This window comes from Lissotriton vulgaris, chromosome 1_1 (assembly GCF_964263255.1).
Source record: "Lissotriton vulgaris chromosome 1_1, aLisVul1.2, whole genome shotgun sequence".
NCBI classification, from domain to species: Eukaryota; Metazoa; Chordata; class Amphibia; order Caudata; family Salamandridae; genus Lissotriton; species Lissotriton vulgaris.
The window spans coordinates 706,810,881-706,955,059 of NC_141685.1; positions in this window are offsets into that span (position 1 = coordinate 706,810,881).

The window sequence follows — 144,179 nt, forward strand, 5'->3', positions numbered from 1 at the left end:
CACACAACATTTTAGTGCCTTTAAATGAACTATACACATATTTCAAACTACATTAACAGTGAAGAAAACACTAATGAAGCACAAAGTAGGTAATCCTGAAGTGTGATGGAAACAAAGCTTTTAACAGGATAAAAATAACTCAAGACACTTTACTTGGTGACGCACAAGTCATACATATTTCCTGAAACTCGATTTCCACACATTACCGTTTGTACGCCATATAGTTTTACCAGTAAAACTGCATGCCTATGGATATCAGAGGCTATTTCAACATAAATAGTGCTATCTGTAAATAGCAGAGTGCTACCGCACCAGTGATCCAAAATGCATCACTGGCTACTTAGCAGACCCTTGCCACTCTCCTGTTGAATGGACAAGGAACATTTGTCACACTTGTTTTTTTGTGTGTGACGCTTGGATATTTCACAATCCCTATGACTAATATTAATGGCCGCACCCGCACTCTGAAATTTGTTCCAGCATCACTGCCTCTGCTTACGTTAGCCATCTTGTTTACGTTTTAAATATGGAAAGCAACAGAAGTGTCAGAAAGCGAGTAACCTCCAAGCTCGTGATGCACAGACAGCAGCTGACACGCCTGAGGGAGAATGCATGTTTGAAGTATTTTTTTACTGTCTATTTTTAGGCTGGAGGACATTGACGTTTTACAGGAGACACAATCCTCATAGCGTGGGTTGTTTACCAAACTGGGGTTAGAAGACTAACTACTGCAGTTCCTGTTCTGGTTCCACACATACTTAACTCTTGCTTATCACGCCAGAATACCACTCTTTTCCCTCCGCACCAATTTTACCACATGTAACCTGCCAGAATTTGATCAGAGCGATACCACAACATTCAGAGCTTTGCAGCTCAGAACTTGTGGAAATATCCAGTATTAACACGTTATCTCGTTTTTAAGGTGTGGTACGCAGAATGCGGAGGTAAATCCATACCAAGTAAATTCTCCATCCTGAGGTGTTTGTATTGACTGGGGTGCATATTTACTAACATGTCACGCAACCCAACGCAGCAAGACAATTTGCTGCGCTGGGTTGCGTGACAGGGAGAGAGCAGGAATGTACCATATCGACTAAGGTATGGCTCATTCCTGCCCTCTTCCTGCGCTGGCGCCAACACAGGCACCCTTGCGCCATGTTGCAAGGGTGCCTGCGTTACAGCCTGGATTGTTTGTGTGCACACAGGGGCACATTCCTGTAAAAAACAATCCTCTGAAGCTTTTTCCTCTTTTCTTGTGTGCTGCAGAATACAGCACATGTAGAAAGAGGAAAAAAGAGGACCAATAAGCACATTTCTCCTTGTTACGTCTCACCATGGAAGGTGTCGCTTTTTTGACGCATTCCCAGGTTTCCTAGCCTTAATATATGTGGGAATGCACATTCACTAAGAACACCCATGCTCCACCCAGGGAATGTCTTCGAAGGGCAGAGTAATACAAGGCGAATAGTGCTGCCTCGCATTACTCCAGATTTACTATGCAACGCGGTGCACACTAGGTGGCTCTGTGTGGCACAGTAAATCTCACTTAAGGGCTTGCAACACCTTGCTTTGCTTTGCATGACACAGTGGCGGCACAAGACCTTGGTATATCTGGGCCTGGGTTCAGTATTATCACTAGGCTCTGGTGACATTTACATTATGCTGAAGTAATTTTGCATAACTTTGCAGATTTTGCATTAAGCTTATTACGCAATATTTGTGAAATGATGCAAAATGTAAATGCAGGAGCACAGGAACAACATTGAACATCCAGAACACCAGTGTTTGAGGTTCATTCCATTTGTGGTTTTTGGGCTTTGTTTAGCACTATGATATAGCTCTACCTGCTGGTTTTGCATTTCACATAATTTCACGTAATTTTATCAATTATACCGTCATTTTGTTTACTTGAAAGCAAATTATGTGAATTTCTCGCACCCCTGGCTGTCACCTCAGAGGGAGCTTTATGCAGACTTGAATATCTTTGTTAAAGCCTTGCTTTTCTTCTACCTTTTCTATTTCCTACAGACAATGTTGTTATTGCCAATGTCAATTATACAATGTCATACTATGATCTATCATAAAGGGACCACATAGAACTCAGTGGAAACAGAAGGAGAATTGGGGATTCATTTCAATCGATGATGGGAGTGGAAGCAGACAGATGGAGCACAGGCGAGAGTAAACGCATAGGAACAGTGTTGGAGAGAGTAAGAACACTGGAGGACACAAGGAACCCAGATGTCCCTGGGCGAAATGATACAAGCTCAATGTATAATATGTCCAGTGGTTCAGCGGACTAATGCATCCACTCCAGCAATATATGTTTGACCTCATTGCCACATGTTTGAATGCTAGTGGGTTCACTGAACCTTTCATTCTTTGGAGGCTGGTAAAATGTAGGGGTGTGTGGAATGTTTCATTCTGCCCACAGAATTGGCGGAATTTGTTGAATTCAGAGTCCCGGCTAAGTTTCACAAACCGCGGCTGGGTGGATTATTTTTCCCACAAGGCTCCAGAAATGTGGATGAGATTCGGCATGTCCTAGTGGCATTTTCTAATGCAGCTGGTCATGGTGGTCATGAGCGGTCACGGTGAGAGGGGTGCTTCTCAAGTAGATTTGCTGCAGCTTGAGCAGATTTTCTACTCGAGTGGCAGTAAAATCAACTTGAATGGCCTCACGGCCTTGCGCACCACATGGTGACGGTTGTGTTGATTTTTCAGGTTTCTCATGCTACTGGCGCTAAATTACAGCGTGACATGCATATTTTCACCCATTGGTGGAACTCCACGGAATGTTGTGGAGTTTTTACGTAACTGTGGAATTCTGGGGAGTGAAACTCCTCAGGCTCCGACCACCTCAAATAAAATGAGTACTATTGGGTAACACTAAACATTTCTTATTTCAGCGTCAAAAGACACAGAGGAAATGTGTGCTTGACAAATACACATGTTGTGTCATCTGCTACTTAAGGAGAGCTTAAGCCCGCCGGGGGCTATATTACAAAAGGTCCTGGGTGCAATGGACCTTTGCAGCCTTGAATACATTGCTATTACAGAGAGGTCCACAGAAGCTTGTGTGGCCCCTTCTGTAATATGAATTGTATGAATGAACATTTTGCACACTCACCATTCCACTGCTCATACGCATGGGGAGAGTGACCCCATGAACTTAAGAGAAGGTCTTTCTCCTGCACTGTTACAGTCACATTTTAAGTCACACATTCAGAGTGGTTCCCCAAGGGCACCACTGGGGAGAGACTAGGAGGCTTACAGGATTTTCCCCTCAATTCCCTACCCCTCGGCATTCCTCACCAACGAGAGCAGTCTCACGCTGAACTCTAATGGAATCCCTGTCTCCTCCACAATGTGCTGCCAGTCTCCTTGCATTGCAAAATGGCTGTTTCAAACTGGTCAGTCTTTGACCGCTGCATAGTCTCCAATGCATGCAGAAATGAGTTTGAGCATGTGCTGGGTCAATGTATTTTGTATATAAAGTGGTGCACTACCATTGCTTGAGCTGTGTGCACCCATGCATTCTGTACCGTCTGCAGGCATTAGGCCTTGTTTAGACAGGGACATTACTCCAGTGTATGCAATAATGATCTAGGTGAAAGGAAAATCACACTCAAAATCAGTTTGTGAGTGCACATTTTCACTAAACTGTGTTAATCCTAGCATTGTGTGCAAATCAGTTTAGCAGTATGTAAGCTTCTTTGTATTAGTTAGTGGTACAGCTACCAAGTGGAGATCTGAAGGCAGATCTAGGATAAACTGAATAGCAGTAAGTAAAGAACAACAAGAGACAGAGATTGAGAGTAATCTGATGTTTAGCAGTCAGGCTGCTGCAACCTCCATGTCTACACATCCTGACCAATCTATGTCCCTATATATGCCCTCTTGGGCACTGCGTTCCGCCAATCGTAATTTTGTTTCTGTTCCACATGTTAAGAGAGTTAGAGCAGGAGGCCGTTCTTTCCGCACTAAGGCCCCAACCCTTTGGATCACACTCCCTCTGTCCATTAGGAGTATCCAGACCACTGGTCTTTCAGGAAAATCCTGAAGACCTGGTTATTCTCTTCTTAGCTGCTTCATGAGGCACTTTGCGATAAGTCGCTTTATGCAGTCTGCTCTTTTAGGACTAGCGTTGGGACACCCCGGGGCAGCTATGCGCTATATAAACCTTTTAACATTATATAACATTTGCATTCTGACCCCAAAAGCAGATATGCAGACTCACATACAGGTCCCCCAAATGCACAGAGCTTCTGTAAGGTGACCAGGACCGCCTGCACTCCAGTTAAGGATCCCCATTATCAGGAAACAGTATACGTCTTGTGATCGTATGCAAGTCCATTTAGCTGTATGCAACTTGGACTGCATCAGTTATGATGCCATCCAGCATGTTGTAAACCCGTGAACGTGCATGAATAAAATAGCACTAAGTGATGGACAATATGCGCAAGATAATGCTGGTCAGACAAGTCCAGTTTATATTGTCGGTTTTACATGGCAATATGAAAGAAAAACGGCTCATGATCAGTAAAAAAAATTTATGTCAGAGCTTTACACAAATATGAATGAAAATGTCAACAAAACAGCTTGTCTCAACATAGCTGCATTGTAATTGCTCTAAGTAATTGAAACAAATGGAAACACAGAACTCAAAATAATTTTCCACTTTTTATTCAATCCAAAGTAGACAACTGTATGCTTGAATAAAGAGTCAGTGTGTTGTGGACCGCGAGGTGTTCCATACAGATGAGTACAAAACAAACGATAGTGCGACAACAAATCATTGGCAAAGAATCAACTATGCTGGTACAACTTGTTATGTTAATATTTTCATAAGTGTATGTATAAAGCTCTGTGCACCAAAATTTGACAGAGGAGGAACCATTGTTTTTTTTAATTTTAGTTTTCATATCCCACCCCCTTACTGGAGCATCCTGTTTCAAATTACATGAGATCAAATTTACATGGCACCTACACAGCTTGCCAATTTCGATTTTATGGATGTCCCAAACTGAAGAATAACTTCCTAGCCACAAAGGATATGAACACCACAATTAAGAGGACACTTCCCATACTCAGTGTGGGTGATGAGATTTTCAAGCTTTTTGATAACCTACCCAACACCGTTGACGCAGTGGATCATGGCACATGGGTAGCCTATGTAATGATCTACTTCTGCGCTCATGTCAATGCATATTATGAGCAACTTGCTATCCAAAAGGCAAAACATTCACCTGGTGTGTTGATGAATTTGCTCCATGTGATGTTCAAGGAGCTATGCACCATGTGCTCTCTGAGACAGCAGGCTGGAGACACAAGCCTGGATGTACCCATGACTTGGATATCACCTCAATCCATGGTCCGGCCAATCTCTGAAAGTAGTTTCAAACCCAATAAATACTGATTCCATTGGGTGCACTATTTGCTGGAGTTTGTCCCACAGAATAGAGAAGAATAGGTCGTTCTCAAGTGTGCAGCCTCAACTTACATCCATGATTTGTGCTAATACTTGTCCGGTGCACAATTAGCTCGCAAGCCATACTCCCCACTGAAAAAAAAGTGATTGATGGAAAAGTTTGAAACAATCTGAACCACTCGTTCTAGGGTCATACAATTTCACCAGTCTGTGTATTTTCATAGTTGGATTAACCTTATGTATATTAGTTTTGGACCAATCAGAAAGGGGCAGCACAGCCTAAGCTGAAATGTCGGGTATTCTTTGAAGGAAGAACAATGAACCACTGACACATTTCCACCATATTCGACTTCTTTGTCAGTGAGGTAGGGCGAGGTGCACCCTGGGTTCCTGTGGCATATTGAGTGTTAGAACCGGCTGTCTCTAGTTGGCAGAGGTATGCACTTCTGACAAATAGGGACACTCCTTTTCTAGTCAGGGCAAGGGGATCACACCCTTCGATAACCCCTGCTCACCCCCTTGGTAGCTTGGCAGAGCAGAACAGGCTTATCTCAGAGGCTGTGTGTTAAGCAATTATGACCACATACAGTAATACAGTGAAGACACTACAAATGGACACGACACAGTAGTATTATAAAAATAAGTATTTTTATATAAGGCTTAGCACAAGACCAAATAATCGACAAGACTGTACACAATCGGAATAAATACTTTGGGAAGGAAAAAGGGATAGTTCAAAGGTAGTTTCTTCTTCAGCACGAAAAGTCTTTAGTATCAAGCGATCTTCTTCTTGGCAATATAGTTCTTAGCAACAGGGTAACCCACACGGGGGCTACACGACGTGGAGGCAAAGTTAATCCAAGGGTTTCGGCGTCGACCGCGAGGAGCGCTACGTCGAGCCGGAGTCACACGGACCCCCAACAACACAGTACCTTGGAAAATGAAGCACACGATGATCAGCGGCGTCGAACGATCCGGCGTCGCGCCTTCGGTGTCAAGCAGGCCTCAGAAGGCGTCGTCGATGGTGCGGTTGCACAGAGTGAGCAGCGCTCACGGCGTCGGTGGGCACACGGTTGATGCGGTCAGCAGCGGTGCAGACACGAGGTCCTCTGGAGCTAGAGCCGTACTCCCACTCACTGGCGTTGCTGCTGGCATCGGTCGGGCCCGGCGTCCGGTCGTCGTGATTGCTGGTTCTTTCAGAGGTGCTGGATTCACACTTCCAGCAAATAGCACCTTAGCAGATGAAGTCCTTTAGCCCTTTGACTTCAGCAGGAGACTGGCACTCTTCCAGTCCTTGGAGATTTTCTTAGCAAGCGTGAGAGTACACACACAGTTCCTCTCTCCTGGTTCCTTGGCAAAAATAAAGAAGCACTGCAGGATTCCCCCAACAACAGCACACTGGCAGAAGGGGTAGGCAGTCCTTAGATCAGCAGGCCTCTTGTCCTTGGTTACAGGGTTCCTTGTCAGAAGTGATCTGATTTCCTAGTTCAGGGGTCCTTCTCTTATACCCCTTCTCGTCTTTGATCCCTTTGTCCATGCCGGGGATTTCCCAACATCCTGGGTCTGTGGTGGGTGGAGCTAGGCAGTAGCACCTGGCCTATTCATTGAGCAGGGCTGGGTCCTCAGACGCCCAGCAGGAGGTGGAGCCAACATTGATACTGGCAGGAGCAGAGCTATCGCCCCCCCCTGGCAGGAGGTGGGGCTAGGATCGTCCATGGCAGGCACAGAGCCATCAGTCGCTTAGCAGGAGGTGGAGCCAGCATTGTATCAGGCAAGGCAGGCTATCAACAACTACTCTCCCCCTACTCTCAACGTAAATGTCCCACTCATCCCACACTGACTCATCCAGACCTGTGGAGCCACCCAGCTCCTGTCACACACACGCAAGACCAGCAGAAACCAGATATGATTAGACAAGAAAATAGACACTTTCTAAAAGTACTATTTGCGAACCCAGAGTCCAAAAACCATCCACACCAACGGATGCGTAGTTAAACCCCGAGTTCAGGGATACCAAACTCGACATCGCACCATGCTCCCCGAGCCAGCTAGGATCATAGCGTTAACAATCCCGGCGGCCCATTCTATCCAACGGAGAGCAGGCTACCTCGCAATAGTGAAGCATGAAGATGGCAGTACTTCACTATCAGGACATGCCAACTTGGTCAGGCGTGTCCTACCTTATACGTACAATGCACCCTGCCCGTGGGCCTACCATAGGGGTGACTAACATGAAGTCAAGGGGAGGTTGGAGGGGCTGGCAAGTAGGTATACCTGCGCAGCCTGTGTGACAGTACAAGACTGCACGTGGGTCTCGCAATGACCGACCCGTTAGACATTCTTTTACGAGGCCGCTCCTGTGGGTGGCACAACACGTGCTGCAAGCCCACGAGCGGCATTTGTATTTACAAGCCCCGGCACGCCTGGTGCACTAGACTAGGGACTGACAGTAAACCAAAATAGGCCAAACATGGATACAATAGATACATCAATTTAACATCGGGAGCACTTGCGCTATGGCACTGATCAGCAGTGACACGGCGCCCAAAGCATATACCAGCAAAACATCGTAAAACAGTAGAGGCAAACAGAAAAAATGGAGGAGAGACTCAAGCCAATGATGTCAGGTCTAACACGTGTCCCCTCCAGCTGAAATGTGGGGAGAACTACCCTTGACCTAGGGAGTCCTCAGCACTAAGGCGGAAAAATCTGGACAGACCATCAGCATTGGCGTGATCTGTACCAGGGCGGTGTTCCACCGTAAAGTCCATCCCCTGTAGGGAAATGGACCACCTCAACAGTTTTGGATTCTCACCCCTCATCTGCATCAACCATCTGAGGGGCCTGTGGTCTGTCTGAACCCGGAAGTGAGTCCCAAACAGGTAGGGTCTTAGCTTCTTCAGCGCCCAGACCACAGCAAATGCTTCTCTCTCTATCGCACTCCACCTCGTTTCCCTGGGAAGTAACCTCCGACTGATGAAGGCTACAGGCAAGTCTCAGCCCTCTTCATTTACCTGAGCTAGAACAGCCCCCACGCCATGCTCTGAAGCGTCCGTCTGAACAATAAATTCTTTTGAAAAGTCGGGTGCCTGGAGAATGGGTGCTGTACACATTGCAGTTTTCAGGGTGTCAAAGGCCGTTTGACAGGCATCAGTCCAGATCACATTTCGCGGCTGCTTCCTGGAAGTCAGCGAACTCAAGGGGTGCACAATGTTACCATAATCCTTGACAAACCTCCTGTAGTAATCCGTGAGACCTAAGAAGGCTCTCACCTGAGTTTGGGTTTTGGGCGGTGCCCAAGCCAGGATGGTATCAATCTTGGGTTGCAGGGGGGCAATCTTGCCGCTCCCTAATTGGTGCCCCAAGTACACCACAGAACCCTGCCCAATCTGGCACTTACTGGCTTTGATTGTGAGGCCTGCTCTGCGCAGGGCCAACAACACTTCCTGGAGGTGGCGCAAGTGTTCCTCCCAGCTGGCGCTGAACACTGCGATGTCGTCCAGGTAGGCGGCACTGAAATCCTCCAGTCCAGCCAAGACCCGGTTGACCAACCTCTGGAAGGTGGCAGGGGAATTCTTCATCCCAAAGGGCATCACCCGGAACTGGTACAGCCCATCTGGTGTGGAGAATGCTGACCTCTCCTTTGCCCCATCAGTCAAGGCGATCTGCCAGTACCCGGACGTTAAATCGAACGTACTAAGGTACCGGGCAGCCCCCAACCGATCTATGAGCTCATCAGCTCTGGGGATGGGGTGCGCGTCAGTCTTCGTGACTGAATTGAGTCCTCGGTAATCCACGCAGAACCGGAGTTCTGGTGAAGCACCAGGCGCTGCAGCCTTCGGGACCAAGACCACTGGGCTGGCCCAAGGACTGCTAGAGGACTCAATCACCCCTAACGCGAACATTTTGGAGACCTCCTCCTTAATGTACGCCCTGACCTTGTCAGTCACCCTGTAAGCCTTGTGCTTCACAGGAGGGCTGTCTCCGGTGTCGACGTCATGGACACACCAATGCGTGACACCCGGAACCAAGGAAAACAGATCCGGGAATTGTCCCAACAGGTGGCGACAATCCTGTGTCTGTTCAAGAGTCAGTGTGTCAGAGAGGACCACACCATCCACTGACCCGTCTTGCTCTTTAGCACACAGGAGGTCAGGAAGAGGCTCACTCTCCTCCTCCATTCCATCGTCTGTAGCTAGGAGCATGCCCACTTCGGACCTTTCTAAGTGGGGCTTCAAACGGTTGACATGCAGGACCCGCAAGGGGTTCCTGGGAGATTTCAAGTCCACCAGGTAGGTGACATCGCTCTTCTTCTCCACAACCTTAAACGGTCCAGTCCACCTGTCCTTGAGCGCACAAGGTTCCACAGGGGACATGACCCACACTTCTTGACCAGGCTGAAGCTCTACCAGAGTGGCATTCCGGTCGTACCAACGCTTCATCTCCTCCTGGCTGGCCTCCAGATTTGCCTGAGCAAGTTCTCTGAAGCGCCGAGTCTGGTTCCGAAAGGCCAGCATGTAGCTGTATACATCCTGGGGAGGTTTCCTGGGAGATTGCTCCCAGCCTTCCTTGACCAGACTCAAAGGTCCTCTTACCGGGTGACCGTATAAGAGCTCAAAGGGGCTGAACCCTAGAGCCTTCTGCGGCACCTCACGGTAAGCAAACAACAGGCATGGCAAGAGGACGTCCCATTTCCGCCTCATTGGTTCTTCAAGACCCATAATCATGCCTTTTAGGGTCCGGTTGAATCTCTCAACCAGCCCGTTTCCTTGCGGGTGGTAAGGAGTGGTGAACTTGTAGCTTACCCCACACTCCTTCCACAGAGACTTCATGTAGTTCGAAATGAAGTTGGTGCCCCGGTCGGACACCACCTCTCTGGGGAACCCCATCCGGGAGAAAACACCCATCAGTGCCCGTCCCACCACGGGGGCCGTCACTGTTCTGAGAGGGATGGCTTCCGGGTACCTCGTGGCATGGTCCACCAAGACCAGGATGAACCTGTTGCCCAGGGCTGTCTTGGGGTCCAGGGGCCCAACAATGTCAATACCCACCCGGTCAAAGGGGGTACTGACTACTGGAAAAGGTTGGAGGGGAGCCTTCTGCTTCCTCCCACTTTTCCCACTTGCCTGGCAAGTGCGACAAGTCTTGCAATGGATGTCTACATCCCTACGCATCTGAGGCCAATAAAAATGGGTGACAAGCCTGTCATAGGTCTTGTCCTGCCCCAGATGTCCAGCTAAAGGTACGTCATGAGCCAAACCCAGTAGGAAGGCTCTGAAGTGCTGGGGTACCACCAGCACACGGGCTGACCCAGGCTCAGCAGCCTTAGGCTCGCTATACAGGAGGTCGTTCTCCCAGTACACAAAATGTGATCCTGACTGATCACCTGAGGATTGGGCTGAGGCCTGGTGCCTCATACCCACAAGAGAAGGGCACCCTTTCTGTTCCGCACAGAATTCCTCCCTGGAGGGACCACCATCCTACTGCCAATGGGTCAGCTTGGGCAGGTCTCCCAGTTCGGCAATTTGTTCCCCTGTGGGCTCCAGGGCATCCCCCTCAGGGTCTACCTCCTCCTGGACCACGGGAACTACGGGGGCCGGTTTCCCGCGCCTCCTGCCTCTTCTCTTCACAGCTGGGTCCTGGGCCGTACTTTCAGGCTCCGGGACCCCATCAACACCCTTACTCGCTGTCATCGAACGAGTGGTTGCACACACCCACTCTGGCATACCCAACATTTTCAAGTGCGCCGCTCTCTCCACCTTAGACCAAGGGGAGTCTTCTAAATCATTGCCCAGGAGACAATCGACAGGCATGGCGGGCCTCACAGCAACCTGAAAAGTACCTGAAACTCCCCCCCATTCAAAGGAAACCTGAGCCACCTCACACTCTTTCTGGGAGTTATCGGCAGCTATCACGGGGTAGAATGCGTGGGGAACCACCTGCTCTCTGGACACTAAGTGACACTTGACAGCTGTCACACTCGCTCCGGTGTCTCTGAGAGCTTCCACTCTATGGCCATTAATGGTCACCCACTGCCTATATTTACTAGTGTTACTAGGCAGAGGGGGTGGAGGGACCATTTGCATGTCTCCTAGCGAGACCAGGGACATTTCTGCGGGACCCCTCCCACCATGGACAACCATCTCCTCCCCTCCCAAGGCTACGCTCGCCAACTGACGAGGGGGTGCACGCAGCGGTGCATTCGAATCCTTTTTGGGACACTGGGGGTCATAAAACCGGTGTCCCACCTGCCCACAACCGTAGCAGGTTAGGGGGCCCCTATGAACAGGTTTACCCGTCGGGCCCCTGGCTTCTTCTCAGGGGGAGGCTGGGAACCTTTCCCTTGGTTCCCTTGGGGATTACTTTGGGGCCCTTTCTGAGACTCCTTCTGTTTACCCTTGTCCCCCCCACTCTTCTGCTGGGGACCCTGCCCACCTTTGGCTGAGTCTCCCACTGGACCCTTGTGGACCCTGGTACTGACCCAGCGGTCCGCCTCCTCAGCAAGTTTTCTAGGGTTAGATATCTTGCTATCAATCAGGTGCTGGCGCAGCTCTGGAAAACAGTTATTAGACAAGTGCTCCCAAGCAAACAAATCATAAAGAGCTTCATAACTTTCCACTTTGCTGCCCTTTACCCAACCATCCATGGCTCTGCAAAAATAGGACACATATTCCACCCACGTCGTACCAGGCAACTTCTTACATTCTCTAAAAGCTTGTCTGTACTTCTCGGGGGTTAAGCCATATCGCAACATTAAAGCATCTTTCATATGAGCATACGACATCCTATCCGCAACAGGCATGTCTAACAGGGTATCTCTTCCCTCATTCACAAAGCGACCCCACAACCCCGCTCCCCAATTCTTCTCAGGGACATGGTGGGCCAACAATGCTAACTCATATGCTTTAAACCATTGACCAATATCTTCATTCCTATTGTAATCTTTAATCACATCTTTCGGGAAGTAAAACTTACTTTCTGCAGGCTCGGATGGAATGCTGCCACCAGAGGGATTCAACTCTAACTTATTAGCTTGGATATCCAGTTCCCTCAACCTGGCTTCACGCTCCAAGGCTAACTTCTCTCGTTCAAACTCCAACTTTTTGATCTCTAAATCAGCTTCCCTTCTACCTCTTGCATTTTCTAACTCCAACTGCCCATTTATTTTTAGCCTTGCCATCTCCATGTTGTAAGCTCGCTCTTTCGCCCTTTCTTCTCTTTCTTCAGGGGAAAGACCTTTGGAGGAAACACTGCTTCCGGGAGAGGGCACAGGTCCATTCACTGGCACCTCCTCATCCCCTTCCTCTGTGGGTACCACCACCACATCGGAGGGATTTCTGGACTCCCACCAGGCCTGTAATGCTTTACGAAAATCATCTTTTCTCGAGAGGCCTGTGGTAGGAACTTTAAACTGGTCGCAAAAGTGTTTCAGCTCATCTTTCTTGTATCTCTTAAGCTTGCTCCTCTCGAACTCCTCCACAACAACGACAGCGGGGGCAGTGACTCCGTTGTCACTCATGGTTAAAACTGGCAGTGTTAAAAAAAATCAAGTTTCAGGAAAGCGGAGAACAAAAATAGGATCCTTCCGAATTAGATTGTGACTGCGTTATGGTCTGCTTTCACTACGTAGCGCACACTAATCACTGTACATGGGTCATAAATGCAAGGTCCAAAATCCTCACCGCTGCATCCAATGTTAGAACCGGCTGTCTCTAGTTGGCAGAGGTATGCACTTCTGACAAATAGGGACACTCCTTTTCTAGTCAGGGCAAGGGGATCACACCCTTCGATAACCCCTGCTCACCCCCTTGGTAGCTTGGCAGAGCAGAACAGGCTTATCTCAGAGGCTGTGTGTTAAGCAATTATGACCACATACAGTAATACAGTGAAGACACTACAAATGGACACGACACAGTAGTATTATAAAAATAAGTATTTTTATATAAGGCTTAGCACAAGACCAAATAATCGACAAGACTGTACACTATCGGAATAAATACTTTGGGAAGGAAAAAGGGATAGTTCAAAGGTAGTTTCTTCTTCAGCACGAAAAGTCTTTAGTATCAAGCGATCTTCTTCTTGGCAATATAGTTCTTAGCAACAGGGTAACCCACACGGGGGCTACACGACGTGGAGGCAAAGTTAATCCAAGGGTTTCGGCGTCGACCGCGAGGAGCGCTACGTCGAGCCCGGAGTCACACGGACCCCCAACAACACAGTACCTTGGAAAATGAAGCACACGATGATCAGCGGCGTCGAACGATCCGGCGTCGCGCCTTCGGTGTCAAGCAGGCCTCAGCAGGCGGCGTCGATGGTGCGGTTGCACAGAGTGAGCAGCACTAAAGGCGTCGGTGGGCACACGGTTGATGCGGTCAGCAGCGGTGCAGACACGAGGTCCTCTGGAGCTAGAGCCGTACTCCCACTCACTGGCGTTGCTGCTGGCGTCGGTCGGGCCCGGCGTCCAGTCGTCGTGATTGCTGGTTCTTTCAGAGGCGCTGGATTCACACTTCCAGCAAATAGCACCTTAGCAGATGAAGTCCTTTAGCCCTGTGACTTCAGCAGGAGACTGGCACTCTTCCAGTCCTTGGAGATTTTCTTAGCAAGCGTGAGAGTACACACACAGTTCCTCTCTCCTGGTTCCTTGGCAAAAATAAAGAAGCACTGCAGGATTCCCCCAACAACAGCACACTGGCAGAAGGGGTAGGCAGTCCTTAGATCAGCAGGCCTCTTGTCCTTGGTTACAGGGTTCCTTGTCAGAAGCGATCTGATTTTCTAGTTCAGGGGTCCTTCTCTTATACCCCTTCTCGTCTTTGATCCCTTTGTCCATGCCGGGGATTTCCCAACATCCTGGGTCTGTGGTGGGTGGAGCTAGGCAGTAGCACCTGGCCTATTCATTGAGCAGGGCTGGGTCCTCAGACGCCCAGCAGGAGGTGGAGCCAACATTTAACTGGCAGGAGCAGAGCTATCGCCCCCCCCTGGCAGGAGGTGGGGCTAGGATCGTCCATGGCAGGCACAGAGCCATCAGTCGCTTAGCAGGAGGTGGAGCCAGCATTGTATCAGGCAAGGCAGGCTATCAACAACTACTCTCCCCCTACTCTCAACGTAAATGTCCCACTCATCCGACACTGACTCATCCAGACCTGTGGAGCCACCCAGCTCCTGTCACACACACGCAAGACCAGCAGAAACCAGATATGATTAGACAAGAAAATAGACACTTTCTAAAAGTACTATTTTCGAACCCAGAGTCCAAAAACCATCCACACCAACGGATGCGTAGTTAAACCCCGAGTTCAGGGATACCAAACTCGACATTGCACCATGCTCCCCGAGCCAGCTAGGATCATAGCGTTAACAATCCCGGCGGCCCATTCTATCCAACGGAGAGCAGGCTACCTCGCAATAGTGAAGCACGAAGATGGCGGTACTTCACTATCAGGACATGCCAACTTGGTCAGGCGTGTCCTACCTTATACGTACAATGCACCCTGCCCGTGGGCCTACCATAGGGGTGACTAACATGAAGTCAAGGGGAGGTTGGAGGGGCTGGCAAGTAGGTATACCTGCGCAGCCTGCGTGACAGTACAAGACTGCACGTGGGTCTCGCAATGACCGACCCGTTAGACATTCTTTTACGAGGCGGCTCCTGTGGGTGGCACAACACGTGCTGCAAGCCCACGAGCGGCATTTGTATTTACAAGCCCCGGCACGCCTGGTGCACTAGACTAGGGACTGACAGTAAACCAAAATAGGCCAAACATGGATACAATAGATACATCAATTTAACATCGGGAGCACTTGCGCTATGGCACTGATCAGCAGTGACACAGCGCCCAAAGCATATACCAGCAAAACATCGTAAAACAGTAGAGGCAAACAGAAAAAATGGAGGAGAGACTCAAGCCAATGATGTCAGGTCTAACATTGAGCATGAAAATCATCACGACTATGCAAACTATAGTACACAGTTTGACCTGTGAGAAAACAAACAAGCATTATCGAAGCCAATAAATGGCTTTAGTGTATTAATGCTTGCATCTGTTCATGCGTATGTTTGTATTAATTAGCATATAAAAGAAATACACATTTTATGCATTTCTAGGTTGAGATAGCTTTCATTGTGGTAACAAAAGTGTACAAAGTTTGTATGAATTACACAAAGGTAGTTGCCAAGTTGCAACATGTGATGAAATGCAACGTGATGTTTGCAAAAACCCGGGACCAGCTGGCGATGTCACAATATCACATACAAAAGCTTGCAGCTACACACAGGTTCTTTCTTCAAATCAAATAGCAGTTATATGTTGCATATAGAAAGTGTAGAAGCTCGTACGCCTCCCACAGTAAATTGCTTATGTTAATGTGTGAATTAATTTTACTCTGTCAATTGTTGATGTGAAGAACGTTGTCAGTCAAGGAAGTAATTGTGCTACAGGGTGTATGAAAGGTTTTATGTACGTCAGCAAAATTCCTCTGATGGGATACAGACTATGAATAGTCTTTCATCAGAGTTTAAAGGGCCTCGGATGCTACAGTTCGTATGAAATGGATTGTGTATATATGTACAGAGCTTTGGACACAGTTTCAGTGAAAGGTGGTGTGTCTGTCTGAAGTGCCTAGGATATATACGATTTGCCTGAGTGGTGGACAGTGAAGTGCTTAGGAAGGCTTTCAACAGTTTGTTTGAAAGGTGGCATATCTGTATAGTTTTTTGAGGATATCAGTACGCTGGGAGCAATTTAGCGGCATGGTGCCAAGGGGCGTAACTTTCATTGGTGCAGCCGGTGCAGTGGCACCTGGACCCGAGTCCTGAGGGGCTTGCTGAACCCCAGTCATTGATGTATTTCACAGTTAGTTTAAACAGTGGTCAGGATCCCAATTTCCTTTCTTGCAGAAGGGCCTATGGCACACTGGCTACTCCACGTACGGGGTCTTTCATAACAGTGTGTAAAAAAGGCACTGTATTTGTGTGGACAGAATTCACTTGTAAAGAGTTGCATTTCTTTACAATGTAAATTTCAGCGGTGGGAGTAGAGGAAGGCCACCCAGCAAAGTACAGGGAGCGCCGAGCAAGAACTGAGCCAGGGGCCTGGCTTGTTTGTTGAAGCTGTAACACAAGCAGAGCCGGCTACACATTTGGTATCAAACGAAGCAGCAAACGCCATGCAAAAATATGACAGAGAAGTCAAAATAAAATAAAAAGCGAATTTTTTTTGCAATGTGAGGAGCTTCACTTTAGAGAATTAGATTGCATCACTGCTCTGAAGCAAGTCAGCTGTCATGCGTGTCCTATTTGAGGCCTAGGTTGTTTATAAATAGACTAACATTAAAGTGCACCAACACATACAGAACAGGCGGTTTTGTACTGTGCACATCATGAAATGAGGCATTTCAGCGTGCTCTCTCTCAAAAGGGATATGCGAAAAGCAAACACAGTGAAATTGGATAATTGCCTTTGATCACACAATTAGGTCAAGCAGGGAAGCCATGATTGATGGCGGGCATTCTTGGCTGCGCAATTAAGTTACTAGTAGGAAGATGTTTTTCTTTCTTCTGTTTTATGTCAAAGATTCATGAGCTGTGGTGAACCTTTTGAGGCGCAACATCGGTACACCTTGTTATATGAATACTAATATTAAGTGTTAAATCAAGTTGAAATAAGAAGTTATTCTGGGAGAAGGCAACCGATGTGAGAGGGAGGACACAGAAACAGTGGCAGCAGGAACAGGTAAGCGCGGTGGGGCGGGGCGCGGCAGGGCGCGGAGGGGGGAAGTCAACAGACGACGGAAAAGATATTATTTATTTGTTTATTTAATTAGACATATTCCATCATCTGTCGACTTCCCTTCTCCCACCCCACCCCACCCTGCGCCATCCCCCCCCCAACCACGCTTACCTAAGCTGGCCACAGCTGCACAGAAACCACATGAAGGCTTGCGTTGTTTTAGGCTTGAGGTTCCAAATTTCAATATGGCCACAAGCTGGGCAACCCAAGCGTGACACCTGCTTTGAGCCTTCCGTGGCTCGCCCCCCCCCCCCTCCGCCTCGGCGGGGGATTGCTGTCAGGAAACAACTACATCTGAGACATTTTATCTCGACAGCGAGATGTACCCGCGTTTTTGAAATGTTAGGCTTATCCCTTTCCACTGGATACAGCTAGTCTGTGCCCAGGGCAAGGGATCTCCTTAATATGTATCACTGATAAGGAGTGAAGCTCACCACAATATTAGAAATCTTGTGCCCGCTGCAGTGTTCCTCCTCCCAGTAACAACCGCTTCTAGGAAGGAATTACAAAGGGTAGTTCAGGAGTTTTGTGCTCCAGTTAGGGGTGTCTATGTAACCTACTTGTCGAAAATGTATTTGAATTCTTTTTTTCAGGGTTTAGCAGAAGGGTCTGCTCAGTAGCAGCTTGCACAGGGAAGAGCTGTGGGGTGTGGGCAGGGCGGGGTGGGGAGGCAGAAGTCGACAGATGATGGGATAAGTAATATGAAATAAATAAATAAATAAAACCACTTACCTTGCGCTCACCACATCACCGAGTCAGTGATGCTGCAAGCGCGGGGTAAGTGGGTTTATTTATTTATTTCATATGACTTATCCCGTCTTCTGTTGAATTCCACCCCTCCCCACCCCAGCCCGCTCCACCATCCCACCATTCTTACCTGTGCAAGCGCTACTGGGTCTACTGTTGTTCTGCTCTGCACAAACAAATCCCTCCATGCAGCTGGTAGGGGTGTACCTACCACTGGTGCAGAAGGTGCAGCGTCACTAAGGCCCAAAGCTCTGAGGGGCCCATTAAACCCTGATAATTGCTGTATTTTGCTTCCACAGCAGCAAACAAAAGATGCATTTCCTTCTGGCCCGGGCATGCAAACTACACTGCTGGAGGCCGGCAGTAGAAACACTAACCTACAGAGTTATCAAGTCAAGTCAAGTCAAGTCAATCAATTTATATAGCGCGCTACATACCCAGAGGGTCTCAAGGCGCTTGAAGAAGGGTGGGGAATTACTTGTCAAATATCCACGTTTTAAGTTGCTTTCTGAACGCTAGGTGGTTCTGAGTAAGGCGAAGGTGAGTGGGGAGTGAGTTCCAGGTTTTAGCTGCCAGGTAGGAGAAGGATCTACCTCCCATGGTGGTTTTGTTGATGCGAGGTACAGTGGCAAGGGCTTGGTAGGAGGATCGTAGCTGGCGGGAGGGGGTGTAGAAGGACAGTCGTGTGTTGAGGCATTCGGGTCCGATTTCGTAGAGTGCTTTGTGTGCGTGGGTTAGGAGCCGGAAAGTAATCCTCTTATTGACGGGGAGCCAGTGGAGGTTTTTCAGGTGACCAGAGATGTGTCCTTTACGCAGGATGTCTAATATGAGCCTGGCTGAAGCGTTCTGGATGTGTTGGAGTTTTTTCTGGAGTTTTGTGGTGGTACCTGCGTAGAGGGTGTTTCCGTAGTCCAGTCGGCTCGTGACCAGAGCGTGGGTGACCGTTTTTCTAGTTTCGGTGGGGATCCAGCGAAATGTTTTTTTGAGCATGCAAAGAATGTTGAAGCAAGATGAAGAAACGGCGTTGACTTGTCTGTTCATCGAGAGTGAGGAATCCAGGATGACGCCCAGGTTCCGTGCGTGGTCCATCGGGATGGGTGCTTTTCCAAGGGCCTCTGGCCACCAAGAGTCATCCCAGGCGGAGTGGGAGGTGCCTAGGATGAGGACTTCTGTTTTGTCCGAGTTTAGTTCCAGACGGCTGTGCTTCATCCATTCGGCTACTTCTTTCATTCCTTCATGCAGGTTGGTTTTGGCAGTGTTAGGGTCTCTGGTGAGTGATAGGATCAGTTGAGTGTCATCGGCGTAGGAGATGATATTGAGGTTGTGTTGGCGTGCGATGACCACGAGGGGGCTCATGTATACGTTGAAGAGGGTGGGGCTGAGTGAAGATCCTTGTGGCACGCCGCAAATGACTTCAGTGGCCTCTGACTTGAATGGTGGCAGACGGACTCTCTGGGTTCTTCCGGTGAGGAACGAGGTGATCTATTCCAGTGCTTTTCCTTGGATTCTGACGTTTCTGAGGCGTTGTAAAAGGGTGCTGTGACAGACCGTGTCGAAGGCTGCGGAGAGGTCGAGGAGGATGAGGGCGACTGTGTCTCCATTGTCCAGTAGAGTTCGAATGTCGTCAGTTGCTGCGATGAGGGCGGTTTCAGTGCTGTGCTTGGCTCGGAAGCCGGTTTGTGAGGAGTCGAGGGATTTGTTGGTTTCGAGGAATGCGGCGAGCTGGTTGTTGACCGCTTTCTCGATGACTTTGGCCGGGAATGGAAGGAGTGAGATAGGGCGGTAGTTTTTGAGTTCGGTGGGGTCAGCTGTGGGTTTCTTCAGGAGGGCGCTGAGTTCTGCATGTTTCCAGCTATCCGGGAAGGTTGCGGAGTTGAGGGAGCAGCTGATGACGTCTCGGAGGTGCGGTGCTATAATGGAGTCTGCTTTGTTAAAGATGTGGTGAGGGCATGGGTCTGTGGGGGATCCTGAGTGGATAGAGTTCATCAGACGGATGGTGTTTACCTCATGACGTCACGTGCTGAACGTTTACCGGTGTCTGAAAATTACAGGGACACATTCCGCTTATTTATAGAGAAGCGTGTCTCAATGGTTAGAGCAGCAGACCCTGATGCAGAGGTCTGGCCCAGGACCAGGGTTCAATTCCTGCCTCGGCGGCGCTTGGACTCAATCTCCCCAGACCCGATAATTCTCGCCTCCGTGCCTAGTCTAATCATGGGTCCCACTCTGTGACTCTGGGCAATAGCTTGCTTAATCTCCACAATGGCCCCAGCAGCGCTTGGATGCCTGGCTTCACCTTGGGGGTGCCCAGGAGTGGACATCTCACAGGAAAGCCAGGAAGGGTTCCACAACGGTATGAATACAGCGCTACGAGACCTCTGGGTAGAAGGCGCTATATAAATACAAACACATTTACATTTATATTTCTATGGGGTCCTGCTCCTTGGCAGGAGGGATGGCGACCACCCTGTGAAAAGAGTATAGGGACGCCGTGTACCTGCGTGTACCCCCGACTTGAGCCCTGGGTTAACTGGTAAGCAGGAAGGAGGGGCTGTTGACCAGAGGGTCTCCTGTACAATGATGTTTCAAGAAATCTCCTTAGAGATGCTAGTAAGGAGAAATGCCAAAGACTATGGTATTGCTACCCTAACATATGATGCCCATGATGTGAAATCTCAAATGCTGTGTGCATAAGTATTTTATTGGCTAAGGAAGAATGAGATGCACTTAATTGCATTGAACCTTGCAGCTGCTGAAACGAGCCACTTTTCACATGAAAGTGCTACTCACTTTCGTAAAGCACAGGTTGGATCTTCACAGGCTCCTCCAAGGTTGACAATTTGTAGGGAGTGTGTTATTGCAGAAGGTGTTGTAGTGCAAACGGATGAACTATCTCTCATGGATGACAGGATCTCAGGGATAATGTCTGCCACAGTTTCCATCTCAACAGGTAGCATTCCAAACACACTTTGTCAAGCATGTATGGTGGCATGCAGCAGTGCATTAAGTGAGATGAAAAATGTTGGAAGCTTTCCAAAAGGGTGTGGCTAAACTAGCATAGCTGAGGACCCTTTACAAGAGGTGATGACTGTCTAGTTATGGCCTAGGCCTAAAACATGTTAAATACTGTGTTTGATAGAAAGTGCCACCTGACCTGCATTTGGGTACCTCTTTCAATGTTTTCTGTTGGTACATAAAAATACATCACACAGCAACGAAAATATAGACCTAAAACAAGCCATAGCTATTATCTTTATCAATTCTTGTTTCCGCGATTGATGTTTATTCAATGTCATATAGATGAATAACAACTCACATTCTTCCTTTCACATAATTTTGCTCTGCTATCCTTCACTCTCCATTAGTCACTTAAACCTTTTTCACCCCACGTCTCTTTATGAAATTCTTCAATCTGCACGTCTCACATTTCATTTCCTTGTAATACATCACTGTCTTATCACTCTCTAGTTCAGCCTATACTTCCTTTTGTTTCATTCACTTCACCGTATAGACACTCTCTCTCTGTCTTGCATTTTCGTTTCCTATGGATCTGTTCCTATATTGACAATCGTGCACCTCCTTCACACATTGTTCCATAGATTTGTAATTACAATTGCCATATGTGTGACATGTGTGATCATTGCTCTACGTGCTCTACAAAGAGGCCAAGAACTGGATGAGCATATAGTGTAAACACCTTTATGACCAGGCTGCAGCAGTGCGAGAAAGTCACACTTCCTGCTGCATCAACTTCTACGTTCTCAATCGTGCGCTGTTAAAAACACCCCTCCACACATTGAACTCACCCAGACAACCAGAGGCGACCCAGTTCACATGGCGTGCTTTATCCAAGACTCAGATGAGTCATATAAAATAAAACTACAGAAATCAGGAGGTGCTTCTCAGAAATAGGGCCGAATATTCCATGCAACAATAAATAAAAATGTGAAATCAAATAGGGACTTTTTTTAAACAGCTCTTTATTATATTTTTAATAGAGCTGCACAGCAGTTCCATGTACAGATCATAGTTTAACACACAGGAATAAACACCCATACAGTGATTCACTCTCCTAAACTAAGCAATTTAGTCTGTGAGTTTTATCAGAACATACCGAAACAGAACAGATTAACCGCATATAAACTAGTACCGCATACGTGTCTATGACTATTATAAGCAGTGACAAACTGAGTTATACATACAAATTGTGGTGATAATCATAGCATGACTAGTCATCATCATATTAATACCTAGCAGCTAGGGCGTGTGCAGGTAAGAGTGATGTGGCGGTGGGCCGGGAGGGGAGACAATAACAAGAGAAAATGTATTATTTATTTAATTTTCCCTCGTCATCTTCCCTCGAAATCCCCCCACCACCCCAGCTCCACTGCCCACTGCTCTTATTTGCATGGGCCGCGGCTGATACCTAGTATTGTCCACAATGCCCACAGCCCCCTTGGGAACCCTCTTATCAGACCCCAGACCGCCAGCCACAGCAAGCAGCATCCTCTCCCACCCCAGAGTGAGCAGAGGGAGTCCCACATCCCCCAAAAAGAAAATAGATTGCCAATTTTACACTCAGTAGGAGGGCATACAATCACAGACGCCTTGGGCTGATTAAGGGGGAAGCTCGTCCAATTTTGCCTGCGTCACCATCAGGAAGGCATCCCATTCAGTGAGAGTGTCCCCTGGCCAGACTGCCTATGTACTCACATTAAAACATGTATTTCCACAGTGGTCACTGCACTAGATCCCTCAACTAGCGTGCCACTGTATAGGGAGTCTGGGCTTTCCAGTGCATTGCTATCTTATGCCCCCCTATATTAGGGCCAGATCTATAAACCTGTAGGCATGTTTAGACTTTACCAGCCTTGGAAAACATCCCAGCAGCAGGGGGAGTTCCTGCCTTAGAGCACTGGGACTTTGCCCCACTCACATTTGACCCCCATTATATTTGATTACATTATAAATAAATTGCTTGAGTCAAAAGTAATATTTTAATTTTGACCTTGTGCCCTGCAGCAGTCAGATTTCAGCCTGTGGGCGGTTTATCTTGTTGATGGGTATGAAGGGGGTGGGGCTTCAATTTGATAGACTTGGTGGCAGACTGGCACTTGCTCATGAGTGGGCGAAGTTGGCAGAGTACTGCAGAGTACTACGTTGACCATTCCATCTCAACCCAACTAATAAAACAAAAACCTCACATACTTTTAGCAAAACAACAAGTAACTCAATCTTTACATGCTAAAATGCATATAGTCATCTCACAAAAGTAAAAATGAAATTATAGCACGTATTGAGGGAGGTGATGATTTTGGGGTCCTGCCTAACCTAGGGAGAGAACCAAGTAGATGCCTTGAACACAAATAGCACATCATGCTGAACAATTTGGTGTTGGTCCCATCTTCCTAGGACCACCCCAAGAAGTTATGGGCAAAAATACAATCCCAACCAAAGGCCCTGCAAAGCATTATGGGATGAGATTCTAGAATGCAGTGAATATAATAGTATCCAATATCAAAACATTCCTCAAGGGCAGCTCTCCCAGCTCAGCTGAGAGTCAGCTGAGAGCTAATACTATAATATTCACTGCACTCTAGAATCTGACCCCATAATCTTTTTCTGGATCTTTGTTTGGGGTTCTCCATAACCTAGGGAGAGAACCAAGCAGATGCCTTGAACACAAAGAGCACCTCGTGCTGAACTATTGCCCGGCTGCCCACTACCAGGAGCAGTAACTGTAAGTAGCTACGCTGCTTTTTTTTCGCGGGAAAAAGTCCTGCAAAAGCGGAGATATTGCCCTTGCTAATATGCAGCTTACTTATTATCCTGGGGTCTCATTAGAATTTATTTTATTACCATTTTACTTGTGGGATAGAATCACGCTCCCTCTGTTTGGCACATAGATGAAACTGGAGAAAAAGTAGTGCACACCATTCTTGAAATGTGGGTGAAAAAGTGCCCAGTTGCCTCTCTAATTCTTTGCTGTGCTTGGTTTGTGCATATTTGCAGAGTAGGTAATGCAGCGTGTGATACGCTATTTATTACCAAAGTTGAGATTGGGGGAGGGCCATGACTCACAAGAGGCGAATATGGAAGGTGGTATTTAACTAAAAACCAGATGTAATGGTATAGATTGCACTGAAGAGATACATGAGTATTAGGACAGCTGAATGAATGAATACATTTCTTTGTGTGGTTACTCAAAACCATTACAATAAAACAAAGTTAAAAAAGGACATTACATTTTTAAAAAGTAAACGATAAAAAAAAAATAGACAGTGTGATTAAAATCTAAGAGTCTAAAATTCAATGAGCGTTAAATCCAAGAAAGCTTTTTTGAACTCGGCCAACAATTGTGCATGCTCCCGTTAAGCTAATCAGTTAGTTCAAGATGGTATGTGAACTCAGCGCAAGTGCTTGCCTGATTTCTTAGCTGGGCCATGTGCTTCACTATGTCCTGTGTAAACAGTTGATGGACTGCCTCCTTTGCAGTTCTAGTCCCCAGTAGTAGCAGGATGGGCCTAAGGTAAAGTCTGCGGGCTAGGCACAAGGCTGGACAGAAAAGTAGGATGTGGGCCAAGGACTCACGTTTATATTTGCAGATCCGGCACTCCATGATCGCCATTTTTGTCGAGGGGTATAATTCTTTAAGGGGCAGAGGGTGTAATCTGGACGCTAGGATCCTGTGTAAGGCTGGTCTCCCCACAGCCTGTGTAAGATGAAGTTTGGGGTTATACTCTGTATGTGGGAGGCTTTGGGACTCGTGAAAGCCTCTTGATTCCAACGATTCCATGTCCAAAGTGCGAGAGCAAAGGCAAACTTGTTTTTTTATTATGCTTTTGATGGCAGTGTACTTGACTGTCTTGGGGTCCCAGTTCATTATTGCAAGTTTCAAAATGTCTTTGGCAGCAGCAAAGCTGGCTGATCAGGGATCTCTGGGTTTCAGGAAAATACTTTTTATGACAGACTTCATTGTATTCTCTGGTGCCGCCATAGTAAGATAGAAGTATTTGCTCAGAGAGGCCATCTTTTTGTTGGTTCAGATTAAATTCCAACCGCACTAGATTATTCCTGGTGCATGCGGGTAGGTGGAATAACTTTTTATAGGCTGAGCAGTGGGTTTTTTCTATGTCTCTCGCTAGTTTCCCTGGAAATGCCTGTTGTGCGTAATTAAGAGATGGTAATAGTTTCGCCCTCAGGGCTCTTTGGATAGCTGTTGTTGTGGGGCTATGTGGAGTGGCGTATAGCTTGCAGATGGCGTAAATTATGCTTTTCCCTTTCATCTGCATTTTGTGGAGATGGACTCCTGGGCGACCTGTTTCACTAAACCAAACCCCCAGGTAATTGTAATGTTGTGTGCAATCCAGAGTCACCTGGCCTAGCCTCCATTTTGCCAGTTTCCTCTTTGGGTATTGCCCAAAAATTACTGTTTTCGATTTTGATGGGTTGGCAACCAGCTTATTATTGACATTATAGGTTGCCAGGGCCGTAAGTGCTTTTTGTAAGCCTATTTTAGTGTGGTCTAGGAGTACCAGGTCATCGGCGTATTGCATTAGTTGGATCTTAGTGCGCCCAATCCTAGGTGTTGCTAGTGTGGCTCCAATCAAGGCTTGGCCCATGTCTGCAGTGTATCAATTAAAGAGCATCGGAGCAAAGACGCACCCTTGCTTTAGGCCGTGGTCCGTGTCGATTTTCTCTGTAGCAGATGTGCTCTAGAGTTTGATTCTTACCCAAGTTCTTGAGTACAATGATCAAATCGCTTGTAGTAAAGATGGGTTGATGTTCCAGCGTGCCAACTTCTGCCAGAGGATGGAGCGATCTACGCCGTCAAAAGCTGCCGAATAATCAATAAAACATGCAAAAAGCATCAGGCTTTGGCGTGACACGGCTTGTTGTGCTAGATATGAGAGCGCAATTATATTGTCCACCGTTGACGCCCCAGGTCTAAACCCTGTTTGAAAAAAGGGCAGAAGGACTTCAGTGCTGGCCCAATTTGATAGTTCTGCCAGAAGGGTGTTTGCATAGGGCTTGCCCTCAATATCCAGCAGGGCAATCATGCAGTAGTTTTGTGGGTCGGATTTTGGCCCTTTCTTGTGTATTGGGTGCAGTAACGACCCTCTCCAGGAGTCTGGAACATGTCCCAAGAACCGGCATTCAGCATATAACTGGGTCAGATTGTCCGCCCAGAAGTCTGTGTCGGCCCTGAAGAGGGAGCCAGGCAGGCCTTTATGGCCCGGTGCCCCATTGTGTCTGATCTTTTTTAAGATTATACAAACTAAAGTTTTGCCTGGGGGTGCTCGATCGTCCAAGGTTTTTGATGTGTGAGCAGTGATGTCTAGTTCTCCACTCGCGTTAATGTCTTTATTTTAGAAAGTTATGCTTCAGTCTTCTTTATACAATGTTTTCACATGAGCTGCCCAGGTGCCTGCATCAAGTGAGTTCTCTCTGTGGTTGTCTCCTTGGGTTAGAGTATTTAGATATCACCAGAGCTCTTGGGATTTGCAAGGTCTCAGTAAGTCAAAAATCTTCAGCCATTTCGCTTCAATGCATTCACGTTTCACAGCCCAGACCTCCATCGAGTGTCTTTTTACGGCTTCTATAAGTAGCCTTTCGGCAGATGCTGAGCCGGTTTTCTGATAAGCCCTACGTTTAGCATTTAATTGTTTAGAACTCTCATTAATTGCTGGGATGCAGAGGTTCTGCTTGTCGTGTCCCCTCAGAGCATTGAAGCTAAATTGCTGGCGGACCGATCCCAGGCGTCTATAGCGCCCCATTTGTTTCCGCTGAGTTGCCAGCCTGCCCATATTTTTTCCATTTCTCAAACTTATTAATTGGCGCTGGCCCCAACTTGATTCTTCTTGATAGCATGTGCAGTTCTTCTACGTTAGATACCCCAATGCAGCGTAAAGTGTGACGAGTATCTGCTGTAAGGTTTAACGTGGTCGTTAAGCCGGCATGATAGCTTTCGTTTGGGGGGTGCACTGTATAGTTTGCCATGAGGTTTTGTATTTTACCGCTTTAAGACTGCATTAGGGCGTTGAAGGAGTCTGTAGCCCCAGAATGGTTACTTTGTGATGTGGTGTCCCTTATGTTATGTGTTTTAAAGTCCTCAAGGATGATGGATTCCATAGGTGCGAACTGTAAGAGTAGAGTTTCTATCTGACTTTTCAGCTGGGTCAGCTTGTTCTTAGCACCCGGCCCATGAGAGTTGTAATAAACATTAATTAAGAGTATTGAGAGCGGGCTGTCGTGGAAAGGCCTTTCAGGGTGCCTGCCAGAAACATAATTGGCATTGTTTTTATTTCTGTGAAATGTATTTTCTGGGAGTGCTTAATGTATATAGAAATCCCTCCTGAGGGCCTTCTAAATATGTTGTCTTTAGTAGCTGGTTTGCAATATTCTGCGTAACCTCTTATTGATATTGGTTTAGTTGCCCACGTTTTTTGGGTGCAGATTATGTCGGCTCCTTCTAGAAATGCCAATGTCGCTGGGTTTTGCACAAGCTTAGAAATCCCTGCGACGTTCCAGGTCATGATGTTTAATCTTTGAGTGCTGACCATCAATTTGCTTTGCTTAGCTGAGCCATTGTTTGACAATTGCAGTATGATCTCCTTAGTTGCCAGGGGACGGGTATTAGGGACTGGGATTTAAAGCCCGTGACAGCCAAGACCAGTCTTTGTTGGTATTCCCCTTAATTGAGCAAGACCCGGTGCCTTGTCCCAGACTTGTTGTTATTTTAATTAAGCTGTCATTTGTGAATTTTATTTTTGTGCCGCTTTTAGTCCCATGAAGAATGGACTCGGCTGGTGGCACTAGGTAAAGTTTTCCAATTGCTTCTGATTTCTTTTCGAGGCCTCAGCCATGGCTAGATTAGTGAAAATTAGCTCTGTGGTCTCATTGATCATTGAGGTGAGGAAAGAAACACTCTCAATGTCCGTTGTTTTTATATTTTCTAGACCTGGGATGTTAGCACACATTTTTAGGAGATTTCTGCGGTTAAGGATGTCCCACTTGCCCTGTGAGACATATTCAGGATACAATAATATTTTTAGGTCATCGTGGTTTATAGATGGCAGGTTTTGTTGGATGATTGCCTCCTGCGGTTCATGAGCCTTTGTAGAGTTTGAGGTTATCTCTACCATGGTGTCAACATTAACCTCTACCCGGTTTGAAGTGGCCACCATCTGCTGAGCTTTCGACTCAGTCTGTGATCTAGTCAGCATAGGTTCCATCTCTCTGTTATTGGTAGACTCCTTTTTGCCTTGAGATGCCCTATGACCTAGTACTGGGGTGGTAATGTGTTTATTTATTTTTAGAGTTTCTTGGTTCATACTGCTCAGGCTTTTATCCACCGGTTTAGTCAGCGGGGGGCTCTTTGAGTTAGATTCCTGGTTTCTTTGTAAGTCATGCTATTTGGACAGTTGTTTACCTGTGTAAAGTAATTGTTACAGCCAGGGTGTGACGAAGTAAAAAATGTTTTCATCCTTTCAACTTTCTGTGGTAAAAACTTGAATTTGGCCTTTGCCCTGTAGTGATGTATGTCTGTTAGTACAGTGGCACTAAATAACGTGTTATTGGCTATATTTATTTTCAGTTACCATGGCATACAAATAAGTGACAACTGCATCTCACTCTAATCTGCACCTTATAAACAGTGACTAATTTGAGCCAGTGTTATCCAGTTCTCAGGACCGGCACTTTTCAAGAGCACTAGTTAAGGGCACATTGATATACAGGGGCAGACTGAGTGATTTGCCCAGAATCACAGGATGCTGAGCGCAGCCAAGACTCAAACCTGCTTACCGTGCTGCGAAGTCGCCAGCTCTGGCCATTATGCCATGTCCTCGCCCCACTTTTATGGTTAGTAGATGGTTTTGTTTTAGGCAGTGATAACAAGAGAAATGGGCTGGTGCAAGCTGCCTCCTGATGAGAGTCCCAGCACTTCTTTTTTTACAAATTAAGCACTGGTTGTGGGTGCAGTAGCTAACTCAATGTAATGCATAGTTAGGAAAACTCTGCAACCTCCACTAGCAGAGCATAGTTCATTGCCCATGGTTGCTCATGGTATCTAGGTCCACAAAGTGGCAGTGTGCATGTTGGTTTTGACGGCTGCCTTTTTTCGGCCAGCCCAACATGCACATTAGTAAGCGCGGGTTGAACAAATAATGTCTACCGCAGTTTTTGCATTTGCTAAGTTGAACCGTAGCTTGCACTAGTTTAAACTTTAACATACACAGGACAGTCGGCAGCCGGCAGGGTCTACGAAATCTGTGGCTTGTGGCTTCACAGAGTGCTTCCAAGCTACCCACAGGTCAGGCAACACTCCTACCTGCTTCAGATGCAGGGGGTGGTGACCAACAATGGCGCCATCATCTACTGCTATGGTGGAGTCAGGCAACTTCAGTAATGCAGCCAGTACAGAGAAGGGAGAACCAGGTTCAGTGTGTTTGGGTGTAAGTCGGACAAAGAAGCATAGATATTCTTTTACTTTAGTTTCTAACACCATTTAGAACTATAGTGCTATGAGGCGGCTTGTGGTGGTGTGTGGCATTCAAGTGTGAATGTATGTAAGATTGTGCTGCCCCAAGCTCCCCGACGATCCTACCTGGTTTTGTGTTAGCTCTATGTTTCCAAGACTGTCTCCCATGTAATAATCCTTAGTGTGTAAGACTTCAAAGACAAGGATGCCCATATATCAGTATCAAATGTCTAGTTATAGTACACCTGTGAATTTCTTCTTTCCATACTATGAACACTGACATGGTATGTTTTATGTTCTGACTATCCCATCTTAATTTCTTTTGTGGTACTTCTTTGGCCAGTACACAGAACATCCTGGCAGAATTACAACATCTAAAAAAAGTAGAGGATTGGTAATCTGGTTTAATAATATTTGCACCTACTCACTGATCACTATTCTGGCCCCCGCTTTCTGAGCACATGAAGCAAAGGCTATCCGCAGTGGTCACAAGACTGTGTGACAGAATGAACACGTCCTCCTAACACATTTTGTCAGTGTTTACAAACAGGAGGATGATCCTTTTCTTCATAAGCAACCACATCATCGAGTTTAGACGTACACTACTTTGGAGATATGGGGAACACACTAGTGTTAGAAGGTATGCAAGTCAATGTCCCTGCATAGTTCCTGTGCACATGACTGAATTCTTTAACCCACTGAGCACTCATCTTCCTAGTGCCAAGAGACTCCTTAGGCGGTGAACATCATGCTTTAGAAACCCCCCAACATATAGCATACTGTACAATAAGTTGCATAGTACAGCTATGGGTAATGTGACGTAAAAGGAAGAATAAAGACATGACGTTTCAAATACTGTACAAGCTATAGGCTTTAGGAGGTGTTCTCTGGAAAGACAACCATACAAACATTAATTGCAAATTATTTGGCCTTTTTATTACTTTTTACATGTTAGGTAGCCAGTCTGCCTCTTTTTTCTTTTATTCTCCATGGTTCCCAGGCAACAACTAGTTGCCAAGACTTTAGCTTCTGTCGGACTGCTGCCTCCTGTCTGGAATATGAAGTTAAAAGCCGTATGTATTTTTAAAATGCAATTTCTACTGTTCAGATTAAACACGGAGAATAATTTATGAAATGGGTCAATAGGAACCACATTAAACAAAAAGAAACAAGCATTTTCAATGCAATAGGTCTCACATTTGCAAGTGTTGCAGCTATTGGCATTGAAAATGACAATGCCTTTTATTTGTGTTTTTTAAAAGGAACTTATATATAAAAGACATTGTTGTCTTTAATGCCAAAAGCTCAAATTCTCGCAAATGCGAGACCACTATTTATTTATAAAGTTTTATATATATATATATATAATGATGGCAACGCCCCTTTTTTAGATGCGACTCGCATATTCAGGTTACCATGAGCAGCGTCTAAACAAAGGGGCGAAGGCCACAATTATAGTGAAAGCACGTATGGTGCTTTCAGCCAAAGCTTAAAAAAAAACAAAGTAATTTCAAAAGTTTTGTTGTGCAGCCGCTAAAGTGAAAGCAGCCAACGCTGGTAATTAAATAGGTGCAGCCGCTAAAGTGAATGCAGACCATACCGTACATTAAATAATTAAATAAGCAAAAAAGTGCGGCTGCTATAATGCTGCCCATGCTGTAATATGAATAAAAATATATTACTATTTAAAACAAAGCGGGCGTGTGCTCTAATGCTGTGGGCTGAATAGGGAAAGAGCCTTAAATAAAATAGTGCTCACCAACTTATAAAGCAGACCGTGTAGCAACCGCAGCAAAAGGGCCAGTCCTCATGGGAGGTTGCAAGTGAAGACAAGATGGTGCTAAGGAGGGACTAACAAGCCTATATATGACTCAGAAGCCAGCATTTACGAAGGGTAGTGACAAATCTGGACGGAGAGTGTGTGGGCTTCAAGAGTATACTCCAATACATCATGCCTCGCAGACCAAGCAGCGCATGCGAGCTGCCCTTAGGCTCGACCTAAAAATAAAAGTGCACCAAGCTAGATTCAGGGTTCCTACGATCACTGCGACACGATCACAAAATGGCAGCTAACAGAACAGTATCCTCTGCAAGATTTTATGCTTATATTATACACTTTCTCAGTTTTATTGTCTTGGCGTAAAATCTCTGAAACATCTTTACCCAAATTGACTTAGATCCTGTTGTCAAGCAATTTTGTTCTGTACGAAATGTCTGACACCGCAAACCCTGGACTTTTGTAAAATTCAGTTTAAAAGTGGAGTCACTCAAACGGCCCACAATTAAATCTTTAGGAAATACAACGGAACTCGCACATAAGCTACCTCCATGACTGATCACCTGCCATTAACAATTACTTATGCTAAAGTTTGTCAAATTGCAAACACGCAACACTTTAGCAACTCATCGTGCAATTAACGAATGAAGAAATTGACTTTAATTTTTGTGCCACTCTACAGGTAGAATTTCAGCACGTATGGTGGGTATAAGGACTTACATGGGCGAGGTGGCGCATATCCCCAGTTTATCACCATGATAAGCAGAAAGAGGGCACTTCGGTTAGATTTTGACAAAGCTAATCACTGATTAACTGTACTTTTAGTGTTTTACTGTTTCCACAACTTATGCTGGCATATGGCATTTCAGCTCATCATGAAGATTTTTTTTTTCTTGATGTAATTAATGCGTTTGGTTATGTTTCTTTTTCAATACCCAGTTGCAATGTTTATTAATCATACAAATAAAACTAAACTTGAAACACACTGTGGTATCTCTTAGAGAAGATCCTATGTGGCCCAACAGCGGTTTCAAGCAACCGTAATTCAGCAAACTGTCATGGATTATATATTTAGGCATTGTAAGTACCATACCCATTGGAGATTGTCGGGAGGAGACACACTGTATGGGCCATGTTACTCAAAACTTCCATACAAACACGAAGACCGAATGGGTACACATGCCTGACTCCACCCTGCACAGAAAATGAAGGAGCATATTCTCAAGGATTTATCACTGAGTTATAGGCACTTTTGCAGCCAAAATGGCGATAAATGTATCACCTCGTTCACAAGCTGGTGCTAACATCCGATATTACCAGTTTACCTGCGATAACAGCCGCAGAAAACATCGCCACAGATGACTGCGGCAATTATCGCTAATGAGATGCAGAGTAGGCGTTCCCGGGCAACACCACTCCGCAACATTCTGAATGACCAGCCAGATTGGCGATAAGATCACAAAACAGGCGATAAGGCGCCTTAGCACCAGGAATTTAACACCTGCTCTGACCTGGTGTAAAGTCAGACGACAACCTGCACCATAAAAGGGAGCCCAACCCAGATACACACCTGAAGAATAACAGATGCCATGGAGCTACTGATCATGCAGCTCGGAGCCCTTAGAGATCTACAACACCCACCGCCCCTACCCCCAGGCTCGTCACCCTCCAGTCTCTCTCTCCTCCTCCCGGACTACCACGAAGGCAGCGCAGACAATGACAGCGGACCTTCAGAAAACGCACCAGCCTCACAGACCTAACACCAGAGGATTTCATTGCCCACTACAGGCTCAAAAGGACAACCATCCTACGCATACTGAACATCATAGCCCACAGGCTGATGGTGCCACCACAGCGGATAACCAACATCCCTCTCCAGACAAAACTGCTGGCTGTGCTGCATCTGTTGACCTCTGGTACCTTCCAATCAACAACTGCCAGAGTCGGAGGAGTCTCACAGCCAGCCCTATCAAAGTTCCACACAACTGTCTTGGATGTCATCATCAGCTTGGTACCCCAGTACCTTCACTTCCCCCACACTGCGCAGGAACAGCTGGAGACCAAGCAAGGCTTCTAAGCCATAGATCGCTTCCCGCATGTGTTGGGGGCAATTGACTGCACACATGTCCTACTTGTGCCCCTTGCTGACACTGCACACAATTACTGCAACAAGAAGCACATGCATTCCATCAATGTGCAAGCAATATTGGACCACTGGGGACTCTTCACCAATGTCTTCACCAACTACCCAGGCAGGGTGCATGATTCCTACATCTTCCGACATTCCATCATCAACCATTGCTTTCAGGATGGCACCTACGGAAATGCTCTGCTCATTGGTAAGTACCAAATGAACATAACCACACAACTCAACTCCACAATCATGCAACTCACAACCCTGAGAATGAACATGTTACAAACTCACATACAACAGGCCAAACAACATGCCCACCCACCAGAAATGACAGCACAACTTACTGTGGCAACCTGGGCTAGCCATGTACATGAGCCATCAACTGCATGGCCCCTCAGCCACACAATAGCAGGATGTAGATGGTAGAGGTGGAAACCAAGCATGTGGGAAGGAGGCAAATGACCTATGAATGAGAATGTACACAATGCCAAGTGTGGCTTGGATGTGCTGGACCGACTGCAGGATGCAGTCCACAGACATATCTATGTCGACATACACTGCTGGTGTTTGAAGAGTAGTGGACAGTGGACGCAACCATGTCCCCACAGGCAGTGGGGAAGATTGCAGGAATGTAGCTTGTTATGTCCCCCCATGTAAGCGTGAGTGGAGTGGGCTGGCCCAGCGTACGCCAGCCCAGCGTAGAAGTGTTAATAAAAAGCATGTGACTTTGGGTGTGGTTCTCTTCCGGAATGCCCAACGTGTCTGCCAGGGAAGTACCTCTCACCCCGCCATGAGCTATGTTGCCTGCGATCCTGTGCGCCTGCTGCACCCCGGGCCGCTGGTCCCCAGACTTGTCATGGCCACTTCTGCTCACCCAGGCCTCACTGCTCACCTGCCGACACCGACGTGTGTCAAAGAGGGCCCACCACGTGCCGGTGCAAGCTCCAAGCCCGAGGCCCGCGACCTTGGCCGTCTCCTCAGACCATCACGGCCTGCAGTACTCCTTTCTCGTTGACATACTCCACCGCTGCCTCCGGCCTACACTACGGTCAGGTATGTCACACATTTGGAACTGAGTCTTGATTTCTCAATGGCAGAGTTCATATCATTGCACGCAAGGAGAGGTGTAAGAGAAAGACGAGTTACTGTCCGGAGGAAAAAGGAACATCATTACGGAGGTGATCGAACACAACCAACAACTGCTCTGGTGTCACTAATTCTGTGCATCGCAATCCAATGACATGCGGCTGTGGGCCCCTGCTGTTTGCTGCTTCTGGCCTACACTGCGTTCGAGTGGGTCGCCCATTTGAAACTGAGTCTTGATCTATTCATGGCAGAGTTTATATCATTGCATAGGCCTAATCACAGACTGCATACCCTTTCAGCAACGATGCCACTAAGTCTGTTCCCCAACATTCATGGACACTCTCTGGTTGAACTTTGGTGGCATCTGAATCTATGGCCTGGGGGTTGTCCTCCTCATCATGTAGCTGTTGGAAATGGCCCTTTTTGCAGAGTTATCCCGAAGTGTTTTGGATCTTTTTCCTATTTTTTTCAGACTTGTTTGTGTTGGTTTTAGGACTCTGGGCACTTTACCAGTGCTAATCAGTGTTAAAGTGCATATGCTCTCTGTGTAAATTGTGTTATGGAGTGTTGTTGCCATGATTGGGTATTTGATGTACCTGTTACTCCCTAGTAAAGTGCACTGAGTGTGCCAGGGCCTGTAAACCAAATGCTACTAGAGGGCCTGCAGCACTGATTGTGCCACCCACGTGAGTAGCCCTAAAAAGATAAACTCAGACCTGCTATTGCAGAGTCTGCGTGCAGTTTGAAACTGCTGTGTCGACTTGGCCAGTGCACACACTTGCCAGTCCCAAACCTTCCCTTTTCTTACATGTCAGGGACTCCTAAGGAAATACAAGGTACCCTTGTGGGCAGGGTGCAGTGTATGTGAAAGGTGGGACATGCCCGGATGTGCATGGCATGTCCTGATAGTAAATTATAGCCCATTTCATTTTTCACTATTGTAAGGCTGCCTGTTCCCCAAAGGATAGAATGGGAAGGTTGTTTATAACATCTTATAAACATAACTGGCCCTGGCAACTAGGTAGGAAAATAACATTTAGTATGCCAGAACTCTAAAGATGCATCTTTTAGTGAAGGTGATTTTTACATTCTGTGTTTGAAAATGCCATGTTAGATTTGGGGATCTCTAATTGGCACAGGTAGGTACCTGTGACAAGTAGGAACCCTCTCCTCTAGTCAGGACAAGGGGGAAAACACTCCTAAAACAACCCCTGCTCACCCTTTTGGCTACGTGGCACGAGCAGTCAGGGCTTATTTCAGAGATTTTGTAAGTTAAGCAGTTGTGGCCACATACAGTAACCCAGTGACAACACTACAATTGGACACCACACAGGTTTAATATAAAAAATAAGTAGACTTTATATAGAGTTACCTCAAGACCATAAATGACAAAAAGACACACTATGATTACTTTAAGGTGGTAGATTTAAGCTTAGTCCAATTCAGTTCTTAGATGCGACACTCTGTGTCAATGTACCTTAAGTTGCATTGCGCTTCCACGACAAGCAATGTCACAGCGATGGGAAATGCGGCAAAGTTCAAATACAAAGAAATAAAGACATGAAGATCTTCAAGATGCGGCATGCTTCTCTGGGATGCGAGAAATCCTCGGTTCGATGCGTGGACTGCAGAGGCGACACCCTTACGATGCGACGGCAACAGCTCCAGCTGCGACGCTCTTCTCCACGATGCGTAAAGCTTCCGCTCAATGCAACAACGACAGTGACGGCAGCAGCTCTGACAGCGGCGTGCTTCTCGGGGATGCGAGGTGCTCTTGGTCGATGTGGTGCAATGCGACAGTTCCAGCGGCGACACCGTCCTGCTTCGGAGTTGCGACGACAGGCACAACGACGGCGACACGCTCCAATCTCATTGCGAGATTCTTCTCCTGATGCGGTGCAGTGCAACAACTACAGCTGCACCTCCCTCCTTCTTTGGAGTTGCGGCGGCAGCAGCTGTGACGGCGACACGCTTCCTCTTCGTTGCGGCACGCTTCTCTCCGATGCGGTGCAGTGCGACGGTTCCAGCGGCGACACCCTCCTTCGGAGCTGCAACGGCAAGCACAGCGACGGCAACACACTTCTTTTCGTTGAGTCGCGCTTCCAGCTCTTTGCGAACACGCAGTTCCTCAGGAGGCCCAAAACAGCAGCAGTCACTTCCAAAAGAACTCTGGGGAGCTGGGGGCTGAAGTCTTTTGTCCCTGAGTCTTCAGCAGGAGTCAAGCTCTTTTCCAAGCCCTTGGAGGTCCTTTACAAGTTGAAAGAAAAGAACACATAGTTCCTTTCTCTTTCCTTTGGCAGTAAGGCAACCATTGCAGGCCAATCCCCCAAGCAGCACTTCAGCTTGGGAATAGTCTCTCCTCAGTTTCTTCAGGTTCCTCTCCTCAGTAAAGGTTTCTTCTTGTAGTCCAAAGTGTTCTAATTTCTTGGGAGCAGGGTCCCAATATTTATACCGCAAAATCCTTTCTTCTCTAAGGGGAGAGGGGCCTTTGCCCAGTCCAAACCAGTTCTGAAGCACTCTGTTTACCAGACTTCTCCTTTCCTTTCACAGTGCAGAGCAGAAACATCAGACGCCCCACAGGAGTTGGAGCCAGCATTGTGGAAAGCAAGTACAGTCCTGGAGCAATTTGTTTACAGGACTCCTTCTCTTCTTTCAGTGTGCAGGGCAGAGACATTAGCCGCTCCCCAGGGGGTGGAGCCAGCATTGTGGAAGGCAGGCACAGCCCTATTCAAGGTTCAGGTGCAACTCCTCCCTCTCATCTAGATGCATATCTCTCTATTCACCACTGGGTGACTCAGCCTGTCTCCTGTAATTCCCCAGCCCTGTCACTCTCAAAACCAGACATAGGAATACACAACCTAGCAGAGGCAGGTTTGAATGGTTAAACAAGCAAATACCTACTTTCTCAAAGTGGTATTTGCAAACACAGAATATTAAAATAAACTTTACTAAAAGACGTATTTTATTATTCTGAGTCCAGGCATACTAAACTCGAATTTCTACTATGTTCTCTGAGACAGTTAGGATTATAAAACGTAGTAACACTCACACCCCATTCTGGCCTATGGAGAACAGGTAGCCTTGCAATAGTGAAAAACGAAAATGGCTGTAATTCACTATTGGGACATGCCACGCACATCAGGGGTTGTCCTACATTATACTTACAATGCACCCTACCCTTGGGCCTACCAGAGGGGTGACTGATATGAAGAAAAGGGAATGTTTAGGGACTGGGAAGTGGGTGCACTTGCCCAGTAAGCATGACAGTACCAGACTGCACACAGGCTCTGCAATGGCAGACCTTAAGCACATTTTACAAGGCTGCTTCTGTGGGTGGCACAACCAGTGCCGCAGGCCCACCAGCAGCATTTGGATTACACGCCCTGGCACACTCAGTGCACTAGACTAGGGTCTGACAAGTAAACCAAAATAGCCAAACAAGGAATCACTAATCCATACATCAATTTACAATAGTGAGCACTTGCACTGTGGCACTGAATAGCAGTGGCACTGTAACCCAAAGCATCTAATACCAGCAAAAACACCTGAATGGTGCCAGGTCTAACATGCCACTTTTAGAAAGTAGGTATTCTTGCTCAGTCATCCCGTGTGGCTCTGCTGGAATGTGGCTTGCCTGTTTGGGATTTGGATGACAGAAGGCTGGGGGAGCAGCAGTGGCTTTGGATAGTCTAGGTGGGTCAGGAAAGGGCTGAATAGACCTCGGCTGCGATGGGGGAATGGGGAGGAGATTTCCTTGTACTTCACAGGGCCTGGTCTGCCTCTGACAATGCCGTCTCCACCTCCTGCCAGGAAATCACACCAGAGAAGGCAGAACTGGTTCTGACTGGGCACAGACACTCTCTGCCTAAGAGATCAAAGGTTTTTGGGATATACATATTGGGGCTCAGACCCCAGAACTTTAGAACTCCAACAGACTCCAACAGAGAGGAGATCGACCTGCAACGTGTGTGACTTCGAGGTCCCTGACGACTCCTGCACCGACCTCCGGAACCAATGCCTACGGATGTCGTGTTTTCGGAAGCTCAATGAGAGGTGGCCAACACCCTGCATTTCTAAAAGGTACTGTTTGCGGATCTTCCCGACACCATAGTTGAATTGCGATGCCGAGGTCAGCCAGAACTGTTTGGATTTGTTTGCTCACAACGCCGTGATAGCCCAGGACGGAGCTATTAACATCAAGGAACCATTTTTAAAGTGTATTTTGATACCTGTGGATTTTGAAGTACTGGATTGTGGATTTTTATCTTTTTTGGTCTTGTCTCAAGTATATAAAAATATTGGATATTTTTCTAAACTGGTGTGGTGTCCTTTTGTAGTGCTTACACTGTATTACTGTTGGTTATGTGCAAATGCTTTACACACTGCCCCTAAGATAAGCCTGACTGCTCATGCCAAGCTACCAAGAGGGTGAGCAGGGGTTATTTTAGAAGTGTAACTCTCTTATCCTTACTAGAGTGATGGTTTCTGCCTGGCTTTCCCACATGCCCCAGCTTCCCAAAAATCTAATTTCCAACAGCTGATACTGACTTGGCGGTAAAAACGAGGCTGAAGCATTCCACTCCTCCGTTTGCCTGTTTCTGCTGGCTTCTGCCCTCTGCATCGTGCCGAGGGGACACTGTTAAAGTTGAAAGAAAGATACGTAGTCCAGAGGTGTAGTTCAAGATCACAGCTTTATTCTTCAGATCAGATCCATAATATAGGCCCCACCAGGAGCAGCCACTTCTCTGCTCAGCCCTTCACACCAACTGATTACTTCTGACACTCAAACCCTCTCAACATTCTGATGACATCATGTAGGCCAAGCAGCAGAGCAGGGGGCAACCATAGGGAGGGTGCATTAATCACTGACAAACTCATGTCAACTAATAACCACAAATCAGTGGTACACGCAGAAAAGCTTCATAAGAAGGTGTCTTCTCTTAACGCAGTCCAAACAGTGAAGGAAACCTTTCACTCACACAGGTGATAAACTCATGTCAACCAATAACCACAAATCAGTGGTAACCCAGAGAAGCTTCATAAGAAGGTGTCTTCTCTTATCGCAGTCCAAACAGTGAGGGAAACTTTTCACTCACACAGGTGACAAACTCATGTCAACCAATAACCACAAATCAGTGGTAAACCAAGGGCTTAGGGAAACACTAGAGGTGAATACTCTACCCCTAAACTCAGGGTACTACTCAAGTCATGCACAACTTAAACACCTCACACGAGGTAACACTTACTCACAGGGTATAATCACAACTACGCACACTAGAGTGACCCGGGACATGACACACTCACAACCTCTATTCCATACAATAGCAGAACCAAAGACATTACATTCACATTATGGCAAAAACATAGATGTCACATTCGAGTTAGCAGAACAGTCACAACGTCCAATGAGCGATTTCTCACCCGAGGCAACTATCCAAACCTCTTCTTAGAGATAAATATATTCATGTCCATTGACTGTTGCATCGACAGTTGCATCTACATGTGTATGAAAACACAGGAACAGTCTTACCGGATATCCAAGGCAAAAGTTAATTCCACAATTCCTCGCTGCAGAATGCCACCATTAATATCCTTTAGCTGTAAAGTCAAACTCTGAGTCAGACGTCGCACTGAAGCTCTGCATCAAAGCAAAATCCTTCATGCAGCCATCTGAGACTGGATCTGGAGACGACGGCTTCACGAGGATCCCACGACGTGAAGAAGGTCCATTACCATACGCAGTTGGCAAAACGCATCAGGGGTTGTCCTACATTATACTTACAATGCACCCTACCCTTGGGCCTACCAGAGGGGTGACTGATATGAAGAAAAGGGAATGTTTAGGGACTGGGAAGTGGGTGCACTTGCCCAGTAAGCATGACAGTACCAGACTGCACACAGGCTCTGCAAGGGCAGACCTTAAACACATTTTACAAGGCTGCTTCTGTGGGTGGCACAACCAGTGCCGCAGGCCCACCAGCAGCATTTGGATTACACGCCCTGGCACACTCAGTGCACTAGACTAGGGTCTGACAAGTAAACCAAAATAGCCAAACAAGGAATCACTAATCCATACATCAATTTACAATAGTGAGCACTTGCACTGTGGCACTGAATAGCAGTGGCACTGTAACCCAAAGCATCTAATACCAGCAAAAACACATGAATGGTGCCAGGTCTAACATGCCACTTTTAGAAAGTAGGTATTCTTGCTCAGTCATCCCGTGTGGCTCTGCTGGAATGTGGCTTGCCTGTTTGGGATTTGGATGACAGAAGGCTGGGGGAGCAGCAGTGGCTTTGGATAGTCTAGGTGGGTCAGGAAAGGGCTGAATAGACCTCGGCTGCGATGGGGGAATGGGGAGGAGATTTCCTTGTACTTCACAGGGCCTGGTCTGCCTCTGACAATGCCGTCTCCACCTCCTGCCAGGAAATCACACCAGAGAAGGCAGAACTGGTTCTGACTGGGCACAGACACTCTCTGCCTAAGAGATCAAAGGTTTTTGGGATATACATATTGGGGCTCAGACCCCAGAACTTTAGAACTCCAACAGACTCCAACAGAGAGGAGATCGACCTGCAACGTGTGTGACTTCGAGGTCCCCGACGACTCCTGCACCGACCTCCGGAACCAATGCCTACGGATGTCGTGTTTTCGGAAGCTCAATGAGAGGTGGCCAACACCCTGCATTTCTAAAAGGTACTGTTTGCGGATCTTCCCGACACCATAGTTGAATTGCGATGCCGAGGTCAGCCAGAACTGTTTGGATTTGTTTGCTCACAACGCCGTGATAGCCCAGGATGGAGCTATTAACATCAAGGAACCATTTTTAAAGTGTATTTTGATACCTGTGGATTTTGAAGTACTGGATTGTGGATTTTTATCTTTTTTGGTCTTGTCTCAAGTATATAAAAATATTGGATATTTTTCTAAACTGGTGTGGTGTCCTTTTGTAGTGCTTACACTGTATTACTGTTGGTTATGTGCAAATGCTTTACACACTGCCCCTAAGATAAGCCTGACTGCTCATGCCAAGCTACCAAGAGGGTGAGCAGGGGTTATTTTAGAAGTGTAACTCTCTTATCCTTACCAGAGTGATGGTTTCTGCCTGGCTTTCCCACATGCCCCAGCTTCCCAAAAATCTAATTTCCAACAGCTGATACTGACTTGGCGGTAAAAACGAGGCTGAAGCATTCCACTCCTCCGTTTGCCTGTTTCTGCTGGCTTCTGCCCTCTGCATCGTGCCGAGGGGACACTGTTACAGTTGAAAGAAAGATACGTAGTCCAGAGGTGTAGTTCAAGATCACAGCTTTATTCTTCAGATCAGATCCATAATATAGACCCCACCAGGAGCAGCCACTTCTCTGCTCAGCCCTTCACACCAACTGATTACTTCTGACACTCAAACCCTCTCAACATTCTGATGACATCATGTAGGCCAAGCAGCAGAGCAGGGGGCAACCATAGGGAGGGTGCATTAATCACTGACAAACTCATGTCAACTAATAACCACAAATCAGTGGTACATGCAGAAAAGCTTCATAAGAAGGTGTCTTCTCTTAACGCAGTCCAAACAGTGAAGGAAACCTTTCACTCACACAGGTGATAAACTCATGTCAACCCATAACCACAAATCAGTGGTAACCCAGAGAAGCTTCATAAGAAGGTGTCTTCTCTTACCGCAGTCCAAACAGTGAGGGAAACTTTTCACTCACACAGGTGACAAACTCATGTCAACCAATAACCACAAATCAGTGGTAAACCAAGGGCTTAGGGAAACACTAGAGGTGAATACTCTACCCCTAAACTCAGGGTACTACTCAAGTCATGCACAACTTAAACACCTCACACGAGGTAACACTTACTCACAGGGTATAATCACAACTACGCACACTAGAGTGACCCGGGACATGACACACTCACAACCTCTATTCCATACAATAGCAGAACCAAAGACATTACATTCACATTATGGCAAAAACATAGATGTGCGTGTATCAAGAGGGAGAGAGAGGACCAGATAGCTAGTCCAGATCCCCGTTTATATGTATAGTTAATCAAAAGAGGACTAGCTGGGATGGGGTTGGTATGATATTATATTGTAATCATACTGGTGACTCAGTATTGTTTTGTCAGGGGGAGATGGCACCTGTTGGGTGTCTTTAGAAAGCCCTCACCCACCAACCTAGTTGGTGGCATGCTTCATCATCGGGCCCACCCAGTGACACCTAGCGTGTCCCGGGTGTGCTACGACGCCTGACTACAGCGGAGCAGGTATGTCACTGTGTGTGCGGTGAAGGGTGTTAAGTAAGTGAGTTTAAAACGGCTTGGCGGGGGTCCCGATACCTGAAGGGTAAGAATACTTTATTAAATGGGCCTCCGCCAGCGGTTAAAAATAAGGCAGTGGGACGTTGGGGGCGGGTTACGACCTCCTACGTCCTTTAGTGTGTCAACATGTTTCAGCCAGTGCCTTATCTGTAATCTGGCTTTCTTCAGGACTGATAAAAATGTGTGTGGTTAAAATAGGGGTTGTGTAGTGCAGGCTATGTGTCTACACGCCCTAAAGTGTATCTAGCTGTGAGAGGGGGGGATTCCCTTCTCAAGATCACCTGTACAAATAACATAAAGGGACATAGACAAAACATACATGGGAGAAAAAGAGTCACTAGGAGAATTTTGTCATAGGTGCTGACAGCCGGCTAAATAGCGATGGGGTGCAGGCTATTCACGGCTCAAGTGTAATGGTACTGGTGGTACCATTATGGTGATAAGTCGCACTAGAACTTCGGTAGTGAAGTGATTAAAACAACGGAAATGTCAAACATTAGTGAAAATAGTGAAGAAATTAGGCGTAAGGGCTGTGGCTTACGCTATTTTTAGGTAGGTCAGACTTCAAGGTTATTGAAGTGGCATGGGGTTGACCCTATATGGGAGACAAAGTAGGGACCACTGGGGTTAGGAAACCTGTAGGGAGAAAGATAGCGCTTACCCAATGTAGAGGTGGTAGGTCAGCATACTCACAGGATTACTGGTCAGAGCCGGCGTGGGACCTGTTGTGCCTCCTTCGCAGAACCGGTAAATGATGGCTAGTTCTGCTGGTTTATATACTGGAGCTGATAGATTAAGTGAGGGCACCTGGAGATGGAAGTAATGGTAGAAAGACTCGAGTGTTCGAGTCATGGTAGCGTGGCCTGGGCGCTGATAGGCTGAATGAGGCCACCTGGAGGGAGGAAAGAGGCTCGAGTATCGAGAGATAAACGCGCTGCAGGTGCGCCGGTTGTTTGGCTGTACCGCAGACTAGAACATGATCCAACTGATCGCCTACGAACAACTGTACATACCCTTGTCAAAAGGGCAGCTGACGAGGAACACATCTCCAAACAGGAGGCTGAATACCTTTGCCCAGTACACACCAGAGTACCGTACTTCTACACAGTACCCAAAGTACACAAAGGGGTCATCCCACCCCCAGGCAGACCAATAGTGTCGGGCATCAACTCTGTACTAGAGCCACTCTCTAGATATTGTGACTTCTTCTTGAATCCCCTGGTACAAAAGACCCCTTCCTACATTAAAGACACCAAACACCTGTTACAGGTAATCAATAACATCACCTTCAACCCTGACACACAATTACTGGTAGGGCTTGACGTGGAAAGCCTGTACACTAGTCTCCCACAAGATGCTATTCACTAATTTTCACTAATGTTTGACATTTCCGTTGTTTTAATCACTTCACTACCGAAGTTCTAGTGCGACTTATCACCATAATGGTACCACCAGTACCATTACACTTGAGCCGTGAATAGCCTGCACCCCATCGCTATTTAGCCGGCTGTCAGCACCTATGACAAAATTCTCCTAGTGACTCTTTTTCTCCCATGTATGTTTTGTCTATGTCCCTTTATGTTATTTGTACAGGTGATCTTGAGAAGGGAATCCCCCCCTCTCACAGCTAGATACACTTTAGGGCGTGTAGACACATAGCCTGCACTACACAACCCCTATTTTAACCACACACATTTTTATCAGTCCTGAAGAAAGCCAGATTACAGATAAGGCACTGGCTGAAACATGTTGACACACTAAAGGACGTAGGAGGTCGTAACCCGCCCCCAACGTCCCACTGCCTTATTTTTAACCGCTGGCGGAGGCCCATTTAATAAAGTATTCTTACCCTTCAGGTATCGGGACCCCCGCCAAGCCGTTTTAAACTCACTTACTTAACACCCTTCACCGCACACACAGTGACATACCTGCTCCGCTGTAGTCAGGCGTCGTAGCACACCCGGGACACGCTAGGTGTCACTGGGTGGGCCCGATGATGAAGCATGCCACCAACTAGGTTGGTGGGTGAGGGCTTTCTAAAGACACCCAACAGGTGCCATCTCCCCCTGACAAAACAATACTGAGTCACCAGTATGATTACAAAAACATAGATGTCACATTCGAGTTAGCAGAACAGTCACAACGTCCAATGAGCGATTTCTCACCCGAGGCAACTATCCAAACCTCTTCTTAGAGATAAATATATTCATGTCCATTGACTGTTGCATCGACAGTTGCATCTACATGTGTATGAAAACACAGGAACAGTCTTACCGGATATCCAAGGCAAAAGTTAATTCCACAATTCCTCGCTGCAGAATGCCACCATTAATATCCTTTCGCTGTAAAGTCAAACTCGGAGTCAGACGTCGCACTGAAGCTCTGCATCAAAGCAAAATCCTTCATGCAGCCATCTGAGACTGGATCTGGAGACGACGGCTTCACGAGGATCCCACGACGTGAAGAAGGTCCATTACCATACGCAGTTGGCAAAACGCAGAGGAAACATGTTGAAATCTGCAAAGCACGAAATGGATGATTCCAAACCAAAGATAGTGCCACGTTTTCAATGCGAGCGCAGAGTGGCTCTCGGTGTGCTTCTACACCCAAACCGTCCCTAAGCAGCAACTAGCCTTGAACCGGCGTCACAGAGAATCCTACGGAGCTGCGCACGTCTTCATGCAGGTAGGGTTGTGCAGCCCGTGCTTAGGTTTTTGAACAGCAACACAGCAGTTAAAAAAAATGCCCATCAATGTGTAAACTCAGCAGACACCAAAAAAAATGAAAGTGAAAAGTTTCTCACTTTAGACTGCCACCACACTGCAAGTGCTTGCACACAATTTTTAAATCCATCTTCTCGGACCAACTTGCATGAAAACTCCAGATGCCAGACACTACTAGCTCTTAAAGACACAGGCTTGGGTGGTACACAGACTCTGGGGGCACAAAAACCTTAACAAATCATTATTCCTCCTCCTGACAGTGACGAAGAGAGAATAGAGCCCACAAGCAAGAACAACAGGGCTTCTCTCATGCAATGGTGAGGGCTCTCAACGCTGTACTCCCACAAGACGCTCTTACTCATCGACACAGGCACTGCAGCTTCAGAAGACCAGATACAGACATAGAGGGAAGGGCATACTGTGTTGGGAAAAACAATTACTACCGGCAAACAGCAAAGGTGGGAAAGAAAGTCCAAGGGAAACTAGAACTTACTTGGTAGGGCGTCCGTTGATATGGTCACTGGTGGGGCCTTGGGAGTACCAGGTTTCATCAAATCCATAGGTTGTAGTTCCCTTGTTTGAAGTTACTTTAGTTTCTTTGGTTTAGAAAGTCCATTCACCTTAGAAGTAGCATGCAGGTTTTTAAAAATCGTCGCCAGTGTTACAGTTGAAAGAAAGATATGAAAAAAAGATATGTAGTCCAGAGGTGTAGTTCAAGATCACAGCTTCATTCTATAGATCAGATCCATATTATAGGCCCCACCAGGAGCAGCCACTTCGCTGCTTAGCCCTTCACACCAACTGATTCCTTCTTACACTCAAACTATCTCAACATTCTGATTACATCATGTAGGCCAAGCCGCGGAGCAGGAGGCAACCATAGGAAGGGTGCATTAATCACTTGCTAGATTACAACAGACACCTTCCATTGTCCCCCACAACCCTACGTGACATTCACGCTCAACGTCAACGAGGACACACTCAGCTCTTGTGTGGCCCTACCCCAGTGCACCGCAAGTCACAGTCCTGTGACGGTGTGTCTGCGCCGGTCGCAGTGCATCAAGAGCCACTAACTCTGTGCTGCTCAAATAACGGACCCTTGTTGTTTGAAATTTGAATTTCTGATTGTCTGATCACTGTTGTAGTTGTTGCCAGCACCAACCACTCCCTGGGGGCTGGCTTACACTCACCCCACACCCATCCAGCACATGCGTCACTGGACATGTGACTTTGGCAATAAAAGGGGCCGGGCGCATGTGTCCGTAGCCAGTCCCACAAACTATCTAAGTGTATCAGTGTGGTCAGTATGTATGCATGAGGGCCCGGGCCCTACCACATTACCGTATTTTCCGGCGTATAAGACGACCCGGCGTATAAGACGACCCCCTATTTCATGGACAAAATGTAGGTTTCATCATATATTCGCCGTATAAGACGACCCCCCACTTCCTAACGTCCTACAGTCCCCTTTCTATCTCCATGGACTGAGGAGATCATGTGGTACTGACGCTCCTCTCCTTCCGATGAGCGTAAGAATTGCGGAAGGAGAGAGAGATCAGCACACGTGGAGGAGCGCCTCGTCTGCCTGGGGGATGTGCAGCTGCAGTCCAGGTAGGGTTCACGGCACCATTTGTTTTCTTTTAAAGCTTGCGCAGTGTTTGAGTTGCCTCTGGCTGGCGAGGGGCTGACTGGGGGATGTGCAGCTGCAGTCCAGGTAGGGTTCACGGCGCCATTTGTTTTCTTTTAAAGCTTGCGCAGTGTTTGAGTTGCCTCTGGCTGGCGAGGGGCTGATATCGTGTTGCACAGTGCGATCAATTTATTTTCAAGACCGCCTACGTTCTTTGTTCTGTGCTGGAGTTCCCTAAGCGGCACCCATTTCAATTGAGACGCGGTCTGACACCTTCGGGTGAAGTCCGCGCTATGTAAAAAATACCGCCATTTTTAGTAACCGGCGTATAAGACGACCCCCGACTTTCCAGAAAATTTTAAGGGGTTAAAAGGTCGTCTTATACGCCGGAAAATACGGTACATTGTGCTGTGTACAGCGGACGCAACCATGTCACCTCAGGCAGTGGGGTAGACCTGGGCCAGGTAGCTGTGTCGTACTCCCCCTGTGAGCGTAAGCGGAGTGGACTTGCATACGACAGTCCAGCGTTGGGGTGTGGTTAATTAACCCATGGCTAAGGGTGTGGTTAAGTGTAGGCCTTGCCAAGGAAGTAAAAAATGTGTGTGTTTCTGTTGTAGTGTCGGCACCACCCGTCCCGCAATAGACAATGTTGTTATGTAGCATGCCCCTGGAGTGCTGGCGCAGCCGAAGAGATAAATGAGGGAGCGCAAGCCCACTTGGGGTCAGGGATCATACTTTCCAACTGTCGCTATTACCGCAGCATAAGCCAAAGGTCTACACTCAACCGCATCGCGAGTTCAGCCATCCATGAACTCTCCATCTGTGTCCGCCCAATCCTTACCATAGGCCCACACATACGTGGCCGCCCATCTTCGGCGCACAACTTCACAGTGTCGTTGTCAGGCTGGTGGACATTCCAGACAGGCATGACAATGGTGTGCCGTAGGAGTGCAAGTGATGCAACTGTGCTACGCACAATTAAAAATAGGCTTGGGGGGAGGGAGTAGTAGTAGTGAGGCTACGTACTACACATTGATGTCGCTCATTTGCTACAGGCAGTACATGTCAAACAGGAATCACTCAGTCACAGATATCACACACCAATGAAGCAGTTAGCCTGTCTACACATCATGCAAAACGAACTATTGACTCATGTCTTTCTGCACTGTCACAGGTGATCACGGATATGCACTCAAACACACAGGCCCTGTGGCAGTACAATGCGGCCCACAAATTCACCATGGGCATCGTGGAGCTTACATTTGGTGTGTTGAAGTCACGTTTTAGGTGCCTGAACATCACACGTAGAAGGCTCCTGTACAGCCCAGACATTGTGGGCAAGATGATCGTTGCATGTTGTGTGTTGCACAACAAATGTCTACGCACCAATGCCCCATGGATACAAGTGCCAAATTAACCGGATGATGATGATAAAGATGAGGCAGGTGGACCACACCCCACTGCAGCCGCAGCAGGAATAGCCCGTAGGAACACTATCATTGACAATTTCTTCACATGAGCACGTCACATTGTGACAGTCCTTAGCAATCATGGCACAGTACAAAATGTCCACAGGTACAGCATGTGCAAATAAATGCATTACAACACACATTCCCCGAGTGCATGTCACTCATCTGTACAAGCACATCACTCAGACAAGTGTAAGTGCGACATGTAGTGCTACCAATTTCATGATTTGATGATAGATGGTGGGTGTGTCAACCCTGTACGGAGAGGCGGTTTAGGGTGTCATGTATTCGAAAAGCCAGTTCTATGTGTCACAGATAGTACAGAATCCCACTTATTTGGCGTTTCACATGTGTCCCAAATCATTACATGTAGGCTGTCATTTGTGACCTACAAGTTACAACAGGGCTTCTTTTGGGATCAAATATGTAGAACCAGGATGCAAGGATTAACCCTGTGACTCAAGTCCTACAACATGAGCAACATGTAGGTAAGGGGGGTCCCCTTCCCCTGCATTCGTCCATGCTTTCACACTTGATTGATCATGGACTTGACACGTATGTGTGCAGGAGGTGTTGATTGTCCCACTGCAATGTGAAGGGGAGATGCGGTTTCACAGTGTGTTCCATTTATGTTTCCGCATTAGCTGAGTTTTCATGCAGACTGCATGGCAATGTACGTTGTGACTGTTTGTGAGGAGATGCCAATTTGATGCGGGACAATGGACATTTGTTCTACATCACGGATGTGGGGTTGTACTCGTACATTGTCATCTTACCATTTTTTTCACTGCTTTTCTGGTGCATTTTGCCACATGACGCGTGGAATTTGCGGGCCTGTCGCTGGTTATCGCTGATTTTTGTATTGCGATTGGCCTCATCGCTGCTAGTTTCGAATTCATGTTTCGTGTTTTTTCAGCATTGCGTTAATTTTAACGCAGTCATTTAACGCGTTATCGTGAGACTATCGCATTGTACCGCTGTGTTGCGAATATGTTAACACAGCGTTATTTAGACTGCGATGTGAAGAGTCGCGTTAAGCTAATTTTGCATAATTATTACACGTTCTTATGAACATCCTCCTAAGGGTATTGGGATGATAGTTGACAATTTCAAGGATAAATACTGAGGGACTATGGTAGGCACTCAAGTCTTCCTATTGCTGCCCCTTTCAAGCACACTTCTACTCCAGACTAGTGGAAAGTTACTATCGAAAGCCGAGGCAACAACATGAATTTCGAATCTCCTCACACCGGGCAGCTAAAAGCAGTGTGCAAGTCCCCTAAGGATTAAGTTGTGTTAAAATGCTTAGCTTATCTACAAGATAAGAAATACAATTTATTAGTTCTCAGAATTGGTAGAGGTTGCAGCTTTATTCCTTTAGCAAGGGATCCCTCGGGCGATAGTAAAGTGAATTAAAGTTAATCAAAGTGGTGCATCCATCCGTAACTTCTAGTCACGGAGTTGGCATCTGATAACTTTTATAAGTCACATGTGATAGGGTCAAGTGAGAGGCCTCAGGACTGCTCGCACTGGGGCCATACAACGCAGGCACGATGTATTACTGCACTGCCTGTATTACGGCAGATGAGAACCAGACGCTTTGTAAAGTTTAGCAGATTTCTTACATTGTTACAGTGGTCGAAGTGGAGACAAAAAAGTAGGGGAACTGTGGGCGGAGACTCAGGGGGCGGGAATAAGCAGAGGATTGGATTCGTGGGCGGAGTTGGAGGTGTGGCTAAAAATAGCAAAACATACCAATTTTTTGTGCATTTGACATTTCACTGACCAGTTACAGCTTATAACGTTATTTAATTCAAACAATCGATACACATGATTATTTGAGGTTTAATATATAAGTTGTTTATATTTAATTCATTTACAATGTGGGACATGTTTCCAATCACAGAATATTCCAAATACGCTTATAAGTGGAATCATAAGCCATTTGTCTCCGAGCCATGCAGTTTCTTTCGTTGGCACTTCTCCTCCCTTTTTCTAACCATTTCTGAACATAAAATTCAGGTTTAAATTCTATGACAGGAGGCCCCACGATGTTTATGAACATTATAGAAGACAGACGATTTATTGATATTCTGTTCCGCAGTGGTGTGAGCACATTGTTCATTACACTAAAGCCCCGTTCACATTCAGCAGTTGAGGTACAAAAGGTGTTTATAATGTGCACTAATGGTTTCAGGCTTTCAGGGATGCAATTTTTATTTTGTTTGTACTCTCTGAAACCAAGGATGTACTGCCTAGTATCAAATACATGCAACTTGCTACAAAGGTTTTGTAATTCTCCCTCACCGTATAAGATGTCTACTGGATCTGGCCAATAAACTGGTTGTAGGAGTTTCATTCTAACTCTTTGTATTCGATTTGGTCACTGTTTGTGCATCTCGAAACATTTGATGCATTAGACATTGTCATCCTTTTTCGCAGGTTATTTGCTAAGCTCCGAAAGAACTGTGCCCTATTGATGCTAACACAGCCTTTGTTCTGTTGCAGTGCTACACCATCAAACTGCATCCGTTCAGCAGCATTTAATGCAGTTGTAGCAAAGGGCCCAGGTGCATCAGCCATTGATTCAAACACTAAAATCTGCATCTGTATTGAGCGATCGGCCTCATATATGGTCATATCACGCCGCTGCAGCCTTCTGGATAGGTCACCCAATTCTGTGAGGGCATCATATAATATGCCCATATTTTCAACAAACACCAGGGAGGTTAATAAACGGTTTAAACCTGCATATTTCCGCTGCTCAATGTCACTCCTCGTTGAGTCTTTGGAAGATTCCATGAAATGTTTACTAAGTGCTCTGTAGTTATTCCAAACAGCTCTCACAGATCTTACACTTGAGGACACCCAACGTACATCTAGCACCTTTCCAATTGCCAGAAGTCTTACATCTAGCTCCAGAGCACATTCCCCAAGCTCTCTCTGATTTTTCGGAGAGGCATGGAAGGTGGTATAAAGTTTATCAAAAAAAACTTTGAGCTGATTAATGCCTGTGACTTCTTTACAAACATCACCCACGGCAAGCTCCAGCTTGTGGTTAGCACAGTGCCATACACTCAACTGTGGATATTTCAGTTTCAGAAGAGTTGCCACACCGGATTTTCTACCTATCATGTTGGAAGCCCCATCTGTTACAAGCAGAGAGTGATGTGAATGCTTCTTGTCACCGGCACACTACTTATCAGCGCATGGGCTTTGCTTTGACATGTGCTATCAATTGGGAACACAGAAAAGGCTAATTATGCAGCAAACAATGAGAGCAGGGTCGGCCCTTGCCTGAGGTTTTACCAATGCCAATGGTTATGACAGTGTGAGCCGGTTCAAGGAGTAAATAAAAGCCGACCTTGAGATGGATAGCCTGGAGAATGAGAGCCACCCTAATAGCAAAGCTGAGGAATGATCGCCATCCACACATCAGTCCAGGACCTGGCAACTCAAAGCCCATTAATGTTTACACCCATTCCAGCTGCAGGGGGAACCTACAGCTTACACCCAGCACAGGCCCTACCACACTGGCCCTGGACCACGTCTCACCCTTCTCCGGACAGTCCAGGAATGACTGTAACCTTTGTGCTCCCCCACCAGTGGCACCTTTTAGAAGAGGAGAACATTTTGCAGTGCTCACATTTGAAAAGTCATTCCCTGCTAGTATTTGTTACACAACTGTGTTTGCCATGTCTCATGTTTGTAAACTGGATGTAATTTAAGAGGTGGCTTCGTGTGGTGAAAACTTTTTTGCAGCTTTCAGGGGCAGCTGGTGACATTTGAAAGTGGTGAGGCGTAAACTAATTTGCATATTGCACTGCAGCGAGCGAGCGAGCCCGAACCACCTTGCATCCATCCATGCATCATTCATGCATCCACCCATCCATCCACCCACCCACCCATCCACCCATCCACCATCCATTCATGCATCCACCCATCCATCCATCCATCCTGCATCCATCATTCATTCATGCATCCACCCATCCATCCACCCATCCATCCTGCATCCATCATTCATTCATCCATCCATCCATCCACCCACCCATCCATCCTGCATCCATCCTGCATCCATCATTCATTCATGCATCCACCCATCCACCATCCATCCTGCATCCATCATCCACCCATCATCCACCCATCCATCCACCCACCCATCCTGCATCCATCCTGCATCCATCATTCATTCATCCATCCACCCATCCACCCATCCATCCTGCATCCATCATTCATTCATGCATCCACCCATCCATCCACCCTGCATCCATCCTGCATCCATCATTCATTCATGCATCCATCCATCCATCCACCCACCCATCCATCCTGCATCCATCATTCATTCATGCATCCACCCATCCATCCACCCATCCATCCTGCATCCATCATCCACCCATCCATCCACCCACCCATCCTGCATCCATCATTCATTCATTCATCCATCCACCCATCCATCCTGCATCCACCCTGCATCCATCATTCATTCATTCATGCATCCACCCATCCATCCACCCATACATCCACCAATTCTGCATCCATCCTGCATCCATCATTCATTCGTGCATCCACCCATCCATCCATCCATCCATCCACCCATCCATCCATCATCCACCCATCCATCCTGCATCCATCATTCATGCATCCACCCATCCATCCATCCACCATCCTGCATCCATCATTCATTCATGCACCCATCCATCCATCCATCCATCCATCCATCCACCCTGCATCCATCCTGCATCCATCATTCATTCATGCATCCACCCTTCCATCCATACATCCACCCATCCATCCTGCATCCATCATTCATTCATGCATCCACCCACCCACCCATCCTGCATTCATCCTGCATCCATCATTCATTCATGCATGAGGGCAAACCGATATGTTGTGGGTATTAAATTGCTTAATAAACGACAATATTGGAATTAGAATTAGTAGAGGGGATCTTATGTTATCATTACACCTGTCAAATGACTGCATTGTTACTTCATTCAGTGTGTTTAAGAGTTTAGTGAAAAACGTTTTCTGCACAGGAAAATGTATGTTTATTTCGGTTTTCATACTTTTACAGACTGTCTTCCTCTGTTCTAAGTGAAATCTTTTTGTCATCTGCCTGGGGCTTCTTATCTCTGTGTTTTGGGAAGTGCGGGTTGGTTTTCTACACAGTAATATAAGTCCAGCTTTACGTTAGATGCCAAGCCCCCCAAATAATTGAGAATAACACAATAAAAATGTTCATGCATGTAGATTGTTTTTTTAAAAGTAAGAATGCCGCAAATAAGTTAGGGACACTGCCTTAGAAGAAGGCCAATTGTGTTTTTACTATCTGCCTACTCCTGAAATACGTCCATTGTTGCAGGCTACCAGAGCACTGTCCCTACCAGCCAGGAGGCCAGTCCATCACAGGACCAGTGCCCAAGCTGAGTCATGCACATTGAAGAAAGTAGGGCAGACCATAGCGACAGTTCAAGCACCCCACAGCCAGTCAGCATGGCGGTAAGCAAAGCAAGCCACATTGATCCCCAGCAACTCCTGCATACCACCCAACACTTCTGCGCATCCTTGCTTCAGAATGCTGCACACCCCACCATAAAGCCTCCATAAGTACGAGCACACCTGGGTACTTATAATGAATCTGGGTCAGAGCTTATAGAGGTACCAGCACCAAACGTCACTACTAAGTGGGCCTAATCAGTAGATTCTCTAACCTCGGTGAAAACGGTTTGAGATGTGACCCGTATACATCCCACGTTGGCAGGATGGCAGAAATATACAAGCGAGTAAGAAGCAGGTGATGGAGTGAAGAAAAGAGAATGGTTTGGAGATAAAATACGAGGAAAGGCAGAGAGAAAGAAGACAGAAGCAGCAAAGAAAAGGGATAAGGAGAATTATGCACCAAGTGTTTTATTCCCCCCACTTACTTACTTGATGTTTGTGGAGTTTGGCTTCAGAGGCAGTCCAGGCTCCTCGTGCAGGCCCGGTTCAGCGAAAGGGTAGAGCTGTAAAGGAGGGGTCAGGGACCTCTGGGCAGGCACGGGCCGGAGAGTAATTTACAGGAGAGGCTGGTGGGGCTGGGTCAGCTTTTCAGTGGCTGGCTGGCGAGCAGATGTATAGAAAGTCAAGAAGTCCCCAGGTGGCGTCCCTCAGTCTGATTGACACCAAAAGAATCATTGTCACAGGTCACAGTGGGGGCTGGCAGCGTTGCGAGGTGTGAATCACGGGCTCACAGTAGCCACAGGGCCATCAGAGTAGCCGTTTTCGCACCATGCTACACTGATGGCCCTTTCACTCTCGCTTTGCAGGCCCATTAGAAACAGCAGGGAAGGGGAGGAGGTCGGGCGCAGCGCAGAGGCCTTCTGAATATTCACGGTGCACCACTCGTGCGGCGAAAAAAAAAGGTGTACTTTTAAAGTATGGCAACTTTACAGTCCCCGGTACGCTCTATCAAAAGTAAGAAGTAGGGGAACGGACTAACACAATTTTAAGAAGTAGGGGCACGCCGTGCCCTTCCGTCCCCGCCCACTTCTAACGCTGCATTGTTACCCTGCCTGATATTCGATTCCTTTTCATTCACGCGCAGGGACTCCAGAAGTGCTCAGTTGTTCATCTATTCTTCGTAAGCTACGGCTACTGTATTGCGGCAGATGAGAACCAGACGGCTTCAGAGTTTAGCTGACTTCTTACATAGTTACATTGCTTGATGCTCGATCCTTTCTATTAACGTACAGGGACCTTAGAAGAGCTCGGTTGGTCATCTTTGAAAGATACGGCTGTCATACAAACCACTCTTTACGCCGAAGAGGTTAGCATACTGCCTTGGTTCTAGTTACATTGAGCATCAGGCCGGTAGGTCATCGAGACGGTTTGTTCACAGTTTGTTTACATTTTCTTAGATTCTTGGATCGGCATCCATGTTTCACATTACAAGGACGTTTTGAAGTACTGAACATGAACTTCGACTAAGCACATTCCACAGGATTTTATTGGTACCTGGGAGCAATCAGACAGTGCTTGATCTCAATATCTTATGATGCATAAAGGCTCCGTTGTTCTTAACATCATTTCAGTTATCTCTTGATAATTCGGACAGATTGTGGCTGAATCTGGTGACAGACAATTAGTAAGTGTTTTTAACTCGTGCACACAACCGCTTTATACACTCTGGTGATGGTAGCACATTTCTTGGAAGCATCATGAATGTTTGTGTTTCACTAACATTGTTGACCTACCCCTCATTTTGCATCTCTTGAATATATTTTCCTTTTTCCTTTTAGAGAACACCCCTGAGGAAGGGACGCAGGTCTCGAAATGCATTGGGTCACAAAAAGATTGTATTGAAATATTTGTGTACTTGAAATATTTTGCTTTTGCTTGTTTTTAGGCAACTAATCAGATGTCATGATTAGAGAACGTGGACTAATAATGTAATTCAATATCTTTGTGAGAACTTCACATTAAAATTCTTGTTGACCTTATATACTGTAACATTGTTGGTGCTTGTTGGAGTCCTAGTTGCACTAGCGGCTAGGCCACTATCATCCATTCTAGTGGTGTAACAGACAGGCCCTTCTCCAGAAGTGTTAAAACATGATACGCTGCAGCACTGTCGATTGCACTGCACCAAGCGGCTCCTAGCCACTCCTGCCCGCTTGGGGAGGATTAACCATCCCATGGAAGTGAAGTCTACAGCTGTGGTGTGTGGGGGGTGCGGGGTTGTAATACACTGGGTGTGTTGACTTGTGCCCATTGCATTAAATGGGCAGGTACTGATGACTGTCACTTTAGTGAAAGGCCAGCCCGGATTATTCACAGGATGTGCGGTAATTAGCACCCAGCATCAAAGTGAATTGAATCTGAAAATGGTGCTGGTGACTTTAATAAATGAAGGGGCTCTTCCCCGCCTGTCGGTGCATTCCGGGAGGGGGGGTTCTGTCATGCCATTAGAAGTACTTCAGGATGTCATGTGGGGGTGATGCAATCACTCCAGCGTGGACAAATGTTGCCTTATCCAGTTGTCTCACGGTGTTAAGGTTGTAAAGGGTTGGAGGCACGAGCCTGCACTTGCGTCACTCAAGTTGAGTCATGACGGTGGTTTCTGCGTTAAAAGTGTTATGACCTAATGGGGGTAGCTATGGGCAAGTTAAAGCGGAGTCACAGTGCGGGCCCCAGTGCCACTGCGCCTTCTGCCCTTTTGACAGCACCACATCTGGCTCACACCACGCTCTTTTTTTTTAGGGGTGGATGCATGCACAGGGTCTTACCTTGCTAAAGTGTTTCAGTAGGAGGTAGGCCCAGGATCAGGATTCCCTAAAGGTGTCCCCCACCTCGAACTTTCTTTCCTGTTAGCCCTGATCTTCCATAGGTAAATGTTCAGAAAACAATGTGTGAATGATCATACTACATATCCTGTGGAGAGAGAGGAGACAAGCGTTAGTTGACACTAATAACCCCAGGGCTCGCGCACACGGCGATCAGATACTGGGGTAAACAGACAGGGAGCTCCGGAAGGCGCATCAACACCTCTTCCAGGCACTCTGTGTTCATGAAAACTCCCAGCATGCCAACTCAAATGCCATTTAAAAGAAAAAAGACAAGCATTTGCAATGCAATAAGACTTGCATTTACGCTATACCTATTGCATTGCATCACAGACAATGGGAGGGGGAGGCACAGACAACAAGAGTGCGGGCGGGGGAGGGCAGAGAATGCCTGGATAAAGGTAGTGCTCACATTCTAAATAACACGTACCCTACAGTGTAACACTCTAAGTAAAAGGTCCAGTAGCCATGAGCGGGTACAGATGACGACATGGCCATAATAAGGAGGGACTAACAATCCTCATAATCAATCAGAAGACAGCATTTACAAGGACAAACACACAAGCCAATAAAAAATATGGGCAGGGTAGTGGGCGGGGCTTTTCCTCCGTACTGAACTACATCACATAAACCCCAGAGCAGCGCTTGCACGCTGGCGTAGGGCTCGACCTAAAAAGCGATTTCAAGCTCAGTGCTCATGGGTTTCAATTCAGTAAAATACCAGGGGTAGCGAAAGTGACATCACATACACTTTGACCTTAATGACAACACAGGAAGTGACATCATATGACCCTTGACACTGAATTATGCCAGGAAGGCATGTCAAATGACCCTAGCATCCCAACAATTGACATCACTGAAGTTCCATAATAACTGCATGATTATTTATAACAGCATAACACAGACAAATGTTTATTTAGATACCAACTAAATTAGTGTGCTGACTTGATCTTTGAAAGTCCCTGATTTTTAGTGAGTAGGCGAAGAGAGTAAGCCAGACATCTTCAAGGGGTTTTGCTACACAGAGAAAAAATTCTGAAGAATGGGTGATATAGTCCAGTTTAAAGCCCATTTTCACATAAATTTTCTAAAATGTCCTAGGCGCTGAAAGAGCACTCTTATTTTTTGACACTGTTTTTGTTGGCTTCAGGACTTTGTGCACTTTAATTAATCAAATCTTTTCATGGTTTTCCAAGCCAATGAAACCTGACACTCCCCAGGAGTTGACACCATCTTTTTCAAAATGTACTATGGGTGCACCCCATATCTCAAAACGTATGTCCATCATGCCAGGGACAGCTGTTTACACTGGGTGACCCCTCATACCAAATATAACATTAAATATGCTTGTTATAGTATTTAGAAATTTATGCTGCCCATACACCATACGTGAACCTTATATCAAAAGTTACTTCAGTATGTTAGGGCAACCATTTTGCCATAGTGGCCACCCCCCCATAAGGCAACTTCTCCACCTTTTTATCAAGAATAACCTCCATTGTGCTAGTGCTAGTACCAGCATTTTGCCAATAGTGTCCACATGCCAAAGATTTCTCCAGGTATGTCAGTATTTTTTCATGGGTGTCCTAAAAGCCAATAATTAGCTCTTTTATGCCAGTACCTAGTATTTTACCATTAGTGCCCTTTATGACAACAATTATCCACGGTGTGCCAGTTTCTTGTCACATCTTTCTGTGATGCTAAGAATTACCTCAAGTCTGCCAGCACCCATATTTTTCCTTGGGTATCTCTATAGGACAATAATTACCTTCAGTAACCCAAGGTCAATGACAAACTCACGAACACCATATCACATTCTCAATATTACTCATATTCACTCACTCATACTCATTGTCTAACTCACAATCATTCTCACTCATACTCTCTTACACTCGCTGACAATTATTAATTCTCACTGACTTGTATTCACTCTTAATCGTATGTACTCGTTCCTAGTCACCCAGTCTCACACAATCTCACTCATTATCTGTCACTGACTCAATCACTTACATGCATGCTTACAGATACAGACACACTTCTTGAAACATACACTCTTGCAAAAACACACTCTCTCTGCAAGCACAAACATAACATACATTTAAAAAAAAGTTTTGATCATCACAGCTGCCACTAAAGGTCCTGTTCCAACTAAGCGTGTTCCATTGTTTTATTGCACTAATAGTGAGTAATTAAATATTATTCACTATTAGTATAATGAATAATGGGCCGAAAATAAGGAATGCGAAGGCAGCCCTGTGTTCGTGTTACTGATTTTACCACCTTTGGGGCCTAGGTCGCAAAGGCATTGACAGGTGTTGCAAGGAGTCGCAGCTATGACCCCTGGCAACCCCCTAACAGATGTCACAAATCTAAGGATGGCAGTGAAGGGAAAGAAATGCAAGGTTGCCGGGAGGCATCATCCTTCAAGCAGTCCTTGCTTGTATTTGAATAATGTTCACACTGTGATTTTGAATTTTTTTTTTAGGAGAAACCCTTTTATGAAAAGGGAGGGGTTTAATGCTACAAAACAAATACAAAGGTTCCCTTTTATATATATTCTTTAGTAAAGAGACTGGAGTCTCTGAGGGATCCTGGTGCAAGACAATGGGTAAACACTGGATTTTATCTGAGGTTGTATGAGGATTAACAAATTTACAATTTTACAAGATAAATATATTTCAAATATTTATATCAGACCTCAAGTTGAACCAATGAGAGTGTGGAGACAAAAGGATTTTTTCAAAGTATATCTCTGGAATTTATTGTCTATTTGTACATGTATCACAGGTTAAAAACATCATATTTATTCATAAAAACACATTTCATAATTCATAAAACTTGCATTTAATCATAATTTATTGTGCTGATTACTTCACCTTCATGTAAAATGCATTTGACACTATCCTTAAAATTCATTTCCCTTGAAAGCTTTCCTTACAGGAATCTCATCAATTTATTTATTTATTTATTTATTGTCATTTTTTAAGCGCGGCGAATACCCGTAGGCGTCTCGGCGCTGGCTGAGGGCATAGGTCAATATCCAGGAGTACCCACGGAAGCTTCCTAACTATTGGTCAAACAACCACGTCTTGAGTTGTTTACGGAATATTAGCAGGGATGGGCTGGTCTTGATATAAGAAGGTAGGGAGTTCCAGAGTTTTGGGGCGGCAACCAGAAAGCGTCTCTTGCCCCAAGTGACTGTTCTAGTACGTGGTACTACTAGATGATTGTGATGAGTGGATCGAAGAGCACGAGTTGGTGTGTAACGTACAAGATTATGATTAAGAAAGTGGGGACCTTGATTGTTAAGTGCCTTGTAGACAATACACAGCGATTTAAACTTAATTCGGCTGCGTATCGGGAGCCAATGAAGTTTCCTGATGGTATTGGAAACAGGTGTGAATTTGGGGAGTCCCGAAAGCAACCGGGCTGCTGCGTTTTGAATTGACTGCATCTTGTTTGTCACTCGATTTTGGGCATGTAAGAAGAGGGCGTTGCAGTAATCCAAGGCAGACAACACCAATGAACTGATCAAGGTTTTCCTGACTGAATCCGGTAAAAAAGGGAGAATTTTCCTTATCATTTTAAGTTTCATGTGAGCCGTGGCTGCAATTTTTTTGGCATGCGCCATGAAATTAAGACCCACATCGAAAGTGACGCCAAGATTCCTGACTTTAATAGCTGGGCTAGGAGGTGTTCCGAAAGACGTAGGCCACCAGATTGGTGACCAACCAGGAGAAAGGTGACCGAAGATGACCACTTCGGTCTTTTCTGAATTAAGCTTCAGACAATTAGTGGCCATCCAGTCACCTATGGCCACCATCCCCCTTGTGAAGCGGGAGGCCACCTTATCACCATCGCCCTTAATGGCCAATACCAATTGGGTGTCATCGGCATAGGAGGTTAAGCTCATCCCAAATGCTTTGATGACAATAGCAAGGTCCGACACGTAGATATTAAACAGTGTCGGACTTAGGGATGAGCCTTGCGGAACCCCACACGGAAGCGACACCTTGGAGGATTGGTATGGTCCTAGGGATACTGCCTGCGTTCTATTGGCCAGAAACGCTACAAGTAGATCCAGCGCCGTTTTATGTATCCCCATCCGTCCGACACGGTCGGCCAAGATCTTGTGGTCGACCGTGTCGAAGGCCGCCGAGAGGTCCAGCATGACCAGAACTGCTGTCCCCCCCTGATCCCGTATGGCTCTGATGTCATCAGCCGCTTTCAGGAGGGCGGTTTCCGTGCCATGGCATTTGCGTAATCCGAACTGGGTGTTATCGAGCAGCTGATATTGCTCTACAAAGTCCGACAGCTGCTGATTCATGGCTTTTTCTGCGACTTTGGCCAAAAATGGGAGACTGGCAATTGGCCTGTAGTTTTTTAGATCGTCTTTATTAAGGTTGGCTTTTTTTTAATAAAGTTTTTACCAGCGTATGTTTCAGGGAGTCGGGAAAAATCCTGGATCTAAACATAGCGTTGCAGAATGAGGTGGCCTTCAAACTAAAAACTTGCATTTAATCATAATTTATTGTGCTGATTACTGTTCACTGAAATGCGCTGGCACTAAGAAAAGTTGTTTCTGTAGCACCTTTCCTTTCAGGTTTGTTAATTGAAAAATATGTATTTCATAGAAGGCGTTGTGGTGTTTACAGAGTTAAGTTGGCCTCTAGAGCTGCCTGCTTTTTTGGGCTAGTCCCCTGATGAGATGCCCTGCATATGCACTTGAACAACAATGCATATTCCAGAGTCGCACTCTTCCTACAAGTGGGTCTTTGTGCCTCATTACCACTGAGAGGTCATGCCAAGTTCGCTCAGCACAGCCTTCAGCAGGGCTTTGCATTGAGCAGCAATGGGAAAGGCCTGTATGTTTGGGGACTTTGCAATGTGCAGAAAGAAAACAGTGTTTATTATGAAGTCGTTTCTCTTCTGTTCTTGGCTCTGCTTTTCATCCCGTCGGTCTAGGGGTCGCAAGAACACTGCCAAGTAATCCAAAAGAGACTTGAATGTTCAATTAAAGATTTATTTATCTTAGGACCCACGACCAGTACTTCCTACATGAAGTCTTCTTCTTTGAATAATCACACAGCTATCCCTAACAGAATATTTTAACTCTAGAACAAGCATCATGGACATTCTGAACATCAGCATACACAACATTCCTTAAAGTGCAATAACATCTTACCTTCATACATATTACATTATTCCGCATTATTCCTACCGTAGCCTGGGATGTGTGCCTGGGCTGTATTAAACATACAAACATAACATGCTTTCTTCAGATGAGCGTTTGGATGGAACATATGTTTCTTAAAAACACTTAGAACGTTAAAGTGCATTTTCCACAACTCATGCTCTTCTCAGACTGTTTACGAAAAAACAATGGTTTACTCTTTTTGTTTGCTAATTGAATGAGCACTTTCGAAACTAGGGGAAGCACCGGAAGACCGTGGAAAAATAGGAATATAATTCATTTCTTTTTTTCCCTTCTTTTCCGAAGAACAGGTTGAGGAGGGCTATCAATAGCAATCGTTCCCTGCCCCGATAAGTGAGGGGCAGCATCCTTAATGGCAGGAGGTCTGTTGGAACACATTTGAATGCATTGTGCCGAGATTTGTTTTCGACTGGAGGTTATGGATTTCGAGGGCAGATCTATGTACGGAGAGCACAGAGAGACCTTCCCCACTCCCCCTTAAAAAACACCTCAGCAAATCGCCAACAGGCTCTAGTTTATACAAAAATGTGACAGAATCAGGACTTGAAAAACAAGAGCATTTAAAAAAAATTATTTGGCGATATTTGATGCTGGACTCTGTGGTTGCAACAATACGTGAAAGAGGTGCACATACAAAGGGTGGACTATAAAACTGGCCATAACTATGTCGACAACGGAAGCTCGCCTGCCGCAGAGCATTTATTCTGTACTTTTATGCCTTACCGCTTTCAAATGTCACCAGCCGCCCCTACCCAGCAGACATACCACTGCAGTGGCTGTCAACGTACATCCCGTAACGGGTCCAGCAGGGTCCATCTATAAATGTGTATATAGTGACAGTCCCAGGTCATATGAAAACAGCCAGCTTGTGCAGCCCTGCACCTGGGACAGTTGACTGTGAGTCCCAGGTATAAATTCACTAGACGGCTGGTGAAATGTATGTACAGGGCAAAAAAATGTAATTGCATATATTTAAACCTTGAATTAAGGCTCACTTCTTTAGTTTATAGTGGGATCCGATTCCATTCTTTTGTGTATATGGCCTCTCCCAGCTTCTGCTCCCACTTTGCACTCAGGGCAACAGTGGGTGCATAGTATGGAGGGGCCAGGGCCCGATGCATATTTGTGACTAACTTTATTTGTTTCCCATGCATCAACAGGACCATCAGGAGTTTGGTCGGAGTTGCTTTCATAATGCCTCCGCCCCGGGTATCAATGATGGAAGCATGCAGAGGTTGGTATGTGAGGAATGATCGTCTGGGAGGCCCCATCTCTCCAAACATTTACAATAGAAGCTTACCATCTACATAGAGGTCACCCATTGTGGGCAGACCAGCCTGCTCCCAAGCTCGAATGGTGTGATGAGCAGCCACAGCCATCTGCCCGTGTATCTCCCATAACAGCAAATCTGGGGAGTACGGTGCATCCCTGCCCTGTCTCCTGAAGTATTTAACCCAACAGGTCTTGACCACTAGTAGCACTCGCAGGTGGGGGTATCTGGGTTTATCTCGACATAAAGAGTCAGCAAGGGGCTTCTGTCCCACAAGGCCTCTCAGACATTCTGTTCCTCTGGGTCCGCACCCGCCACTAGCCACCATGCAATCCAAATAAGTTGGGAATCTATATAATAAGACTCCACTTTGGGGACACCCATGTCGCCCTCGTCCAAGGGACTCATTGCTTTGTTATTTCCAGTCATCTGCACTGAGCTCCCCATATCAGATTGGGGAACAGTGAGCTCAAATCTTGACTAAACGAGCACAGCAGTTGGAGGGGTAGGGCCATAAAAATATAAAAGTCACAGCAGAAAATTAATTTTAATAATGGTCAGTCGTTCAAGAGGTGACACCGGTAGGCGCAACCAGAACGACAGGAGCTGTTGTATATTACTGTCACATTTTTCCAAATGAACATTCCTCAGATCGATGTCTGTATGGAAAATCTGGACCCCTAAGTACCTGATAGTGTAGGTTTCCCGCCTCAAGGAGTCACCAACATAGAGTGGGTGTATGAGTGTCGGGTCAGTTGTGAGTGGAAATAAACAGGATGTTTCCCAATTGACTCGGAGCCCGTAAATGTCACCAAAGTCCGACAGCAGCTTAGCCAAGTGAGGGAGGCGGTGCTCGGCTGACACAGGAAAAATAATGTATTATTGGCATACTATGCTGCTGCATGGTGTGTCCTCCAGATCTGGATTCCCCACCTCAGGGCTTTATGTCGCAGAAAGCAGGCCAAAGGCACCATGGCCAGGACAAACAGAATAGGGGAACATCTGCATCCCTGTCGAGTGCCCCTGTGGAGCCACCATATCTCTCCGAATATACCTGTCCCGTGAGCACCCTAGCAAAGGGTTTCAGGTACAGAAGGTGTATCCATTTCAGGAGAGTGCTCTGGATTCCATTGCAGACACCTCAAACAAATATGGCCATAATAGAGTATTAGAGACATTTACTATGTCAAGGAATATACCGTTGGGGTCAATTGATGACCCTTGAGTTGGTCCAAAATGTGGAGCTGTGGATGGATATTGACATGTGTGCTACATCCGGGGTGAACCCGCACTGATCCAGATGAATTAACCCTTATACATAATTGGGAGCCGATTTTCAATAATTTCCCCCAATATCTTGTTGTCCATGGTCAATAGGATTGCACCTTAAGCGGGTCTCACCCTTGTTTGGGCAGCACCACTATCGTAGCTTACCTAATTGAGTCTGGCAGCAGCGCCTTCTGCAATGCCCCTTTGTGCATAGCATGTGAGCAGGTCACTAAATGGGAGTGATAGGTGGCATAAAATTCCGAAGGGAGTCCGTCCATCTCCAGTGTCTTCCCACTGATTAATTGGTCTAGGACCTCCTTCACCTCTTGTACCTTCAGGTCAACTTTCAGGGCTGATGTTTATTTTTCTGTGAAACACAGGACCTGCCCCAGGACCTGGCTTGTCACTTGATCTGGGAGGGGACATATAATGTCATATAGTAATCTGCACATGCCTTATTTATATCAGACTGTATCAAAAAACACTAGGCCTGTGGGCAACTGCACAGCCCCAATAGGTTTTTGCACATTGCCTGACCTGACCAACCATGCTAGCAGGTGACCATTCCTATCTCCCTGCCCATGTTGCCGCAAAATATATTCCCATTCCCTGTAGTGTAGGCACCTAAGGTGCTCCATCAATTCCTGGTGTGATTTGGTCAGTTCTAGAAGTTGCGGTCTGTTGGTCTGGTCCTCTACCATGGAGATTTCCAGCTCCTGTTGCCTATGGTCAACTTCCACAACTTCCCTCACTAACCTTTTTTTGACTTTGTAAGTTGTCTTTATACATTGACCGTTTATGACCACCTTAAAAGTATCCCACTCCAGATGTTAGACCTAGCCCTTTTGCAGATTTATCCCCAAACTTTTTGCCTTTTGCCTCCTATTTTTATGACCATGATTTTGTTGGCTACAGGATTCTGGGCACTTTATCACTGCTGATCAGTGCTAAAGTACTGTATAAATTATGACAATGATTGGTTATCTCTGATTATCATATTTAGTTTTTTGGTAAGTCCCATGTAAAGTGCCTGTAAATCAAATGCTACTAGTGGGCTTCTTTAAAAAAACAGTGGCCCCTGGAGAAGGGAAAATATTAGAACAATGAATATAGACTCATTCATTACTATATTGAATGGACATGTCCAGCCGGACAGAGGTCTGATATTTACATTTTAGTAATTGGAGAAAATGTTCATAAAACAATACAAGAAGTTGGACACAAGCCTGTGCCCTACTTAACACATAGAAAGCAATACAAAGCAGGGAGGAACGGCAAACAGGGGGCTTAGGCAAAGCTTTTCGGTTTGTTGTAATTGGGAAATAAGCAATGACAAAAGGCAACAAATCTCGTTATACACCCTTACAGTTAAATATACAGAAAGTTTGAGTGTATAAGGTGTTTCAAAGTGTCGACGGCGTTTCGATCCAGCATAGAAATATGTGGATCATCATCAGGACATAGATAGTATGCCTAATAATTAGAAGTCTCACTTGCTTGGGGAAAGAAAATGGGGAGTAAAATGCAAGAATATAAAAATTAGGAAACGTAGGATAACATCTGAGAATAAGGGGCGACAATGCAGCATGCACCTTTAGATGAGAAAATAGGTGGCTCTATGTGATACATTTGGCAGGAAAGGGTGTGGGTGAGTGAGGTCACTCACTCACCCACACCCCTTCCTGCCCACTTGCCAGGCCGAAACCTTCCCTTTCCTCATATGTAAGGTACCCCTAAGGTAGGTCCAAGGTAACCCAATGGGCAAGGTGCAGGGTATGTGGAAGGAAGCACATGTCCTAGTGTGTGTGCTATAGGGACAAGATATAAAAATGAGTTTTAGACTCTCTGAACTCAGAATGTATTAATGCACCTTTTGGTAAAGGTGGATTTTAAATCCTGTGTTTGAAAATGCCAATTGTATTTCTTACTTCACCTTTCTGTGTGCTCTGGTTGTTTGTGGATTCAGAGTCTGGTATTTGGGTGACAGGAGCTGAGATGTGCATTCACTCTAGACAGTCACTGAGGAGTGTTGAGGTGTGCCCTGTCTTGCCTGGGTGACTCAGGACAGGGCTGAATAGTCCTGCCCTGCATTTAGCGTGGTGGGAGGAGTGCTACTTTCACCTGAATAGGTTGTGTCTCCTTTTGCACAATGCTGTCTCCTCCCCCTGTGTCATGCTGCACCAGTGAATGCAGAACTGGTTTGGACTGGGTTTAGAGACCCTTGCAACAAAGAGAACAAAGACATTTTGGGGTATAAGTATTAGACCTAAAACCCCAGGACTTTAGATTACTTGTAGACTCAAGAGGAACCTTTTCCAAGGAGAAGAGCTGTGAGGAGCTGTACTACCCATTGCTGTGTGTTGTGTGGGCTTGGCCTGCAGTTGCTCAAGAAATCAATGCATAGCTCTTCTTGTTGCTCTTTCTCTGACGCAGCACCGATGTGCGAGAAGAATAGCCATGCATCGCAGGCCACTGCCGAAACTGACGCTGCACCTATCGCCACTGCAAGAACCGACACGTCGAGGGATCGTGGCTGAAGAAGCTGACACAGCGTCCCTCGACGACGCCACATCGATCGCAAATGCATCCCCGATTTCCAAGCATCGTACCTGTGAGGCAAGTTTTTCCAACGCATCATCTGTGGACCAGATTCATCTTGGAGTTGACGCATCCCTTCCCCCTACAGACCAGACACAACGCATCACTTCTCCTGCGTGCAGCAAAAACTGTTGCATCGCCTCCCCATGGTCTCTTTGTTTCTCGATGCTTCCCATCTCTGCGGCTGTTTGGCATTGTGAATTTTGTTGCATCTACAGGTACTTTTTGAGAAATCACGCATTTATAGTTTTCTATCGACCAAGTTGTTTGAAACCTTTATAAAGTCATATTCCTATTACATGTATGTTGGAATGTTGGATTTTTGTTGTTTTGGTCTTGTTGAGCTTAGATGAAGATACTTTATCTTTCTAAACTGGTGTGGTGTTCATTTTTTTGGTGCTATCACTGTATTACTGTGTGTTTTGAGTCATATACTTTACATATTGCCTTTGGGATAAGTCTATCTGCTTGTGCCCAGCTACCCTGGTGGTGAGCAGGGGTCATCTAAAGTGTATATCCCCCTTACACTGACTAAAAGCAAGGGTCTCTGTTTGGACAAATGTACCTCCCTCTGCCAACTAGAGATTCAATTTCTAACACCAGGTTAGAATGGGAAACAAGACCCTCATTTTCTTGAAATTAGCATTTTCTTGATTGTGTCTTGAAAGGGTAGGTTTAATAGGGCCTCGGAGAATAATCCCCTCATTGGTATCACCATCTGTGTCCACCCTCACTCCAATGTTTTCAACAGGGTTTGTGGTCTGAATCCTCTGTCATAAACATTCAGTGTTATGTAGGCAAGGTATGAGTGTACCAGACCCCAGGATTTGGTCTACACTTATCTGTAGCCCATGTAACCACACTATTATGGGTATCCACTACTCAGCGGAGGGGCCACACTCCACAAGTCTGCCAACTCCCAACTCTCTGTCCACCTACAAAAGCCCCGGGAAAACAGCACACTAGGACCCAGTGGAAGGGGTGGTATAGTATGATCAAGTAAACAGTCTATCCTCTGTGGCAGGTCAGGGAGTGGGAATGGTGCGATGCTAACGAATCCAGGAACTTTAATTGCATGGAATTGGGCACGTAGATACTAGCAATCAACACCAGCAACCCATCCAGCTTTCCCTCCAGGAATGGGTATCTACCCTTCAGATCTAGGTGCAGTCGGTGAAGGGTAAAAGGAACCTTCAGCGCCACCCAAATGAGTGTGTCCTATGCAAATGCTGAAAACAGCATACCTCATAACTGACAACTCCAACGTTTTCCCAGTTTTTCTAGCTACACAGCTACCACGTGCATCCCCTGTAAACAGATTATGTGAGCCCTCCACCTACGAAAAAAGGCATGCACCCTGTGATGTTTAACTGTGGTGCATAAACTTCGGACATTCCAAGTGATAATATTATAGCTTTGAATCATGGTTGTTGTGGTGCATATGGGAGCAAGGGGGCAGAACACTATCACGAGCCCCCAAGGGGCAATAACTGCCAGACTAGCATGCCAGAGCACAGAAATTGTTGTGTGAACCTCAGGACATGAGCATATCTAGATATCAGATTGGCGTTGTTCCCCAATGCCCCGGTCAATGTAAAATGTGCATCAACCATTCAAAAAAAGCCCCAAACAGCAAAAACAACATAACATAAGTCCAAGTATGCTTGCATATTAGCAAGGTTCTGTGGGGGGAAGCCAGTGTTTCAGCAGAGCAGTAGCAGGACCCTCACCACTTCAATGAGATGTCTTGCCACAGCAAAAATATATCTCCAGGCAAGAGACCCCCAAAGCCACTGTCAATGACATCCTCGAAGAACGTCCCACCAAGCCCATGTAAAATAAAACTAGGTCATCCGCGGAACTAGGGGTAACCCTCAGGCCTCTCAATGAGGATTCTAGTTTATCAGGTATCATTGTCTCCTAGCCAACATCCATCTCCTTCGCACCACTGAAGCACGACCTGGCCTCCAGTTCTCTCTCCATGAGGATAGCAGATAGCAGGGACGCCCTCTCCTCTGCCACTCTCTCCTCCACAGGGGCTCCCATCGGTGGGGACTTTTCCCATCCGTCTTGATACCCCGTTGTTTGGCAGCAAGTCTGTAGTTCTGAAGTCAGGATAGATCATGGTCCTCTCCTTCATGCCACGTCCAGACCTGCTAGGGGCAGTGAAGTAGAAAACTTTGTTGTGGTGTGTGACAGGTAGTTTTGCCAGGAAGAGAAGATCGTAGGACAGTTCCAGGGACATGGGCACCAGATTTACGTCGGAGTAACTTTGTCCTTGCTTCAGCACCCCTTCATATAATCAGAGAATTTATGCACCCTGTGGCGCTCGAAGTCCCCGGGGCCATGAGCGTGGGCCCTCTGGAGGATATTACCCTGATCACGATCATTATACAATTTTTTTATTCTTTATTGTTTAAATTAATTAAAACCATATACTAGTAAATCTATACATCTTAAAATAATATAAATTGTGAAAATGAAGGAATTGCTAGTGATCAATGATACATTTGAAGAAGAAAGAATAAGTCAAGAGGAGATGTTACAATATTTAGAGTAAAGTGCTACAGTACTCTTAGTACCATAGTCTAAGTCAGACAAGTGAACTTTTCTTATCAATTTCTCACATAAGAGCAAGAAATTCATTGTGGGTCAAGACACTTTGCTATAGCGGATCTCCAAATACAAATGCCCCTAATATTAAGATGTTTTAAAAAATTCAATTTGATTTTAAAGCGGGATATATACATATTAAGTGTATGAAGTCCTGCTTTGCCGCACCACACAGGCTTCATGATTTTAGTCTGTTGCATTTCCAGGTTGGCTGATCAGCCAGGGATGGTAGATACCTGAGTCATGTAGCTAAGAAGTTCCTCTTTAAATATGGAGAGTATGTTGTACTCAGGTATGCTGCAGGTTGTAATATTGGAGATGATTGTAACACCATCCATTCATGGGCATGTTTAATGAGTGTGTTTGTCTTTTCAATTAGCGAATGCCTTTTCCCAACTTTATTCAATAGTTGCCGTAATGCCAAAAAGGGGAGAGTCTGTTGCCAAAGGTCTGTCTCATTGGTTAACTTCATTGAGGATTTTAGGTATTTGCTGTAGCCTGATTGAGGGTCATGTTCCTGGGCCCACCAAAGGACATTATTAAGTGGGCTAGAGCGATTCATCCAAATTTTGTACCATGAATTTATTGTTGTATATCTTCTTGTTAAATATTGCTGCAGCAGATCAAATTCCAATTGGACCTGTGCTGGGGAGGCATTCCTTGGCTGACAAAATATTCTTTGATATGCCCTTATATAGAGACTTTCGAGTGATGTTACGTCTTTCCCGTGCTGAGCTTCACTTAAGTGTGCCACTGTTGGCAAGAGTTTAACTTTTATGACTGTTAATAGTGGCCTACAAGAGGGTCCACTTTCTTTCTAGACCACATACTGATTATGTGTTTGGAAGTTAAGTCGGTTATCTATGTTCAATCCAAGGTACTTATAGATGCTGACCACCTCAAGCCTTGTGTCACCAAACTTAATAAGGGTTGCTTTTGTGCTCGGTAAAGGATGTCATGATTTTTGTTTTTGTTCTATTTATTTCAAGTATGTTTGATTTAGTGAACTCATCTGGGCTGATTTATAAGCCCCTTGCGCCACTTTTGCGTCACTTTTTCCATGTTAAAAGTGACGCAAAAGTGGGGCAAGGGGCTTGTAAATCTGCCCCTTCAAGTTCATCAATCACTCTTTGGAGGCCTACTCTTGTATAACTTAAAACAATATCGTCTGGTTAGGAAAGATGCGTAACACGTAATGTTCTCAGGCATGGAGGATGCAAGTTTACATGATCTAATTTTGGCAAGAGTTCGGCCATAAAAAGATTGAACAAATGAGGTGCCAAGGTACAGCCTTCATCACCATCATTTAGTAGCTTGTTGACCCAGGGTCTGGTGTGGTGACCCAGGAGGCATGGTTCTGCCCGATACCCTGTGTCCTCTCTCAACAGATCCAATAGCTTAAATGGTGTGTTTGAGAGCACTGTGGTTAGCAACCAATTCTCCAAGAACAGTTCAGCTGAAGGGTGTTCCCCCCCCCATTCAGGCAGGACCATAACTCTAATGTTATTTCAGTGGCAGTGGCCTTCCACATCCTCTGACCTATCCCACAAACCTTTCAGTTCTTGGGGCAGCTCTGTCATCTAAAACTGCAGCATGGATACCATTGGTCGCAGATTGGCGAGTGGGGATTCTGTCTCTTCCACTCTATCTGAGAGCTTCCAGTGGTCCCTCAGGAGTCCTGTGTGGCCTGAAGTATCATCTTGGTGCTATCCATGAATGCCACATCACATGACACACACTGCAGCAGTGGAACAAAGGTTAGATCTTCTGAAACACATTGTCCCTCCTGTGGTCCTTCGCCAATATCCCCAGACCATTTTTTTTGTGGGAAATTTGCTGACTCTGTCGCAATCTGTGGTAATCGATCGTCCTCACTGTTAGGCAGTCCACAGGTCCCCAAAGGGACAGCATAGACCAACAGGGAGAAAAGGTATCCCCTCGCTCTTGCAGTTAATGGGCCAATGTCCAGTTCGAGGCATCCCCCACCAACCAATCTCCAGGGGATGCCTAGTGCATCCAATGAGCCCCCACTCTCTAGTCACCTTGTCTCTCCTCCCTGCATATGTGCCAGTGGGGAGAGTCGGGTGGACCTCATCCACAATCTCAGTACAGCAAGGTTTTAATGTAATACATGCACACCAACTATCTGTCCTTCCAGCACTATTTGTTCTTCCGACATTATACTGATAAAGTGCTTAAAAATGACCTTTTCCAATTGTCTGAGAGGACCAGTCTCTTCACTCCTTCTGCATAACACTCCGAGCTTTCCAGGAGCTCCTTGAGGTCATAAAATACAGGGGATTGAGAGTGTTGCACCTAACCAACAGGACAGGAGAATCACTCACCGCAGCAGGGGGTACAGGTCTATCGGCGTCCTCCTTTCCACTCCAGAGGGCCCCTGTCAACAGCTGCCATGATGCCAGGGCATGATGAGAAGGCTGATATCCTCCGTCTCAGGTACCTCTGGCAGTGCTACCTTCTCTAGCCTCAGCAGCAAGCCAAATACAGCCGCAGGGCTGCTTGCACCAAGTTTTGGCACCTGCTTTGGCTCAAGCTGGCAATGACAATGAGCGGAGCCTCAGTCATGCAGAGCAGAGCCCACAGCCTTCACTTAATCAGAGAGGTCCTAGATCAGCCACAGGCTGAGCCTCATCCATATGCAGGCCCAAGTCATAAGCAGTGGCACCGGCGACTGAACTCCATCAAACAGCCATTGGGGCTCGCACTTCAGGGGGCGCTGGTGCAGTCAGCCATCGGAGGCCACGCCAGGCGCAGGGATTCTGTAATACGGGCTGGATGGATGTCGGGGGCACGATAACAACAGTATTGGAGATGTGGCACAGGAGCTGTACACTCAAGCTACTGCCATTTTACCCAGTCAGGCCACCATCCCCCGCATATTAGGGATTGTATAACTATCCTAATGAATCCTGCACATATTGTAAAGAAAGAGATAACTGCTCTATCTTCTAAGTTGAGGGATATAAATAAAGGGTCCCATTAGTATCCTTTTCAATGTCTGCTTTTAATGACCTCTAATGCTGAGCAGGATAGGATCTGCCCAAATTAAAACACTACAGCACTATGCCTGCGGATTTCACACTAGGTACTAGCGCACAAGGAACCTCGCCTTAAAAATAGGACTCAACACAGCCTAGAAGTGTTAAAGCATGACAGGCAGGGCCAGATTGGCCGTAGTGGGAACTGGGCATTTCCCCGGTGGGCTGGAGGGTTGGGTGGCAGTTTTGTCCGAGGGGCCCGTTTGGCAGCAGTGCTGCAATATCGGCCCCCCTGTAAGATAAGCGGTAGCGATGGTTCTTGCTAGCACCACCCCCTCACCCGCACTTCCAGGGTCAGTCGAGCAGCAACCTGCCAGGGCTGGTTGCGGTTCCCTGTCCGGCCCTGATGACAGGGCTTTGCATTTCGGAGAAATGATGGCTGGCTGTAATGGCAGTCGGGCCAGTGACACTCATGATTGGGGATTGACAGCTAGGAGGGGTACAGTGCGGCTGCACCAAACAAGTAGTTGCAATGTAAATGCAAATGTTTATACTTTAGTACTTCATTTTGTAAAGGAATAAATGCAAAGCGCTATAGTTTTTCTCTGAAGCTGGTTACTGGCGCTGCTGAATGTGAGTGTTGTGAATTCTAAGGAGCTTATTTACAAGCCCCTTATGAGACTGGTACGTCACATGTTCCCATATTTAACGTGACGCACCCGTGGTGCAAGGGGCTTGTAAAAAATCCCCTCAATTTGTGTTGTGCTGATTATACCTCATGCCTGTTTCATACACTACCACATTCTTTCTGACCCTGTATTTTTCACTCTTCCAAGATTTTTCTTAATCCTCCTTCCTCTCTTTGACACAGTTTTCCTACATTTCTCTTTCTCCTTATTTCTTCCTTTGTGTCTCTCTTGCTCTGAGTCAAAGTCTGCTAATAAAAAATAAGTGTTGGTTCCCAAAAATGAATGCCAGTGGGCCCCACTTGCAACCAAGAGCTCAAAATAAGCACTGCTACAGTAACCTTGTAAAAAGAGTGAAAGGTGAAATCCTCAAGCAGGCTGAGGCAACCTGGTCTCGCCAGATGCACTGTGAATGTGAATCAAGTTGAAGTACCACAAAAGAAGTGAATGTGGCAGACACTTGCTTATGAGTCCTGGTGCCATTAGAAAGAACCTGTGTCAACAGCCAGGTCAAATTAAGCACTAAGCAGACGAGAGTTGTTGGTAGATCTCTGCTGTTATCAAGTCAGATTGCCTGGCTTCCTATATCACAGTGAATTGGTAACATGTGCCTTCTTTTCCGCATGCTGACATCCCCGTCTCTTCGTGTTTTATCCCCGGGGCATGCGTGGTGTACCTGCAGGCCTTCACATAGCCTGACGTCTTGCGTAATATGAAGCTGGCAGAATGCATGACTTCTAGTCTTCCTTCTGAAGGGGGACTAGAGCCACAGCTGAGGAGAGCTTGTGAAATTGCCACCTCATGCTCATGGCATGGAAAATGAGCAGCAGGGCAGTGGCGTAACGTAAAATGATGCCCCCCCCCCCCTGCAGAATGTGAAAAGGGGCCCCTGGGGATCCCATATCTCTCAAATGTTCATTGCTTTGGGTGGAGTGGGGCCCCGCTGAAGCATCTGGGGGCCTCTGAAGGGTTGAGGGCCCTCCTGCATCCATGGAGCCTCCGTTACGCCCCTGCAGCACGGAGAATGTCACTGCAGGAAGATGGGAGAAGGTTTGAGGCAACAACTCAGACAGGCCAAATCTGTACAGCTTGGCAGATCTCATCTTGCTCTTGGGAACTAAGGGCCTCATTTATGAGAAATGACGCATCGCTGCGTGAAAGCAGCGATGCGTCACTTCTCAGTGCGCACTCCTTGCGACATGATTGATGGCGCAAGGAGTTACAGATACGTCAGTATTTCTGACGTATCTGTAGACGCAAAAGTGACGCATTGCTGGAGTGTGTCACAAAAGTGACGCAACTCCAGCAATGTGTACTTTCACATGGGCAAGTCTCATGTTGTTAGTGCCTGCGTCAGTCTTTTGCCTGCCATGGAGCAGGCGTAAGATTTTGACACATTAGCGGTCAAGAAATTGCGCCGTGAAATCTTATAGATTTCACTGCGTCACTTCCATGACCCTTTCTTGCGTCAAAACGCCCCCCTTGCATACATTATACCTGGCGCAGGTATAATGTGGCGCAGGGGTTTACAAACTGACGCATCTACCTAGATGCGTCACTTTGTAAATATGGCGCAACAAGGCGCATTTTTTACGCCACTGGTGCGTCACAAAAAGTGACGCACTGGCGGCGTAAAAGTGACGCACAGCCTCATAAATGAGGCCCTAAGAATACATATCTGCCGGGCCTATTGTTTCAGAACTGCAGTTCAAGCACAACTATTGGCAGCAGCTGTGCGAGCCTGCTGCTGGTGAATGCCAGGTCAATGACATATCAAGCTGCCTGCACAAAACTCCTGCAACATCCTGGTCTCTCTCTTAGGTGCCATGGAGTCAATATCGACTTCTAGCGCCCATGTAGACTGCCGCCAGAATGCCTTGTCTTCTATATGGGCCTTCATATCTCTCCATGGTGCCTTCATTGTTGTTGTGAATGAGCCCATCCACCTCATTGCAGGTTGTCCTCGTCCTCTTTTTCTTCAGATTTTCAAAGTATCACAGCCTTTTCCAGGACATTCACATTAATTATCTGAATGATGAGAGCATCTCTCCGGTCATCTCATCTTGGAGTAAAAGTCCTGGGATGATTTGATTAAGGCTGCATCTGTTTGTTCTCCCGGGTGACCGGGATCTTGGATTCCTGCTCCAACACCACTGTCCGAAGGCATTTGCCCTTCATGTCCTGTTCCTTCATGTTCAGTTTCAACCCCCTTATAGTGTCACAGAGAATCATTTGCTTGTCTAATTTTGACCTTTGTTCCTGTTGCTACATCTGTGCATTTAAACATATTTTCTATGTCTTCCATCACCGCTCTGCACATCTGTATCGTATGTCATGACTGTTGGGACCTATGTCTTGATAATAGACCCCAGAAGATAGAAACTGTCCATCAATTCTAGGTCTTCACCAGCAACCTAATACTAATTGCTGCACCTGTTGTCATTACTTTTTCTCCTATTTCTTTGTAGCCTTGCTATTTCACTGTGCTCCGACGTGCTCTCTTTCTGTTTATTAGCTGAATGCAAATGAAGGACTGCTTTAAAATGGAAATGTATAAATACAAAATGCAATGGGCGATTCAGTACATGAGGGACGCCCAGTGGAACCAGTGGGTCGCCCAAAAATGCCAATGTCTGGGCTGTCCAAAACCCTTTTTTGCATGTTGGTGTCGATGTACGTGCTTGTTGTGCATTGTGTATGTTGTGTTGTGTTGTATATGTGGTAACTATAGATCTTGTATTTCGAGCTGCTCTCTGTAGCAACACCTGAAAAAAAGTATATGGAAATGCCCCAATCACTTCATATAAACTGACTCTGTGATTACTATTTTGAGCCACTTAGAAGTACATGAAATGTTGTGATGGCGTGCCATTTATGCTGTGCTGTTTTGCAGTAGCAAACATCTATTTAGTAGTTTGTCAGCATAGATAAATTACAGACTTTAGTTGGTGCTGTTCTAAAACAAACTACCGCAAAGAAAGGTCACAGAGCAAACAAGTTCACAATTGCAATCTGCATTATGAATTGATGCTAAATTGCACCCCAATGCAAGTTATTATTTTGTGGGTATTTAATGCAAGTCACCCCAAGGCCTAAAGATTGTGTAGCCATGCCATTTTTCTGCATGGAAGACGTAAACATGCCTGTATTTTTCGTATGGCCTGATCATCCTCATGTGGTAATGTGGGGTGATCTTTGTATAAAAAGAAATGCTTTGCTTGCTAGTAACTTTCCTTCATAAAACTGTGCACTTGTCTCCTTTCGCCTCCTTTGCCCCAGTGGTAACCTTAGTGCAGAAAAAAATGCTCTGCTTACTCGTGACTTTACTTCTTAAAATTGTGAACATGTTCTGTTTCCTCCTTTTCCACAGAGATGGAAGTAATAAGCTACTGTACTATTAAAACAACCGCACCCTGCTGGCACACTCTCTACTTGGCATAGTGCTTGCACGCCCCATTAAAGTGATTACATCAGAACACATTTACATTCTGTTGCGCAATGTGTTTTCAGGATATAAGATGTGTTTTTATTGCAGCAGGAACTTTACAAGAAGGAGTGATGTACATGGCAGTGCTGTGTCAGATCAGATGGGAAGAGCAAGGATGCAATGCTTTTTTGTCATGTGTGGTAACTGGGTCAAGAACAGCTGGTGTGGTCCAGTTTGTAGCCATGATTCTATGCAAACCTTTTAAAAATGAGGTCCAAACCCTGATGCAGAGGCCCTGACAAATGAAATATAGAACGAGCTTTCACAAATGACAGTCAGACAGTGGGGCTGGTAATGTGCTTTTGATAAGTGGTTGTTCTGCAATGCAAGGCATAATCTAATCTAGTTCAAAGGGCTACATAGAGTGTAGATCACTGTGCTTCACAAGAAGGAATCTGACATTGTTGAGTAATTGCCCAAGATGTCCTGGTATAGCTGGCTTATTCAGGCATATAATGTTGGCATGGTCGCCAATAGTGGCTCAATGGGTGGATGTGTTTAAAAGGGTTACGTTCTGCTGCTTACTTCCATTAAATGTAAGTTTCTAGTGCTCAACACTAATGTTAGAAACTGGGGCACAGGGGGAGTTTCTGGAGTACAGTCTGATTTTTGCATCAAGATTGGTGTTGTTTATTTATTTTGTTTATTTATTTGTATTTCGCTGAGCCCACAGCCTTTGATTCCTCACTGCACCCACAGCCTTCAGTGTTCAAAGGTCCATGAATCCAGTGAATCTGACTGACGCTATTGGCTAGTGCCTCACTGCTGCTATTGTTATATGCTATAGTGAACTTTTTTGTTGTTACATCTCCTTTTTAGGTCACAGCCTACCAGGCAGCGCAGCTGTGTGGTATGCGAAATGCATCTTGGGGAGTTTCAGAAAGTTGACCTGGGAATACATTTTGCTTGTTGCTTGCTGTTGTTGGCTTTGTGGTTTGTAACTCACATTTTCTGGCTTTCCATCTGCTGTCTTTATTTGCTTCAGCCTGTCCAGCTGGAGTTTGTACCTCCCAGTGCCAAAGCTGTGTTTACAGTATTCTTCCACAAACTCATTTTCAGTAATAAACCGTCCTGTAAATCTTGTTCCTATCTCATCCCATTTGATGGGCATTCAAATACCGAGGTCAATGTCAAGAATGTCTACAGGGGAGCCTGTTGTTAATTTTTACTATCAGCTGAGTACAAAGCGAAAGAGTTTACAGGAAAGAGGAATGAAGCATACTTTCTCCATTGCGACTGATTGTGTTCTTTTATTCATGTATTTTATCTTGTAAATGTAAATGTAGGTATACTTATATAGCGCAACCTGTCACCCAAAAGGCATCCTGGCGCTTGCTTAGGGAACCCGTCCTGGTATTCCCCTGTGAGAGGCCCCGGCAGGGTATCCACAAGGTGAAAGCCAGGCATCCCGCCGCGAGGGGCTGTTGTGGAGATTAAGCAAGCTATTGCCCAGAGGCGCAGAGCGTGAACCCGTGAGTCGAGAAGGCACCGGAGCGAGAATTATCGAGACCGTGGAATTTTTAGCCCAAGACCCGCCGAGGCGGGGAATTAAACCCTGGTCCAAGGCCGATCTCAGCTTCCGGGTCTGCCACCTCTAACCCCTGAGCCACACTTCTCCATCGGACATCGTCATCTCAAAAGGTACGTACTAGTTCTTCAGATGCAAAAAATGTTTTCCTCAAGCTTGGGACAGGATGTTCACTATTGGCATAGTCAGGGTGGGTAGAACCATGAACGTGTCTAAAATCATGTTTGAGAGCTATTACAAAAAAAACTTGCATTGATTTAATCAGATGCACTAGTTACTTTCTTTCTTTCACATTGATTAACTTGTAAATAAATGATTGTCCGTTTTCAACGGGGGCCCGCATACAAACTCCAGGAGGGTGCTTGCAGACCATACTGATTTAGTCTGCTACTAAGATGAAACAGTTCTCAACCTGAATCAAATACATTTTTGAAGACACTTTTTTAAATTTAACACATTTTACTGCCAAATTCCTCTTCTTTGGTGAGCCTATTTACTTGGTGAAACCACCTTTTAAATAACAAAGTACACAACCAGATTTCAGTCTCAGCATCAGCCTAACATGTGGTGATCTTGGGCAATTCACGCTGTTCATGGCCCATTCACTGTCAAACACAGGGTAAGATCTTTTCACAGGAAAGAGCCAGTCACAAGGTAACACAATTTAACAATGCCTGGCTTTCACTTTGATACGTCAAGCATATGCTTTATTTTTTACATCTGTGGCAACTAGTTTTGTAGATTTTGAGAAGTTTAAAGGCACTTTTAATGAAAGCTTTTGTGTTTATGTTTAGCTGTGCAATAATGATGTATTATGACTGCCACTCTGCCTCTTTTAGAAAACAATACATTACTGGTTATGAACGGTTTCCTCATTTGTCCCTGCAGACACTAGCGTCATGATTTGAGTGGTGCCACAGGTGCAGGCGCACAGGGGCCAAAAGGTTTAGGAAGCCCACTGAAAAATGTATATTTCTATATTTTACTACTAAATAAGCAGTCACAAGAGCAGTTACCTTGCGACACTGGAGTCGGGATTTACATGGTGCAGCAGGTGCAGTGGCAAAGGGTCAAAGGGTCTAGACAATCCACTGAACCCTGATTATTGCTACATTTTACTGCTAAACAAGCTGTCACAAGTGCAATTACCTTGCAGTCACTAGGGTCATGATTTGAATGGTGCAGCAGCTGCAGTGGCACAGGGGTGCAAAAGGTGCAGAAGGTGTAATGGAACAGGGGTGAAAAGCTCTAGGAAAACCACTGAACACTGATTATTGAAATGTTTTACTACTAAACAAGCAGTCACAAGTGTATTTACGTGGGCGTGGGTGGAGTTAGTGGAGTTCTGCTAAGCGGAACTCCGCCAAGTGACATAAAAACTCAGCGGACTTTTGCAATCAGCGGAGTGCAGCATGAACTGCTGTTTGCCCTGACCTTCCTGCCGCTCGGGTAGAAATTCTGCCTGAGCGGCAGCTCGCACTCGCCAACTAACCGTTGGAAAGCGCGAGCGGGGAAAAAACTCTGCTGTGGTATGTGGAGCGGAGTTTTCCGCACTACGCGAGCTCCGTGGAGCACGGAGTGCAGAAAACCTGTAAATTCGGTTAAAGGGGTTGAGTTCACGCCCAGGCCTACATTTACCTTGTATGCACTAGGCTCATGATTTGAATGGTGCTGTGGCACAGGTGCCAAAAGGATCTAGGACTCCCACTGAATACTGATTATTGCTATATGTTACCACTAATTTGAACCCAGAACCCCATTTGCCTGATATCTTGTTACTCTGTGCCAACCGACTGCCATCCCAATGCACCCTGTGGCGCAGTGCATGTGCCGCTTCCTCCATCGCTGCGCTTCCTGATCCCTCCTTTATTCCCTCATGGGCCTTCTCCCTCACATGCTTTCTCTTCTCCTCTTCTCCTCACCTACGACACTGACATCTTAAATGTGTACGGCTCACCTTTTTCCACAGTACAGGCAGCTTTGATTAAAAGCACTTCAAACTTCTATAAAATATTTCAGTGCTTTGTAAGAGTACCGGTTATATTGCACAAAGGCACGTTTGTATGGCACCGGGGAGATTACATGATTTGACGAGGATCACAGTATGTTGAGCCAACACCAATAATCTAATCCAGATCCCCAAGTCGGCTGCTCTTTCGATTATTTCACATCTATATTATAGTCATATGCAACATGTACAAAAACCATTGACAAAGACAATAGATTTCGCAAAGGCGAAACCTATTGGCTTTACCAATACTTCTTCTTTAACATTACATGAAATACGATCTTGAAATATATACCTTCAGGATGTGCGCTCTATGTAAACTTCTCCAATATTTGATTTTACTCAAATGTTGTCCATGCAGAATAGCAACCCAGGGCATCCAAAGGGGGCACATATCGTACTTGCCTCTTAGTTCACTATTTGCATTGTCTGGGCGAGTGGAAGCATGAACGTTTTCAAAATTCATGTGTGAAAACTATTCCTTAAAAAACTATATGTCCACTGATTTAGTCTGATGTACTACAACTACTAAGATGAAGCAGTTCTTTATGTGAATAGAATACATGTTTGACATTTTTGAAGATAATTTTTCATAGTTCACACATTTGTTGCAGAATGTCTTTCAAAAGGAATGTGGCCCAACAGTTGCAGAATGTCTTAAAAAAACAATGTGGCACAAACGTTGCATGTGCAGGATATTCCAGTTACTTCCTTTATTTCACATCAATTAACTTATAAATAAATGCTTGCCCGTTTTGAACAGTGGGCCACATGCAAAGGTTTGGAGTGTGCTTCGGCCCCCAGACTATATACAGGGAGGTTATAGTAAAGATTATAGCAGCTCTGGCTTCAGTGCAGCATAGTTGAAAGTAAAAAAACACTAAAGTGCAGTCAACGCTGGCTTCGTTTTTTACTTTCAGCCATTTGCAACCTGGCTAACAGACACTGGCAAGCCAATAGATCTTGTATAGGCAGGGGCGGCTCCTCCATGTGAGCGATGCCCCACTGTTTTCTCGAAGTGCGGGAATCAGAAACATAAAATGGCATTATTAATACCATTTTATGTTTCTGCTTCTCGCACTGCAAGAAAGCAGAAGGGATCGGTTGGAGGTGGGCGGGAGGGTGGGTCTGCTCGAGTGCAGAGGAGGAGTGGCTTGGCCAATGCTGCGGGCCCTGAAAGTTTGGTCGGCTCTATGGGGCTGACCAAACCAGTTTTGATTTGCACGCTCCCTTAAATAGAGAAAATGGCCTCCCCACGGACGCCTGTGTGGTCGGCGACCCAACCAATCACAACACTGCCATTGCAGCATTGTGATTGGCCTAGGGGAGGGAGGCTGCCTGATTCCTGTTCTTGTGGAGTCAGAAAAGCAGGAGCAGACCGAGCGGTGAAGATGCGGGACCCCGGAAAAGTACATTTTTAAAAATTATTTAAACCCCTCATCCCCGCGTGACCCCCCGTTCCTCATGACCTCTCGCTCGTCCCTCACAACCACTCGCCCATCCCCCCCCCGCGCGACCCTGTGCCCCCCCCACCTGTGAACTATGTCGGCCACGATTGTGCATAGGCAAGACCTATTGGGTTCGCCAGTGCTCATTTCTTGTTCTTTTGGATAGCCTGCCCCCATCAATTGAGCCATTTTAAGGATTTTTGGGGCCCTAGACAAGACACATTTTGGTGCCTCCTGTTCAAAACAATGTTGAATTTATTGCATATTTTCAGATAATTTAATCCCTTGTGATGCGATACAATATCGAGTCACACGTTAAACTTTCAGAAGTAGTGATACACAAATAAGGCTAAAAGAATATTCTGCCTGGCATCAGCCAGCCAAGTAGTGCCAAAGGTAAGCTTGAACAACCATTGATCAAGCCACATTTTAGGCTTGAACTGAGGTTTTCTTTTTGTAATGCAACAATAATATTCATGTGGAAGTCAATGTCTAACTAGCCTCTTTCTCCCATTGTAGGAATACTGGGTAGGGGTGACTTAATGAACTAGTGTATAATATTAATGCACGACATATGGGCATATCATTTGGAATTGTTGATTTAATTTCTGGATATTTATAATCAGAACTAAATATCGATTCACAGCAGAATTCTTGATGCAGCAGAGCATTAAAAGCACAGATCTGATGATTTTCACTATTCCATGGAGTGGAATTCGATCATTTTCATAACTGTTTTCCATGCCCATTCCTTCCTTTCATCTTTGTGTGTGTACACATCTCTGACTAGACAGTGATCTCTGTTGAGCAAGAAATGGTGGTGGGGCTGGAGACCAGGCCCGGACTGGTGCTTTCGGGCACCGGGCAATCCCCCGGTCGGCTGGAGGGTGTGGGGGCCGATTTTGGATCAGGGGGCCGGTTTTCAAAGTGAGGGGCCGATTTTCGGTCCGACCCGAGTCTTAAACTCCGTCTCCATTCCAAGACAAGTCAAGTTCCCTTCAAGCAGCAGGCCTAGTTTGTAACTTAGCAACCATCTAAAAAAAAGCGGAAGCGTTTCCAGGAGGGAGGAGGGAGGTGCCTGTGCGCAGCGCGCAGTCATGCCCTGCCTCCTCCGGCGCGTCTGCGCGCCGCCGCCTAGGGTGCAACTGATGTTCCCGCATGCGCATTGCATAGTGGGCAATTAAAACTGCGTAGTCAGTGTGCCCTACAGTCAGCCATCAATGATCATCAGCAGGAACAGACGAGAGCCAGCCAGGAGAGTATGTACCGGAGCGGCCCCCCATAATTTAATTATTGTACTGTTTGGTGGCTAGGCCGCCGCTCGCTGCCCCTGCCCGCCCCCGCCTCCGGCTTCCCGCGGCTGCCCCTGGAAGAAGCCCTCGGCTGTACCACCAGCCGGCGGCGGCCCGACGACCTGCCGTGTCCGTGTCCGTGAGTAAGGGTATTTTTTCCGCGCCCCCCCCCAACAATGAATTATTCAATCATAAACACTGAAGTAGTGGTGGTGGTGGTCTGGACGGAGGGACGGTCCAGGCCTGAGCCAGGCATGTGATGCACAGCCGTGTCCTAGCGTCAGATCTGGACTGCCACTAGTGTGTGCTGTTATTTCATCTCTACCCAATGGTCATCGCTAGTAATAGGAATGGTGCCCTTAACATCTTACAGTGATTGGTACAAGCAGTCTTGCATCGCATCTCTTCTCTCTGAGACGTCACGGTCTGCAGCCCTCTGCGGTGACGCCCTGACACTCTCAGCCGGATTCATGGGTGTCTCTGGCCTCGACCCCTAGGACCAGATCATGGACGGCGAGGAGCAGCGCAGCCTGGTGGATGAGTGCCCCCCACATCCTTTCACTAGTGCCCAAACTCTGGCGCGCACATCAGGTTAACATAACTGGCTGGGTGAAGAGCACGTTCAGAATGGTCTCTTGGCGCTATAGACGTAAATAGATGTTAATTATTACCTAACTCAACTGAAGTTATCGACCTCGGAAAGATGAAGGGAAAAGTGGGGTTCAGTACTGTGCACTCCGTGTCTGAGTTGGTGCCCCTGTGCCCCGGAAACCATCTAATGCTCTTTCTCTCTGGTATTCGCTTCCACCTTGTTCGGTGCGTCAGTTTGGTGTCTCTGTGTGCTCTGACTGTTTGTACCCTCTCCGCAGTGTCCCTGAAGATCACACAATCAGTCAGTCTCACTCCGGTGACCCCCAATGCTCTCTTCGGGTTTCTCCCCCTTGGCAGGGGCATAGCTATAAATGGTGCAGCAGGCGCAGAGGCACCGGCGCCTACAGTCCTGAAGGGTCACTGGGTCCCTGCTATTGCTGTATTTTAATACTGAGCCATTCTCCTTGCTTTGATACTCTACTGCCCCCGATGCCCACTCTGCTCCATGCTGCCAGTGCCACTGTGCTTCGAAGCCCCTTAACACCCCTCTTCTGTGTCCCAGGTGCACCCTGTCACTCTGGCGTCCTTTCTTCCTCTGGGACCCCCAAAGTACTGCGCCTCTACTCCTGGTGCAGTTCAAAGGAAATACAACTGCCAAAGGCCACGGGCTACTCGCACGGCTGCTGTGCTGGGCAGAAGTACCGGGCAAGCACTTTGATTTCCACATCGCTCTCTAAAAGATAAAGTTTAATACACATCTAGGCATCAGTTGCATCCCCTCCCCCTTCCCAAGAAAGGATCTCCTTGGAGAGGTCAGAGGGGTGTTCTCAAGGGTTTTCCTAATCTGTATTATAGGTCAGGCAAGCCTTCCCGCCCCCTATAATACTTAAGCGAAGTGTTCGGGAACTTTAACTCAGTGGGAGTCTGGACTGGGGCCCGCCGGACTGCAGAGTAGGATGATGTTAGTCTAGAGAGGGCCCACGTGTTTACACAGCGCCGCACCCGCCCTGCTTTAACTAGTCTGTGAATCAGATCCGGCACAGGCAGCCAGGCTTACGTTTTGGACACGAGTTATGATGCGAAGGTCACTTTGACATGACATGACGTGACGTTATTCGCCACATTTTGTGAACGTTTTACTTCATTATTTTGGTATGTTTAAAGTTGTTAACACTGTCTGGGCATTAGTTGCACCCCATTAGTACCAGTTTAACACCCAACAACCTTTGCAAGGGGCCTTCCACTACCAGCACGTGTTGCTGCACCAGGAGGAAACATTTCGGACCACAGAGACACAGTGCTTGAAGACAATGTCACAGGAGCTTAACTTAGGCCATTCTTCTGAATTGGTGGTGATGGTGTGCTTATGTGGACTGTGACTGGTTGGGCACCAGGTTAATTAGTTGTTCTTGCTGATGTTAGACGGACCGAGAGTCCAACAAAACGGAGCCGTTCAAACAGAATAGCCCACTAAAAGGTAGAAGATTGGCTTACCTTGGGGGAGGTTGGAATTTCATTTCCACACATCTGTGAATCAGATCCGGCACAGCCAGGCTTTTGAACACGAGACACGAGTTATGCTGTGGAGGTCACTTTGACATGCCACGTGACGTGACGTTATTCGTGGATATTTTTGAAGACACGGGGCCTGATTGAAACACTTGAGAAGGAGGCGTACCACACTGAACAGAAGGGAGGACTGGGCAAGGGAAATACCATTACGATAATGTTATAAAATAAAGTGTTGGATTATTTTAAATGACACGTGTGCACTGAAGACAATAAGGACTGTGGCATGTGAGTTAGGATCTTTGAAATGTGCCAGAGCAACATATAGTCTTAGATAGCAGCTTCAAAGACCCATGTGTATCTAGATATACAGGCGTAAGCATCGGTGGCTGAGTAGAACGGCAGGCCTTTCAATGGGAGAGGTGTGCTCCGTGTTCTATGAAGTACAAATTCTAATTCTTAGAGGTGTGGGACGTATGATGGGATATAACATTCTGTGTTTTGTGATTGTTGTTGGGGGGTTCATTTTTGGAATTAATGGAACTGGTTTTCGGAGGTTAGATTTGGTGGTGGGAGACATTTTAAAAAGAGAGGGCAGGTCATTTTAAGAAGTGGCGCTTCCGCTGGGTTCAGCACAAGGTGGCACCGATCAGCTATGAAGGCTTATAAAGAACTGCTCCAAGGTTTGAAATACTATGTCCAAGCCAGAAGTGGAGGAATGGGCGGTGGAATGTAAAGGTCCAACCAAGACTTTATGTTTAAAAAGAAGAACGATTCATGTGGCAGCGTTTAAGGTCACAGATAGTTAATAATGTGTAATGTGCAGTGCCGCAAACCCCCCTAATGGCAGTCGGGCTCGCTCGCTCGCTACGCGCCGGACGGGGGCTGGTCTGGCAAAATTTGCCAGGGCTGCTTTCAGTTCCCAGTCCGGCCCTGCTGGAGACAGAAAAGACGTAGAGAGTTAAGATAGATGTTAGAGTGTGAGAGGTGAAGTTACGGGAGAGTAACGTAGAAGGTTTGTAGCGATAGAAATAGGGTAGAAAGAACAAGTGGCTGCAAGAGAGAGAAGACAAGAGAATAAGGTGAGGTAGTCAAAATGAAACATACAAAGAGGTAGGAAGAGAAAACAGTAGATAAAGAGAAATAAAGAGAGGGCTAACTTCTAGAGAGAGCTAGAGATTTGGAGACGGGATTGTAGAGAGAAGGTACCTTGGGTTACACTGATGAGATACAGGGAGCAGAAAGGAGTAAAGAGAGAATGTTAGAGGAAGAAGCAGATAGAGATAAAGGTAGGCAGGTAGAGAAGTGAGGTGGTAAGGGGAGCATAGAGAGAGCAATGAAAGAGACGGGCAAAATAACAAGTGACACCAGAAACTAGTAGGAGTAAAGAGAGTAGGGAGGCATAGTGAAAGAGCAAGAGAGGGGGAGATAAATGGTAGAAAGAGACATGAGGTGCAGAGACCAAAGTTTTGATTAAGAGAGACAGAGGCGTGTTAAAGAAAGAGAGGAACGGTATATACTGAGTTACAAAGAGAAGATGAAGCAGAGAGTTGTAACATATGATGAGTGATAGACAGAGAAGTGAGGTTAGAAGGCTGAGTTGAAAAAGATGAGGCAGTGCAGCGCAAGAGAAATAGACAAGAGAAAGAGAGCAACAAAAGAGTAATAATGAGAGAGATGATAGATGTAAAAAAGGGGGAGCAGTAGAGGTAAAGAAATAGTTAGTGAGAAATGAGTAAGGCAGTGAGAAGTAGTGCGAATGTGGGTTGTTTTCTGGGTTGTTGAATGGATCAAAGATTGAACAAATGGCTGGATAAATGTATCCGTCTATCCATTCAATCAGACCTCGTCCATGTACTCGGTCACTCATCCTTGCATGCCTCCATCCATCCATCTAACTAATGTCCTATTTTGCATTCACCCACTTGCCGATCCACAATGCCACACACAAACTCACCAATCAATATAATGGTGTTTTCTTTTATAAGAAACACCAATGGAATTGCCAGTGCTTGTTTATTATTAATGTTGGTTATAGTGTAGGGGTTGACAAAAGCTATATAAAAGCTACTTCTGGGTAATGAACCAGGTTAAGCCTGATGGAGCAAGAATTCGCACGAGAAGCGACTTGCTTGTAATCATGAACCTCGAATAACCCTAACTATGTAATCAACAATGTTTGACTTACTAATTTACCCTTTTTGCATCTATATTGGGTATCCGAGTGAAGCTTACTTATGTGTTTTCTAATCCTAATACGCTTGCATTTAAGACGGATGCTGCTACGCAGGAATTTCTACTGCGCATGCATCTGCCATACCCACGTGACATGACGTTCTCGCAGCTTTGGAGGGAAGTCTGTCATATATGCGCCCTAGTGTTAATATGGCTGTTCTGTGTTCTCACATGCGAGTGGCTTGCATGCTGCTTTTTCTAAGCTGTTCGTTCTGCCTAATCCTAATGCTATAGTTTATTATAAAGTAATGGGTATAGTGTAGAAATTCATGGTATACAGTGTATTAATGTATTATGTGTTCTTAAACTGTTTCTTTTCCATTTCATGTTACACTTTGAAAACTTGCCTGTCTCGTAAGGCTGTACTCCATCTTTGTTGAAACTGCGACTGCGCGAGAATCGCAAGTCTCCGGAGCAGTGACCTTTGGACTATTGCCAAGGAGCTGACTGACTAGAAGATGCTCCTGAGAAACTCACCCGATGAACTCTAAATTGTATACATTGTAATCGTCAATAGAACATCCATTTTTAGGTGGAAGAAATCAGCATGAGAACCTGAATTTGATGGGCGTGGACATAAATTTGAATAAGGAGACGGCAAAAGTCTAAAACTTAGGTGGTGTGATGACCTGTCCTCCTCCTTTGTCCAATCGAAATTGGGGATCCTTACACTTTCAACATTGGAGGGTGGTACAATGACCTGGAAAACAGTATGACTAGCGTAGGTATAGCTAGAGAAATTGTCTGACTTGGCCGAATAGCTGACCTGTCAGTGACCCAACGCACTCAATAGGTGACTAAGAGAAGAGGACTGCGGAGCACTCTGTCGGGAGGTTCGAGAACCCAATCGGGGTTCTGGGAAGTTGAAGTGCTGTCGAAGCACTTTTCTGGGGAATGCTGTATCCCAATCGGGGTTTTTGGCTGATTCCTTGCAGAGAGGGAGTAGCGCAGGCGTTGCAACGGAACTGCGGGTGCTGGTCTTAACCTTTGATGGTCCGGTCCTGATCCAAATCTTGGGGTTATCCTGTCCTGATTTTCTGATCTGCACCTGCTCGCCTACTGGCACTGAAATCTTTGGGTTTTCTCCTGTCTTTTCCAACTGACCTGTGGCCAGGGTTAGTCTTCACACCATTCTAGGTAAATATACATCTGTGTGGGTATTTGTCAATACAATTTGCATCCTTTTCTTTACCTTCCCTGATTTGCAAAGTTATGATTGCGTATGTTCCTTTTTTTACCCTTCCCTGAAGTAGATGAGAAATACATATTTACGGTTATTTAGCGTGTTCCACTTTTCTTACCCACTTTTAGTTGAATGTTAAAACGGTTTCCTATGATTTGCAGAATTTTCCTTCTCTTTACCTTTCCCTTTATGAAGCTAAGTTTGATTATTTGAATTTATAGTATGTTCCAATTTTTACCTTCCCTATAGTTAAATGCTAAAATTTAGTTTTGTTAGTGCACATGGTGTTCTTTCCCAAACCACTAATAATTGCAAAACTGTTGGTATAGTATGTTCCTTTTCTTTACCCGTCTTTAGTCAAATAGCGAAAGACTGTATCTGAAAATAGTATGTTCCTTGTTTTACCTTCCCTTTATTTCAAACTTTGCTAAATGGTTGGCATAATCTATCTTTTGCATAGCTATACACAGTTTCTGATCTTGTTTATTGATAGTTGAATTACTTTTAACCTGTGGCCCATGACTTTTGATGATGATTAGATAAAGAGTTTAAACCTTCCTCGAGTCTGTGGTTATTATATGAGTGCAAAATGTTATTGTATGTTTGATTGCCTTTCTTTACATATAACTCCCTGATCCATGTGGTCATAGGTACCAAGTGACAAGGATTGGTAAGTCAATGGTATAGGAATTAGTGAAAATAAACTGGTAGTAGAGTGTGGGTTACCTGAATAAGTAAATGTGTAATTGAATTATGGGCCCAGGTGAGTATTAGTAAACTTATAGTCGGGTGACCTGCGCGCTCTATCAGTATATTTCTTTGGGAGCAGTAGTATGATTAGGGATTAGTTAAAGATAGGTAGTTAGTTAGTTAGTTGGTTATGGTTCATATTTGTTGATCGATCAAATGTGAAATTATTTGAAATGTTTAACATTTTATTGATTCTGTTGCTGCTATATTGAATTTTATGTATTAAGCAAAATCGTTCGTACCTGTTACATGTTTTGTCTGGAATCCCGGGGGGCAGAATAGGGGGTGGTAAATGGAAGTCACATTGCACTGAGGTCATTTACCTGCAGGAATTTAGTGCATGGTTGGGCAGAACCGGAAGCACTGTTTAGGGTTTTCTGTATGAATGTGTGAGTAAATGATAGCAAGGAGTTCGCTGGCAAAACTTTTGTTGTGATATCACCTAGTAAGGGTCACACAGAAGGAGTAGCACGTCCGTCTGAGCTTGATTGATAGCAAAGGGGTTCGCTGGTGAAACTTTGGTCTTAGTATATATCCCGGAGTGAATAAAGGCTGAAGGAATAGCAGGTTCTCTAATGTTTGTGTGAAGGGTAGGCGGAAGGGATCTACTCATAGTGTATGAAAAGTAAACGGAAGGGATTTACTTGCAGTGAAACATTTCTTTCCTTTCTAGTCAATCGGGTACAATGGCTAATGTTTTTACCTTGTCGAATAATAAAATCTGCACTTTAAAAATCAAAAGAATTGAGTTTTCGTATTACTTTATGAAGGAGGGAGTCAGTTGCGGAGTTGCGCTGACGTCACTCAGAGCCGCACTGGTATTGGTCAAGACAGCAGGCGAGTAGCTGCGATAGCATTGTAAAGGAGGGGTGAGCGCAGGAGCATGGGAACTCATCTCACGGGGAAAAGCCGCGCAATTATAGCTTGAAATTATTTGAAACCGCAATGTTGGTTGGTTGAAGAAAAATAAAAGACGAGCTAGTATTGGAAGCATTTAGTAAACGGAAATAAACATTTTCGCACTATTTGAATTTTTGAAAAATATATGTGGTATCCAAGTCATCCCGAAACTCGACCTGATCCAAGATACCAAGGGTTTGCTAGGGATCAGATGATAAGAGGTAGACCTCGCAATATGTACGGAAGTAAGAGAAAATTGTCCTTTGTAGACTGAGTTAAGAATTACTTTAAGAAAGACAATCCCATTAAAACTAGAGAAGGAGTCATTATTCCACCTCCAAATACTCCCGCATCATTTATGATGTTTGACAGGGGTGACCACTTCTGTGTATGGTTAGAAAACTGGGTGGAATATACAACAGATGATGGAATTCTGGCTTTTCCCTTAGAAGGCACCTTTAATGGAAGAATTTTGTTTAATTTAAGGACTCGAATGTATAATTTACATCCCAGACCTAGATTAACACAATATGAGGCCCTAGAAGAATGGGAGATTGAGGCTTTTTCGCGAGACAGACCTAGGATTGATAAAGGACTAAGTACATTTTACCCAAAGGTTCCACGAGATTCCAAAGTTAAACAAATTAAACAATGGAGACAGAATATGTTAGTGGAAGGGCTATATCCAGTACTAACCTTAGAAGAGCCCATGGGAGGTAAAAGGACTGAGAAAACCAAACATTTGATGACTAGTGGTGATTCAGGCAATGATCATATGGAGGATTTATTAATGAAAAATCCACCCCCTTACAATGAAGAGCCAAGTACGGTAAATCTGAATGCCCCGTTTTTAAAACCACCTTTAATTCCACAAGTGGTACATGAGACCTCCATTGAAAGGGTATTACAAGAAAGAGAAAGAGAAGCTTTAAATAAACAGAGAAGTGAGTTAATTCAGAAAATCTCTCAATTGAAAACCACTCCCGAAGCTTTGACAATTCCAGTAACCATTGGCCCAGTTGTTCCTTTGTACGGAGATAAGCAAGTTAGTCCAAAAGCTCCACTTATAACTACATCAGTAGTACAGCCAAGAAAAGAACCACTGATAATAGACGATCAGGCAAGTGAATGTGAGTCAGTAATATCATTATTAGATTTACAGATAAGAGAACCCGAAGGTGGTTCAATAAGGAAAACCACTCCTTTAACTTCGAGAGAAGTACAGATAAGAGACCTCTTCAGGAACAAGAAGTGCCACTGTAGTAACTCCTGAAGTGATAGACAGATGGACACGAGAAATAGAGAAACCAAAGACACAGCCAAAACCATTAGATATATATAAATTGAGAATTGAAATAGAAAAAATGATGGCTGGGAATGTAGGATTGGAGAGATTAAATACCCTTAGTGAAGATGAATTACTGTTTATCTGTAAAAGCATCACTAGAAATACAAAGGTGTTTCCTGAGAAAATAATGGACACTGCAGCTAGCATGGGAATCGACATTGGTAAATCTAAAGTATTGCAGAAACCCTACCGAGTAGAATTTTCTGACAAAGATTTAGAAAACATGAATGTGTCAGGAAGAAAGGTGCAAATAAGAGAGCTGATGACATTATTGCAAAAATGGGGAGAACTAGAGAAATGGAAAGCAAGGTGGGCAAAGAAAAAGGAAGAGATTTGATCAAGACAAATGACTTCAGAGTATGATTTAAAGAAGCAGATAAAGTGGACAAATGTTGTCCCATGCGAGAGGTACCAGGTGGAGGCTATGTGTATGTTCCATGGTCCCGACAGGATATTTTGTCATTTACAAATGATTTCCCAAAACTTCGTGAAAAACCTGTAGAATGGTACAGACAAGTCGAGAGATTTGTAAAGGTGTCAAAGTGTCTTTTGAAAGACTTAGATGGCTTATTTGACATTGTAGTCCCCGTAGATTTGTGGACAGAATGCAAAATTGCTGTTGATTGGCCTAGTGATGAGTACCCAAGAGACCCAAAGACAGGGGCACCTTCTGAGGATGTAATGAAAAAATACAATCAGGTAATACTTTACCTTAAAGGAAAGGTGCCTGCAAAGGACACAGACTGGATGAAAATAGATAGAACCACTCAGAATAAAGACTAGTCAGTGCATTCATATTATGAACGTCTATTACAGACATTTAAACAATACAGCAGATTAGACAACATTGATATGAAGGATATGGCACATTTTATTTATCGATTTGTGTTAGGATTAAGGCCAGAAATTTCACAATGGATTAAAGACAATAACATTTGTTGGCAGGCTAAGCCTATAGATAAGGTCCTTAAATAGGCAAAATATTGTGAAGATGAGCTAGAAAATAAGCGGAAAGAGTTGAAAGAGAAAGTCATGTGGGCACAAGTAAAATTAGCAGAGCAACAAGAACAACAGTTAAACCAGATCACTCGCAACCAGAATAAGGGCGATGGAAGTGGAGGAAGGCCAAGGGGAAAATTCAATAGGGAGGATGCTAAGAAGAAGTTCCCCTGTCAGGGGTTGCTGGCAAGTTGGGGCAGTGTAAGTAAGTAAGTAAGTAAGTAATCTTTATTTAGCATAGTTACTTAAAACCATTGCAGTATAAAAATGAGTTAAGAACAGAGAAGATAAAATTACAGTGTTAAAAGACTCAAAATTTAAAATGTTCACATTTCCTTGTGACAGATGTGCTTGTATTTGGACTTAATATTAGTAAGGTGTTGCTCAATGTCCTCATGAGCTCATGAAGTCGTTAAAACAGTCAGCAAAGTGATGTCAGATCAGTATAACTGGGGCAGTTATGGATTAGGTTTTTTTTGGCATCTTCTTTTCAACTGCCTTAAGAAATTTTACAAAGCTGCAGTTCAAGCCAGGGTCATTAGGATGAAAGCAGGGAAGGACCGCCGCCCTTCTAGTACGGATCCCTTGTCGATTGAAGTGGTGTTTTAGCCAGCGTTTCCGTTCGTCCCGTACTTTTTCACAAGAGCATATCAAGTGCAGCATGTCCTCTTGTGCCAAGCCGCATAGCCGACAAAGGGGATCAGCTTTGATTTTGAGCCAGCGTGGGAGATTTTGAGTACAAGGTAGCAGGCCCAGCCTGTGCCTTAGAAAACACATCTTGACGCTTTTGGAGTAACCCTCGGCCAGGTAGCGCTGCTGTGCTTTAGTTGTGTACGAATTCAGGGTCAACCAGCCATGTGTTCTCTTCGAGAGGGCTTCCTTGTCTTGCAACCATGATTGTAATTTGATTGATTTTTTTACCAGTTTTTTGAAATTTGTGTGATTTGTTGGAGTGTTCCAGAGCTGTTCTAGACCTGTATTCGTCAGGCTACCCGTGAGGTACTTAGCTGCTTCTGAGGAAGGATGCTGTTCTAACTCCTTCTACAGGTGTTCATTCAGAGTTCCTTGTTTTGATTTCCTCACTTTGTCCCAGGCTATCATATAGGCTCCCTGCCTTGCCAGGAACTGTTGGTCGATGCCGAATTTAAGCCTGATTTGAGCGGGTGAGGTTTGCTTGGGTAGACTGAAAATGATCCTGTATGCAGCTGTTATAGTATTGTCAAGGGTCTTGGCATCCCTTCCTCTGAGTGCCTCACTCCCATAGGTAATTGTTGGGAGAAGTTTAGCACGAATTACTTGCGTCAAGGGTAGGAGAGAGGGACCGGAGAGGTTGTGATTTAGCAACTTCAGCGAAATCGCTAACGAAAGACCTTTCCCTCGTATGCTTGTTCTCTGAACCGAGAACTGCCCACCGTTGTCGATCTTCACTCCTAGATATTTGTATGTTGGGGTGTCTTCGATTCTTGTCGTATTCCAATGCCATGATGTTGGTTTCCCTTTTTTCTTGCTAATGGTCATTGTTTGTGTTTTCCCCAGATTTATTGAGAGATCGTTCTTACTTGAGTACCTTTGTGTTGCATCCAAAAGATGTTGAAGTCCTACCTTAGTGTGACTTATTAAGACAATGTCATCTGCGTATAGCAGACAAGGTAGCTGGAGCCCTCCTAGTTTAGGGGCGTGGGAATTACAACCATTTAGTATTGGAACAAGGTCACCTAGGAATAGGTTGAAAAGCGTGGGGGCCAGGACGCAGCCTTGCTTTAGACCCTTATTGGTCTGTATGGGCCTTGACAAGGCGGATCCGTCCCCTATTTTTATCTGTACCCAGGTCTCAGTATGCAGGTTGATGAGCAGGTCCAACAGGGGTCTCGAGATCCCCCAGTCGTTCAATTTAGACCACAGAAGCTTCCGATTTATGTTGTCGAAAGCGGCCTTGTAGTCGATGAAGCAGAAATGAATGGGCATTTTGTTAGATTCTGCTTTGTCTATGAGCATACCCATGCTCAAGATGTTCGTCATCGTGCCTACTGATTTAGCGAAGCCTGTCTGGTTGGCAGGGATTAAGGATCTCTCTGTAGCCCAGGCTGTCAGCTCTTCAAATAGGGTACCTGCAAAGTATTTTGCCTCGTTATCAATTAAAGCCACCAGTCGATAGTTATGTGGGGAAGCCTTATCTCCTGCCTTATAGATTGGGGAGAGGATAGAGCCCCTCCAGGACCTTGGTATGGTGTTGAATTGTCGTATTTCCAGAAAGAGGGTTTCCAGGGCTGCTGCCCAGCCTGGCACATCTTGTTTGTAGAGAATAGGAGGTATACCATTTGGCCCTGGCGCTCCCTCCTTTCTTCCTTTTTTGATTTGGCGCTGGATGGTGCTTTGTAAGTTCGGCAAGTTCTCAATATCATTTGGAACATAGCATTCTGTGGGCCTTGTGTCAGTAATTATTGTATGATTTTTATAAATGGCAGGCTCGTAGTGTTGGTTGTTCCCTTCAGTCTGACTAAAATGGGTGCCGAGAAAGCTTGCCCAGATTTCCTCTGGGATGTTTGATGAAACCCCGTGGTGCGCAGGTCTTATGAATGCATTTATTGATTTCCAAAACCTTGCTCCATCGTTCCGTTTGATATCGGAGTGAAGTCTCGCCCATAAATTGTCCTCAGCTGATTTGTTTGCTTCCCATTTTAGTTTTTTTAGTGGTCTTCTCGAGAGAATTTGCGAAACTTACATCCCCCAATTGTGGCTGAAACTTGGGTCTTGTAGCATACATAGACATTGTACTTGTAAAATGTTCCCATTTCGTTATTTCACTATCCCCAGAGCGGCTCTCGAAGTGCTGTTTTGCCCTTTCCACTAGCGTTCCATCTGTTGCTGATGAATATTTAATTTTTTTAAAGTTGATGGTTTGGGTTGACTCTATTGGCACTTTTGATCGCTCAAAGTTCGGCTTTATAATCTTGATGATAATTTCTTGGGGGCAGTGATCGCTTTCCTCGCTGCAGCCGATCCGGTATGATTTTAAGGACTGGAAAAAGGGTAATGATATAAAAGTATAGTCTAGAATGCTGCTTGTTTTTGTTGTGTGAAAGGTTGTGACTGGAGGATTATCTCCAGGGGTCCTACCGTTGAGGGCCCTGATGTTAAAGTATTCCAGATCTTCTAGTGTCCTGTTACCTAGTTTGGTTTTTTTGGATAACTGTGAGGTTGCTTGTGTTGGGATGTCCCAAATTGCGTTTTGGATTAGTTGTACGTCTTCCTGCGTCGCACCCATGAGGTTAAGGTTAAAGTCCCCAGTAAGAACAACATTTGGTGTAGGTCTTTCCCTTATATGTGTCTCCAGAAAGCTACAGAGGTCTTTAGCTGCTTTCCGTTTCCTTCTTGGGTTAATGTAGGCATTTATTAGAAGGAAGTCAGTTTCAGTAATGCCTTGTTTGAGTTGTGGCAAGCGGATTTTTACAGCCAGGGCGGCTGTAGAGGATGGTCCATCTTCTATTGCCGTCAGTACACTTGTAACCAATATATAGGTTACTAGGCCGCCTTTGGAATGCCCATATTTAGCCGTCCTACTTGCAGCTGAGTAAAAACGTAAGTAGCCATTGAGGTTGGGGGGGTCTGCGAGCCATGTCTCTTGGAGTGCCACTATATCAAATTTTTTGATGTAATTCATAAAATCTGAGTCAGTTATTTTGGAAGCCAGGCCATTGATGTTCCATGAGCATATTTTTAATGAGTTGTATACGTCTTCCTTTGGCTTGTGGCCGATTTGTCATTCATTATTGTTTAGTGTTCTAGCAATCCATCCAGAGTCAAACATTCCAGGTATTTGTGTTTGTTCATCTGCTGTGACTCCGGTGCTATTGATGTGTGGATCAATTTTGTTGCTCCCTGGTCCTACCGCTCCTCTGAGTTTTCTTGATAGCTGGAGCTGCCGCTTTTTCCACCGGGACAAGAATGTCAGGGTATCTTGGTTTGACATAAGGTTCTATTGTGATCCCCCAGCTTTCAAAGATGTCAGCCTCGGTAATTAGTTTTTGTGAAATTGCCAGGGTTCTCCAGGTTGCTTTTGTTTTTTCTTTGCCTGTAACCTCATCGGCTACAAATTCGATGGATACCAGGTCAGAGCTTTTTAGTTCTGTCAAGGATGGAATATGGGATAGCAGCCTTAAGATGTTACCTCTGTTGAGAGTGTCGTGTCTTCCTTGCGATGTGTAGTCCGGGTTAAGCCAGACAGCGCCTGTTGAGTTTTTTCGTTCTCCTGCTGTTGAACTCTTTATTATTGGCTGACTAGGTCCCATAACCTCTACTCGTCGTGTTGAAGTTGTTTCCAGTTGGCTAGCGGTGGGTGCAGTGACTCTTAACCGTCGGCCAAGTATATGTTCGTTTGGTACAAATGGTTCAGCGTATGATCGTTCGTCTGACCGTCGCTTAACCTCTACTAGTCGTGCTGCAGTGGTTTTGACGTCGTTTGTGCTACTTGTAGTTATTCTTAGTTCTTGGCCAGAGGTGTGATGGTTCCTTAATACTGACCCGTCTAGATGGGGAATTTCACAAGGTCTAGAGATGTTGCACGTGGGGCCCGGTGTCCCCGTAATAGCTGAGTCTACTTCTCTCCTTGTAGTCAGTGCACCTTCCATAGTCACAGTTGGATAGCTTTCTGGCAGCCGTTTGCCTGTCTCAGCAATAGCCGGCCCTCGATTGATCCCAAACTGTGTTCCCTTAGTGGGTCCATGATTTTTTATTTGCTGGCGGGCTGAGCTAGGCTGCATGCTGCTTGTTTGTGCTTGTTTCACACAGGAGGCAGGGGTTATGTTACTGGTTTCCTCGAGTTGGAGACATGAATTTCGTGTTCCTCTTCCGGGCTCTTTTTGAGTGCAGATGCTATGTGGTTCCAGATTTGTTTTTGTTTTGCTGTTGCCCCCCTGCCCTTTGGTGATTGTTGCCTTGATCGGGGTCTCAGGTGTGCCGATGACTTCATCAGATTCTGATAGATACGTGGCACCCTCAGGATGTACTATGCTTTGTTCCCTGTTCGGTCTGTTCCCAAAGAGTTGTAGAAAACCGTTACGTTGCAAATCAATTTTGTGTTTCCTACCTTTGCATTTTTTTGCTCGTCTTTGTTTGGCGTTCATTTTTAAGTTTGTTGTTTCTTCCTCCGCATTATCGGAGAATTGAGATTCTGTGTTTCCTGTTTCACTGACCACTGGAGTTGGTGGTTTTATGGGTGCGGGGGCCCTTGAATTAGGGTTGATTTGTCCCTTGCTCCCCAGCACTTCTTTGGTCATTGGATGGTTAATCGCAGCCACGAGAGGGCTGGTACAGGAGTTACTTTGCCTGCATTTGGGTGTTCTTCTAAGTTCTGTGCACAAATCGCTCATTATTGTTGGTAGTCTCGACAATTTTTCGATTATTGGGCCGCATCCGCATCCTTCATTATAAGACCCAGATGCTTGGTCCGTCAATGGCAATTTATTCTGAAGAAGCGTATTAAGCGTGCCCAGCTTCCCATCAATGGCCACCACAAATACAGCCAATGTATCAAGTAGCGATAGTTGGATGTCCATTTTGTCAGATTGGTAGTTGAGGGCTTCAACCAGGAGTTGTGTTGTTTTTAGCAGACTACTCCACGCGTTTTCCTGATTTGTTTGATTCGAGGTATTGGCCTGATTATCCTCAAACAAGGGGCTTTTTTGGACCACCTCTGGAGCCCCCACGTCCATCACTGGGTGATCCAATGAGGCATCATTTATGATGATCGGTAAGGACGTGTTCATACTTGTTTCACTGCTGCTTTTGTCTTGGGTGTATGCTGCTACGAGGTCTTCCCACTCTTCCTTGCCCAGGTATGAGGATATTTCTATCTAGGGGCGAGGTTGGTGGCCTGTGTGAGTCTGCTGTATCCTTCCCTGGCCTTATCGTGCTGTTGTGATCAGTTGTACGTTCAGAATGTGTTAGATTCCTAAGAGTTGAGACATTCTCTTCCCAGCACTCCTTTACGTCTTTTCCACTTGCCCCATTATGGTTGATGGGGTCTTTATTTGGTGCTTGGATTTTCGACGTACAGTTCGTGATGCGATGCAGAGGTTTGTCGGCATCGCTGCCCTTGCCAGATGTTATCCTCTCACATAGTTTATTGCTAGCAGTTTTGCCGGGGTCTGTAAGGCATTTGGGTGACATGTGTGTAGGCTGGCTTATATTATTGTCATTTGTTCTGTGCACTTGAATAAGGTTTGGTTCTATAACGATTTTCGTACCGGACATTGCCCCTTTAGTTGTAACAGCCATTGTGAAATTGTTTTTATCGCCCTGAGGGGTTGATGTCACTTGTAGTGGTTCCCTGGCTGTAGAGATAGGGCTTCTCTTGCTGTTGTCGTTGGTTGCTGAACCTGTACAGTGCACAGACACTGTCTGACAAGTCTGGGAAGGTTCAATGGGTTCCTGAAGGCCTGAAGATTCATTGGTGTTGGAGGGTGATGTATCCCCCGCGTTTTTTAGGAAATGAAATTTTGTGAAAATTTTTGGTTGGAGCATTGCAAGGTTGGATTTTGTTTTGCTGCTCTTCTCTCTGTTTGCCGGTTGTTCACTGCTCGCACTGATAGAATCGAATTTGTCGGTTGCTATGTCAATTAGTGAACCTTCACTCTGAGTTAATTGCCTGGATTTTCTTATTTGATCTTCTCTAGCCCCCTCGTCTGCTTTCGGAGATCTTTTACGTTTGTTTGACCGATTGTTTGTCCCTCCTTTACTAGTGGGGCATGCACGAACGCGCCCTGATCTCATGTCGCCTTTCCCTGCAGCCTGCTCTAACTCCACGCCAGCTCCTCAGCGTGCTCCCAAGCCCGTCTACCCCTCGCAAGAAGGGCGGCTGCCGTCAGGGAGGGTGCGGAGCGATATCGAGGAGTAGGATATTATCCAAAACGTTGGTAGGTGCAGGTTCTGGCTAGGGCAGGGTCAGGGACCGTGCAGGCTCTGCGCCGCAACCTTCACTCTAGGCAGTTCTACAGTTCTAGGCCGGCCTCCTGTACTTCAGTGCTCCAACCCTGGTCAGAGCTGACTCTGCCCCCTTCCTACTGATGTCAAAAGCCCCTAAGGGAGGGGGGGTGTATTGCCAGCCAATTGCACAATACTGGGCCGTGGGGTGAGCTGCTGGCTGTGGGGGGGCGGGGGACAGCTTTACCAGTTACTTTATCAGCCCCTAGGCACCCTTGCAGGTTTCACTCACCGTTGCGACGCTTGCTTTGCCGCTCACTGCTTCACGGCTCCATGCGAGCCCGGGCCCAGGCGGGCCCCTAGGCGTCTTTTACTTCGATGTTACTGTGTCCTTTGTTGGCGTTTAACCGGCGGGTAGCTCCTTTGCTCCTCGTGGTTTGTGCTCTACAGCTCGACTCCGGACGTGATCTGCTGGATGAGGATTGGATGAGGATTCAGAGGAGCGCGGGCAGCCCCCTGCTGCTCGACTCAAGTGCAGCCGCCGCCTTTGTCTTTCCCTTTGCGACTTTTATGGATTCTGAGCGTGTAGGTATGGCTGCGGCGGATTGATGACAAAATTATGACAAAATGGCAAAAATTAAGGTTTTCACGCCGATCAACGGATGCTGCTGCCTGCTCCTCAGGTGTCTCCAGTAGTCGCTCCACTCCAAACAAACAAACCACTCCAAACAAACCACTCGAGTGACCCGGAGTATTTGCAAGCCCTCCGACAGCTCCCGCTCCAGCTGTCCCAGATGCCTGGAAAAGAGCCTTGCAAAAAGGAGCTTCGCAGCGGTTCCCGCCGCTACCGGGCCGCTCCCACTTTTTTTTCCCGGTGCAGCTGCGGCTGCTAAGGGGACCGCAAGCTCCGGCTCTGATTTTGGCGGCCTCCCGCGCTCACTCTCCCCCGTGTTTCCACACCTCACTACACGGGGGGCAGGGTACAGGGCTCAGCAGAAACTCAGCAGCAACCCAGCCGGAGAGGTGGAGAGGGTTGAAGACGGCAAGGACGATTTCCTCTCGCCCTCCTCCTCTCACCCACGCTTCGATGCTTCATGCTCTGCACTCTGCACTCTGCACTCTGCTGCTTCAGTCTGCCGCCAGTGGAAGGACAAGTGTGAGGCTGTGCAGAATGGTAATGTGCCAAATAATGATTTAAATCCACAGACGCAGAATGAGGTGCCACGGAAGACCCAGCAGCAGGTAATACAGAACCAGTTACCCCCAGCACCTATGCCAAATTACAGGAGCAAAGCACAACAGAGTGTAGATACTTCGAATTGGGAAGGAAGGGAAAAGAGAGATGCAGCAACATCACAATTTCTTTTGAATGACACATTCTTTTGTGAAGAACCTTACTGACGGTGCCTGAGGGGGGAGGATGAGGAGTGTGTACCAGGCACCTCCTTGCCAGTAGACCAGTCAGGGCCATACATTGAAGGAAAGGTTGAAGGAAATGATGTCACCTTTCTGTTGAACACTGGTGCTACCCGTTCTACTGTGAGAACAGCAGACGTTCCAAACCTACCCCTCTCAGGAGAAGAAGTCCAAGTAGTGGGCGTTTCTAATAAACAAATTAGTACCACAGTTACAGAACCAATGGAAGTGAGAATAGGGAACTTTAAAGAAATGCATAGATTCGTTGTCTGTGACTCAAGTCCTGTAAACCTACTAGGACGAGATTTGTTATGCAAAATGAATTGCACCATCCTTTGCACTCCAAATGGTGTTGAAATTCAAACTCCAGACGAAGACGGAATTTACAAATTAATGTTAGCGAGACCAGAGACAGAAATTAAAAGAGTGACAATAAAAGACATACCAGAAGAACTGCAACAGACGGTAAAACCAGAGGTATGGGACTTTACTTGGAAGGATATAGGACTAATGGCCAATGTTGACCCAATAAAAGTAATCATAAAAGAAGACACAGTCTACCCAAATACTCGACAGTACAAAATGAGTGCAGAAATAAAGACAGGTGTTGCAGTAGAAATAAAGCGTTTGGTTGAAACAGGCATTTTGCAAGAAGTAATGAGCAGTCCATGTAACTCTCCCATAATTGGTATAAAGAAACTGAGTGGTAAGTACACGGTTGTACAGGACCTTCGAAAGGTTAGTAAGATTGTTCTTCCTTGCTGTCCAGTTGTGCCAAATCCTGCAGTGATTCTATATCAAATACTGTGGGAAGCTGGATGGTTTACTGTCATTGACCTATGTCACGCATTTTTCTCGATTCCATTGCACCCAGATAGCAAATTTCTTTTCTCATTTGAATTCGACAGTCATGTCTATGTTTGGAATCGTGTCCCTCAGGGGTACACAGAAAGCCCCTCGATTTTTCATCAGATTTTGAAAAAGGGCCTTGAGTCAGTAATACTACCTGGACAGTCAGTCTTGGTTCAGTATATAGACGACCTTTTGGTGGCGTCTAAAACACGAAAAGACTGTGTTGTTGATACCATTGCTTTATTGAATCATCTGGGTGAAGGAGGACGTAAAGTCTTCCCAGAGAAATTGCAATTTTGTGCTACCTCAGTGAAATATCTGGGGCATCAGAAAGGTGTCAGGAAAGTTACCTCAGAAAGAATCAGGATAATTAAAAACATGAATTTGCCACAAACACAAAAAGAGATCAGAATGTTTCTTGGAGTTGTAGGATATTGCAGGCAATGGATTGTGGGATTTGCAGTCCTTGCAAAGCCCCTGGTACAAATGACAAAGAAAAGAGCCAAAGACCCAGTAGAGTGGGATGACGAAAGCATGACTGCTTGTCTAAATTTATGAGACTGCCTGTGTACCGCTCCAGCAGTGGGAATGCCTGACTATTCAAAGGATGTTGCACTTTTTTGTGACACATGAGATAATTGTGCACTTTCAGTCTTGACTCAGATTCATGGACTGGTGCGGCGTCCTGTGGCATATTTTTCGTCCACATTAGACCCAGTGGCAGCTGCATTGCCCGGATGTCTAAAAGCAGTAGCTGCAACTTGCATGAGTCTTGAACAGAGTGAATCCATCATTAAGGGACATCCTGTAACTGTGTATGTTCCACATGCAGTTGTAATCTTGCTAACCAGGACTAAGACACAGTATCTCACCCCTAGTCGGCTGACTAAGTACGAGAGAATTCTTGTAGGTGCAGGAAATTTAACCATTGCTAAGTGTAATATTTTGAACCCAGCAACCCTATTGCCTAATTCACATATTGCAGAATTAAAGGAAGAAGTTGAACATGACTGCATTGATCTGACTGCATACAGCAGTAAACCAAGACCAGATATAAGAGAAGATCCCTTAATTGAGTCAGATTATGAGCTATATGTAGATGGCTCATGCATGAGACATGAGGAAGGAGGTTTAAGCGCTGCCAACACAGTGTGTACATTGGGAGGTCCAGTGGAATCATCCTATTTGCCTTGAGTCAAGTCTGCACAAGTAGCCGAATTGGTTGCCCTGGCAAAGACCTGTAAATTTGGGAAAAACTGGAGAGTAACCATATACACTGACAGTCAATATGGATATGGGGTTGTGTATGACCATGGCCAATTATGGATGTAAAGGGAGTTTCTGACTTCTAACAGGTACTCAAATCAGAAATGGCCAGTATGTGAAAGATTTACTGGAAGCGATTCAGTTGCCAAAAGAAGTGGCTGTGGTCAAGTGTGCTGCTCACAAATCTGGCAATGACAAAGTGACAGCTGGTAATCGATATGCTGACGAATTAGCCCAACATTATGCAAAATATAAAATGGCTGTTAACAAAAAGGTTGAGGTGGGCGGAAACAGTTGCCAACTTATATTACTGGATGGTGTTGATACATGGGAAGAAGTGATAGATTTGCAGAATGCAGCAGAACCCAAGGAAAAGGTACAATGGAGGAGATTAGGGTGTCAGAGAAGGGCTGAAGATGGTGTCATTGTTTACCTTGACAAAACAGTAGTGTTGCCCAACTGTCTGCTTGCTCCTATGGCTAGGTTGATTCATGGAGATTCACATTTGGGAAGAGATGCTATGATACGTCTGTTCAGACGAACATGGTTTAATGCGAAGTTCAGGAACATAGCAAAGGCACTCTGCCAGAGGTGTTTAATTTGTCAACAAATGAACCCAGGGAAGAAAACAGTGGTATTACCTGGAAAGATTGGAAAGGCAGAAGGTCCTTTTATTCGATTGCAGATTGATTTCATTCAGTTGCCCCCTAGTCGTGGAATAAAATATGTACTTGTCATTGTCTGCCTGTTTTCAAAATGGGTGGAAGCTTACCCTGCACGCAGGAATGATAGCATCACAGTAGCAAAACTCCTACTTAGAGAACTGATACCTCGTTTCGGTTTTCCAGTAACAATTGAATCAGATAGAGGAAAACATTTCAATAGTGAAATAATGGGCCTAATTTGTGAAGCATTCAAGATTAAGCAAAACTGCACTGTGCATATCACCCAGAGGCTTCTGGAGTGGTAGAACAATTGAATGGCACTATCAAGTCAAGATTGGGAAAGATGTATGAGTCAACTCGATTGGAGTGGCCACATGCTCTGCCACTTGTTCTGATGGGACTTAGAAGTATTCCAGACCGGAACACAGGCTTAAGTCCCCATGAAATACTGATGGGAAGAGTAATGTGGCAAGCATGGGTGCCAGGACACAAACTGCTAAGCAGATCAGATGATTTAGTACTGGAATACTGCAAAGAACTGGCTGACCAAGTGAGTTCTATCTCTCGCCAGGTAAGACGCTGTCGCCAGACCAGCAACTCCAGCGCATGACCTGAACCCAGGTGATTGGGTAGTGCTTAAGAAACATACTCGGAAAACTTGCCTTACACCAAGGTGGGGAAAACCATGTCAAGTGATTCTGGTCACCCCCACAGCTGTAAAGTGTGCAGGAGTTCCACACTGGATCCATGCCAGTCACACGAAAAAGGTGACGGAACCTGATGAAACTGAGGCTGAAGGTTGCGCAGCTGAAGGGTCCCAAGATATCGATCCTGAAGTAGCTGAAGAAGAACAACCGAGCACCAGTCAAGATGATTGGATTCCAGTAATCGACATACCTGCAGAATATGTGCGGACAAGAAGTCAAACCTATCTAGACAGACAGAGTGATAGCGAGGATGAGACAGGTGTAGAAAAAGATACTAAGATCATAGAAATCCAAGTCAAAAGTGATTCTGAGGAGGGCCAGATAGGGAAAGATAAAATAATCGACACTCCACGAGAACTCCTGAGCCTGAAAAGGTGCAGATAGAAATTAGGGTGAAAACTCAAGCAGAAGAGAATCAAGGGTTCGAAGAGCTTGAGCAGGACCAGGTAAGAATAGACAATTGTGTGCAGGACAAAGAAAGTGAAGCAAACAAAAGTCAAATCCAACAGATTCCTGAACAAGGCCAGCTTAGTGACCAGGCAGAAGAAACCGAGATAAGACCTGGATCTAGTCAGATAGAGAGGGAAAAAGAAGACAGCATTGAAATTGATGTGCCACAACTGAGCGAAAATAAAAGAGCATTCGAAGTGGGCCAAAGCACAGTGCCAGTTAAAAGACTCAGAAAAAGGAGACAAATGGCCTACATATGTTAAAATACTGAGACTGCGCTTTAAGAAAATTAATGAAGAACCTGAACAAGTAGATGAAGTAACAAGTCAAACTGGTCAACCTGTGATACAACCAAGAAGGAGAAGTCCACGACTAAAGAGACTGAATATTAAATACAAAGGCCCTGAGTGGACCTACATTGTTTTGGAAGATTTTGAAAACCTGGAAATATGTGCCGAAAGTGATGAAGAATTGATTACTGATCAAACTAACGAAGAAGAGTGAGCCACCTGAAATTCACAAAGGGTAAAGACTGTGTAAAAGTTACAAAGAGGGGTTGAGTCTCCTTTAGTCAGAAATGGCTGATCATACTGTTAATGGAAGACCGAAAAGAAATTGTTTAAAAATATGCTGCAAAGTATGTTTATGTAGTATAGCAATAGTACTTATACTTTGGATAGGACTAACAATAGCTATTCCTTACAAGATGAGTATAGACACAAATCTGTACCCTACTAAGCAATTGGCAAAAGAGACAGAAGAGCTACAAACAAGAGATACACCACAAAGAATAGATACTCAAGAGAGAACACTTAGCCTTAGACAAACTAAAATAGACTTAGAAGCACCAGATGAGGAAGGACTACATTATAATAGAATCAAAAATAGAACTCATTTTAATGTATTTGCTAACCGGTTAGTACACTATGTAGAAGCAATGGAAATAGATGACTGTTATGTCTGTATGAAGCTGCCTACTTCAGTAGCTGAGGGTGTGACGTACCACCACTTGCCGCTAACATATGGAATTTCCTGTAGTGTTTTAGCTAGCTTATTTTACAAGAACGGACCTTTACAGTATTATTAGTCTAACTTAGACGTGATATTTTCTGTACTTCCTGTACGTAGAAACCTAAACCCTGTCTATACTACTAGAGATGTAGCACACTATATGAGTGAATATTTTCTAACTGTAGGAAAAATAGATATAGATGACGCACACAAGAATAACTTAACATGTTTATTACACGAAAAGGAGAAAATATTTTTGAATATGGTAGAGAAAAGAAGAGAGAGTTTCCAAAGAAAAGCAAATGACAAGAATCAGAAAATCCCTCAATGGGCAGAAAGTATAGGGAGCACCTCGAATAGTGGAGCTAATGCTGCTATGTTGCTGGATTTCGAAAAGAAGGGGAAACTCTGTCTTCACAGAGAAAAGACTAGTTATTATAACAATGTCTTCATTGGTTCCAGTGAATGTGAATACAATTACAAGGTAATTGGGGGTTGGGGTTTTAAAGATGGTCCGAACCTCTGTTTCCCGGAATTTATTATATATGTGGGAACAAGGCTTATTTCAAATTACCAGACCATTGGTATGGGAGCTGTTATTTTGGTATTGTCTTCCCAGAGATATACCATGTGGGTAAAATCACTGGAAGCAATGCAGAAACTAATGAATTAGTATGTAGCAAAAGAGAAAGTGTTGGAGAAATAGTAGGTGATATATTTAGTGCATTGATACCTACAGTGGGAGTGGCTCTGAATAAACACAGAATCTGCAAATTGTCAACAGTAGTAGACCGGTGTCAACTGACTCTGCTGGAGGTTTCTTAATGGTCAATACTGAATTGGTTGCGATCAGATCTATGGTTTTACAAAATCGACTTGCTCTTGACACGTTATTGGCAAAAGAGGACGGAGTCTGTAGAATGTTGAAAGCGCAACATTGTTGCACTTACATACCAGACAAAAGTGTTGAAATTAAGAGGTATGTGAGAAATATTACTAATTTGGAAAAGGGGCTTAAACCACTGAAGGTTGATAGTGCATGGAAGAGGCTTACTGATGGTCTCTCCTCTGTAGGTACTTGGTTTTCTAATGTAGATAAAAGTCTTGTGAGTAAAATACTGATGCCAATGGCGGGAATAGGTTTATGAGTTCTAGGAATAATAATTTGTTGCAAATGGCGAAAACATAAAAAGAAATATTCCATGAATAAGCGAGGAGTAAATAGAAATATTGAAGAACTTGAATTAGAAGAATTGAATAGCCTGATCTATAAGAAGATCAAACATTCTCATAATAATAATAATAATAAGAAAAAGCAGAATAGAAAGTTTGAAGAGATTGAAATGGGCGAAATGTGAGAAGTTGGCATCTGTTTCATTAATTGGTGATGATATAAAATATCATCAAAGAGGGGATTGATGGAGCAAGGATTAACACGAGAAGCGACTTGCTTGTAATCATAAACCTCAAATAACCCTAACTATGTATTCAACAATGTTTGTCTTACTGATTTACCCTTTTTTATCTATATTGGGTATCCGAGTGAAGCTTGCTTAATGCTTTCTAATCCTAATACGCTTGCATTTAAGAGGGCTGCTGCTACGCAGGAATATCTACTGCGCATGTGTCCATTGCCAAGGAGCTGACTGACTAGAATATGCTCCTGGGAAAGTCACCCGATGAACTCTAAATTGTATACATTGTAATCGTCAATGTAACATCCATTGTTAGGTGGAAGGAATCGGCATGAGAACCTGAATTTGATGGGTGTGGACATAAATTTGAATAGGGAGACGGCAAAAGTCTAAAATTTAGGTGGTGTGATGACCTGTCCTCCTCCTTTGTCCAATCGAAATTGGGGATCCTTACACTTGCAACATTGGGGGGTGGTACAATGACCTGGAAAACAGTATAACTAGGGTAGGTTTAGCTAGAGAAATTGTCCGACTTGGCCAAATAGCTGACCTGTCACTGACCCAATGCACTCAATAGGTGACTAAGAGCAGAGGGCTGCGGAGCACTTTTTCGGGAGGTTCGAGAACCCAATCGGGGTTCTGGGAAGTTGAAGTGCTGTCGAAGCACTTTTCTGGTGAATGCTGTAACCCAATCGGGGTTTTTGACTGATTCCTTGCAGAGAGGGAGTAGCGCAGTCGTTGCAACTGAACTGCGGGTGCTGGTCTTAACCTTTGGTGGTCCGGTCCTGATCCAAATCTTGGGGTTATCCTGTCCTGTTTTTCTGATCTGCACCTACTCACCTACTGGCACTGACATCTTTGGGGTTTCTCCTGTCCTTTCCAACCGACCCGTGGCCAGGGTTGGTCGTCACACCATTCTAGGTAAATATACAACTGTATGGGTATTTGTCAATATAATTTGCGTCCTTTTCTTTACCTTCCCTGATTTGCAAAGTAATGATTGCATATGTTCCTTTTCTTACCCTTCCCTGAAGTAGATGAGAAATCCATATTTACGGTTATTTAGCGTGTTCCACTTTTCTTACCCACCTTTAGTTGAATTGTATAACGGTTTCCTATGATTTGCAGAATTTTCCTTCTCTTTACCTTTCCCTTCATGAAGCTAAGTTTGATTATTTGAATTTATAGTATGTTCCAATTTTTACCTTCCCTATAGTTATATGCTAAAATTTAATTTTGTTAGTGCACATGGTGTTCTTTCCCAAACCACTAATAATTGCAAAACTGTTGGTATAGTATGTTCCTTTTCTTTACCCGCCTTTAGTCAAATTGCGAAAGACTGTATCTGAAAAAGTATGTTCCTTGTTTTACCTTCCCTTTATTTCAAACTTTGCTAAATGGTTGGCATAATCCATCTTTTGCATAGCTATACACTGTTTCTGATCTTGGTTATTGATAGTTTAATTACTTTTAACCTGTGGCTCATGACTTTTGATGATGATTAGATAAAGAGTTTAAACCTTCCTGAGTTTGTGGTTATTATATGAGTGCAAAATGTTATTTTATGTTTGATTGCCTTTCTTTACATATAACTCCCTGATCCATGTGGTCGTAGGTACCAAGTGACAAGGATTGGTAAGTCAATGGTATAGGAATTAGTGAAAATAAAATAAACTGGTAGTAGAGTGTGGGTTACCTGAATAAGTAAATGTGTAATTGAATTATGGGCCCAGGTGAGTATTAGTAAACTTATAGTCGGGTGACCTGCGCGCTCTAGCAAGCCTCTCAGGACACCTGAGAGCCGTGCATTAGTGCCAGACATCATCGGACACTTCACAGCCTGAACATTGTTTTTAATTTACTTTGTCTCTTCACTATAATGATCTGACCCAATCTGATCTCTTGTGGAACTTGCCAGAGAAAGTCTTCGACCCCATAGCATTACATTTTCATGCACCTCTTTCCTAGATTTTCATTTTTTTGAGCATTGTCTTGTGTTCTTTTGGAACTAACAATTCAATTTTTTACTCTAAATTCTCATTAATTAGGTCTTCAGCCCATTCACAGAAAATGTTTCTTTCCTGCACCTCTCACATCCTTCTCGGCAGTTCTATGTTAGCTTCCACTCAGCAGCTCTTCATCATCCCTAGCAGGCATCCGCTGCTCTGCCTAGCGGAAAACTGGTGACACCAAAGCTGCAGAGTCTAGCCATGTCTCCTCACCTTTCCTACATGATCAGAACCGCCTGTGTGCTAATATTCTGCCCCCTGCAATTGGAAGTCATGTTGTGCCTTCTCTTGCTTTAAGTTAAGTTTTAGAAACAGCCTTTCTGTGCTAGTTTTATCATTGAGGCACTGCCCACACTCAGCATAGCACCTCTACACACTGATTGCTTTTTTCCAACTGGTTACGTCTTTCTTCAGAATAATTCCTAAATTCTGACTGGTTAAAATACCATTTTCATCAACAGCAGTTTTTTTTACCTCTGTCATGTCGATGAAGGAAACTCTGGAATTCCAGGAAAAATGGCAAATTTATCAGCAGATTAAAAGACGATGGACAAATTGCACAATGGAATTTCCAACATTCACAAATGTCATTGGATATTTTTCTTCCGACAACATGCAGTAAAGTAAGTGTATTTTTATTGAAGAGGTACACTCTCAGTACCCTCATGCAACATTCCATTCCATGGGCCTGCGGTGTGGGGTCCCTTGAATAACAGGGATGGGTATTTAAGTTTTTCTGTCTTCTTTCCATGGTTGAGATTTTAGTAAGAATTCCATCAAATCCAGTGGCTATGTTTTATATTTTCATACATCAGAATTCTCAACCCCTTTGTACAGTGCTTAAACTTGGTTATTGTCAAAAATATTGGTGGACTCGGATGATCTGACACAGCTGAATATTCACAGATGGGCACAACTCTAAATTAAAAGTGGTTCAACACCCAGTAGAATTATTGGCAGATTTTCCATTGCTAACATATTTAAGTTGGGTCATTAGTCCAGGGGTATTTTTTTAATCTCCTGGCCTAATTCACCCAACATATCCATCATATGCACTAATATCTTATCATGTTTGCTTTTTTAGTGGAAGCCCTGTCGCTCTTGTTGAGATGGATTAGCAATGATAAAAGCTGTTTTTCAACACGTCAATATTATTACTTTTCTTTAATTTTGTATGGTTATTAGTTACAGCATTTTCCCTTACATGTATGAAATTTGCGTTTATTACTACACACTGGTGATCGCTACGTTTAAGATGGTGTTTCAATTGAAAAGGCATTTATTGATTTGCCTACATCGTTTTACCCCGTAGATGGATTTGCAAAACACTTGGCAATCTACTAACTCAGTCAGCTAAATTTTGACATCATAAGTTCTCTGAAATTCTGTCCAGGTAAAAAAAATGTTCACAGGGGTGAAAAAAATGCGCCTTTCCCATTTTAGAGTTCCCATAGGAAGCTTTGCCGACAGAAAGGGGCAAAACGCTGAATCAATTTGCATGAAAGTTGGTATGAATGTAGAAATGTAGAATGATGTGTGCTTTTTTAATTAAGTGTAACTGTGTGTAGTAGATTTTGAAACATGAGGATCTAAAAAAGATGACATGGGTTTGAAAATGTGAGAGTGCGTGCAGGGAAATGTCTTGTGCTCTCACCTGGTGGAAGCTGCTTTGTGCTACGACCAGGTGAGAGTACATTGCGTTTACCATGCCCGTGCTCCCAGGTGGGGAAAAGACAGTGTAGAGAAGAATTTGCCTCGAGGAGTGGGGTGCCCAGGTCCTCTTAGGCCTCCAATCTAACCTCCACCTGAATTATAGTATGGAACCTCCACTTTATGCCACTCCACTCAACGACACTGTATGCCGCTATTCTAGTCTACTGTACCTCTCTCCACTGTACAACACTGTATTTCAATCTATACCACTACACTGTACTCAATTTTTTGAAGTTTCACTCACTCTGCTACACGTCATACCACTAGACTGTATGACACACCACTCCACTCTATAACACTATACTCCAGTGTATGCTACTGCACCACAGTGTACTACACTCCACTGTACTGTATCATACAAGACACTACTCCACCATATGGCACTATAGTACACTCTATGCTATGCCACTATGCCCAACTACAATTTATAACAATGTATCCTACGTCACTCCACTGTATGACACTTCAATGTACGCTGCTCCACTCTGCAACACTCTACTGTACTCTAAAAAATTGCACTCTACTACAAACTATGCACAGTGTACAACACCGAACTACGCTATATGCTACTAGACTGAACTGTCCAAAGCTGTGCTCTATTCCATTCTAAATCACTCTACTCAACTCTATGCCACGTATATGCAACCTCTTGCGGCAGTGGCCAAAGAATGGAACCTCACGCTGGTGTCGTACGCTGACGACACCAAGCTGGTAATCACCCTCACGGAGGTGCCCTCTGCCACTGCTACAAGATTTAGGGATGGGTTAGCTGCAGTCGCCAACTGGATGACTGCAAACTGTCTACAACTAAATGCAGGAAAAACCGAGGTGTTACTCCTGGGTAAGAACACTAGCGGCTGGAACGACCATTGGTGGCCCCCTTTGCTGGGCCCCACCCCCCCTCCCAAATCCCTGGTAAAGAACTTAGGAGTATGGTTGGACTCCGCACTGAATTACCAGTCGCATACCAAAAAAGTAGCAGCTACATGTATTGGGTTGCTGAGAAGCCTTAACCCCATCTTAGGCTTCTTTGACCCCAAGACAAGGCAGCTCATTGTACAATCCACCATCCTTGCCCGGCTGGATTATGCGAACGTCCTTTTATTGGGTGCTAACAAAGCTGAGATAACCAGATTCCAGCGTATTCAGAACTCAGCGGCCAGGGCAATTGTAGGCCTGCCCAGAAGATGCTCGGCTAGAGCCACCATACAGAGGCTCCATTGGCTGCCCATGGAGGCTCGCATCCAGTTTAAGGCTCTTACCATCGCTTTTAAAATCCTTAAAACTGATGGCCCCGAACTTCTCCGATCATTGCTAACACCTTACACCCCCCAACGCAATCTTCGCTCCATGGGTCAACACTTAGTAGTGGTCCCCCGCACGAAGTTCTGCCGTATCGGAGGTCGCTCCTTCAGATTAATGGGAGCAAAATTATGGAACTCTTTGCCCCTCCATATTCGTTGCCTTAACAACCTGTCCGCTTTTCGTAAAGCAGTAAAAACGCACCTCTTTCCACTTCTGTAGTTTCTTCTCCCCCCCCCCCCCCCCTCAGTTGGTTATGCTATGGTTCTTAGCGCCGGGACGCCCCGTTGCTGGGGCAGCTGTCGCGCTCAACAAAACATATAACATATAACATACCATGACACTCGATGACACTCAACTCCACAACACTACAGTTGACGATACTCTACTGTGCAACACTCAACTGTCTGTATGACATGTCACTCCAAAGTACAACAAGCAACTACATTCTACAATACTCCACTTCACTGTTTGACACAACAGGCCACTCCACTACATATCACTTTACTCCACTATATGCAACACCACTCCACTCTACTCCACTCCACTGCATTCCACTACACAACACTAGACTCTATGACACAACACTGTATGATACTGTTGTTTATTATACTCTATGACACTGCACTTAATAACACTCAATTAAAGGACACTCAACAACATGATTTGAAATGCATTTTTATTAAAATATAAAAACCATTCAAATTTAATGAAAACAACATTGGTTAAAGGTGAGCTAATGTTAGGAAAACTTTATTTATTCTTTATACATACCCAACATTAACTATAAAAACTGGAGAAATTATAAAGTTATAGTTTTAACTTAAATTTCTAATTTGCACACCAATAGATAAAACTTAGTTATAATTGATGCACTAACTTCAATTTACTATAAATCGCACCCCTCTGTCCACATTCTTCTCACATCAATCACCACACTACAGTTAACTATTCTGCCTCATTTCCCCATGTACTGGTTATTCCCTTACATATTATATAACTTACAGCATGGAAATCATAGCAGTAGAAGACTTATGACATCTAAAATGACATCATTTCTCAAAGCACATTGCATGGTAGAGTTATGAGTTTTAGTTAATGCAGTATGGCAATTGAGGCGAGAAGAATGTGTACAGAAGTCACAAAATTTCTAAACTATAAATTAGCTTTAACCTTTGTTTTTTGCATATATGCATTTTTTTTAATGTAAAACACCTTGGCTACATTCCCCGGGGCAGATTTACAAGCCTCTTGCGCCACTTTTGCGTCTTTTTTCCCATGTTAAAATTGATGCAAAAATGGTGCAAAGGGCTTGTAAATCTGCCCCTGTGTTTTGGCATATGGTACTGAAACTGAAAACATTCGCAGAGCATTTCTTCACTTATTTCCGAATTTCATCACCCCACACATTCCTTTTAACTAAGTAGTTATATGGGCTTGAGAGCTGCACCCAGGTAGCAGGTGGATGCAATAAAACATCACAGATTAAATTAAACACAGATTGGGATATTACAGGGTATACAAGCAAAAGGGTCCCTCCCCTTCACTCGTCACATAGATATTATTACCCATGCCTACCTGGGCACATATCCTCCTTTCAATAAAGTGCAAGGCAGGTATTTTTACAGATGCCCATTAGTTGTGAAAATCCACATGCGTTACATTACCTTTTAAATTAGGCTTTCCTCACATTCACAGATGGACAAAACCAGACATGGATTCGGGATTTGCACAACTACTAGTTATGTGATAAATCTATACCCATACTATGTATATTCACCTTTGATACTAAAAACCTGACTTGGGTGTCAGCATTAAGCATGGGCGAATTTTGCGAATCTGGCGTTCGCGAATTTGAGTATTTCCGAACTCGCAATCTGCAAAATCCGCGAATTCTCGCGAATTTGCAGATTTTTTTTGTGTTCGCAAGGGTTTCTGCCAGTTTGCGAGGGTTTTGTACCAGTTTGCAATTGCGAACTTACTTGTCGGCTCGCAACGGTCGCGACTATGTTGTTTCTACGTCTGGTTCATCATCACAGGTTCCCAGCACCCTCTGTTTCACCACTGCCACCCTCTGTTTCACCCATGCCACCCTCTGGTACATCAATGCCACCCTCTGGTTCATCATCACTGTAGATTATGGGGGGGGGGGGGAGCAAGCACACCTGCCCTGCTTCAACTGACATGAATTAATTTGGGGTTGATTTATTAATGTGTCACTGTTTTAAAATTCCAGTCTGGCACCTGCTTCCTTATCTGTAATTTGCTTTCTGTTGCAGTGCAATTTTTTTTTCCAGGACCTTTGTGGCCTACTTGTAGCTATTCTATGAGCCTGCTGTGAGGGTCAGAGCAGGGTCATAGAATTGTTGCAACTAGCAACTGAACTCTGGAGGGGCCCCAGTCAGGAAGCACTACAGGGAATGGTTACTATTACTAATGATGAGTTTGAACTTTTGCACCTGCTGAGTGCTTTCAGTTTTGCAAAACTCGTTTTTCTGCAGAACAGCAACTGTAATGCCCCAAACAAACTTACTTGTGAAAGTTGCTTTCTAATCCAAAAGTGATCCAAAGAAAGTCAAAAGGCCTCAAATCCAAAAAAAAGTGCAGGCAAATGTCAACCTGAGGAGTCATTGTGATAAAAATCATCATTTTCAGAAGGTCTATGCTGCTTGCTAGTGGATTTCTTGTGCAGAATTGCAAATTTTGTAATTTGGCAAGTGCGAGATTGTTGCTGCCCGCCGCACCTACATGTTCGCAATTGTGAACTCTCGCGATGCGTCACCAAACTCCTGCGAGATCCCGCAGCAAGATCCAAAATGGCCCAGCACTCGCAAAATATCGAGAAAAACAACTCGTCAAATGCTGAATGACGGTAAGTGAACGCCGCACGCCGCCAAATTGTATCACCAAGAAAAAAAAAATATGCTGCGTGCAAATTTGCGGATTTTCGGTAAATTCGCGAGCATTCTCGGATTGCAAATTTACAGAAAATCCGCAAAATCCGCGAGCGGAACGGATTTTCCGCCCATGCTTAGTCAGCATGTACCCATGCTTTTTTTTTACCATGCTCAGAATTAATTGTTCGTGGATATCATTTGTCATTTGGTTATTTTAAGGCACCGCCACCAGAGTATGCTGCAAGAGTGACCAATGAAATGGTAGTCAAGTGGACACTATGAGAAATGCTAGAAATCCAGTTGCCTGCCATCTCAGAAGTGGTCCAAAATACCTAGATCCTTTGAGGGCAGCTTTATCGTCCAAGACTGGTCAAAGGAAGAGGAGGTATGTGAAATAGACACAACCTATTGGTACAAGGATATCCATATAGTTTGAACTAGAGGGTTGTTACAAGCATGGAGTGAGCAGTGTTGCACAGCCTTTATTAACCTGTCAGAGTGAGAGCTTATGAATATCTGATGACTGCATTACTCCCTCACCCTCCTGGTTCCTGAGTTGGCCATATGTGCACAGGTAGAATAATGAGAGAAGAGATATAAAGTGTAGACCGTGGCTGAATGGCACAGATGTGGCTCTATAATACATGGGGTACTCCTGCAAAGAGTTTCTTGTCCACATAGGTAACATCTGTTGGGACCATGTTTGTGGATCCTCTGCTCAGAGGCTGGAAGAATTGTCCTAAACAAGTCCTGATGTTGCTACAGAATTCAGTGATGGCAAAGCATATTAACCCATAAACCCACCTGCTTTTCAGGTGTTATTTGACTCATGACAGAGGAATGGTATTGAATAATGTTAGATGGTTGGGTGGATCATGAACTCCTCCTCCTTGTACATAATTTCCAGAGGCGGTGGCGTATGTCCGCCAGTGGAATAGAGCTCCCTATGTAGTGTGCAGAACTAACTATGCATGGATCTAGTTGTTTAAGACTTGACCAGTGAATAGGCAATGGTTCAAGGCATGTATGCAGTACTTGGCAGATTGTCTCCTTTCCACTTAAGTACTTTCTTTACTACATTTTGTGTTACATTCTTCTGAATATTTAACGAGTTGCTGTGCATGTTAAAGTAGCTTCTGCTACATGTTTCATTCTACAACTAAACAACCATGCTCATACATCTATTACAGATTTCAGTGTGGTTTCCCTTACTTGAAATGGAGTTTTATGGAGGTGTTTGGTTAGGGTAGCTATAGAGAGCCTTTTTTAGTATTTGGCCAGAGGGATGATCTCAGTAAATCATCAGTGCTTCCACCCTACTAATCTTGGGGTTTCCTGGTCCTATATAGAGTCAGGTAAATAGTGTATTTACACTGTCACAGACTCTCCTGGCACCGCTGGCGCACACTTCTGCCCTGGCTCCGCTGGAGCAAACCTCTCACCTAGGAGACCATCTACAATGGGGCTGCCAGGTCACTGTGATGATAGTCCTACTCCACACAGGATGGGATGACATTTCCTCATTTTCCCAGCCTGCGTCTGCCATGCGATGCATTTTGGCTCTGGGTCAGCAAAATGCAGAATGTCCCCCACGTGCAGGGCTAAAACACAACTTGGGGCACACCAGTAGGTGTGGGGGGGGGGGGAGGAGCACTAACACAGACACCAAAATAGTGTGATAAAGGCCGCTTTATTGGAATCAGGTGCACCCTGAACAACACCCACCTGGCCTGTGCCGAACAAAACTAATGCTCACTAAATAAAAACTGCCTGACAGCCCCCCCCCCACCCCTAAAGGTATCCCCAACTTTGCAACTGAAATCCAACATCCACTCAGCAACCTACCCCCCTACCCACCAACTGCAATGACCTCCGTGACCTCAAGGACCTCAACCCCCACCTACCGATACAGCCCCAGGCCTCCTGCAAATACCCCCCTTTCTTCTTAGGAAAGTGCCACCAAGTACCAGCACCTATTCCAGCGACACCACAACTCCTATCACCCTACCGTCCCAGTGCACCATCATCCAGCAAAGACCCCCCCCCATCAAACCAAAAACCCACGGGAAAGGTCCCTGGAAACAACCCCCCACCCCGCAGGAAAAACAGGGAGGGCGGGCGGGACAAAATTATTAAACTATGCCCCCGGCTGCAGTGTCACTGCACCACAAACAGTGGGCAGTGACACAAAATGTCCGGTTATATACCTGACAAGCCCAAAAGCAGCCCAAAAGGAGCCCAACCAGCCCACCCAGCCCAAACAGCCCAACTACGGAAAGCCTGCAGTGCTCTCCTGACCCCCCCCCTACAGCCCCAAACTTCCCTGGGGGGACAAGCGTCCCGCTGGTCGGTTGCCCCCCCAAATCCCCATTGGGGCACACCAGTAGGTGGGGGGGGGGAGCACTAATACAGACACCAAAATAGTGTGATAAAGGCCGCTTTATTGGAATCAGGTGCACCCTGAACAACACCCACCTGGCCTGTGCCGAACAAAATTAATGCTCACTAAATAAAAACTGCCTGACAGCCCCCCACCCCCACCCCTAAAGGTATCCCCAACATTGCAACCGAAATGCAACATCCACTCAGCAACCTACCCCCCTACCCACCAACTGCAATGACCTCCGTGACCTCAATGACCTCAACCCCCACCTACTGATACAGCCCCAGGCCTCCTGAAAATACCCCCCTTTCTTCTTAGGAAAGCGCCACTCGAAAGCCGATTATGACTTTCGACCCCCCCTCCTCCCCCCCAGGACTCCTGCCTCCTGGGATACCAGAGCAGCCCCAAAGCTCCATCCAACGCCTCCTTCAACTGCACTATGTACAATTCCATTCCATACCTAGAGAGGTGAATCACATCCTCCCTGAAAAAATACACCGCTCCGTAGCTCAACTCCGGGTGCTCCATCCTACCTACCCCTTCCTTGGCACAGAATTCCCTCATCTCCCTGTTTATCTTCCTCCAAGCCCTGTCAATTGCTCCTGGGCGCTCAGCTCCCCTCCACACCCGCCTGGGGATAAACTCAGACCAGCTCACGTAACAACCCGCCCATCGCTTCTTAATTTCCCTCAGGTCCCTCTTCATTTGTTTGACCAATGCCAGCCCCTTACACTGCACCAGGTCATTTTTGCCCAGATGAATCACCACCACATCCGGGCACACACCCCCCTGACCACCGTATTCAACAAAGGCAACAACTCATGCCACCGCCTACCCCCTTTTCCCCTACAGTGACAACGATACAATCCTTCATCCAATCCCAAATTGAGATTCTGATGTCTGTCCCACTCAGCCTGTTCTGCCCGTTTGACAAAGGAGTGTCCCACAATACAATATACACATTCTACACTGCCACCTCCAGCCCCGCCACAGCACCTGTAAAGACACACATATCAGAAGGCGGAAATCAATGCAAAAGCACCCCATCTGCCTCCCGCATCCTCACATACGTCCGGTAACAATCCGACTTCCACCTCCCCAGCCTCTGTATCTCCTCCCTCCCCCATCCCCTTCGTGCCGCCTCCGTCGCCGCCCGATCCGGAAGGAATGCGTCCCGAAAGCCAGCGGGTCCTTACCCGTGTACCACAGGGCGTGCTGAAGAACCCACAACGCCTGAGCCGCCGTCACCGCCACCTCGACCGCCAATTCCCCCTCCTTCTCGCACCGGCTCGCCATCAGCCTCCTCCCCCATGCCGTGGGACACACTCCCTCCTGACCGCCTGGGCCCAACACCACCCAAGTCCCGACCCCCCGTTGGTCCGTCTTAGAGCGACGCAAATGCACCGCCACCTCCCGCGTTCACAACTCCACATCCTCCCACAACACCCCCCGCCCCCCTCTCGCACCCACCAACTCTGACACTCGGAACGCTCCAAAGAACAGCCAGGACATTAGGGTAGAAAACAACACCGCCTCGCCCCCGTCCCTACACACCGCTGGTAGCGCACCAATGACCCCTCCATTAAAGCCACCGTAATGGTACGTCGCAACCGCACCTTTGCGCCCCTCTCCCTCGCCCACCCCTCCAGCAGCCGGGTCCCCAGTTCCCCCACCGACTGGGGTATCCCCACCACAGCTTCCCCATGAACGCCACCGCCGACAACTTGCCCGCAATCGTCACCCACGATAGACCTTTGTCCATAAGCGCCAACATAAACCTCACCACCTGCTCCTCGCGCTGCCACGGTCCCCTCGCCTTACTGCGCCAGACAGCAGAAATTCCTCCCAGGCTTGATCGTACGCCTTCCATGCCGACACTGCTACCGACGCCTTCACCAGCTGAAAGAGCCGGCCTCGCCCACCGTCCACAGTTCTTCCGGTACCGGCGTCCTGACCTCCTCCGCCACCGTGGCAAGCCCATGGAACCTCTCCCACTGTGAACGAGACAAAGCATCCGCAATGTCATTGTTCACCCCTGGGACGTGGGGCGCCTGAAACAGGATGCAATTCTCCAAGCAACGCAACACAAACACCCTCATCAACTTCAACACCTGCGGGTCCCGTGCCGACTGCCTGTTCACTACCTGCACGACGGCCATGTTGTCCACCCGAAACAACACTCGCTTGTGCGCCAGCTCCCCCGACCACACCGTGAACGCCACCACCAACGGGAACAATTCCAAAAATGCAATGATCCGCCCTCCTGCTTGCCACGGCGCCGGCCACTGCTCCGCGCACCATTTTCCATCCCAGTACAGACCGAAACCTCCGACACCCGCAGCATCCGAGTACATGGTGACGTCCCATTCCCATTCCTCCGCCGGTGCCATGGGCACTCCATTGAAACGGTCCAGGAACGCCCGCCACATGCACAGATCCTCCTTCATCCGCACCGACAGGCGCACTTTGTGATGAGGCAAGGTCAAACCGGACAACGCCAAACCCAAACGCCGGCAGAACGTTCGGCCCGCCCGCACCACTCGACAAGCAAAATTCAAATGCCCCAACAGCACCTGCACTTCCTTCACCGTCACCTTCCTTTTTGCCAGCATTCCATCCACTAAGGCCAGCATCGCTGACCTCTTGTCCTCCGGTAGGCGTGCTTCCATGGCGACCGAGTCAAGCTCAATACCGAGAAAGGACAACACCGTACTGGGACCGTACGTCTTCTCTGGCACCAGGAGAACACCAAAATCCCCCATCAACCCGGCCAAACCATCCAGCTGCCGCTGGCAGTCCGCCGCTCCTGGCCGCCCCACCAGGAAAAAGTCATCCAGGTAGTGCGTCACTGACTCCGAGCCTGTGCGCCTGGAAAAAACCCACTGCAGGAAGGAACTGAAGTGCTCGAATAACGCGCACGAAATGGAGCACCCCATAGCAGCGCCTTGTCCACAAAAATGTGACCCTCAAACTGAATCCCCAGCAACTGGTGATCTGCCGGGTGGACCGGGAGTAGCCGGAAAGCCGACTTGACATCGCATTTTGCCATCAGTGCGCCCCTCCCCGCCGCTGAGACGAGCCTCCGCACCACGTCCACCGATGAGTAGGTTACCGACGACATGGCCGCCGAAATGTAGGCATTCACCGACTCCCCCTCCGGCCAAGACAGGTGTTGTATCAGTCGGAATTGCCCCTCCTCTTTCTTGGGCACCACCCCAATGGGGGAGATGATCAAGCCAAATATCGGCGGCTCCGTGAAGGGGCCTGCCATCCTACCCTCCCTGACCTCTTTGAACAGCTTCTCCCGCACGATGCCCTTGTGTGCTTTCACTAACTTTAGATTGTCCGCCCAGCGAGCAATCCGGGGGCCCTCATAGCCCAACTAAAAACCCTCCCGAAAACCTCGACCCAACACCGCAGCATCCTCTGCCCGTGGATATGCTGCCAACCAGGGCTCCATCCGCTCAATTCTAACCGGCGTACGAGCCTTTGCCCAAAGCTCCGTCTCCCCCCCTCTGCCTCCCGCCACCCTGCCCCCCCCGGATTGAGCACTTCCTTGTGCGGGCTGCTGGCCCGGGGGGCCCCCGAACCCCATTTCGAGCACTCATGCCGGAAACGGCACACCGCCCGCCCGCACGCTCCTCTATTGAAGTCAAAGCAAGCCCCGACCATGGCCTGGCCGCTAGACTCCCCTGCCCCACCCTTCCACGGGTGGGGTGGGCAGCAAAGGGGGCGGCACCAGCGGCAAACCGCTAGCTGTATAAATGGTGCGGCCGAATTTGGCCCCGCCCATCGTCTGCTGGTACAAGTCCGAATCCAGCTCCCCCCATTGCACCTCCGGGTCAGCCGCCATGCGCGCCCGGAACTCCTCGTCATAGTGTGACCACTCGAACCCGCCGTAGGTCACCTGCGCTCTCCGCACCACATCCATGTATTTGAAAAGCGCGACGGACCGGTCCGGAAACTTCTCACAATACACACTCGCGTATATGAGGAAAGCCGCTGACCAGTTGTCCAGCGTCAAAGGCACCTTAGGGCGCCTAGCTAACTCCTGCTCCTCCTCTTTCGACCCCTCCTTGGACGTCAACTCCCAGTGGAGAAGCTTCAGAATGGCAATGTGCTCCCCTTTCCATATCTTCTCCTTCGTCGCCAATGCAAGATGCGCCCCCAGCGGCTTAGTCAGCCCCATGTACGGCAACTTACGCACTGGCACAACACAACTCTCCTTCCCCCCACCTGCCGTGTCTTTTTCGCCGACCGTCGCTGACTCGCCACACGCGCCTGACCCGTCGCCACCCGCTGCCGCGTCATCCGTACCAACTCCTGCGTCCTGCACGTACCGTCCCCGCACCAGCCGCCATCTTTCCTCCCCCCCGCTCCAGTCCCCACCGAGACCTGCACACAGAGCCGCTTGCCACTCCCCGCTCCGTCTCCCACCTTACCTGGCATCAAGGTCGCCGTCCTTGCCGGATCCCGCCGCCTAACCAGAGAAGCTGAGGGGGCCGTCACTCTGGGCGCATCTCGCCGTGCCGGAACCTGTAATACACTGCCAACAACATTAATCACCCCCCTTCCTCCCGAATCTCCCCTTCCTCTTCAGACTCCCCGTCACCAACAACCACACACCCCCGGCCACCCCTTGGGGATTCCAGCCGGCTCAACCCCGCCCTCTCCCTTCACACCCGCATCAAGTCCACCAAATCCACACTTCCACGCCCTTCCGCCACGCTCGCACCAAAAGCAGAAGTATGTGCGTCCACCCTCACCCCCCTTCCCCCGGCGGCAATAGCGACCCTTCGGGGGGCGGCGGAGATTTTCTCCCGCCTCCATTCATTGCGGTCAGTTGCCAGGTCCCTCGCTGGAGCTCGGCCGCCTGAACCAGACAGACCCGGCCCATCCTCTCGGTGGTGTGGAGCCGCATGCTGCTCACCCGAGCGCCTCGCTAACAGCTCCTGCCAAGGAAAAAAGGTGGAGTCCAGCATGCCAGGGTGGAAAAACCCACCTTCCCCCCCCACTTGCCCCCTCCTCCCCCTTGCCACCACTCCCACATCCCTGTGGAGACCTCCGACCCCCCCGCAGAGTGACCGCCGCGCTGCGACAGGATCCCCCCGCCCACCTGGCCTCAACCCCCGTCCCATTCCCAGCCAACCGGTCCTCCCCACCCACCAAATCCCCAACTGGGCCCGCACCCCCTCAGCGCCCCCCCAGCCCCCCGCTGCACCCCCATTTCCCCACCCGTCTCTGCCACTCCCCCCTACCCTTCCCCCACCACCCCACCCATCCCCCCACTCCCCCCAGGCCCACCATTCCCCCCCACTGAACCCCCACTTGCCCACCCGACTCCGCTACTCCCCCCGGCACGCCACTCCCCCCGCCTGACCCCCCCACCACCCCTCCCCCGCAGCGCCCGCCCCGGCGACGGAGACCTGCTCGGGCCCACCACGCCCCCTCCCATCTCTGACGACAACGAGCCCCAATCCATCTCCGTGTCCCCCCCTGCCCCCCCACCTCCTCCACCCCCGATTCCTCAACCAACTGGGGGAGCCGCCCCCCCAGTGTCTTCTCCCCTCCCTGCCTGTAGCCCCCCCTGCTCCACTCACTGTACCACTGTTTCACCCCCGCATCCCGCCCCCCCAGCATCCCCAGTACCATCTCCTGCCCCCAGACCCACCCCCCCACCCACCGTATCCCCCTCCAATGCCATCACTTGATCCCCAAGGCCTGCCCCCACCCCTCCATGCCCTCCGAACACCGTATCGTCCTCATGGGCCGTCCTCTCGCCCCCGTCCCCCCAGGCGCCTCCCCCCTCGCTCCCACCCCCTCCACAAAAGCCAGAGCCTGTTTCTTGCCTCTCTGCCCGGCCCTCCCAGGCCCTCTTCGCGCCTTCCTACGCGGCACCGCATCCATGCGCTTCCCCCTGCCCCTCGCTCCTCCGCCCCCCCTCCCCTCCCCTCAGAGCCGGCCGCGGTCGAGACTGCGGCAGCTCACAAGCCAGCACTGCTGCCGCGGCGCTGTTGGCAGTGCGCCGCGGCGGCCTTACCTGGAGATCCGGCCGCACTAAGTCCATGCGGCACGCCTCTCCCAACAACCGCAACGCCTCGGCCACCCTGGGGTCTTGCAAAGCTGCCATCCTGACAAAAATACCGCCGCACTTCACTCCGCTACCGCCGACACTGCCGCCTGCCATCAGTCGCTCACGCCCGCTGCGCCTCAGGCCTATCCCACAAAACTCCAACAAAATTATTAAACTATGCCCCAGGCTGCTGTGTCACTGCACCACAAACGGTGGGCAGTGACACAAAATGTCCGGTTATATACCTGACAAGCCCAAAAGCAGCCCAAAAGGAGCCCAACCAGCCCACCCAGCCCAAACAGCCCAACTACGACAAGCTCCCAGTGCTCTCCTGACCCCCCCTACAGCCCCAAACTTCCCCGGGGGGACAAGCCTGCCGCTGGTCGGCTGCCCCCCCAAATCCCCAATGTGACAACAAACTCTCGCTTTAGATATAAACAAACTCCCGCTTTGAGAATTTGTTTTTTCTAAAAAAAAAATTCAAGCAGGCATGGTGAAGAATTCGTTCAGACTGAACTGATCTGTATTCAGAAAAACTATGCACCATTTCCATGAGGTTTATCTCCTTCTACACTATCATAAACATGAAAAGAATGCACCCAGGGTGGTTCAAATTTAATTCAAGATTTCCAACTACCAATTTTGTGGTAAGTATGCTCAACCTTGATTTTGAAAGTATTTCTTCCCACTCCATAACAAAATGAGAACACTAGGGCATGCAATCTTTTTTGTAGAGATGTGGCTTAAGAGCCAGAGATTCTGACTTTAGAACTGGCTAACCAAGGTCCAGTCGAGTCTAGGTGTCTTCTCAGCATACTGTAATTCTGAGAAAACCACTTAATCTCCGTGTGCCTGAAAAAAAATGTATCTGACTTTGGGTAATGTAATCTGTTACTAATGTAAAGTGCTCAAATTCCCTTAAGCAGAGTTCACGCTTTATACAAATCAGTGACGTAATGCAAAATGATGGGGCTCCCTGCAGAATGTGATGAGGGCCCTGGTTTTCTCATATCTCACAGATATACATGGGTCCCTGTGCTAAGCAAATAGCAAGTGAAAAACAAATTCTCGTGACTTCATTTTAAGTTGTGCAATGGGATAGATAGTGAAGACAACTGAAGTCCGCATTGCGGTTTTTGCCCATTCACCCAAGTGAAGCAGGAGGAACAGTAATTGCCCCGGAGACGTCTAAGACACTAACGACATAACCTAATGTTCTTGAACTTGTGTGCCTTGAAAGGAAAAACCGTGTAAAATAACCCTGGAGGAAAACGTATTAGAGGGGTGATGCAGCAGCGCGAGACCTTGTTCCGTTGATTAAACAATAATAGAAGCACTAAACCCGATTCTGTGGCCATATTTCCAAGATACAAATTGACAAGTGCCATCTTCCAGGTCAAGCGTGCTTTTCGCACCTGGAAATCTCGAGAACAAATCAGGCAATAATTATCGACTCAAAAGAAAAGGTTAACACGAAAACGGTGATCTCAGAAGGGCTGAGATAGGTTTGAATAAAGTAAGATCATTTATCAGTATTTATAAAAAGACAGTGAAGAAAGACTATTCGGGGTTAATGAGCTGATGTGTGCCGATAAAAGGTTTCTGGACAGTCTGCAGACAGCACTCCACGGGAACATCACAGCCCACGGTGCGCGTTATATGATGAAGGGCGCCTGTGAGTCAGTTCTCGTACCTCTTTTATTTCACTGACTTTGCCCATTGACCTGTGCAATGATGAGTGGAATGATGACGCTGTATTCTTTTATTATTTCTCAGCACACCAATTTCAGATACCCATTGCGTTATTTATTACGCTAGTCAGAGAGCCGATGATTAGCCTTTGCCTGGGAGAGCACTGCGACAGTTTAAACAAAGCGCCCACAAATTAGTTCAGGCCAGTGCGTTTGAAATGACTCCCACTGAGTCCGTTACTTTATTTATATATATCTATCCATTTATGTATTGCTTTATATAATGCAAACTGCACCCAAAACTAGGGTGTGAAATTTGCGTAATCTGCTTTACCGCAATTCTTGCAAATTTTCAGTAAAATTATTCAAAATTATGTGTAACTACACAAAATACAAATCTGTCATTCTGTGCTATATTTTAGTATGAAACGAGTCTTTGAGACAATTTTTGGCATGAGGAAGCATGCAACAAAAGCACCCCAAACAACAGTCACTGTTGTTATTTTATTTGTGTGTATTTTCAGTAAATGTTTACCAGAAATGGCATATAATAATGGAATTTCCAGCATTAAGCATAATGCAAATTGTTCAAACTTATGTACATTATGGTGGTGTACTTTAAGTTTCGCACATTTCTACCCTAATTGGGTTTCGACGCATTGTAGGATAAACAGAAGCAGCAGGCCCACTCTACATAGGGTTGGGTAAACCAGAAAAACAGAATATAAGAGCAGCATGCATAAACAGTCACATTTATATGAAATGCCTGTGAAAGAACAGGTATCATAGCACTGTACACTCAGGAGTGAAGCGGAAACTGCATTGATGTAGGTTGACACAGCTGCATCATAGAATGGGAACTAGTCAACATTAGCTGAGAGGGCAGTCACAAAGGAAATAGCAAGTGTATTTATTGTATTATTGAAGGGCAGGTGAAAAAGCAGGATATTAGTCATTCAAGGCATTCAAGGCATTAGACAGCAGTAATAAGAAATTATTATTGTTACAATAAAGATATACTTGCAGGCTAACATAGCTAAGAAAGGTTGCATGGGGTTGATGATGGGGTGGATGAGGAATATTGTAGCATTGTAGGAGATAAACATTATTTTTTTTAACACAGAGTTATAGAATTTAGAGGGATGGAAACGTTTGCAACAGTAGAAATAAATCAGGAGACATAGGACCAGAGAGCTTCAAAAGTGGGTACATGTTGTATTCTCTATACTTATGTTTTACTGTATCCCTTTAAGTCGTACATTCCATTTCCCTGATGTCACTTTCCATTCTGTTCTGCCTTGTCAGTTAGCTCCCTGCTTTCTGATGGGATCACCAGTTATTCTCTGTGGTGCATAATAAATGCCTTATATTCAATTAATAGCCTTATATCTTCATTTACATCACATGGCGACGATGAGCAGAGCGAGCTAAACAACCACAGAGGGAGAAGAACTCCACTGGTGAGAAAAGAACCACGCAATTATTTCAAAACTTGACAACAGAGGAAAAAACGTCATACTGAGAAGAAAAGAAATTTAAAAGAAAAGGAAGGAAAAACACCTTTTGAAAAATTGCATCTTCTTCATGTGAAAATTCAAATAAAGAACTGCATCTTCTTCATGGGAAAATTCAGATAAAGAAAGAGACATTCTTTGGGAAAAGAAAAACCATAAAGATCAAAGAAATCGACATATACCAACTGATTCAAACTATTGGTGAGTTCAAGAGACTTATGATATATTTCGAGTTTGTTTGTGTTCCTTGCAAGTAGTGGACAATCGTCGTTTGAATCCTCAATTTAGTTGAGGCAGAGCGGAGTATAACTGTTGTAGTGCCTATTTCCCTTTGGACTGCCTAGTGGTTGACTTTTGAAACAAGACGCACTATTTTTGTGGTCGACTTTTTATTTTTGCCATCAATCTTAGTCGGATCCACGAAAAAAAAAGGTTTTCTGCATCATTTAAACTTTCTGCATTTTTCAAAGTGCCGTCACGAAGACGCAGCGCGAGCAGTCAGCGCTTACCTGGTCCTTCGTGCACATCGTGTCACCACCAGTCATTGTAACGTCATTCTGAATGCCCAGCAGGAAGTCAGGCAACGCGAACACAGCGTCAGGCGACGTTGGGCGGCAATGACGCATTGACGCCACGCAGACACCATTTTGTTTCAATTGTATCTAGGCAACGCGCAACACGAGCGCTGTTTTCATTGAACAGTAACCTAGCAACGCGTTATACCAGCGCTGTTCCTTACATCGAATCGACGAGGAATTTAGATAACGCAGCTTATAACTAAAGACACACTCTGGGACTTGTTTTTCAAAAAACAAGCATCAACAAACCACGTAAGGAAATCATTTCGTTTGTTTAAAAGATAGCACAAGTAATTTCTGAAACAGTCTACAAGTACTGATTGACTTTAAACTGAATAGTCTATTTAAAGCACCTTATAGCTTTGCAAATGTGTTCCTTTGGTTGTGTGTTTCGAGTGGAAGAGTTCTTGCATCAATAAAATTCGACTAGCTGTATGTAGAGAAGAAGAGTGGCACCTACAATAATTTTTCTTTTTTCCTTTTAAAAAAGGCCATATACCAATAGTGTATTATTTAAAAGAAATTATTATTTTTTTAAAATGGAAAACCTCAATGTTATTGTGCCTCCTATGTTCCTTCAAACTACTGGAGATCCACCCATTGAGTGGGATGAATGGATAGATATCTTTGAAAATTATATAGAAGCGCTGGATGGGAAGGATTTCAGCGCAACAAGGAAAAAAGCCCTTTTGTTAAGCGCCCTAGGCAAGGAAGGACAACACTCATTCAAATATCTTCCAGTAGGACTAAATCAAGATGGAAGAGCAATAACCAATGTGTATACAGAAGCAAAAGCTCGTATGAAGAAGCAGTATGCAAAGGAGGTAAATATTGTTATGGCCAGACATAAATTTTACACTCAACCCCAAAGGATTGACGAGTCAGTAGACCAATTTGTGGCTAGGTTACGTGAACTGTCCATCAAATGTAGCTTCGGAGAGATAAGAGACGAAATGATACGAGACCAGTTGATAGTGCAGTGTCGCAATAAAAAGATGCAGGAAAAACTGTGGGCTGCAAAAAATCCTACCTTGCAAATGGCCATCGATATAGCGAAAGTGGTTGAGGAGTCAAATGCATGCATGAAAGAGATGGAAAAAAGAGATAATGGAAAGGATAATGCGCAAGGGAATGGGGTTTCTTGTATTGAACATGATGAAGTCGCTGCAGTAAACAAGAAAGGTGCAGATTTTAGTGATAGAGGCCCGAGGCGATTCAACAATGGGTTCTCTAGCAATGAAAAAAACAGATTTCAAGGAAGGATGTGCAGTAGGTGTGGGAGCACTTTTCATAACTCAGATTTTAGGAGGTGCTTTGCAATTGATAAAGTATGTAGAAAGTGTGGGAGGAAAGGACATTTCTCCAAGATGTGTAGAAGTGGTAATACAGACAAAGTAGCTGTTGTGGAGAACAGGGAAACAGTGAGAGACATTGTTGGTGTTGAGGGTGCCAACAAAATATTGTGTTTGGGTGAAGATGGTGTGAGTGAAGGTGTGCCTGGTAGAAGATTCAGGCCAAAAGCTCAATTTCTTATTGATGAAATAGAGATCCAGTTGATGGTTGATCCAGGGTCATTGTGGACCATTATTCCCAAGGATATGTACTTAGAGTATTGGAAAGATGTACAATTGCTACCCAGTGATATTAGTCCTTGTGGTTACCAAGGTGAGAGTATAGATGTAATAGGATTTATGGTCTGTGTAATATCATTTCAGGACCGTTCCGTCAAGGGAAAGGTGTATGTAGCAAGATCAGGTCCAGCAATTTTGGGATGGGGGCAACAGTATGACTTGGGTATAATCATTAATCCTAGGGCAGCACAACAGGTAATGGTTGTAGACAGTATAACCACGGATTCAATTGTTGAAGGGATGAATGGTTTGTTTGATGAACACATTGGAGAGTTAAGAGGTTATGTACATAAGATTATTCTGCGTGATGATGCTGTGCCTATGCAACACAGGGTAAGGAAGGTTCCATTCATTGCACGTGAAGAAGTGAGAAAGATGTTGAAGGAAATGCTTGACCAGGGAGTGATAGAACAGATTGAAACATCACCCTGGATTTCCCCCGTAGTTATTACAACCAAATCTGACGGAAAATTTCGTTTTTGTGTGGACCTTCGCACCCTGAACCAGAACATTGTAGTAGATAACTTTCCGTTACCAAACATCAACGAATTAGTTCTGTCACTAAAAGGGGGGAAATACTTCTCTAAGCTGGATCTCCGCAGCGCATATCATCAGATAAAATTACATCAAGACTCCAAAGCATTGACAGCTTTCATAACAACAGAGGGCATTTATCAATTCACACGTATGCCCTTCGGACTTGCCTCTGCAGCTGGGGTGTTTCAAAGAATGATGGGGGCTGTACTAAAAGGGGTGAACAACGTTGTGTATTTCCAAGATGACGTTTTGATTTTCGGAGAGACTGTCGAAGAACACAATGTGATTTTAAAAAACGTTTTGGAGAGGATGGAACAAGCTGGGTTGACTCTAAAAAAAGAGAAATGTAAATTTGCGGTGGAGGAAGTTGAATACCTTGGATATACCCTATCGGTTGATGGTGTGAAACCCAAGAGGGATTTATTAGACTCTATTAGGAATGCACCAGCTCCAGGCGACAAAGATCAGTTGAGGTCATTTCTCGGCCTCATCGAATACTATGCCAAGTTTGTGAGAGACTTTGCAGAGAAGACTGAAAATATTAAAATGTTGTTGAGGAAGGGATGCAAGTTTGTGTGGGGTGCGGAGCAAGAAGAGTGTTTCAGAAGGATCAAGGTGGAGATTTGTGATGCAGGCATCCTTACACCATTTGATACCAACCGTAGGTCAGTCTTGACTGTTGATGCGAGTGCTGTGGGTGTTGGAGCGGTGTTGGCTCAAGTGCACGAGTCAGGGCTCAAGACTGTTGCTTTTGCCTCAAGGACACTCACAACAGCTGAGAGGAACTACTCCATAATCGAGCGAGAGGCTTTAGCCGCAGCGTGGGGTTGTGAGTATTACAGGATGTACCTGTGGGGGTTCAAATTTACGCTCCTGACAGACCACAAACCCTTAGTTAAAATTCTGTCACCTGGGGGAGCTGGGAAGGGTTCTGCGAGGTTAGCTAGACTCGCTGCTAGGATTCAAGAGTACCTGTACACTGTTGAGTACATTCCGGGTTGGAGGAACTGCCAAGCTGACGGACTCTCTAGACTCCCACTACCTTGGGAGATGGTAGACAAGTTGGGTGTAGAATCACTCAATTCTGAAGGGTCTGTGGCTGCTGTAGATGAGGTGGTGGATATTTGTGCTGGGGCGATTAGTAAGAGTCTGTGGAACACCTCTATGGTTAAGGATGTGGTGCTAAGAGAAGTGAAAGACTTGATCGTGAAGGGTCCAAGGAGAGAGAGTTGCCTATCCCCCGCTCTTCGGCCTTATTTAAAAGTACTCGAACAGTTGTCTGTCTTGGATGGAGATGGGTTTTTAATTTTAATGGAAGATAAATTCATCCCTCCACAAGATGTGAGGTTTACATTATTCAAGCTAGCTCATGAGGGTCATCTGGGCCAGTCCCTCACTAAGAGGAGAATTAGGGAGAACTTTTGGTGGCCCGGGATGGACTTAGAAATCTCCCAGTGGGTAGAGAAATGTACTGATTGCTTAGAGAGCGAAAAGAGGCTTAAAGTCGGTAGTCACGTTGGCTGTGGCTCAATAGTTGACCCTGGGTGTCCATGGCACACTATATGTCTCGATTTCATTGGTCCGTTTTACCAGTTGAGCCAAGATATGAGATTTGGGTTGGTAGTTGTTGATATTTCCTCAAAATGGTTAATTGTTAAGTTCATGAAGGAGATCACTACAAATAACACTATCACTGTGTTGAATGACATTTTTAGAGAGGAAGGCTTCCCGACAAGGATTGTCACTGATAATGGGACGCAATTGACTTCTCTAGAAATGGCCAATTTCTTGAAGAAGTGCGGAATTGCACATTCAAGAACCTCACTTTACAACCCTCAAGGGAATGGAATAGTCGAGAGGGCGAACCGGATGGTTAAAGGCGCAATTCAGATGGCAATCTCCTCTAGATCAGACGTGAGAGGATTAGTTAATGACCTGGTTTGGGCCTACAGAACTACTGAAAATGGCGTGACTGGGTTGGTCCCTTTTAGTATCATGAGGGGACGTTCTGCTGGCACCAAACTTGTCGCTGCTTGGATGAAAGAGTTGTTAAATGTTGGTCCTGACAATCCTGTTGTTGTTAGTGATCCGGTTGGAAGTTGTAAGATTGCAGTAAATGATTGGGTGAAAGTCAAACCTGGTCGTGTTGGGGTTGGATTGACGAAGTTCAGGGGGCCATTTAAAGTCAGGTCTGTCCATAAAAGATTTGTAACTCTATTCAATGGTGAGAGTTGGAACTTGAGGCGTGTGGCACTGTACAAAAAGGCTGAATGTGACCGTGAGATTTCTTCTAAGGAAGCTAGTGCCCAAGCTGAGTCTGGCTGTGATGTTTCCCCCAGGGAAGTTAGCGTTGGGAGAGCTCACAGGGTGAGGAGACCTCCAGGTTACTTACATGATTTTGTTTGCAAATAAGGTCTCTCCCTGTAATGGAGAGCATGTGCTTGCATTTTGTTTTTTTTTTTCTTTCGCTCCTTTCTTATGAAGGGGAGAGGATATGTTGTATTCTCTATACTTATGTTTTACTGTATCCCTTTAAGTCGTACATTCCATTTCCCTGATGTCACTTTCCATTCTGTTCTGCCTTGTCAGTTAGCTCCCTGCTTTCTGATGGGATCACCAGTTATTCTCTGTGGTGCATAATAAATGCCTTATATTCAATTAATAGCCTTATATCTTCATTTACATCAGTACACCGGAGTCATGATATTAGATAACCAATCCTAAGTGTAAACACAAAAGAGTTGTCCATTTCAGAAGTTAAGAACACATAGAGAAGAGTTGTGGCTTCGGGATGAACGGCTGCTTTGGTTCAACACAGAAAAAAGCGTCTGTCTTTTTAGGTCAAGCCTAGGCAGTGTGCATGCACTGTCTACCAAGCATGTTGTATGTACAATATAGGCTTTAACAAAGCACATCGATTGCCATTGGTTCTTTGTTGTGGCAATTGGAAATGGTGCCTTTGTTGGTGCAATGTCTCTCCTTTGGGCGCTTGGTTCCATCCCAGGCTATTTCACTAACAGATATTTTGGTTGGCCATCACAAACTTCTTCCTCCCGTCTGGTCTCCATTCGGTATGGTTTATGGTTTCACTTGCTCCTGCAATAAGGTGAAATGGTCTGACTTAGTAAAGAACATTTTCTAATAACGATGTACAGGAAAGATAAGCAAGAAGAAAGAGTAGAGCGAACAAGACCATCCTTATAAGACACATTTTTCCTGACAGACTCAGATCTCCCTTTTCCATCCGGCCACTTGCCAAGTCAAAGGCGGTAATAGCTTATCTGGACTTGAGCTGCTGTGACACAGGGATCTCTTCTAAGCAGGATGCAGATTCCTTGAATGAGGAGGCAAAAATCAGACGAGCATTTGGGAGGAAAAGAAGCAACATCGCTATAAACAAGTTATACACCCTTCTCAGGAAACATGCTTAGAATTGTATTAGTCTAGTGCAGGGGTACTCACAGTATGGACCGCGGGCCGCCAGCGGCCCGGCAAGCCTTCCCTGGCGGCCCGTGGACCTTGCAGACAATTTACCCATGTTAAAAAAAATAGTGTCTGCAAACACAGCGCGCCGAGACTCTGCTGCTCTGTGGGGGCCCGGGCGATTCATTCCATCCATAGTCAGAGTGAGGCTGCAGGGGCGCTAAGAGGTGGAATACAAAATGCCTCATTAACATAGAAATGGTCTTTTAAAGACCTGTGAAGTGCTTGGTGCGGCTGTGATGAAGCCTGATTGACAGTAAGGCTGGGCACTGCAGGGCTTAAACCTAGAGCCCTTGGGCTACCTACAAGGCTGATGCCAGAGTGCATCACAAATGGGGTGGGGTCTAGGTGTGTGAGACCCCTGAGGCCAGGGGTGGGACTTTGCTTAATTTTGCCGATCTCTGAAGTTCCTTGTCTAAATATTTTCACCTTTATAAGTGACTCAAATCGAGTTACAAGTGAAATCAAAAATCATACTGGCATTGTGCGGTGTTGTGAATCTTTTGAGTTAATCACATACCCTTAAGGGAGCATCCGTAATGCACTCTATCATCAGTGCGAGCGCTCTTAATTCTCAATGCCTTGTTGTAAAATTGCATAATCAAGGCCCCCGTTTAATCCTGACTGTGGGTGTCCCTGCTGATCCAGATCTCGTGTGACATCCCCAGGGAACAGGGGGTTAAAACAGAGGCCGTTTGTGAGCGCCGCGCTACTCAGAGGCCCGGCTGATAACACCGAGTGATGTGCACTTTCCACAAGTGCATCACTACGGTGACCCCGTTCTCCTAGCAACAGCATCCCCACATGACCTGGCAGGTAATCTCGTACATGGCATTCACGTGCAGCCAGGGAGGGAGGGAAAGGAGGGAGGGAAAGGGAGGCAGGCAGGGAGAGCGAGGGAGGGAGGGAAAGGGATGCAGACAGGGAGAGCGAGGGAGGGAAAGGAGGGAGAGAAAGGGATGCAGACAGGGAGAGGGAGGGAGGGAAAGGAGGGAGGGAAAGGGATGCAGACAGGAAGAGCGAGGGAATGAGGGAAAGTGAGACAGACAGGGAGAGCGAGGGAGGGAAAGGGAGGCAGACAGAGGGAGAGCGATGGAGGGAGGGAAAGGAGGGAGAGAAGGGGAGGCAAACAGGGAGAGCGAGGGAGGGAGGAGAAGGAGGGAGGGAGAGGGAGACAAACAGGGAGAGCGAGGGAGGGAGGGAGGGGAAGGAGGGAGGGAAAGGGAGGCAGACAGAGGGAGAGCGAGGGAGGGAGGGAAAGGGAGGCAGACGGGGAGAGCGAGGGAGGGAGGGAAAGGGAGGCAGACAGAGGGAGAGACAGAGAAAGGGAGACAGAGAAAGGGAGAGGGAGGGAGACAGACGGAGACAGACAGAGGGAGGGACGGAGACAGACAGAGGGAGGGAGACAGACAGACGGAGGGAGGAGGGAGTGGGAGGGCGATAGAGGGAGGAGGGTGACAGAATGAGAAGGGAGACAGTGTGAGGGAGACAGAGAGGGAGAGGGAATGAGAGAGGGAGACAGAGAGGGAGAGGTAAGAAGAGAGAGACAGATAGAGAGAGAGAGGGAGACAGAGAGAGAGGGAGACAGAGAGAGAGACAGAGAGAGAGAGAGAGGGAGTGAGACATTCAGAGTGAGTGAGACAGAGGGAATCAGGGAGAGAGAGAGGGAGAGAGAGGGAGTGAGCGGGAGTGGGAGGGAGTGAGACAGTCTGAGTGAGACAGAGGAAGAAATAGGGAGAGATGGAGGGAGAGAGGGGGGGAGAGAGAGGTTGAAAGAGAGAGACAGAGGAAGAGAGAGAGAGATGTGTGTTTGCTGGGACTGGTGGCTCAGTGGATGAAGCCGTCCGCTGAAGGGACCTGTGTTCAACCTCATGGTCACAGGTTTTTTTTTGCTCTAGCCCCGCCCCCACTGACCCCGCCCCAACTGGTGCGGCCTGCGGACACAACCCACACTGCAAATTTGGCCCCCGAGAGAAAGTTTGTGAGTACCCATGGTCTAGTGTAACACACATATTTTTAGAACGGAAAAATTACCACGAAGCACACAAACTTCTCAATACATCACAATACAATGCAGGAAGCAGTTATGATTAACAAAACAAAACATCGAAATGGTCCATACACGATGCTTTCCCTTTCACGGTGATGGAGTAAGGTTTCCCTTGTAAAGAGACTTGCTCGGACCCAATACTCTCGAAATAACAAATAATGTACTAATTAACATGTTTCGTCTTACTAACAATCCACCACACGACATTTCTAGTATCTCGGGGAAGCTTTTCAATATGCTTTCTACTAATCATAACTTGAGTGTCTTAAAATGGCTGTCGCAATAAGGGAACTTTTCTGTGCATGCGTCTCTCACACTCACGTGATGTGACGTATTCTTTGCTTGGTGGGAAAACTTTGCTTCTGCGCACTAGAACTAAAGATGGCTGCTCCATATTTTCGCATGATAATGTTTGTATTGCTGCTTTTACTAAATTGTTCATTCTGCCTAATTCCTAATGCTGTAGTTAAAATAAATAAATGGAAATAGAGTAGAGATAAGTGGTATACAGTGCATTCATTTATTCTTTGTTCTAAAACTGTTTCTCTTCTACTTTGTTATTAGCTCGTATTTGGGCCTGATGCAATCTTGCTACACTCCATCTTGCAATTTTTGCGACTGTCCACAAGCCATGGCATTGAAACAATGTCAAAGACAGTCTTGACTGCAATGCGCAAGGGAAAATGAACTATTGACCCACGGAAAGGAAGACAACTTACCAATCTTTGTGTACATTGTATTTGTCATTGAAACATCCATTGTCGGGTGGAATAAAAGTGTATGGGAAAATAAAACAATAGGAGGGATCATTAATTTGCATTATTGAATCAAGTGACCTCATGACTGGTATGTTGTGATGACCTCTCCTCGTCTTTTGACCAATCTAATTGAGGGAATACACGAACTTGCAACATTGGGGGGTGGTACACTGCCCTGGAAAATGGTTTATCTAAGGTAGGCTTAGCTAGTTAGATTGTCCGACTTGTCCAAATAGCTGACCTGTCACTGACCCAACGCATTTAATAGGCGATCGAGAGCAGAGGTGCTGGCGGAGCACTCTGTATGAAGAATCGATAACCAAATAGGGGTTCTGGGAAGGAGTTCGATTACCCAATCGGGGTTTCTGAGGCAGAAGATTCGCTAAACCAGTCGGGGTCCAACTGTTAGCCGCAGTGAGGGGTGTGACGCTGGTGTTGCACTTAGCTGAGGGTACCTGTTTCCAACCTGAATCCATCCTAATTTGGTCAGCACTGGTCCTGATCTACACCTGTGCTGTTTCACTGGCATCTGAACTACTAGAAGACCTGTTTCTTTATCCCAGCCCATGGCCAGGGTTGGTCTTCACACCATTCTAGGTAAATATGAAAATAGTGTGGGTATGTCATTGTACTGTTTCCCTTTTCTGCCCTAAACTGGCAGGGTATGCTCAGACGTGAGTCCCTTGCTCACTTTGCCACTGGAGTCAAGCAAGCCCGGCTGAAGACAGCTGTAATGCCAGACACCGGTCCTGGGAAGCTTGATTCAGGTCTAGGGAAGACATGGCTTGGCAGCTCGGGTTGGACTGTTCCCATGTGCACAGGGTCAGACTGATTTGCATATGGCCATGTCTGAACTAGGGTGGCGGAGTGATCTAAAGAACGGTGATCGATTAAACCCAGATCAGATGACTGGGGGTGAGTGTTTGTATTGTCAACGCTCCGTCCATCACCACCTTTGGTTTTTCTTTGTTCGCCCTAAGTTGGCAGGGTATGGTCAGACGTGAGTCCCTTGTTCACTATGCCACTGGAGTCAAGCAAGCCCGGCTGAAAACGGCTGTAATGCCAAAAACCGGTCCTGGGAAGCTTGATTCCGGTCCAGGGAAGACATGGCTTGGCAGTTCGGGCTGGACTGTTCCCATGAGGCACAGGCTCATACTGATTTGCATAGGGCCATGTTTCAACTGGGGTGGCGGAGTGAGCTAAAGAACGGTGATGGATTAAACCCAGATCAGTTGACTGGGGGTGAGTGTTTGTATTGTCAATGCTCCGTCCATCACCACCTTTGGTTTTTCTTTGTTCGCCCTAAGTTGGCAGGGTATGCTCGGACGTGAGTCCCTTGCTCACTTTGCCACTGGAGTAAAGCAAGCCCAGCTGAAGACGGCTGTAATGCCAGAAACTGGTTCTGGGAAGCTTGATTCCGGTCCAGGGAAGACATGGCTTGGCAGTTCCGGTTGGACTGTTCCCATGAGGCACAGGGTCAGACTGATTTGCATATGCCCATGTATGAACTGGGGTGGCGGAGTGAGCTAAAGAACGGTGATAGATTGAACCCAGATCAGTTGACTGGGGGTGAGTGTTTGTATTGTCAACGCTCCGTCCATCACAACCTTTGGTTTTTCTTTGTTCGCCCTAAGTTGGCAGGGTATGCTCAGAGGTGAGTCCCTTGCTCACTTTGCCACTGGAGTCAAGCAAGCCCGGCTGAAGATGGCTGTAATGCCAGAAACCGGTCCTGGGAAGCTTGATTCCAGTCCAGGGAAGACATGGCTTGGCAGTTCGGGCTGGACTGTTCCCATGAGGCACAGGGTCAGACTGATTTGCATATGGCCATGTCTGAACTGGGGTGGCAGAGTGAGCTAAAGAACGGTGATGGATTAAACCCAGATCAGTTGACTTGGGGTGAGTGTTTGTATTGTCAATGCTCCGTTCATCACCACCTTTGGTTTTTCTTTGTTCGCCCTAAGTTGGCAAGGTATGCTCAGACTTGAGTCCCTTGCTCACTTTGCCACTTGAGTCAAGCAAGCCCGGCTGAAGACGGCTGTAATGCCAAACACTGGTCCTGGGAAGCTCGATTCTGATCCAGGGTAGACATGGATTGGCAGCTCTGGCTGGACTGTTCCATGAGGCACCGGGTCAGACTGATTTGCATATGACCATGTCTGAACTGGGGTGGCGGAGTGAGCTAAAGAACGGTGATGTATTAAACCCAGATGAGTTGACTGGGGGTGAGTGTTTGTATTGTCAATGCTCCGTCCATCACCACCTTTGGTTTTTCTTTGTTCGCCCTAAGTTGGCAGGGTATGCTCAGATGTGAGTCCCTTGCTCACTTTGCCACTGGAGCCAAGCAAGCCCGGCTGAAGATGGCTGTAATGCCAGAAACCGGTTCTGGGAAGCATGATTCCAGACCAGGGAAGACATGGCTTGGCAGTTCGGGCTGGACTGTTCCCATGAGGCACAGGGTCAGACTGATTTGCATATGGCCATGTCTGAACTGGGGTGGCGGAGTGAGCTAAAGAACGGTGATGGATTAAACCCAGATCAGTTGACTGGGGGTGAGTGTTTGTATTGTCAATGCTCCGTCCATCACCACCTTTGGTTTTTCTTTGTTCGCCCTAAGTTGGAAAGGTAGGCTCAGACTTGAGTCCCTTGCTCACTTTGCCACTGGAGTCAAGCAAGGCCGGCTGAAGACGGCTGTAATGCCAAATACCGGTCCTGGGAAGCTTGATTCCGATCCAGGGTAGACATGGATTGGCAGCTCTGGCTGGACTGTTCCATGACGCACAGGGTCAAACTGATTTGCATATGACCATGTCTGACCTGGGGTGGCGGAGTAAGCTAAAGAACGGTGATGTATTAAACCCAGATGAGTTGACTGGGGGTGAGTGTTTGTATTGTCAATGCTCCGTCCATCACCACCTTTGGTTTTTCTTTGTTCGCCCTAAGTTGGCAGGGTATGCTCAGACGTGAGTCCCTTGTTCACTTTGCCACTGGAGTCAAGCAAGCCCGGCTGAAGACAGCTGTAATGCCAAAAACCGGTCCTGGGAAGCTTGATTCAGGTCAAGGGAAGACATGGCTTGGCAGTTCGGGCTGGACTGTTCCCATGAAGCACAGGGTCGGACTGATTTGCATAGGGCCATGTTTCAACTGGGGTGGCGGAGTGAGCAAAAGAACGATGATGGATTAAACCCTGATCAGTTGACTTGGGTTGAGTGTTTGTATTGTCAACGCTCCGTCCATCACCACCTTTATTTTTCTTTGTTCGCGCTAAGTTGGCAGGGTATGCTCAGACGTGAGTCCCTTGCTCACTTTGCCACTGGAGTCAAGCAAGCCCGGCTGAAGACGGCTGTAATGCCAGAAACTGGTCCTGGGAAGCTTGATTCCGGTCCAGGGAAGACATGGCTTGGCGGTTCCGGCTGGACTGTTCCCATGAGGCACAGGGTCAGACTGATTTGCACATGCCCATGTATGAACTGGGGTGGCGGAGTGAGCTAAAGAAAGGTGATGGATTGAACCCAGATCAGTTGACTGGGGGTGAGTGTTTGTATTGTCAACGCTCCGGCCATCACCACCTTTGGTTTTTCTTTGTTCGCCCTAAGTTGGCAGGGTATGCTCAGACGTGAGTCCCTTGCTCACTTTGCCACTGGAGTCAAGCAAGCCCAGCTGAAGATGGCTGTAATGCCAGAAACCGGTCCTGGGAAGCTTGATTCCGGTCCAGGGAAGACATGGCTTGGCAGTTCGGGCTGGACTGTTCCCATGAGGCTTAGGGTCAGACTGATTTGCATATGGCCATGTCCGAACAGGGGTGGCGGAGTGAGCTAACGAACGGTGATGGATTAAACCCAGATCAGTTGACTGGGGTGAGTGTTTGTATTGTCAACGCTCCGTCCATCACCACCTTTGGTTTTTCTTTGTTCGCCCTAAATTGGCAGGGTATGCTCAGACTTGAGTCCCTTGCTCACTTTGCCACTGGAGTCAAGCAAGCCCGGCTGAAGACGGCTGTAGTGCCAGAAACCGGTCCTGCGAAGCTTGATTCCGGTCCAGGGAAGACATGGCTTGGCAGTTCGGGCTTGACTGTTCCCATGAGGCACAGGGTCAGACTGATTTGCATATGGCCATGTCTGAACTGGGGTAGCGGAGTGAGCTAAAGAACAGTGATGGATTAAACCCAGATCAGTTGACTGGGGGTGAGTGTTTGTATTGCTAACGCTCAGTCCATCACCACCTTTGGTTTTTATTTTTTTGCCCTAAGTTGGCAGGGTATGCTCAGACGTGAGTCCCTTGCTCACTTTGACCCTGGTGTCAAGCAAGCCCGGCTGAAGACGGCTGTAATGCCAGAAACCAGAACTGGGAAGCTTGATTCCGGTCCAGGGAAGACATGGCTTTGCAGTTCGGGCTGGACTGTTCCCATGAGGCACAGGGTCAGACTGATTTGCATATGGCCATGTCTGAACTGGGGTGGCGGAGTGAGCTAAAGAACGTTGATGGATTAAACCCAGATCAGTTGACTGGGGGTGAGTGTTTGTATTGTCAACGCTCCGTCCATCACCATCTTTGGTTTTTCTTTGTTCGCCCTAAGTTGGCAGGGTATGCTCAGACGTTAGTCCCTTGCTCACTTTGCCACTGGAGTCAAGCAAGCCTGGCTGAAGACGGCTGTACTGCCAGAAACCGGTCCTGGAAAGCTTGATTCCTGTCTAGGGAAGACATGGCTTGGCAGTTCTGGCTGGACTGTTCCCATGAGGCACAGGGTCAGACTGATTTGCATATGGCCATGTCTGAACTGGGGTGGCGGAGTGAGCTAAAGAACGGTGATGGATTAAACCCAGACCAGTTGACTCGGGGTGAGTGTTTGTATTGTCAATGCTCCGTCCATCACCACCTTTTAGTTTTTCTTTGTTCGCCCTAAGTTGGCAGGGTATGCTCAGTCGTGAGTCCCCTGCTCACTTTGCCGCTGGACTCAAGCAAGCCCGGCTGAAGACGGCTGGAATGCCAAAAACCGGTCCTGGGATGCTTGATTCCGGTCCAGGGAAGACATGGCTTGGCAGTTCGAGCTGGACTGTTCCCATGAGACACAGGGTCAGACTGATTTGCATATGGCCATGTCTGAACTGGGTTGGAGGAGTGAGCTAAAGAACGGTGATGGAGTAAACCCAGATCAGTTGACTGGGGGTGAGTGTTTGTTTTGTCAACGCTCCGTCCATCACCACCTGTTGCTTTTCTTTGTTCGCCCTAAGTTGTCAGGGTATGCTCAGACGTGAGTCCCTTGCTCACTTTGCCACTGGAGTCAAGCAAGCCTGGCTGAAGATGGCTGTAATGCCAGAAACCGGTCCAGGGAAGCTTTATTCCGGTCCAGGGAAGACATGGCTTGGCAGTTCGGGCTGGACTGTTCCCATGAGGCACAGGGTCAGATTGATTTGCATATGGCCATGTCTGAACTGGGGTGGCAGAGTGAGCTAAAGAACGGTGATGGGTTAAAGCCAGATCAGTTGACTGGGGGTGAGTGTTTGTATTGTCAACGCTCCGTCCATCACGACCTTTGGTTTTTCATTGAACAAGTTGTGTCACAACTGAATGTAAATAAAAGAGCATCTGAAGAAAGTCATAGCACAGAGCCAGCTAAAAGACTCAGAAAGGGAGATAAGTTGCCTGGCTTTGTCAAAAGACTAAAATTTCACATTAAAACAATAAATGAAGAACCAGAACAAGTAAATGAAATATCAAGTCAAGCTGGACCATCCACAGAGCAGCCGAGAAGGGGAAGTTCACAATAGAAAAGACTGAATAACAAATTCAAAGGACCTGAGTGGACCTACGTTATACTTGAAGATTTCAAAAATCTAGAACTAAGTGTTGACAAACTGATTGTTGATCAGACTGACGAAGAAGTGAGACCAACTTGAAAGAAAATTCACAGGTTAAAAGTCTGTGGAAAAGTTATAAAGAGGGGATAAGTCTCCTTAATCAGAAATGGCTGATGTTAATGTTAACGGAAGACCGAAAAGAAATTGTCTAAAGACATGTTGTAGAATATGTATATGTAGTATAGTAATATTAGTCATAGCATGGTTTGGTTTGACATTGGCTATACCTTACTTAATGAGCAAAAAAATGCAAAATAACACTAATATACCGGAACAAGTAGATTCATTTAAGAAAATAGATACACATAAGAAAGCAGTTAGTCTTAAGCAATCTGGAGTAGGTTTAGAAGCACCAGATGAGGGAGGTTTACATTATAGAAGAGCTAAGAATAGAACTAATTTGGATGTATTTGCTAATTTGTTAGTACATTATGTAGAAGTTATGGAGATTAGTGATTGCTATGTGTGCATGAAATTGCCCTCATCAGTAACCGAAGGGGTCACATACCACCACTTACCTCTGACCTGTGGTATTTCATGTAGCATTTTAGCTAGTCTGTTTTATAGAACTGAAAGTTACAATATTATTATTCCAATTTTGATGTTGTATTTTCTGAAGTTGCTTTACGCAGAAATGTGAATCGTATTTCTAATACTAGAGACTCTACACACTTTATGGGTGACAGTAGGATCAATAGACATAGCAGAAGCATAGAAAGAAAATATTTTTTGGATTTAGTAGAGAAAACGAGACAGGATTTCCATAGAAAAACATCTTATTATAAACGAAAGATTCCTAAATGGGCCGAAAATAAAGAGTTTACCTCTAATGGCAAGACTCAAGCTGCTATGTTGCTGGTTTTCGAAAAGAAAGGGAAACTCGATCTCCATAAAGAGAAAACAGATTATTATAACAATATATTCATTGGTTCCAGTGAATTTGAACATAATGTCAAAGTTATAGGGGGTTGGGGTTTCAAAGATGGGACTGAACCAGTTTATCCTGGAATCTATTACATTTGTGGGAACAAAGCCTATTTTAAATTGCCTGATCATTGGTATGGGAGTAGCAATTTTAGAATAGTATTCCCATAGGTATACCATGTAAAAGAAATCACTGGAAACAATGAAGGGACTAATGGACTAACCAGTAGTAAAAGAGCAACGTTTGCTGAAATTGTAGGTGACATATTTAGTGCAATAATACCTTCAGTGGGAGTGGTTCTGAACACTCAAAGAATTAGCAAATTATCAACAGTGGTGGATTGTTTATCAACTGACACTGCTAATGGATTTTTAATGATCAATACCAAATTAGTTGCGGTAAGATCAAATCATTTTCATATCTTGGACCCTCACTCTGGAACACTCTCCCGTTGACACTTCGGAATGAAATCAATTACATGAAATTCAGGAAAGCCTTAAAAACCTGGCTGTTTAACATCTAAAGACCTGAATCAATCAAATCACTGGATCATTAGCGCCGGGAAACCCTTTGTTGGGTAGCTGTTGCGCTATACAAATGAACTAAATAAATAAAAATAAATAAATAAATAAGATCAATGGCTTTACAAAATCGATTTGCACTTGATATATTATTGGCAAAAGAGGGCAGAGTCTGTAAAATGCTGAAAACGCAACATTGTTGCACTTATATTCCAGAGGAAAGTGTGGAAATTAAGCAGTAAGCTAGAAATATTACACATCTGAGAGAAGAATTGAAACCACTGGAGGTTGGCAGAGCATGGAAGAGACTAATTAGTGGTCTCTTCAATTGGTAGTTGGTTCACTAACGTAGGAAAGAGTTTTGAAGGTAAAATACTGATGCCAATGGTGGGAGTAGCCCTGCTGATTTTAGGGATAACAATTTGTTGCAAATGTCGCAAGAATAAAATGACATATGCAGTAAATAAGAAAGGAAAAAAGAGAAATATTGATGAAATTGAGTTAGAAGAGTTGAATGGGAATCTCTATAAAAAGATAAAAAATCTCCAAATGAATAATGAGAAAATCCCAAATAAAGAAATTGAGATGAGTAAATGTTGAAAAGTTGGCATCTGTTTCTGTAATTTGTGATGATATAAAATATCATCAAAGAGGGGATAGATGGAGCAAGGTTTCACTCGTAAAGAGACTTGCTCGGTCTCAATACTCTCGAAATAACAT